The 125,152-nt window shown below is 41.3% G+C and overlaps 1 protein-coding gene across 10 annotated transcripts; it reads right to left on the bottom strand.

The window, feature by feature from the left end:
* Nucleotides 1-10,051: 10,051 nt before the first annotated feature.
* On the bottom strand, nt 10,052-96,155 carry ENAH (ENAH actin regulator). Of its 10 annotated transcripts, XM_040057924.2 has the most exons (16): nt 96,021-96,146; nt 64,832-65,008; nt 52,586-52,751; nt 51,003-51,180; nt 39,904-39,988; nt 25,555-25,874; nt 23,540-24,340; nt 21,485-21,792; nt 21,102-21,241; nt 20,667-20,721; nt 20,322-20,370; nt 18,184-18,250; nt 15,962-16,024; nt 13,040-13,118; nt 11,783-11,840; nt 10,052-10,983 (listed from the first exon to the last, which is right to left on the bottom strand). In XM_040057924.2, exons 3-16 carry the CDS (start codon nt 52,715-52,717, stop codon nt 10,946-10,948), a joined length of 2,373 nt encoding a protein of 790 aa, XP_039913858.1. In that variant the 5' UTR covers nt 52,718-52,751; nt 64,832-65,008; nt 96,021-96,146; the 3' UTR covers nt 10,052-10,945. The 10 variants fall into 10 exon arrangements, with proteins under 10 accessions (XP_039913858.1, XP_039913857.1, XP_039913865.1 ...); XM_040057923.2 differs by lacking the exon at nt 64,832-65,008 and having other exon boundaries at nt 96,021-96,155; XM_040057931.2 differs by lacking the exon at nt 64,832-65,008 and having other exon boundaries at nt 23,540-23,650; nt 96,021-96,155.
* Between the last annotated feature and the right edge of the window lie 28,997 nt (nt 96,156-125,152).

The following is a 125,152-nucleotide window of genomic DNA, read 5'->3' as shown; positions in this document are numbered from 1 at the left end:
GGAAAAGAGGATGTCTCCTTTCTCTCAGCGCCAATCCTGAGTTACTCCTCCATCTCTCCGTGGTCAGAGCAGACTTTTAGGCATCTGTTCTGCAGCAAGGTGTAACCCCACAACACACCCCACTGTGAGCTGCACCAACATTCACCTAACAAATAATATTTCCAGGCTCCTGTCAGCAACAACTCTCACTTCACCAACTCCCCAAAGCCTTTTCTCCCTACCAGCCTCAAACTCCACTGGCTGTGGGATGGTACCACCTGTGCATGGGCAGGGTTGGGAGATCACAAGACAATTTTCTGCTTACTTTGATTAACTGTGTGTTTGTGGCACACAAAGGTGTTGCCTCACGACAGGAAATAAACCACAGAAACATTTCCTTTTTTAAAAATCTTCGTCTGGAAATTTTAGCAGCAGGTTTTGTGGTCAGCCCCTTAGAAATGTAGAAGTGTCACCCTCAGGTTTGTGCTTGAAGGTAAAATGCATGTTTTTTTAACAGGGTGATTATTTGAAAGCTGGGTATTTTTGCCCTTCAGAAAATTCTAACACCAATGGCTGAGGTCAGGAGCCACTCAGTCACCAGCGTAAAACAAAAGAAACAGAAGAATCATTTAATAAAATCCCTTAGAAGAATGAATGTGCTTGAACAAAACCATCACTGGCACGCACCAATTGCACATTTGGCAGAACTGAAGCAGCGGATGAGGATTCTCCCGTTTCCCCCAGAACTCTTGGTGTTTGATGGTGCTCTGCCATCACCACTTTTTGTTTTAACAGCTCTTGCAGAACATGACAGTATCTGTGCACGCTCAATAGAAATTTTGGTCCATGGGCAAAGCACACTAAACACACAGAGTACGTCTGGCTGTCCACAGACACCCAGTTCTGTCCTCTGCATCCTTTTTGCACTTGAAAAAAGTGGAAGTTGTTAATTGTGGGCTTAAGTAAGAGTTCAGATTTATGGATGAAAAGCCTATCAAGAATTTAATTGCTTTGCTAGACTAAGAAAATAACAGATGCATATACAAGGAGTGGAAATACCACAAGTTTCTTGTGATAGTCCCTATGTAGTTTTGTAGGAATATTTAACCTGACTGTGGAAAATTCCTTTTAAATAGGAGTCCTCACACAAGCAAAGCTTTGGTTTTGAATGAGAACAAAAGGATCAGATCCTCTAATCAAAATCTCTCTACTGCCACAATCTACTTTGTGTTCTCACATGGATTTTCTTTGGACAAACGTAACAGAAATGTGGGGATGGATGGATCATGCAGGGAAACTCCACTCATTTCCACTCTTTTCTATGAAAAGCACACCATAACACAGAGAGGCTGGGAAGCCACAGGGATATTAATCATTTCTTGTAAGAAAAAAGAAAAAGGATGACTTATTCTTTATGATCTTCCTTACTCCTGTCGTGGTCCAACACTGTCAGTGATCCTTTTATCTCTGTAGCCAACACAGACTGCCATCTCAACAATGCCATTATATCCTGAGACCCTGGCAAGATCTTTGATCAGTTTTTCATTTTAAACAGAATCTCATGTGTTTGGGAACAGAAGTCAAACACAGGAACATTTTCTCCTGATGGGCCCGTTGTATTTTTCCTGAAGCTGGTAGAGTGTAAACACACACATTACAATTTATACCTTGGTTCCCAAAGACCTTATTTTTCTTCTTCATTGGCTCCAGCTTTTTTACACCTTTCCCATGACACAGCACAATATTGGGCATTGTTAACTGGAGGGGAACCACCCTGCCATTCCCTCCTGCTGCTGCCTTTGCAGGGGGATTTCCCAGCAATAATTTACTTCTTCATACACCATCACCTGAGCAACGCTCCAGACTGAGCATTCCTGAGGGGTATTCCGTAGGATTTTACTTTGAAGTTGTATCCTTGATACTGAAGTACCTGGGTGTTTGTACTGCTGAGGCTTGCCAGGTATTTTTCCGCGTGTCCAATGGCAAAGAGCATTGTGCCAAGCAGCATAGCCCACATGTCCTGCCTCCTCCCCTCCCCCCATAGCCCCAGAAAGACATTTTGCCATTCATTCCAGCATCACTGGACAACAGCTGAAGGAGGTCCCGTGGTGGTGGGGAGAGAATGAACACACCAGGTAATAAAGGCCCAGTAAACTCCCAGGGAGGAACAGGTCTCCTGGAACCTAATGATTGATGGCCAAGAACCCAAATCGCCTTGGCCAAGTGTCATGGTTTAACCTCAGCTGTGAACTAAGTACCACACAGCTGCTTGCTCATTCCTCCTCCAGGGGGATGGGGAGAAGAATCAGGGGAAAAAAAAAAAGTTAAAAACCCCAAACTCATGGGCTGAGGTAAGAACAGTTTAATAATTGATACTACTACTACTACTGGATAAACCCCGAGAGAAACAAGTGATGCACAACACAGCTCAGGCTCTGCCAGGAGCTGAGGAGAACCTTCTCACCAGGCAAGCGAGAGGATGCTGAGGGAGAAGATTTAGGAAGCTGGAGGAAAAACATAAGTCCATATCCATGTGCCTACCTTTAAAGATGAATTTAAGCTTTAAAAGACCACAAAGAGTCTGGACAGTCACCCCTTGCCTCTTCTGAAGCTGTTTTAAGGCTAAAAACAACTTGTTCTCCAGATACAGAAAGAAACACTTCCACTAACAGTTCGGTGATGCTTCAGCTGCTCCGAAGGGTATTTTCAAGAGGAAGAACTGGAATTTACTGGAACATGAAATCTATATGCAGTTCACAAAATACAAAAAGACTGTTCCTAAGTCGCGGTTTGCGATACAGAATCTCAATCTGGCTGTGATGCATTTGTGCAGTGCTTCAGTGAAGTTTTCCTCTGGGAGCATTAGCTTTGGCAATGACATTAAAAATCCCCTCTGAGATAACTTTGTAATGGGAGGATTTTCATTTTCATTCCCTTTAAAGCAGACCTGTAGGCATTTCTGAAATTCTAGTGAGGAACCTCGCCCTAAAAAGGAGTTTTCCTTACCCGTTGCAAATTTAGTGCTACTGAAACTCAGCTCCAGAACTCAAAATTCCCTCAAGGCTTGCAATGGCTGCATCCCCCTGCAATGCCAGCTCCAAACTGCATGCACTAGCTGCAGATTCCATCCAGCTCCTCGCTCAAAAAGGAGCCCTTAGTCAGTAATTGCTGTTTATTTATCCAGTATCTCTACTTCAGCTATTCCAGCTATTCAGCAGATCACCGGGGGGGGGGGGGGGGGGGGGGGGGGGAGGAAAAAAAAAAAAAAAAAAGGGCCATTTCCTGCAATTCACATTATATTTTATTGCTTAAAGTATTTTTTCATAGATGCATAAAAAATGCTGGGCAGTATTTACTAGATTGTAGTGACTATGAGATGATTACATCTGGTGGCTGGGAACATTTCAGACTAGAACAACTCAAACTTGTATTGACTTCAGGGAAGCTGAGAATACTCAGGGCTTGAACACATGCAATGTTTTTCTTCCTGACAGATGTGAGCATACAGGGAACCCTTCTCAATTTGGGTCCAGTAAACAAAGCATAAACACTTTTGCCTTTAGAGTGACGTAGAAGGTAAATTTGGTTTTTTGACCAAATTTGATCTAAATTTGACTTATTTTGCTCTAAAGGTTACAGGCTGACACTGAGGAAGAACAATGACTTCCTGGCAATGAAGCTGTCCTTCAGCAGATACATAAAATGTAATTATTACACAACGAAAAAGCCCAGATTTCCTGGTGGTGCTCAGGGCTTCAGGGCCAGGCTCTGCTGGATCCTGCAGTGCTCAGCCCCCGAGCTATGCCCCTGCCAGGCTCTGCCTCCAGACCTGAGCTCATCTCCCTTTGTGCCAGTCAAATATGTAAAAGGCATGATTACGGTCATGTAGTTCACCTCCAATGAAAAAATAAAGGCACAGAAGTGAAAAGTAATGCAGCAAGAAATTGCAGTAATTTTGAAGTGCTCATTCCCCTTCTCTTATTCTCCTCTGGCTTTCCTCACACACAATGCTTGGGAACACGTGAAACTCCGATGTTCCAATCAACATTAATGGTTTTGACCATGCTAAGTGGGCCACTATCTTTGAAGCCTTTTGCCAGGCTACTCCTTCATTTTCAAGAAAGGAATTTGCATTTTTGGCTGTCAGAATCCCTCTCTTCTGGAGTCCTCTCATTTTCCTACCACTGCTGTGGACTTGTGACTTCCCTATACCTGCTTGCCCTGAAGGTGCAGTACCCCAATTCATTCCTAAATTAACCAATAAATTGCAGAACTGTCACATTTTCAGCTTGCAAGTTATTTGGTAAAAGTCCTCGGAGTGCTTTTATTTTTAATAAAGGTAATTTATTTAAAGAGTACTCGAAAGCTGTCACTGGTACGCAGTGCGTTCCCTTTCCTCATATTTTGAGACCCGTGTGGGCACGTGGCCTTGTGAAGATTTGGTGTAAGTTTGCCACCACAGCTTCACAAAAGCTCTCCTAACTCCAGAGGACCTGAGAAGAGCATGGAAATCTCTGAAGGATTTTGTTTATCCCCATGACACAGAACCACCAAAGCAGATTTTAAGGCCTCACTCAGCAGTGCTGCCTCCAAAAATGTCTCGAGCACACACTGAGCTGCCAGGTTGGGGAGATACCTCAGCTTTGTTGAATATCATTTACTCACTTCTTTAATAACAGGCTTCAGGGTGAAAACAAAAGAAAAAGGGTGACAGTGGATTTCCTTTCAGAGCCTGAACACGTGCATCCATGGCTGACTGCCCTCTCCCTCTGGGGACACAGAGGTTATTAGGCACTGCCCCTCCCCTGTCCCTGAACCTCCAGTGTCCAACAGGACTGAACTCCTCAGCTTCCCGCTGCTCCTGGGCGTGGTGGTCACCTCCTCCTCACTTCAGTGAGTCACAGAACAGCAAAACCCAGTTTTCTGAGTGCCTAACTCCTACTTCAAGTCACTTTTGGGAGGTGGAACACACAATCTGGCTCTGTGACTGAGACATTCACTCCCAAACAGCTAATGAGATGGAAAGTAAGAGCAGGATAGAAAAAGGTTCTCACCTCTCAGAACCCAAACGCTCTGGCTGCATTTCTGTCATCGCTCACTCTGAACATGGACAAGGATTTTTCACTTATCCCGTGAACTCCTTGAGGAACCAACTGCATCAGTGCTGGACTCCTTGGACGCCTCTCTGCTTCCTGCACTGCAGTGTCAATCTGTGGGACTGAGAGCCAAGCTGAGCTTTTCTCAGTGGAGCAAAGATTACTGAGCACTGTTGATGCTCACGTTTGAAGCAGAACTGGCCTGGCACTGGCAGAGAAAGATTTCAGCCTAAACACCGTGGAAAATTCTGTGGCTGTGACAGACACCCCCAGATCCAGTCAGGAGGCATTTATGAGTGTGTCTGCACCCCCTTTTCCTCAGGAGGGCTTTTGGGGCTGGTTCTGCAGCATCACAGGGCTTACTGAGCTGTGCAGGGCCTAATGGGTTTCACAATAACAGGGCTGGGGAAAAATAAAAAAAGTCAAGTAGCAGAAGATTTACCTTCAACACAGAGGTAATTTTTTTTTTTAAACTTCCTAGCCTTACAGTGATGGGCAAGCAGCCTTCAGACTGCCCAGAAAGCCACCCCTCCTGCCTATCTCAATTTGTGGATTCCATCAGCATCCAGAGTAGGTTTAAAAGCTGTTTGTGTTTTCAAGCCTCCTGCAGCCCTGTTCATTCCAGCAGCATCCTTCCCCGCAGGTAGCATGAACACTTCCAGAATCCCTTACACTTCTCTTCCTGTACACACTTCCTCACTACTTTTCTTTTTCCTCTGCCTGTGTCAGCAGGACAATTCCAGACTCTGCAAAGAAAAGCACTTCAGCACACTGACAGCACATTAGCACAGGAAACTATTGCTGAGCTGATGTTGTTCAGGGAATTGCTGGGGACTTAAGTGGCTCCAGCTGGTTGGTGATAAAAAGTTACATTAAAGAAGGTAAACATCAGATGATGATGATGATGGGAGATCCCTTCCAACTCTACTGGGCTTGAGCAGCTGAGGGAGAGACCAGCAGTCACAAAGGGAAGGGAAAACGTCACACAGATGACAGCTCTAAAAGAGGCTGAGAAGGGAGAAGGCGGTGCCCATCCCTGAGTAACAATGATGGCAAAATTATACATCTCAGAGACAATGTCAGCTTGCAGCTGCCACAGCCAGAGCAGCAGCACAGCCCAGCTGCAGCAGCTGCTCCACATCTTCTCCACTGGACTGTTCATCAGCAGGACACGAGAATAACACTCACCAAGATCCAGGACAGCAAGCTCTACAACGTAAATGTTAGAAAACGCAATTATGTAACAGAGTTCCACTGGGATCCAGTTACAACAGGGAGGCAATTTCCGAAGCTCCTTGACTTTCAGCATCACCGCGACAACCAACTACCCGAGGAAGGCCCTGTGCAATGGAGATGCTGATTACCAGGTATCCTGCAGACTGGGGCTGTAAGTTTATGGTTTGCCCAAGCTTTTCCAACATCCAGAACCACCCCTCCTCTGCCATATCTCGGAAAATTACATCAATTCCTATTGCACGTGTTTTTAGTTAAGATTATAAACCTAGACCGATTTGAATGTATCTCCTGATGCATCAATTTCAACAGTTTCAGGTGACCATTTCTGCAGTGTTAAAATGAATATTAACTCCTGGTAGGAGTTAATACAGGCTGACTTAAAAACAAGCTCTTCTGAAAGTGCAAATACATGTTGTGACAGTATTGATTTAACATACTACTTCTCTCCTTTAAGACTCCCAGACAGCGTGTAAAAGCAGCCTCATTTCCCAAAACCATCCCTTAAGACAAACAATTTAAGTGATCTTTAGCCTAATTCTTCAAGAACTTTGAACTGGCCCAGTTCCTCCAAAATCACCTACTTTTATACCCTTTTTACCTTCTCTCCATCACCTCCTGCCCAGCAGCAGCCTTCAGAATAAGGAACATTTACAGCCTCAAAAGGAATTGTTAAGTCTTTGGTAAAAAAAGCCACTTTGAGAAAAATTTTTCCTTGCTTCCCATCTTGTTCATCTACTGAAAACTGAGGGAATCTTCTGGATTTTGCAAGATTTGTATGACTAGATGCAGAAGTCACTGGTAAGTAATATTCAGCACTGGAACTGAGCCCAATTAAACATTTTCAGAAGAGCCCATGACAATCCCCACTTTGATCAACCACAGACCATCTCCCTACCTTTTAATACACACCTCTCGACACCGACGGACTGCGTTGGTAACACCGTTGGGACATTTAAATCAGGAATGTTTTCACTTGGTGCCTAAACACTGCCCCAAGAACAGCAGGCCATTTTAGAATCTAGTGATAGTTTTATTTAAAAAACCCCAAACCTTTATAACTCATTAAGGTTGGTGCCAAACGTGGCACTGGGACCAAGGTTTGCCGAACAACAGCAGCAGCAAAGTACAGCTTCAGGATGTCAAGTCAAAGACATTTGAGCAGCTCTGCTCAGTATTCTGCTGTAAGATAAATTGAGCAAAACTGTCCTTAGTGCACAGAAACCTCTAATGATCTGCCATGGTAGGTTTGCTTTATTACCAGTATTGAAAATGAGTCATGAACAGGAAAGCAGCAAGAGAAGAAGTCAGACTGACTGCAATTGTTTCCCCCTCCAGCCTTTTTCCTTCTCCCTCCCGTGTTCTCCGTGGATACAGAGGCCCAAGTGTGTATAATACCATATGTAAATCACATCATACATTTGAAATGAATTTTAATTTATGTACAGCAGTTACCAGTCATGAATGTACACAGTCCCTGCAGTTACAATCTTTGTAAGGTTAAGTCTTCACTGTTCTCTACTGGATCTTCTGATGGAGAAACAGAAAGGAGAGGTGGAATCAAGGAGTGAGGAATGATCAGAGTCATTAAAAATTTGGGGACTTCGAGTAGTAAATCTCAGAGAGTCTTCTATGAAGTTCCAGAAATAAATGGTGGCAACGTTTATATATTGCAATTTTATTTCATTCGCTCAAACAAAACGTTAGCATGTAAGAAATTTAAAATGACACAATATGATAAAAATAGCAGAGAATGAACTGAGAAACTAAGAAGAAGGTAAACCTAAATGCATGAAAAGTCAACATTCATTAGTGAACAGCTTCAGTCTTTGATTGACACTTGATAACTTCAAAACAACGAACTGGAAATCATTATGACTGTCTGAAGAGATTTCAGCACCAGCACTAGGGGTTTTACATTCAGTTGGTTTGCAGATGACTCGGTAGCCACTTGTCTATAGTGCAGGTTTATCACAGGTCAGATCACAGTGTTGAGGAAAGCAACGCCCTCCTGGCATTAGGAAGGATCCCTTAAACTGCCCTCAGCTTAAGACATCCAATGTACAAAAGCACAGAACCACCACAATATGGTTTTTAAAGGACTTAGTCACCAGTAAGCAAAATAATCGTAGCTTCTGCAGTTCATTTTCAATACTGAAATCTCTGGAAATGGTGCAACTGTCAGTAGGTCAAGAAATGTCTACAGTAATCTTTAATTCAATCCAATTTTCTGGAAAGAACCAGTTCTGCAGGTTGGGATCACAGAAAGTATGTATGTAGAAGCAGCACAAAAAGACAACAACTGTTCCTTTTTCTTTTAAACAGAAATCATGTTAATTGTAGACCAAGGCACAAAACGTTTAGTGCATAAGCCAGTTCCTTGCACAATCTAGAAGTTCAGCCTTTAATTTTGGACCACTTGTAGCCATCCATGCTATTCCGCTATGTAACTCCTGAACCCTCCTAGAAACGAATCAAACGTGATTTCTGACAAGGGTAAACATCCTTACTGTTCAAAAGTCTGTGTAAAACAAAAAGCTACATCAACAAAGATGAAAATGCCTCCTCTTGTTTTGAGAAAAACAGTACTTGACAAGCTTACTATGGATTTTTTCTTTTTAATGCCTTCAACAAATGCATGCAGAAAAGTGATGTTGTTTCTCCTCTTTATTAAAAAAAAAAATAAATGGAGTTAGGCAATTTTTCCACTGTCACCTTCCCTTAGAATCTGAACCTGTAAGATCAGGCAGTGTTTGAATGGGAGGAAAATTTCCTATTGAAGCTTTTCTGAAGCTGTTAAGTGCTGTTTTGCTTTGGTGTTCAGCACTCTAGGCAGTCTGTAATTGAAAGCATCTGTGCTACGAATGGAGCTGCCTGTACTTGTAAGCAAACCTCTCCACAAGTAAACTTTTCATCTGGATCTGAACAGATCCCAAAGCAAACACAGCTTGGAAAAATGGACAGTGCAAAGGAAAAGGGAAGATTTTGATCCATATTCTTTGTCCAAAGCACTACAGAGCCAATTTACGGAATTTCTATTCCACTGAACTTTACCATATCAAAAAACAAAATTAAAAATAAAAATTTACACTCATGAGATCGAAAATCCTGGGAAAGGGAGAGGTTATCACCTCCCCTAAAAACGATTCTCAAACTGTTGAGTAAAACCAATGGCGTATCATTGCTGTTTTTTTCAGGGTTTGTGTCGTGTGGAGGTGTGGGGGTTTTTTGTTGGTTTTGAGGTTTTTTGGAAAGGAGGGTGGCAGATAAATTAGGAGGAGAAGGGGCCATTTACTGTGACCTGAATCGTTCTCAGGTAACTTCTGCTGTTCTGTTTCATTAAACAATCAAAAAAAGGAGTCTCAGAAAAGAGTGAAGCAGAGGGTCATGGTGAAAAGGTGAAGGACAACGCACTTACACAGGGGCATCCTCAGCGACTCAGATGCCTACAACGTTTTTTTCTCTCACCGAGAAACGAGTTCGGTTCACGTGGGAGTTTCAGAACCATTACTGGAAGTTATTACTGAATTTCAAATAGAAAACTGAAAAAAGATACAAAAGGATCAAGTACCTGGTTCCATTAACATGGTTACTGATAAAAGTCATGTTTTCCTCATTATTACACATGCATGTAAGATGAAGAAAAAGGTGTAGAAAGTAATAAAAATGTGTCACCTTCCCCCTCCCTCTTCCCACATCTTTCTGGGCATAAATTAAGCCTTACAAATGAAAAGGCTACTCTGTGACATGCAATTTTTCTTTTAATTAAAAAGCTGGCTGTGTTGTGTTACATTACAAAATGTCCACATGCATAAATCTAAAAAAAGCCCCAAAATCTACTGTAAATCTACAACATACTAATGATTTACATTTGACTGCTGATTCGCTTTATGTCGAAGTCTTAGATTTGGTAAAGCATCGTAACAATGTAGGAAGGCATCTACATCTTTAAACTCTGGACTGTATTTGCTTTTTTTTTTTTTTTTCATTTTCCTAGAAAATTGCATGAAGGCTAACTAGAGAGGCTTCCTATCATAAAATTCCAAAATCTTGATATGTCATCACCGTCTACGTCATCCTTACTTACAAATATTGGCCTTTAAAAGCACACGTGTCTAATTTTTCCTTGTGAACTGAACCTCTACACATCTGATCTCTTAAATTACTCATGGAAATATCAGATATGATAGGAAGACAAACCTGAGATACATTTGAAGTACAACAGTATAACTTGCTAACTCCTTCATTAACAAAGAAAACCTCTCTGAAAAGCCTTCCCAAGCTTTTCCCTGTTTTTTTGTCTTAACAGCAAATTCTGAAACATGTGCAATTTTACCTTGACATGAGTTGACTTCAAAGCACTGTGATCTTGTCTGATAGATGTAGGAATTTCTGCATAATCATTACAGTAACTTTAAGAGTCTTTTCCACCCTGCTGTAAAGGTCAGAAAAAAGCTGCAAACTAGGAGGGGAATAGCATTATCACCAGAGTGATGTGTCTGAAGCTTTTCAGAATAGGTTGTTTCTCCCTCCTTCCAAGTGTCTGTCTGTCTGTCTCCGTTTTCTTCTAACAGCTCACAAAACGTAGTCAGTTTTATATCAAGTTAAAGAGTCACATCGGCTTAGTATGAGTCCTTCTATGCAGTATTGGACTTGCTGAGTTCCTGTCTGATAGCTGCAGAGAGAGAGACAGAGCCAGCAAATCAGAGAAAAGTCAGGGCAGGAAACTGGAACACACAACTGACCCCTCAAAGCAGGCTCACCCTGCTCTCACAACACGAATAACCAACACCTAAGGCAGCCCCACGTGGCTTCCGACAAGTGGCGTTATCAACCAGGCAATACCTTTTTTCTTACTGTAAAATCTACGCTAAAATCTTCATTTTTAGTTGTCACCTCCACCAAGGTAGTAAATCATACAGAGTTTTATTTCATTCCTGACAGGTGGACCTTTGAGATTATGCTTTCTCAAAGATTTCCCTTAAGTACACAAGACTACATAGGAAAATAGCTTCTGTTAAAATAAAAATGAAAACTGTGAGAATTCTTTTCTTTGACTCTTACATTACAGATCAAAGAGGTAACGGTAACTGAAAGCTGGAAGCACATTTCTCCTCTGAATGTTACTGGTTTTCAACTACGTACCTTGGCAGCTCTGGGTTATTTAAAAATAACCCACCTACCACCACATGACACTAAGGATAACTTTAAATCACTCAAATACAACATCACTTCAACCACTCTTGAAAGACACACTGGTGTCAATGTTCCACTAAAACAAAACCCCCAGGAGACAAATCACTGGAGCACATCAACTGGAACAGGTCTGGCACCAGTGGTTTGCCACCAGATGAAGAACAAAGCTACTTTTACCAATAAATCACTCTCAGGCTACCAATACATTTTATTTACATTTTAAAGCACCTGCAGCTACTCTGAAGCTGAGCAGCAGCAGTGAACAGAGCAATACTCACCATCAATGAGTTCTTCCTTTAATTTCGTTAACTCCTTCCTCATTTCATCTAAAATGTCCTGAAATGTGTCAGCACAAATAACAGATCAGCAAACAGATTGGGTTTTTTTTTACAAACCTGTACGTTTCTGTGGAGAGAAATCCAGAATTCTCCCACTACAATGCTTCCCATTAATCCTTCACCCTTCTCAGAAGCATAACCCACCCTTCCAAGTTAATCCTCAAAACCTAAGGCATCCCTACAACATTATTAGTGCAGGTACAAGGCAGGAAAAACAGTCCTTAGAAGTGCCACAAATTGATTCCTGTTGAATTTGTGAGAGGAGAAGGGATAAGAATGAGAAAGCTTTGCTACAGGTGAAATGGGATGTGGAATGCAAAGGAGCTCACTTAACACCACAAGGCAAGGAAGTATTCCAAGTGGGGGGTAAGGAAGTAGTCAAGGTATCAAGGTCTCAGTGCCAGTGGAATGTGCTGGAATGAAGGTAACAGAGTGAAGTGCTGTCCCTGCTTGCTGCTTTTTCCATTCTTTCCTCTCAGCTCCTCCAGAACCACTCACCAGGCCAGAAGCCACGCCAGAGCTACCTGCTGAGCCAGGACCCAATCCAGGGCCGATCCATAACCCAGCCTAAAGCTGCCCACTACATGGAGACATGGTCCAGGAGCAACTAAAAATTGCTACCAAAGTAGAAGTGGCTCTAGAACTACCCACCGAGCTGCAGCCTGCACCAGAATCTGCCTCCCCACTTGGGGATGGACCCATTGATCCAAACACCACTTGGAGATCCTTCACCTCCACAATTCCCACACAATTCCTCTGCTCTTGAACTGGAGAGCTACACAAAAGACAGCATCCCTGGATGCTCTTCCACCACCAAACTTGTGACCACGGGTGCTCACATCTGATATTAAAATATGGTGATACTTGCTCTGCTAGAGCTGCCCCAAGAGCTTGTTGCTTGTTTGGGCACAGAGAAGAGAAGGAAAGGTTCTCCAGGCAAACTGATTTCCCAGTTCCATCTATAATGTCAACAAAGCAGGAATTTTGTGAGAAATTAACGGGGCTGTCTGAGCCACCATCCTCCAGCTCCAGCTCCTAAGAATACTGACACATGCTTGGGCAAAAGCAAATACTAGTAATCAGTGAATAATTAACTTTGGAAATGGCTAACAAAACAGCTAAAAGTAGGTATTGGACAGCTGCAAGTCCTTATAGCCAACTTATCTAGCAGTCTTTTTTAAAGCATTATACACATACCTGCTTCAATCTGTCATAATCTAGACCTTCTGACTGTACTCCATTGGCACTGGGCTGTCCCGTTGGTGTAGATTTTGGTCTGCAGCACAAAAACACATCCAGGAGTTACTGGTTGCTCATCATTACAGGATACATAGGACACCCATATCAAAATTGCTGACATTTGTCCAACAAAGACATAATAAAGAATCGGAATGGGGAAAAAAGAAAAAAAAAGTTGGGAGTGGGAGGCTGGGAAAAATCAAGCAGACTCGAAATACCACACAGAATAGAAAGCAACACCCAACAATATTTTCCACACGCTGGAAATATTAATTCCCATAGGAGTTATTAGTTCAAAACAAGAACTTTCAAAGCAGCAGACAGATTTCACTGTCAGTGGTTTCTGATTTCTTCATAATGGGCATGAAAAGATGAATGCCTTCAAATGTCAAGTACTTTCCTTTTTTAACTGCTTGCTCATTCAAAAGAGGCTCTCCCAAGGAAGCACTCCCACTAACTAATGACTGCATGTTGATGTTGACTGTATGAATGTTGAGCAATCACCCTGGGGGATTTTCAACAGTTGACAGACCCAAGCAATGTTATCCAACTCCTCTGCAACCTTTCTAAAGCTCCTGAAAGCAAATACTGTAACAGCAGCAAGATTTATCAGGTGATACTTGAGAGGAAGTTCTAATGTTTTGAACTATGCCTTGTTTGATGTTTACTTATGAAATACACCCTTTAAGACATCAAAAACTTGCTTACCCAGATCACCTGGCATTTTTAACAGATTCCAAAAGAAGGGAGTTTCCTGCCTTTCCACTTCTCTTTCCTGACGCCCTCTTCATTTCAAGGAGTAATTCAGACTCATGGACTTACTAGAGCTATGAGCAGAAATGAACTTTATTTCTTTTGTTTGTTTTACAAAATCACTACCTTCAGCTTTCATGTATCTTCCCTTACAAGACAGGAGTTTATCCATAAGGAAATTATCCTGTTACACTGGCTTTGTTCAGTAAGAGCTGAATGACTCACACTAGATTGCCTTGTTGACTTCTACAGCCTGACAGGACTATTTTCTGACTTGCTAACTGGAGAAGAACACTGGAAGTGTGACTCCCAACAGAAAACAGTGCACACGTGAAAATGTTGGTTTGATACTTTTTCTTCCCTTGAGATCACAAACCTCAGTTGTCACAGCTGTAAAGTTCTTAAGTCCACACAGTTTAAGTTCCCAGAGAGAAATTTCTAATTACTATTGCTTGAAACACACCAAAATTAAACACACAATCCACCAAGTAAGACAGAAGATGAAATATTGAACAACTTGATAGTGAAAGAAGCTGGAAAATAGAATTCACCTTGCAACCACCATAGCACTAATGCTATGAAGGCAAACCACAGTTCAGGATCTTTTACAAAACTCTTTACATGTTACAGTGCTTAGCTCAGTATGGAAGAATTCCTTGCTCAAAAACATTCATCAGCTGAGATCTTTGGCATTTGCTGCTTCATCAGGCATTTGGTATTTAATGAGTTACTTGCAGGTTACATTTGAAATTGTGAGCCCCGACTTACTCCAGGCAGAACAGCTGAGTTTTTCAGACAATTCATATATATTTTCTGTTCATTTCCACTGACTATAGTTCTGTCACAGGCACCCAGCACCTGCCTTAATGGAAAAATCCAACCAGTAGTATACTTTAGTATTTTTTCAATTATTTATGAGTTTAATGTATTCATAAGATGAGTTCAAAGAAAAGCTCTACACAAACTGGTTTTTTCCTTCATATCTTTAGAACAAAAAGTCAGTTTTACCCACCATAAGTATCTACTGTTGCTATATCTTAAAAAGCTCCACAGGCAAGCTTCCTTACGAACGCTGCCCCTCAATCTTGACAATGTGTGTGTTCCCTTTTTGCTTTCCAAAATGCAAGACTTTCTTAATTCAAATACTGAAGTGCCGTAACTAGCAAAACGGATCATTTCTAATCTCAGAAAAATCTAGTTGTGTTCCTCCCCACATTATGCTATTTCTTTTCCTTTTTCGGCCTGAATGCAGTTGTCATTTAGGCAAACAGTAACTACTGAAATTTAGTGAATAAAACCTTCCCAGCCATTCGATCCCAACGTGGCTGAAGAGCTCTCCCGTGTGGTTTTCCATAGCATTGCCTAACAGGACAGTGAGGCAACCCTGCCAGTCCCTAACACACCTTCGAGCAAGCATGCAAAGGAGAGACTTGATTCATGCCAACATGCAGAATACACCACCCAAGAGAAGTAGCTAAAAGGGGAACTTTTCATACAAAAAGATTAAGTAATCACCACAAGGAGTGCCTTCATGAAAAACAAAGCTGGAATTTGACTCAGTAATTCTGAGGGGCTCGGTACCACATTTACCTCTGGAAAGCTCTCCAGACCTGAAGGGTTTCAGTGTCAGTACTTTGTGACCACTAGAGAGTAAAACTTAGATCTCCAGCAAAAAAATACACATGATGTTAACAAACGTCTGAATATGTTCCAAATAGAAACATTAATTTATGTTTAAAAAGTCTTTAATCAAAAAGCAGATGTGAAAACACACCTAGAAAATTAATTCCTGTTCCTCTGCATCTAAACTTACAGTTTTGAAAACCTGCTTCTTAAAACACTGCAAATGGGCCACTAAATCCTGGCATATTCAACAGGCATTTGTACCTTTGCAGGTGAAGGCTGACAGTATTTTTTGTGAATTCATACCTGGTTCTTAGGCCATCTCAATGTGCCTTTGACACCATCTGCTTTTAACCAGTCCAAAAGTGGGCTCAACTGGACAAACAAGATGTGGAGGAGGAATCTGGTGGTGCATGTGGTGATTACCAACCCATGTAGAAAAAGCCCAGCCCTGAACTGGTCAAAGGGGTTATTAGGAAGTCTCAAATCCCAACAGGATGATACCTGTTTAATGAATCATAGAACCTGTTTTCAGAAGCAAGCAGATTTTTCCACGGAGATTCCCGTCTATTAAGGGGGAGAAACACTACCTTTAAAAGCTATAATAGGTCTTACTTTCGTTCAATTTTAGCACCTTAAACACCATGGGGTTTCAGTTGATTCAAGACTTCTACTTGCATGTTCTGGGAAATATTAAAAGCCCACAGGTCAAGTCTTCTCTGTTTGCTACACAAAGAAAGGCCTGATTTTAGACAGGACACTAACTGCTTCCAAAATACTCAGAACAGTCATTCTGAATAACAACAACTGCACCGTCTCCCTCTGTGGAAGCTCTGGAGAAGAAATTCTGCTGACTTGCCAGCTTCTGAAGTGTGCTTTGCTTAATCCCTGTAAGTGACTCACATGCTCCCTCCCTGCAGAGGCCAGGAGCAGGCTCTCCAGCCCTCCCAGGTGAGAGAAACCCCCTTCTGGCAAACACAGCACTAGCGCTTCTAACAGCAGCTCCCCTTGACTAACTCACTCAAACAAAGCTGCTTTAACAAGCTGCTTGCTGAGAGAGACTTGGCAAATGTGGAGAATTAAGAAAAATACAAGCATATTCAAGAGAGACTTCTTCTAACACCTTCTCTTTTTATGACGTTTTCCTCATCCTGGCAGAGCAAGCCGTCAACACTGACTAGAAAATTGTATCAGCAGGCCTAAAGTATGTGCTATGGCACCTTCCAGCAGGTTATGGCAGCACTGGAAAAGAATACTGATGTTAAATAAACAGAATTCTTCTCTTGGAAGTACTTTTAGGGTATGTACCCAGGGAAGCTCACATCAAGTTAAATTCTATTCACATTTTCCACTGGATGAATGAAGATGAAAGCTTGATGGAGAGAGTGCCCCAATAAATCTAAGAGAAAGCTCAAAAATCCTCTGTATTCCTCTAGGTCAGAAAACATTTTTAAACAGATCTCAGCAACCTCTGAATTTCACCAGCTGGAAAAAGATCAGTGAAACTGGATGCATGATACAGTTTACAAAAGCCTACTGCTGTATGGGCAGGTAGAATCAAGACTTCCGAACATTTCAGACTCCCCAGAAGAGTCTGATATTGAGAGTTGCCCTATTTATTAATCCCTTTACCCCATGGATAAGCAGTTTGAGCAAAGTATCTGCAGCCAAAGGGACGGGTCAGCAACCGTCTTAGAAAATATGACCTCTAAAATGCTCTTTAGGATTCCTTACACCCATTATTTCTGTGACAAGTTCCCCCTCAATGCCACATTTTGAAGCAGATCAAGGTATCAAGCACCAAAGACCTTGGTTAAAGCAGGTCAGGCCTGCTGGGGAGTGAGGGGGAAGAGGGCAGGGGCAGGTCAAGACCAAAGGTGATGCACTATTTTGTTACACTGACAGTGTAGCAGAGGGAACATCACCACCAATGGCACCTGCTTCTTGACAAAAAAACAAAGCAAGCAACCAGAACCAAGGCTGCAGACACATCAGACTCCTGGATTTATTCTAAAAGACAGACAAAGATACTGGGAGTGTTTAGTGTTGCATTTTAGAACTGAAGACCTCGAGGGCAACCTCAGCTACAAGTGAGGCCACTCAGAGAACAATTGTTTTTTATACTCCAATCTTCTATAGCTGATTCCAACAGCCAAATTTTAAGGAGAATTCAAGTAACTTCAAACACAGCATTCCCAAGTTGAACATGTTCTTTTATTTTCTCTCAAGAAATTCTGGTAACTTTCTCAAGATATTGGGGCTCAGGACCCTTTAACCTCTGTGCACACAATACACAGGAATTCTAAATGAGCCACAAGCCTTCTGCTTAAAGTAAACGACAATTAAATACACCTCCAAAAAATTCCTAAAGCAGCCTTCACTCACTGAAAACACCTACCAAAACACTCCCTGCCTACCAAAGTTCCTGGCTGATGCAAAATACTTCTTTAGGATGGACTTTCTTAGTTTGGTATGAAAGCTACTGCAAATTGCCACAGAATCAAATCTTACCACGATGGCTTAAATATCCACACAGGCTTTCTATGAGTAGCAGAGAAATAGACAGATCATCTATTATCTAGATCTACTACAGCAGCAATTTTAAACCCATACATTTTGCTTTTAACAGCAACAAGATGATCTTTGCTGTTTCAGTCCAGTATCTTTAGCAGCATGTGCACCGAGAACAAATGTAAGGAAAAGACAGCTGGTACAAAGGGGAGTACCTGGAAATAACAGGTGACTTGCTTCCATTCACTGTATTTGTCCTTTCCCATGGTTTTCTTGTTAGTTCTGGAAAACAGAGTGAGGAGATTAAAAACTGTCTTTTTCTATTCACTGTGTAATTAATGTGAAGTAACTTCAAGCACCTGGCAACTCAAGTCAGCTGCTTGGTGGTTTTACTATATTGCTTTACTTCTTTCATATTAAGCTACCTCCTGTTGTATTCATCGGTGAATGCATCAAGGGAGAGCATCCAGAAGCCTCACTGGTCTCCCAGACACTGCAAATGCCATCTGATTGTTAATCCAGCTGGCAGAAGGTCTGCCTATACTTTATGCATTGGATTGCTTCAGTTGTGAAACTTGGAATTCTGTAACCAGTCAGCTTCAAGTACTTGAGGAAGAGGTTTTTAACCTAAAGGAGTTTTCCTAAACTGTTAATGATATAAAATTACTTCAGTGCCAGTTTCAGTGACGTGCCAGCAGACACAACCTGACACAACTAGAGTATCTTTCAGCAACAAGGAAGAAGAAGGTTCATTCCTTACAATCTGCACAAGTTAAAACAGCCTTTCTGTAGTGTGGATTGTTATTACTTGTTATCGTTACTTGCTCAGGACTTCAGTGTGCCACTGATCTTATCAAGTCTTCATTTCAGATTTGGAGTTCATTTGGTCTGCTCCCTTTCTTCCATATTGATTAGCTCTGCTAAGCTGGGCAAGCAGAGAGGCAGAAGGGCTCTTTCAGAGTCTCATATTGACCAGAAAATTCCCTGGATGCAGCTGGATACTGAGAATATCTAAATGGCAGAAGTCTGTCAGCATAATCTGTAACTCAGCCAAGTCCAGGCTTATGCCAGTAATAAGCCTTAAATGTAATTTTATGCAGAAGTCTTCAGGACTTGTCCTGCCATAGGAGTTATTTTAGCAGGACTTTGGCTGCAAAAACAAGAAACTTCTGCTATGGCTGCAGTTTGCTCAGCCATAGCAAACTTAAAACACTTTAAAGACCTGTTCCAGTGATGAGGCTCAGCATTACCAGAACATCTCACAGCAAGAAACGAAGAAAATTTCTCAACTGGAAGGGAATGGTCAAATTCTGAACACATATGACATTTTTAACAGGTTTGATGAGGTTTCTTATCATCACCAATTAAAGGAACCACTTCCACTGGTTTTAACTTCCTTCTTTTTGGCCCTCTACTATCAGAAGTGATCCAAAAGCAATGTTCCTAAGGCTAATGTCCTTCCTGTTTAACAGAATCTGTTTAACAGAAAGAAGCAGACTTTCTTAAAAGAAGAGGAAAAAAAGCGGGGTGTGTGTGAAAAACTTGATTTGTGTGATGTCATTTATTTCCTTGCAGTCTGGCTTCTCTTGATGAAAGACTCTATCTCAATACTCAGTTTGCCAGTTACTTCCATCTGGACACAGAACTCCTGGCACTCCCATTTCTTCCCTAGTCAGGTGCCACTGGGGTTTTGTTCACACTAGTTTTCAATATTAAGGCCTGCACATCATCAAGTGGTTGAATTACCTAGAGGAGAAGTGTACACATGGGCAAGCAATCAGCAGAGGAAGCTGGAACACACTGAATGCTGGTATACTCATTATGCAGTTACTTCCCTTCTGCTTCCACTGCTTTTTGGGATGACAAACTGCAGGGTTATACAGCACAGTCCCCCCCTTTTGCAGGTACGTACTGAGAGGTGCCCGGGGAACTGAGGGTACAACAAGGGACTGCTAAAGGACAGGAAGAGAAAGTCTTGAGTGTCTCTTGAGAGACACAAACTCACAATATGAATACATATGCATGCTGACAATACCTCCTGGCTAACTGCAGCATGTGTAAGTTTTCCTTACTGACTGCAGCAGAGGTGTTGGCTACGCAGCTCCAAATACTGCCCCTGCAGCAGAGGGATCATGGGCAAAGAATTTCAACACTCTGCACTTATATTCTTTATTCACTTATGTTCTTTTTATCCATCATCCTCTGAAACAGGACCCATTCTACAGCAAAACCCCAGGCTGCAATCATGGGAGAAGAGGCAGGCTCCAAAATTCAGCAGAGCTGACTGAGATTTGTCACTAGATTTGTCACCAGCATTACAGAGTCCCAGAGTTCACAAACCTGAGCTACTTACCGGGTGTGCTTGTTGAAGAAACCTTAGAAGATGAAGACTCTGATTCTTCCTGATTAAAAGGGAGAAAAGAGGGAATTGGGGAAAAGGAGGGAGGGAAGAAAAAAAAAATCTTTATTAGATTCATAAGAGTCAATCTCAACTGTTTAAATATTTCAGTTTTTATACACATATTTAAAATGGTTCTGCTCAACTATATATAGAAAATGAGCAAGCGCTGCACAACACGGTGGTTTTATGTGTGTATATTTATACAGTAAAGTATAAATAACCTCTTGTACACCACAGGAATCTCTCTGATAATCCTTGTATTGAGTAATGTGAATCAGATAAAACTTCTCAACTCACAGCTTTATCTTCTTTCTGCTCTGGTTCTGTTGATCCCTTTTCAGCAATTCTTCTCCTGTAAGCAGAGACAGAAGTTACCAAGCTCATCATGGCTTTAAGATGGAAGAATGGTGTTTACTGCAATTAAAGACTTACACAGCCTCATGAAAATTAGTGTTTTAAGTACTTCCAAAACACCTTCAAAGGCAAAGCCCTCCTGCCAAAGCAACTGTGCAGTTTAAAAGTCTGTAAGCCGTCCCCTACCGCTGCACAAAGGCTTATACAGAAGTACTGGATTACACTCAAATAAAAATGGCTATTCATGAAACACGATCAGCTTCCCAAAGCAAGCACGAGCTGCTGTCTATCTGATCCTCAGCCAACTGCAAGCAGGCACCCCAAATCCCACCTGTGTGATAACTAAGCAGCTGGAGCAGAGCAGGGACAGCTCCTCACCTCCTGGCCAGCAGGGCGCTCATTTCTTCCATCAACCCGCTGCCTCCCAAGGGAAGAGGTCCATTTCCACGGCCACTGTCTGCTTTGGATGAAGCAGAGCCTCCTCCTCCTCCTCCACTTGAACTGGAGGAGTCTTCGCCCTTCAGAGTGCACAAAAAGACAGCAGATGTGCCAACGGAATGAGAGCCGACTCCATGAAACCAGCAAAGTTGTGCAAGAAAGACACAACCGCAGAAAGAATGGGATGGGCCGGCAGCACATCCTGTAACGCTTTTTTCTTAATGAATTAAGCCTACCCCAAATGTCTTGATACTGCTATTAACCTTGAACAAAGGTTAGAACCAGGGACGGGAATCGGAGAAAGAAGCCAGAGTTATATTTACCCGTGAGACTTTCCTAAGTTTGGCTCCAGCAAGCGCAGCTGCCAGTCCAGTTAAAGGGCGATTATCCTCGGACACGAATCCCGCCGAAAATCCAGAGGCTGGGAGGGGGGGAGCAGGAGGTGGCAGGGGAACGGGAGGAACTTGGCTGGGCAGTGGAGGAGGCGGCGGTGGCGGCGGCGGCGGCCCCGAAGGTGGGAGTGGAGGAGGGGGTGGAGGGCCAGGAGGAGGTGGGGCTGCTACTGAAGACTGAGCTGGGCCAGGGGGCAGGGGAGGTGGAGGAGGAGGTGCAGGCGGTCCTTGGACAGCACCTAGCGTCAGAGAGAAAACAAACAGAAGACGTTAAGGATTTAGAAAACAAAGGTCTTACTTCCATTGCAATGGTGGTTCTCTTGCTCAGTGTATGAGACATTAAAAGTGGTAAGATACCGGGCAAGAAGACACTGAATTTTGGCAGGAGAGAAGCATTCTTATTCAACGTACTAAAAATATTACACAGTATGCTGTGAGATCGGACAGTGCCAGAGACATGCAAACCCTCCAGTCAGGTTCTGTGCTGCAACCAAGAACGACTTTACACCAGGAAACAGGCAGAGAGTCAAGTCAGGCATGAGCCTCGTAGCAGGAGGAACAACAGGGCGTGCTCACGTGGTGCTAAACAGCATCTCATTGTACGAACAAGCACTAACACATCACCCAAACATCTGAACCCTTGAATTGTTCCAGTGCCAATGCTAATTTCTAAGCTGTATGTAAATCTTTCCTTTAAAATAATTTCAGCAACCAACTTTTATAATTTAATACAAACACTAATTAGTGAGTTAGAAGACTGACATTTCAAGCTGATGGGAAGAAGCTCTTCTATTTTTTATTCTTTTACTTCTTTAAATTCACATTGTTAGCCAAATACAAAGTGTACTTTGAAAAATGAATATTCTGATGATCACTGTATTATTATTATTATAGGAACAGTTTAAGAAATTTTGACTTAGACAACAGCTTTACACCTCCACAGATCTGTCTCACCCAAACTGCCATAAGGCAGGAAAAATGCTGCACAACTACCTTAATCTCTGAAGGCAGGAATTTCACATACGAGTCTTCCTGGTTTCCTACTCTGCTAACCACTGCAGAAATTTAAAAGCCTGTTAAACCCTCCTGGCATCACTCACTGTCCAAGTACACACTTTTATTCCATACTAGAAGTGAGGCCATTCACTCTGTTTCCACTCCATCCCAAAGCAGCTCAGACCTCCATCTCGGCCAGGAGGACATAAACAGGCTCCACCCTGCAGGGCGTGTACCTGCTGCTCTTCCCCAGGAGCCCCTCTGCCCACAGCTTCAGAGCTACTGCAGAGTTCTGTACTAAGACCTACCTCGATCAAATCAACCTAAATCTCTATAATCAATATAAAAGCAGAATTCAGGTTAACAAACACATGTACTACCACGTAAAATGCATTTCTGTCGTATTGGTGGAGTCCTCATTAAAGCTGTCACCGGATTAATCAAACTTTTTGTCCAAAGTTGTCTCGGCTACACTAGTAAAATACTGCAGAAAGGCCTGTGCCTCTATATCTAAATACACACACATTTATGTATGTGCACACAGCCATATATCAAAATACAACCACTGTCCAGAAAGAAATGCTGTAGGTGTCACAGGCTACTTCCTAAATCTGAATTTTTTCTCATTGAAGGTCATTTACACGTCCAAAGCCACACATATGCTCCTCTATGTTGGCTGCCACTAGGAAACGAATGATTCTGCCCCGTAACACCACTTTCCAACCAAACCAACGGTGCAGGGTTTACCCAGCAAGAGTCTGACAAACGCTGTTCTTAACAGGTGAAGAAATTAGGATTTTACTCGTGACAGGCCACAGAACATCGGCTCCTGGGCACAGAGCTTTGCCTTTTCCCTTACCCCAGCTTTCCAAAGGGAGTTTGGCTGCGGCGTTAGGACCGCCGCAGCTCTGGAAGCACCGCGTTAATTCCTGGGGCAGTCAGGGGCTCCGCCCTGCTTAGCGCATTAGTAGCAAGAACAGAAAGCCTTACCCTGCTGGCTCGGAGCTTCAACCGGCTGAGAGGCTGCCTGCAAGACTGGCTCAGAAGCAGAGGAGTCTCCCAGCACAGAGTTTAGAGAGTTCTCAACAGAGGCAGGGGTAGCTGCAGAGGGAGAAGGGAGAACACTAGGCTTGGATGAGGGAGTCGAGGCATTCGGGGAGTTGGGAGAAGGAGAAGCTTGAGGTCCAGAGAGCGACAGAGGCGGAAAGGAAGGCAGCGGGGGGGGAGGAGGTGGCGGAGGCGGCGTTGGACCTGAGGTAGAAGGCGAAGGAACCGGATAAGCCAGGTTTTCAGGAAGCCCGTTAGGAGCCGTGGGAGACGTGGACGCCGGGGCCGCCGGATTGGAAGGCGGCACCGGGAGGACGGGTCTCGGGCCGGCAGCTTTGCCCGGTGGGCTGCTTATCATGACCGGAGGAGACGGGGGCAGGGGGCCGAAAGCGGGCGCGGACCAGGCCACGGGCTTTGCGCTGGGAGGCAGAGTCGCCGCCGCGCTGACGGGAGAAGGGGGCCGAGAACTTTTGTTCAGCGGACGAGGAACCGTGGCGTAATGGGGGAGAACGGGGTGGAAAGCTGAGCCTAAGGATGTAGCAAAACGCGATGCAGAGTGCCTTAGAGGCGGTGTGGGGGGAGCGCAAGTCGGCGGCGCAGAAGTCACTACAGCGTACTCCGGCGTGGCCTCTGCCATCGGCGCTGAGACTGCTTTTGCATATGATGGAGGAGGTGCTGAAGGAGGCTGGCAACTGGAGTAGTCGGGAAGTGGAGTGCTATACGGGGAGTTGTCGAAAGATGGAGCTGGACAGAAGATGGAAAGCAGCAGCAAAGGCAGGATAAAAAAAGGAGAAAGAGAAAAAGGGAGCTAATGAAGCAACAAAACCAGCATTCGAACAAAATGTAAATATGTAGACTACAGTTAGTACCAGAGGATTAGGCACAAGTGAAAATACTGTTAGGAAAGTTTTACATATTATCAACAGCTGCTCTTAAATTTTACCAACTCTTTTTGTGCCAACATTTGAATTTACAAGTACGTTCTAGAGAAAGTTTTCTCAAATCCCATCTGTGAGATGGATTAGACACAGGGTTGGGCAATCAGTCTTCTACCAGCTTTTATCTTCTCGTTTGGTTGCAAACTGCAAGCAAATGTAGCGATCCTAACATTTGTTTCAAACTCCACTAATAAAACTCTTACCACAGGCAACAAGTGTCATCTCTCTATTCCCCAGAAAAAGCTCCACAGCAAATACTGAAAGTACCGGGAGTAAAATTACCAATAAAATCCTCTCCTCTAAAATGACTTACACAGTATTCCTTGACTTTCACCATGAGCTGACTTACGTAAATTGAGTTTGAGACTGAAGGACAACCAAGCACTTGACTAATGTTCCATTATATTACCAAAATGAGAAAGCTTTCAGTTATCACTGGATACATTTCCACAGGCAGTGCATTATCTTATCTAGAAATACATACGACACGTTTCACTGAAATGTTACTACAATGATAGATTAAGCAAGACTTCAGACTGAAAAGCATTTCTCACACTATTACTTTGCCTTACACAGGAACATACCTTCTATGTTAGCACACTCAACCTGACACCTTTTAGGGTTTTTTTCCCCAACTTATGTAATGACAATACGTTTGTTGAATAGAGCAAACAACGATAAGGTATTTAGAAAGTTTAACTCATCACACTTTAATCAATGTTGGAGGTGCCCAAAACGATTCGAGTTCTTCCACACAATCAGAGAGTGGGGCAACGGAGTGAGCAAATAGCATTAAAAAAGTTATTTCAGAAGTAATGGAAAATTATGACAGGAAAGTCAAAGCTCTTGGACTTCTTGCCATAAAAAAAGGGAAGGAATTCCAACAAAATGAAGCCTGAAATACTGACTGTTGCTACACAGCTGTACTCACTGCCATTTGTTGGTTCTCACACACTCCATCACCCAAACACATAAAGAGCAGTCCGGTGGTAGAACACGCTTGGGTTTTGAAATTCTTACCAGCATTTGAAATTCTTCTCTCTCTTTCCCATTCCAACTGTTCCCTTTCCAACTGTTCTTGCCGTTCTCTTTCTTGCCTCTCCCGTTCAAGTCGTTCAAGTCTCTCCCGGTCCTGCCTCTCCTTCTCTTGTCTCTCCCTTTCTAGGCGCTCTTGCCGTTCCCTTTCTTGCCGTTCTCTCTCCAGTTGCTCCTGCTCTAGGCGCTCTCTTTCCAGTCTTTCCCTTTCTAGCCTCTCTCTCTCCAGCCTCTCCCGTTCCATTCGTTCACGATCCAGCCTCTCCCGTTCCAGCTCCTTCTGCCTCTGTTGCTCTTGCAACTGTCTACAATCGTGAGAAAAGGAAAGAGACTAAGCTGCAAAGCGAAAACCAAAAACATCAAGCAACTGTTAAAAGGACAAGGAGATAAACTAATCAACAATCTTGGCAGCAGCAAGAACAAAAGCACAGCATTTGTACCTGTGTGCAAGTCTTAATTCTAACATGCCATTTTTCTGAGCTGGATAATAGTTTTATTATGTTTACAGTAAAAAAGAATCACATATCCGATTTCCTCTTCACTAATTGAACATTCTGAGAGACAGCCTTGAACAGGTAAGAATAGAAAGCTGACGCTGCTAATTTACTAACTGATACAATCTTCCCAGTTTGGGATATGGAGTTACATTTGTTCTTTGTATGGTATTTTATACACAAAGTAGTGAATAGAAGTACAGTGAAATAGCAGTAGCACAAATACTCTTTTTAAAAAACCACCCCCAAATAAATGATCGTTTTTGGACTAACTAGTCAGGCAGAATTTATCCAAATTTTACAGAAGCATCAAAATACACGCATGTCCATCCCCACTTGCATAGTAACACACACAGCTGAACTGGCAACAACACAAGAACACCCTGAAGGCACAGGAAAACTGGACATGGTGAAAAAAACCCAGGGTGCAGCAGCCAAGGAAACACTGCAGGGAGCTGGCAGGGTTTCCAGCTCATGGGAGTCGTTGCAAAGCAAAGCAGAGAGGGGGAAGACGTGAAGAGGAGGAAAACAAGTATAAGCCAGGCAGTGGAAATATCCTAATGGTAAGAAGAAACCTTGCAAAATTCTCTGCCAATGCCACTGACTTGGCTGAAAGGACTTCTTGGAAAAAAAAAAAAATACAGTGGGAAAAGCTATACCACCTTTCTGATCCTAGCTTCTCAACTTGCTTTACATTTTCTTTAGGGCTTTTTTAAAGATAGATCTTCCTAGGTGGTTAAAATACAGCACTTTGATTTTCAAAGCTTTTTCATCTCTTAGGGATAACTCACTGCTAAAAAAAAAATTAGGCACACCTTCCTCCCAGCTGTGGCCAGTATGTTGCTGTCAGTACATAACACTGAATATGTTGCTAGTTGTTCTCTATTTGAATTATTTGTTTAAAAAAAAAATCGTAACAGAAAGAAAATCTTGTCTATAAAGTACAGTGCCATTTTTTCTGCCATGTTTCAGACACAAACCGATAACAGCTTCTTAACAAATATAAAGCACAGCCAGCTCTTAACTATAAAGCAGAGAGGAGACCTGAATTTTGACACCTCAAGCTACCAGACGTGTGTTTTCTATACTACGCCACTGGGCAATTTAATTTGGACAGTCATTGGCAATACTGTGCTGTATATGTAGAGTCATATTCTGAAAAGGAAGGGGACTTCAGCTGTTTCACTCCTTTTCATGCCCAGAAAATACCAGCATAACTGCAAACTCCAGCTCATGAACTATTGTTATTCAAGTCCATTTGATTTTCAAACCGATGTTTTTCCTTCACAGACCAAAAAAAAAATTACAAATATTGAAATTTCATAATTCCTATAACCAAATAAGTTCTAGCCATGCACAACAAAAGAACTTTTTTCACTACTTAACTCATTACCCATCAGAAGCAAAGAACCAGTTCTGCTTCTTTACCATTTCTTCCCTCAGCCATAACAAAGCTGTAAGAGCAGTCACCATGAAATCAGAGCTGCAACTCAGCTTGTTACGTGACTGATTTTTAGCCTCTGAAGTCCACTAAAATTCTGGTGATTGACCCATACATATTTGGAACCAGTACAGGATCTCTATAAATGTTAAGAGAATGTAATAGAAACCACATAAATTTAAGCTCCAAGAGGTATTAAAAGTATTATTAGAGGAAAACAGGGTGTTCATCAAGGCTAACTTCAGCTTGGTCATGTTAAAATGCCTTTTTTTTTTTTTTTTTTGTAAAGGAGAGGTGGATGCATGTTGTTTCTAAAAGGCTATTCAGAGCAGAAGACAACACTGACAGACTCCAAAGCAGCTTTGTTTATTTTTGTCATTCTTTTGCATGCATTTGCCAGAAATGAGCATATTCTACCCAGAAATGTACACTCTGTTCATCCTAAACCGAAATGTAGATAAGGCATTTAGGATCATAAACATTTCACATTATATTTAGTTTATAAGACTGGAAGGTAACAATTCCCTGGGTTTAACAACACATCAAGCAACTGCCAGAAAATTTCTTTTGCTTTAGTTCTTCATTTCTTTACAGAAACAGAAGCTCAATATAGGTCACTCCTCACACAAGGGCAGCATTGCCAAGGCTGTTTTGCAATAAGCCATATCAAGAGCTCTGCCATTTCATATTTCCATAAGCAACCTGGAAAAGAAACAGCGAGGTGCTCATCACATTCTGAGCACCTCTTTAGCTTTTTCAAAAGTTGTCATCATAAAGCTCCATAATAATATTTAGTTATTTAGGATAGCAAGGATGATGGCTGATTAATAAGAATTACTGATGGGTCTTCTAATTCCAACTAACCTGGGAATAAAATTGGCAAATAAAACTCAGCTGAAGTGAAGCAGGGCAGAGAGAGGGAAATATCTGCTAAATTAATTTACAAAGTGCTGGACTTCGAGTTGCCTGTAAGCTCAGGAGTGAGACATTAGGGTTACAACAGGCAGTTCTACAACAACATCCATTAATTGATGTGTCCTGTTCAAAAACCTCAACCAGATGCTGTACATCAAGAAAAGATTACAGAGTAGTAAAGAAATAGCACCATCCTGCCTCACAATCCCTGCATCCCTGCTCCCACCTCAAAACAGGGAGAACAGCAGAAATGAAAATACTCCACGAGCAGCAACACTGAGATCAAACATACCCAACACCTTCCATTTACAAATAATTTTAAAAGCTGGAATTCTGCATTCTGGTAGAGACAACTGGAGCTCTAAAAAATCCTGAGTGATGAGGACACCCCTTCGCAACAGCTGGGAGGGAAGATTCCATGCAAATAATGAGAGCAGTGCCCAAAAGAAAAGGGCACCTCTGCACATCAGACGCATGAGCTTTGGAACTCCCTGCCAGGGTGATTCAAAGAAAGAGCAGGAAAAAGCCCACAGGAAAACAAACAAACCAACCACCATGGGGAATCATTTGGAAAACAGAAACTGCATCATGCATGAGAAGCTGCTGAACCAAGGGATACCCAGAAGATGGGAGAGCAGCAGAGGGATGTATTCCAGGTGTTCAGCCTGCCCCAGGAGGATTTGTGTCGAAACAAAATGCATCTAAGTGCTTAAACTTAATCTGAAGCAAAATTATTTCAGTTGGCAATGAACACTATCAAATTATATTGGCTAGGAAAGATCTAGATGAAAGACAGTGAGATAACCACTTTTATCCACACAGGACCTGAATAAAGTATTCATTATTTAGTAAATATTGAGTGCTGCTTTCTTCTTCTTTTGCATGTGTGTGGGGTTTTTTTTTTTTTTGTTTATTTGGTTGTGGGTTTTTTGTTTTGTTTTGTTTCCCTTTCCTTTTCTTTTTTTTTTTTTTTGTAAAAGAATCCCCATTTTCCATTTCTTCAGAAAATAAAAGGAATAAACCCAGGATTTTTTGCCTGGAACAAAGTTAAGCACTTTGCTTACAACACAAATGCTCTACCAAGAGAGGGCAGCAAAATACCTTGCAAGCATATTTAACACATATGAGATTAAATACACCATTGTTGAGAATAATTTCTCATTATATGTCACTGAAGCATCGCTTTGTCAACAAAGAAAGAAAAAAAAGAAGCCGAAACAACAAGCAAAAAAAAAACCCCAAAAAACAAAAAAATCACCACAACTCACTACATCTCTACTGCGATTTTAACAAATTTAATAAATCTTTTGAACAGCAAACCAAAAGGTGCACAGGTCAGATCAGTATGCCAGTAATGCAATCAAGTTGCTTTAACACAACTTAATAAGCAAGGAAGAATTCCTCAAACTACACATTAGATCTTCGCAAGTGTTTGTTAGAGTTGTAGCTAAAAAAGATGAAAACCACATTTGATTATTAAAAAAAAAAAAATCTGCATTAAATCCCTCTGGTTTTGTTTAGCTAGCATTAGATAGCATAATTTTATTTTAAAATTTTGTCAGAGATCAAAATTATATTAGACAAAAGCATTAGTAAATTAAGGAGAGTCATCACACATCAATTAAAGTACAACTGAATGTCAGGACTGGTAGCTCAAGAAAGCTGGGAAAGCAATACCTGAAAATCCTTCAGTCCTAGAAGGCACATCTGGCCACTAGGACAACTTTGGAAAAAGCTGAGGAGCTATTCAACATGCCCCAGAAAGCTGTCTCGCAGTGAAATGCTCATCACGCAAAGGCAACGTGATTATTTTAACTCTTTTAGAGCGTGACTTATTAAATCTAAGAGCTCATTTACACCGGAGAGCTGAGCCTGCTGTAAAACTGCCCGTGTCAGTCACACACAAGCTACTGCTGCTACTCACGCCTAGGTTCAGAGTCAACTTCAGAAGCCCAGAACAGCTGCCAGCTTCACCACAGGGACCAGTCATGACACTTTCTTCGTGGATTTTAATTAGCTTCATGTCAAATGCACTTTGGGGTGTTTAGGGGGAGGCCCTTGGTTTGTTTGTTTTTTGTTTTTTTTTGTTTTTTTAATTAGGTTTATCAAAGCTCACTTTGATACTGCATCAGCTTTTAAAGTGATTTCCCCTCTTGCCCTTGTACTTTTTGTCCAGTTAAGGAGAGACTGGGAGATACTGGCTGAGGATAAAGAAAGAATCATATTTACAATACTAACTTGTGACTTAATATAAGCAATAATCCTGCATTTCTTTGGGCAGCCAAGCAGCAGGGGCATGACTACATTCTTGAAATATCACATGGAGGAAAAAAAAAAATGCAGTGAGCGCAATTAAGCACACATTGCTGCATCCCCGCTTAAAACAACCCCCCCACATTCTGTGACGGTGAAAGCGTTTAGAATTTCTCCTACACAACAACTGCAATACAGAAATGCAGTTAATTTATTTACCCAGGTACACACAAAGCCTTCCTGGCTTGCTCTTGATCCTAAGAAGGAATAACAATTATGAAGTCCTGCTGTCTCAGCTCCTGTTATTATATGAAATGAGCCAACACCACATGCACACTGAGATCACTTTCCATTTAGCAAGTAACAGCACTTCATTCAAAACCCAGTGTGTGTGATGGGTAACTAGGAAGCTATTCCAAATTAATACTATCCATTATTTTTTGATCTGTATTGGGGAGGGGGAAGGGAACAGGTGGGGTTTTTAACTTCTGTTCCTGAAGGTGAATGACTGCGAGATCCTCTGATCCTTTTGCTGGAGACCTCAACATAGTCAATCGTAAGAATGGAGTCCTCAGTTAACTCTCTTAAAATATGGCCATTACCATACAGGTTGAAGAGAAGACAAAGATGTCACCTAGATTAAGAAACTTCAGTGTTTACTTGTAAAACAATATTCTGCTTCAGAGCAGACTTAATAGCCAGGGGGAAACTGTCCTTTTCTGGGACACTTTTCACATCTAAGCCTCCGTCATCTTTGTCACCTGCAGCAGTTACTGTATTTGTGGAAAGACTCCTTCCAGCAGAGCAAGGATGCCTTGAAACATGAAGAAACTCCCATTGTGTCAAAACCCAGAGTTTCTGTCACAAGGGCAGCAAGAGAAAAAAAAAAACCCAAAACCGATGAGTAACGAATCCAGAGCTGAAACAGTCTGCAAAGGCAAAGAGCTGCCTGCTCTGGCAGGTCACCTTGCTTCCTCAAGTGGAAGTTGTGCTGTACATTCACATAAATCTTCAGGATGCTAACACTAGCCTGCTTTGCTCCTGGCTGTGAGATCAAGCCATTACATTTTTTCCTAAAAAGATGATAGGAAACTGCTCTGAGCAGCCCATATATCAACCTGAATAACAGAGTTCAGCCACGAAGCTGGAAGGCTTCTTGTCACAAAGCCAGGTACATTAAAAACAGAGGTATTTCCACGAACAGTACAAAGGCATCTTTGTATCGCATCCAAATTCGGCAGGCACTGAGCTGATAGACATTCCAAGATGAACAGAAACTTGTTTGAAGTATTTAATTTTAAAACTCACTGTAGAAAACAAAGATCCAAGACAAAGCCTGCAGAAAACAAAGCATCGTGAGGAACAGACCTGACTGAAGTAATTGCTGCGTTGAATGAAGAGGTCAGCTGCAGGCAGATAATACATAATATTTGACAGCTGTTAGTTGTCATTTATGAACACACCAATTTCATATTTCATTCTCTACTGGCAGAAAAACTGTGTCAAAGCAGGGCATCAAATCACTCAGAAAGATCAATATGAATACTATTCCTGTTTTGTCTGCTTAAAGGTACAAAAAACAAGGCAAATGGGGAAGGAAAAAAAAATATCACTGATGTGTATTGAAAGAAAACACCAAAACCCATAACTTGAGTCATTAAAAAACAACGTGGACTTAAAAAACATACAATTGAGGGGAGATTTTCTGTTTCCCACATGGCCTTTTTTTGCTATTTTTAAAAAACAATAAGGGCACAAGCGAGAAACTGTTTCTAAAACGACAAAGTGTGGCAGAAAAGAGAGACAAGCATGACACCCAGAAGGCAGCATGAATATTGCCCGACTATTGCTGGCTTCAAATATTGCAGTAATATTCTGCACTTATTGTTCTGAAAGCTACCATTAAGACGTTCAGTATAAGAAACCAAATGTGGTCCTAAGAAAGTACTCAACAGCGTGTGCATCTTTCTGTGCTTCACTAGGGGTTTTTCTAAGGCTTAAAGACGAGAAATCTAGGAATAACTCTGCTATGCTAAAGTTCTCAAAGTAAATGTATCCCACCAGCTACGATTAAAGCCGGGCTCCTCAATCCAAACCGAGTTGTCTGACCCGGAGTCTCAGTGTTGCCCAGGCTCCCGGGGCTGCCCCGAGCTCCTCTCACCCTGCCTGCAACTGCGGAGCAGCAAACAAGAGAGCAATGTTTTGGGTTTTATTCTCAAAGGCTGTTAGCCCCAGCATGTGGGCACAGATAGCGTTATCTAATGCAACAGTCGCTACTAGAATACATCTCACATGATGGCTCTCCTCCTCCTAGCCCTGAGTCACTGCAGCAAACAGAGCAGCTGCTGCAGACAGGCTACACCATGTCTGGCTGAGCCACAGGCACCGCACCAGATGCAGGCTGACCTCAGCTCCATCTGAAGCACGCTGTCCTCTACACAAGGAGCGGTTACCTTGTGATCACCAGGAACTGCACGAGCTCTCTGGACATCAACAGAAGGAGATACGGATGCAGCCAACCTACGTTATCCCTGTTGAAACTATTAACAGGGGAAAAAAGTGCTTTGACGTGTTATTTTGAACATAGCTGCTAGCTCGATTTTTAATAGCTTAATCCTCTGATCATCTTCTGCACAAGTTCAGGAAAGTGTGTCTGTTACGGCCCTTCGAATTTGCAGGAACTTATCTGTGTAATCAAAATGGAGCACCAGCACTAATCTTGCTCTTCCACCTTTAATATTATTAAATATTTATTCACCACTCCAAAATTCAGCATTTACCACAGAGCTCACTATCCTGAATGGTCACGCAAACCTACTGAATACATATCTCAGTGCCTACACGTTACGTACCACGGAATGAACGCACACCACCCCCCAAATTTCACAATTCATGTACAAAGAGAAAATACATCCACGTCTTGGAAATTTGCAACCTGTATTGACATCAAACACAGGCAGCCTCCAGAGACACTGAGAATCTTCATAAATAAAAAGTACAGGGATGCACCAATAACCTAAGCTCAGCAGAAGCGATCGATATTTAACCTCTTTTGCATCTTCCTAAGCCATCTCAGCTGCATCAACTTCACTTCGCATTATCTAAACTAAACTCCTGCTCTAAAACTCTTACCAAGTCAGCTCTATTTTATGTCAAGTGCTTGATAGTCAGGACAGCTTCTACCTGAGCATACTGCACATGGTGTCAGAGAAACCCAGACAAGACTTGGTCAGCTTGGTACAATGAGCAAGCACCAGGGACTCAGAAGATCTGCCAGGTCTGACTGTTGGAGGCTGGAGGTTTGTGAAGTGAGTTTATGCACACGCTCTGGAACTGACAATTCCTGCCACTCCAAACAGTGCTGCAGACCTTTGGTTCTTCAAGCAGCAAGTGAGAGGTGAGACTGTTTCAAATGATGGTTTGGGTGTTTTTTAAATTTGTGTCAAACGCTTTACACAATGCCAAATGATAAAGGCATGTTATTGACTACATCTATCATGACTTTGAAACGCTGCACAAATCTAGGTCCTTACAGCTATTTCCAATGTTCAGGCAGCTTTCTCTTGATCAGTCACCATTGCATGCAACACCTCCAATGTCCATTTGATTTTCCCTGTACACTAATGTGGTCTACAGGTTAGTGGGTTTCCCCTCTAAAAACAGGATGCCAACTATAAACTCTCATTCTATTCTCATCATCAAAATCTGCAGTATCATCCAACTCCTCCTCCTGTTCTCCTTCATTCTCACCTATCTCAACTCACATCAGCAACAAGGACTTGCTTTGTTCAGCAAAAGACCAAAACAAATTTGATTGTTACAGGTCCCACTGGTGCACTGATGTCTGTTCTTGTGCTCCTCACACTTCCACAGCAATCCTCCTCTCTCTTCCACACTAACTAGGAAATTCCCTCTCCGTACCTGTCAAATGCTTCACCAAAGCCCAGGAGCAGCCTTTCTGCTTTTGCAAAGAAAATACTGGGTCCAGTTTAGCCTTCTATGTTTCATCTGTTACCAAAGTCAAATTAACAGGCTTTCGTTTCCTTGATCAAAAGGAATTTAAGGTTTAAGAAGAAGTTTTTATGTTATAAGCTACAAATGCATTAGCTGGAAGTAATAAGAACTAGGTTTTATCAGTCAAGCAAAAATTAGTAGCCAGCCACCATGATAAAGACATGTAGAGACAAATAGAAATCTGAAATGTATTAGATAGAGGAATTCAAATAGACTAAGGGATCTATTAATGCTCTTGCATCAAACCTCATTAAGCCTAATTTTCCTCATCTCCATCTTATCAATATATTATCTCAAACTAACAGAACATGAACTCTCCTGGCAGAAGCTAGATCACAGAAAGACATCTGTACTCACAGAATTTTAGAAAAAAGAAGAATCTCAGCAGCAGAAAAACCTATTTTCATTGGTGACTCCCTATCAGTAGTGTATTCCACTGAGTACAACTGGAACACAATTTCATAAAAGGGAACCACAATAACCAAAAATCTGGAAAAATGTAGAACAGCTTCTAATTCCAATTTCATCTTCTGCATTAAACAGAAAAAATCCCCACAGGATTGAAAGATTTCAAAGCAATTCTACTGATGTCATGAGAATACTGCTTAAGGGAAGAGTGGTCTAGTCAGTCTGCTGAACAGATCAGTGTTACCAGCTTCTACAATCATGCTGTAACCACACAGCACCCATTACACCTATCAATAAAGCCAGCTCAGTCTCTGAAAAACTTTACTACAAATGGAAAGAAAATGAGACAAGCAAAAAAAAAAAAAAAAAAAAAGAAAAAAAGAAAAAAAGAAAAAAGTGCCCCTTTTGATTCCATCTAAACCATATCTACGCACAGTTACAAACAATACAATCCTACGAGTGGATTCTACTGACATCTCAAAAAGCCAACAACTCCGTCACATTCATGTGTATCAGATCAGAGCTGTGTGCTCAGTTACAACCTCATCAATATCCTTTTGCCTTTTAAAGAAATCCTGCTTCCTTGAGAGAAGCTGTTGGATAAACGGCACGATTTCAGAAGCAAAGGAAAACTGGAAGCTGCACATCTGGCCACTAACTAGGGAAAAGTTACAGGCTGTGGGAAATCGGTAGAAACAAGGCTACCAGGGACACATGGCCACGGGCAAACTTTCATTCCTTTAAATGACAATTGCTACATTGATACTGAATTGCAGGATGCGAGTCTTTTTCTCTTAGCATTTCTGCGTATGTTTTCAAACCAACTCAGGAGTATGCAATAATTACTAATTTACAGGGGGAAAAATATTTTACTGTGGTTAAAAAAATAAGATTAGCAAAATTCAGAAAAAAATGGTTTTAATCTGTAAAATAAAAATCTTGCCTTTGAGTCTCTCAGTAAATAAGAAAATGCTACATTGGACAGTCTCTGAACTTGCACTAAAATTAAGAATCCTTCCACAGCCTGTCATGAAAACCATACCACATCAATAACTAAATTCTAGCACAGGCACACCCTGCGCTTTCTTTAACACTACCATCACAAATCAAACTAAACCTAGAAGCAAATAAAGTATTTAATAATTACAATCTCCCCTAACGTTCTGCTGTTGTGTTCTGCAAACTTGCAACGTTTTCAAGTACTTACGAAAGAATTCGGTCAAGTTTTGGTCCCTGGCGTCCCTGAAGGACAGCTGGGGGCTTGTACACCCTCATCATCCCTTACTATCTGTACAGTTCCTCTGCTCCTGGAGCTCCCGGTCTCTTTATTTATGAAGCTGTGGCCATGTTGAAGTTATTTATAAACATTAACTCATGAAATTCCCAAGTGTCATATTAGATACCAACTCAGTGACTCATATTCCTGACAACGTATTTACCAGGGCCGGGAGAGAAGGTAAATTTACATGCACGAGTAGCACACACAGGCACGCCATGAACTAATCTTGTATTTTAAAATGGTCTTCAGCATTAGGTAAGTCTGAAGTTATTAACAAATACGAATGTCAGCTGAAGCTGGCTCATTATCAATCGGTGGAATTTATAAAGGCTGCCTGGCCACCGTTCTGGCGAAACGAAAAACAACCCCCAGAACAAAACATCCCTTCAGTTTGGAGGATCAAAAATGGAAGCTGGAGTGTTTTAAAGCTTGCTATTACTGTACTTGAGTGAGTGCAAATTAAGGAAAATTACAGCCAGCTTCAAGTACTCCCTGAGAGGGAAAGCATCCGCCATGTGTTAAGGTTTCTTAAAAGACAGTAACAAAATTATCAATTCACCAGAAAAAAATTACTTCATTACACCTTACGAGTAATCTCGGCCTCATAAAAACCTCAGTGCTCCAGATGGCACATCTGGTCCTAGCAGCCTTAGAAACTGTCTCACTGCACAGTAAGCAATGCAGATATTCAAGGGAGAAGTTCTGCAGCAAAATAAACAAAGCAGTATTAGTACTGTAGTGCTTTTACCCAAAATGTAAGGGCATCTAAATCCTTTCTAAAATAGAGAAAAATCTCTGAACCAAAATAATGTACTTCTCTGCTGGCAATGAACTAATTTCACTCTTGGCTTCCCAATTTTCCCAAGATTCCTGAACACTGGTTATGAAAGCAAAGGAAAACATCAGATCCGTTGAAGAACTCTCTTTATTACGCCACTCTTCACTGGTCAGTCTTTTGGCAAAATATTTCCCAAGAAATGTTTCTATTTCTGCCTAGGAAAACCCTGAGGCTCCAAGCCACATAATTTAACTTTGAAATTAGTCCTTCTGTGAGCAGAGGGTTGGACTAGACCTCCACAGGGTCCCTTTTTCAACTTTAATTTTCATGCAAGCAGATATTTTCCTTCAGCTTAGAATAATTTAAAAAGCATTTTCCTGCACTTAGCATGGGAGTCAGTTACACACTACTAAATCCAGGTACACCTAAGAGGAGGGATGTGAGAGCAGAACTCAAAGACGACTATTACCAAGCCACATTTAAAAAAAAAAAACCACCCAACAGACACACATTCCAGAAGCCACAGACTTGGCAAAGCCTTTCTCCTGATCCATCACAAAGCCCATGCTCCTTCCCACGCATAACATTTATTCCCATTTCTTGCATTCCCTCTAGCCTTACTGCTCCCCTCAGGATTCATGTCTGCCCACACTGCTTTTACCCTTTACTGAGATTGGAAATGTCACTTGCAGATATGTTAAAAGTAATGTATACTTCAACCTTTTCCTTCCAACTATTTACTACTCTCTACATTATGGTAGTAACTCTTGTTCTCACAGTCTGAAAGCGGCAAGACAGTTACTACAGAAGAGAAGTTCTAGCTTAGAGTTAATTGAACTTTATTATAACCACGGAGTTAGAGGAGTAGTGAGACTGAGGAAGCATTTGTGAAAAGTTTTAACAAAATTACGTGTTCTTCATAAGCTTGATGACGCAACAGCAGTAGTCTTTTCCTGGACAATCTGCCTAGCAGCACAAGGAGACACTCATTCCACTGCTCCATCCTTGTTTCAGGGAAAAACAAATCCAGAACCAGACTTCAAAGAGGACATTGCATTAAATGGAAACAAGTAGAGCATACTGATCAAAAAAGCCAAGCCATAAGAATGCCATCTGATAGGATGTCCTTCACATACCAAAAATTTCAAGAGACTTTCAGAGCTCTTAATATAGGGCAGCACTTTGTTCTGAGGAGATGCCGATCTACAACGCTTCTCTCGAAAGTATTTCAGCATTATACATTTCAGATAATGCAGCCTTCTAAAGGAACAGACAGCAAATAAAAATACTAAAAGCCACTAATGCAGGACAGAAGAAAATATCGAAAGAAAAAAGGCTTTTTAAAAGTCTGTCAAAAGAAGTGACAAAAAAGACTTTTATCATGACAGCAAACTTGCACATAAATACATCAGACAAATTTGTAATGAGCTTCTTGCTATTTGTTTTCAAACAAGGTAACTTTCAGATAAAGTGATTCCTGCTCAGATTTAAGAACACACAGAAGAATAGAGACAGACAAGTATGACCAATTTTGATGTCGACCCTTTGTTCAACATATATAGCTTGTCTATCAAATGAATTATTCCTAAACTGGCAATCTGATTCTGCTCAACTTTTCATAAACAAACTAAATGCTGAATAGCAAAATAGAAAACACTTGAGTGCTAATTAGACCCAACATGTTTAAGCATTCTTCCAGTCACCACAAAAAGCTATTAGGTGGATTTGCACCATCAGTCTGGACCACCTCCCATTTATTCAAGGCTCCTGCTCCTGTATCTGTCCTGCATGTGACCTAAATCGTTCCCAGCATCCCTTCAGGAAGGGAACAGCTAATCTCCCGGGAGTATTTTGATGGTAAAATAATCCAGGATTGCACCACAGGCAGTGTGCTTGGGACAGCCCAAGGTCTTACTGTTTTCACTCAGCCCAGTGTGACAGCACTGTCCTACAAGACGTTGCCCTGTCATACCCAGACACTCACCCTACAGCACCACCCCTTACTGCCGTGCAACAGGAGTGGGAACATGGCAACCACTGAGTTTGTAGAAATTTGGGCACTTCAATCTATCAATACATAATGATTATTAAAAGGAATGGGGAAAAAAAACCCTGTATGTTAGAAATGCTGCAGGTCTGAAAAAAATATCCCACAGGGATGGAAATTGAATGGAACAGCTTGGAGGGCAGCACAGATATAAAACCAGCACTGCTCCAGCTGAAAATGAAACTGCTAAAAGCTCCATCAATTTATACACTAAAAGCAGAAAATTACGTTTTTTTGCTAAAGACTACAGTGTAAAGGCAAACAAGATTTCCAATAGAATGTTCTGATCTAACACATCCATATTCAGGACAAAAACTCTGTCACTGGTGATGACTCAATTCTCTGCTTCTAAAACTTCCTTCCTCGCTTGCTGCCTTTTTCAGCGTCAAAAACCGAACACACAACAGTCACTGGAAAATTAATTCGCCTGGTTGAAAATGACACCAGTGAAATCTCCCAAGGCTTCCCCTCTGATTTTCAACTCTTTCCTGCCATGCCAATTCCAACTGCATTGTTTGAATGGATGGAGAGCACGAACAAGGGATCCAGCACCAAAGTTTTTACAGAGCAGAATGAATGGAAGCTGTGCACGTACAAATGCTGCCCTCATGCAGGAGAGCAATTCAAAGTCTTGACATTAATTTTCTCCTCATTAGCAGTGATCACTTCCTTGAACTGAACAGCTGTTCACTTTAAATACCGTACCTTCTCTGGATTTCCATTTCTTCTTGTGATGGACCATTTTGTACTTGAGAGGGAAGCTGTGAATTCTGTCGAGGCAATGTAGGACCTAAGAGCAAAGACAGATCACAAATTAAAGGTTTGAATCTTTATTGTGCAAAAAAAAAAAAAAGCACAAAATCAAGAAAAAAGGCCAGCCATCACAAAACGTTTTAAAAACTGCCCGCTTCTGCTTTTCAAGCCAAACAAGCTCGACAACATAATGCAGCAAATAAAAACTGCAACCTCACGCATGTACAATGTTACCTCTCGCATCTGCAGAATGAACTTATTTCAGATGGATGGAAAGGTCCCACAGAAATGCAAAACAAATTTTCTATATGATGGAATTTGACAAAAGCTTTGAAAAGCACTCCAAATCTGAATTTTTCTTAAAACAAAGAACAAGTACTCTTGAAGGAGCAGGAAAGGCTCAAAAAATTAAAACACTCACCTAAATAGAACACTGGAAAAGGGGGAGAAATCAGAAAAAAGAAAAAAAAAAACAAAAGAACAGGAGAAAAACCATCAGAACCGTATCAGCACATTGAGAGAAGGAAGATAAAGCATGTTTCTATAGGTCACACCAAAATTTACTCAGATTTCAGGTTATCAGTTTGGATCCAAGGCCTTTTTTGCACAGGTAATTGTGCCCAAAGGAATGGGGGCATATAACAAATATGCAAACTGTGAGTTCTGCTAAGCACAAGAGATGCAAAAGGGAAGGTCATGCAAAACCATCTTCAGCCTTCACTGATGGGAAATTCTGAACCGTAAGACTTTCAAGTAATTGTCTACACAAGATCTGTATTCTAGGAACAAAAAAATCTTTACCATTTTAATCACAAATGCATTTACAGCACAAAACTGTGTAAGAAGAAGTGAAGAACAACGCAGTGTGGGACGGAATACAGGAGACCATGAATGCATTGCTGCTGTCAAGCAGTAATCCAGGAAATTATTTAGACTGTAGCTATGCTCAAGATTATGGAATTTTAAGAAGCAAGAATTAAAATCAATTAAAAGGTCAAGTTTTGACAACATCCAAGAGAAAAGCAGTAATTTCTCACTGATATTCCACCAAACTCATTAGAGTTAAGGAGTTTTAATGAGATATTCCCCGTTTCAAATATCAAAATGAAAATTTTTTTCCTATATGAACTTGTGAAAGTCACCCAAACCCATAAAAAGACCATGTGTGATACACTGACACATCAAGGACAGGCGATTCGCTTGAGGCACAACAAACAAGTGCCTTGTTTAAAAGCCCTACAAAAAGGTTCATTTCCTCAGAATGTCACAGTATTGTGTCCACTGTGATCTTTAATCATGAAAATTATAGAAATGTACACTAACCAAGTACCCTACAATTACAAAAAGCAATGGGACTGAATCGTGGAGGATAAAAGCAGGCAGTGTACTACAGGGCTGGGGTCTTCCTTAGTTATTATTTCTGCAAGCATTAGGCCCTTATTCCTAACGGCTTCATGCTGCTTGGGATGCACTATTTTTGCTTCAAGTATCACCAAGAGACACCCACAGGTATAAAACCTATAGTATTTTAAATGCAAAACATTTAACCGCCATGCTGAATTAATAATTAAATTATCACCAAGTAGAAACATCTGCCATGTGGCACATCTGGAAAACTTCTCTGCTTTAAGACTTCTGTCAGACACACATCCTCCTCTCCTCTCCCCTGTGTGACAGGTGGAAAGCTTCAATGCCCATTAAGCCATGACTGCAGCTCCCAGGCAGCTGGGCTCTTTGCTGCCTGCACCAGGCTGCAGCCTTTCATGGACTTCCACAAGCTGACAGAGTGCAGCAGCAGTTAAAGGTGCTGTGAACACCACCACTGCTGCTTGCCATGGCCAACAGAACACTTGGAGTAAGTCAAGGCTCGTGCCTTGAGCTGCAAACTGCAAGTGGCAATGTAAGAAGCAGATACGTGATGAAATTCCTGTCCTGTTCCTCAGAATGAAACAAAAAATAAAGAACAAAAATAAGAAGAAATGGTCACAATACGTCCATATACCAACCAGAACTGTTTTCTACTGAAAATGCAATAGAAATGAAAAGTTCAAGCTTCCACCAATTTAATCTGTAAGAGTATTTAACAGGCTTTTGGAAGAAAGTGATTTTCTGCTGCAGCAGCTGGATGCAGACCACCGCTCTCCAACCTTTCTACCTTAGTCCTTCTTTAGCTAACACCTCCAGAAAGCAAACACCAAGCTTCACCTGCACTGGCTGTTCCAACATGCCTAGCTATGAGAAAACCTCTTCTTGTAGCCTCAAACTTTCTTCCAGAGCACTGTCCTTCAGAAAGCCACGTTATCCAAACTCTGCTCAAGGCAAACATGAGCAAGCCAAGTCAGCTTTAACTTGGCCATCCCACTCCAGTGATGGGCTTCTTTCACAGCTATGCACACAGGAGACAGAACAAATCACCTGCTGGCAATTAACCTGGTGGTTCCAGTACTTCTTAGACATTTTTGCCACAAGGAAATGCAACCAGAGTATACCAAAGGCTTTCAAGTAAGGAAAGTTCAGGTCCCAAGTCATCCATCCTGTTTTCTCATGAAATTTCCCTCTGCAGCCACCCTGCTAAGGAAGATTAGAAAGTTAAAGATCCATGCCAGGTGGAAAAGTATGTTTTATCCTAGAAGGTTTATAACAGCAAGCCAAGACCATCACTTCATTGCTGAAATACAACTGCCTGGGTAGAAGGACAACAAATAAATAAACAGGAACTAGCTAATAAAAACCTCTCTCAGAGGCTTTTGAACACCTCAAGATACTTCAGAAACGACAACCCCCATGAGAAATACTCAGATACTGCCTGGAAAAGAACTCTGATCCTCCTACAGGATCACTTTATCTTCAGAAGCCAATATAAGCCAAATGAGAGATGGGGCTGAATGGTCTATTCATTCTGAGTTTTAAAGAAAACCTAACATCTCTCTTTTTCTAAAAAAGCACAGATGGTGCACTCTGCAGCACATTCTGACAGACAGAGGATATAATTTCATACTAATTTGTTCAGCAGCCATTCCATTTTCAGTGCTTTTTGTTTTTTTAGCTTATCCTCACCTTTGCATCACCCTTCCTCTACGACAGTTCGGGCAACTGCGTGGTGAGAGATGGACTGGAAATTGAATGCATTAAAAATCCCAGGGAAAAAAGCCTCCATTAAGCATTTCCACCAGCCAGATGACAGCCAGACCTGGTTCTTCATGCAGTCACACACACAATTGTGGTGTCATCAACATCAGACTGCTGGGGACTGCTTGAACCAAATCAAGCATCCCCAACACCACCCTTTTAAACCACAACCAGAGTTATAGTTTATCAAACTCCTAAATTTTTCTTCCCTAATTGACTGGCTACCTTGTATCTCTATTCAAAAGCCCAGCTAATTTCAATTGCACAACCCTCTGAAAGCTTAACCGGCAAGCTGGAGAAGAAAACACATGGTCTGTCCTCCCTCAATGCCTTTTGCTCCCCCCTGCTCCACTCTTTCAGTTACCTCGTCTGTTTTGGTGTGTCACACCACACCCTACCCCACTTCTTTTAATGCCAGCTGCATTGTATGTTATCAGTGTTGACACTGCCTGATATTGAAAATATCCCATTCCTATAGCCCTAAAAACCCCCAAGCATCAGCTGTCCAAGATTGGCAGAACACGTGTCCTGCAAGTTATACCCTGAGCTACAGCGTGTGTTTGGGAGCTGGTAACATAAGGATGGAAGAAATGGGGTTTGCAGGGGACCAGTGGCAGTCAGATCACATGAAACCTTCCTCAGAACCCCACCTGCCCTAATTCAAGAAGGCAAAACCACAGAAAAACCTGCAATTACTGTATTTCAGAGTACAGCAGTAAAAGACAAGCCCTAATTTTTGAATAAATCTAGTAAAGCTGGTCAACTATCACACATTAAGAATTTTAGTTTGAGGTGAAGATCTCCATTTTCTCCCCAGAGAAACAGTTTATATAAACAACTCAGTAACTAAGAATTTCCAGTCTCTCACTTCTCAGTATGTTAATGCCAAAACTAAGCAGTGTTCCAATTATACAGTCTGATACCCAAATCAAAGTATGACTTGTCTTTTAGAAGTCTTTTCAAAGACTGAAAGTGGACAGCAAATTTATTTATACATCTATATGATATAAACATAAGTGAGCTGACTATTTACAATCTTTAGAAAATATTTTCTTAAAGGACAGTTGGAATACTCATACTAAGCAAAGCCCACACCCTGGGCAAGAGTTCAAAGCGACAACCATAAAGATGTATTTTTGTTAGGGTATATAAGAACTTACCCCCAAAAAAAGTGTTTTACTAAATGGTTAAAGGTTTTCTGAATGAATGGAAAGCAGGCTTCCTGTGCAGGAAGCAGTAAGAACAACAACTATGGTGAAGCATCCTTCTTTCATGTGTTTCCAGCTCCTTCTCCCATTCAGAGGCTGTCTTGCTCGAGGCCATGGCAGAACCCAGTCTGGGTTGATTTGCTAACCAGCCTTCAGCAGAACCAAAACCACATCACTCCTCGAGCCCTGGACATGTCTTATGGGTTTATCTGCAGGACTATGATGGCCAAAATTGAGAGCATGAACTGCTACACAACAGTTAATAGTGACAGAATTGTCTCTAGTACTTCTGTTTGGGTGAATCATCTTCCAGCCAAGACTTCCCTTCCCTCCAAACACCTACTTCCCCTCTCACAGCAACCTTCAGCTGAGTTAATTCACTCCTCACTCCAAACCTGAAAGCTCACGCTTTCCACTTCAATCCACAAGCTGTTTTAACTTGATCAAGGTAACAAGAGGCAGCAAGAACAACAGAACTCTTCATTAAAACACAGAGGAATTTAAGCAGAGGTAAGCCTGCTATCAGTGCCAGCAGAAGCCCCTATCAGTGCCGGCAGTGCCCTGGAAAGCAGGCACTGAGAACCTGGCAGCCAGGCTTGGCTCAGCACCAGTGTGCTGGGGGAGCTCAGCAGCTCCCAGGTTCCGCTGCCACCCTTTCATGCTCGGGGACACAGAGCTTCACCAGCAGGCAGCTGCTTCAGGAGACTACAGTATCACAAACTCCAAGTACTGGAGTTAAATACATCAATGCCATCTACTGTGGGATATTTATAGCTCCCCCTCCACCCTCAGCTGTGTCAAAATTTGTTTAAATAGCAATGTTAGAGGTGATGACTGTCACTACTGGCGTATAATACTACAGAAATGAGCCTAACCAAGGTTTATTTCACAACTATCTTCATGACTTTTATGAAAACACCCTGCTCCCAAAAGGCAGATTTAATCTATCTACAGCTTCTACTTATAATATTTTCAAAGACAACACTATAAACCCTCAACAGTAAAATATCCTGACACTCCTCTATGTTTATTAAACAAAACTTTATCCATAAATTAATGTACCTCTCTATTTGCCATGCAGTTTAGACCAGCTATCAGATTTTAATTAAATTCTTTAGGTGGTTCACCTAAAATCTAATGCTTTCACATGATACACCCCTAATTCTGAAGAACCAAAAAAACCCCACTTAGAAACACCATGTGGGCAGCCCTTAAAAGTTTGTATAACTCTGAAAACTTAGCAACCCTCCCTTCACTTCCAAACACTACAACTAACACTGACGATGCTTTCAATAAACTCAGGTGCAGTTACAACAAAGAGCAAGTACTCTGTCCAATAAACAGACAGAACTTCCTGCCAACATTTTGGCACCTGAATCAGGATTACCTTATCGGTATTAACTATTATAAACACCTAGTAACGACCTAAAAAAAAAATTATTTAATCAATATCACATTTAAAAGGAAAGGAAAAATCTTGCTAGCAAAACCAGAGATATTATCCAACTTTTGACAAAACAGGTAATAAAAATACCATCATGTTACTCCTGTTCTGACAGGGAGTGCTGACAGCATGTTCCAAACGCTTGCTAAGAGTACAGGTACAGCATAATTACTTCACTGCTGTAGAATTTTTCTCGTCTCAAAACAAGTTTGAGCATGACATGAACCAAAACAGTACAAAGCAAAGCATTTGAGATCCCCCCACATGCTCCACGTATAATTTTCTCATTTCAGTCTTCCGTAGTCTCTCCATATATTCCAATTAGGCAACTCCAATTTTTGTTCCAGTTTGCATTTCCCAAAGATATTAAATTATTCAATCCATGATTGGAGTGCATTTCCCTATCAGCAAGGATTTAATTACCTATCTCTGCTGGAAAAGAAAGGACTGCACATCAATATACAGCTGTGAATAAAGATTTGTTTATTTAATAACTGGACAACCTAGCTTCAAGTTACTAATTCAAGAGAAATTCAAAAAACTTGAACTACAGGTGCTTCTCCCTGCCTCCTGTGGTCAGATGAACAAAATAATGAGACCTTGGAAACAAAAAAACCCTCCTCTGTTTCGTCTTCCTCCCCATTGTCCTAGGAATTAAACTGTGATCTAAGGAAATACTAGAAGAGATTCACTGAAGCCCCTCCTGACCCTGCCTTTATACCCAGAACTTTCCAAAATCTTTTCAAGAACCAATACATAATTGCTACAGATTAGTACAAGAAGCATCACAAAGTTTACATCTTCGTAATTCCATTAGAAAGAATTAAAATAGACTTATTTACTGTTGTGACATCCTTCCTTCAGCTCTTTCGCCGCTTTCATCTTCCGCAACAAACAGCTCCGAGGACCTCAGACGCAAATTACGCATCTATAAAGCTCACTCTTAGTTTCCTGTTCTCCCAGCAAGGCTTTCCTGAGGCTGAACACAGATGCCACACAAAGCACCACCGATTCCAGCTGAACTAGAAGGTGCTTTTTGCAGCAAAACTGAGTATGATACTCCTTTGTTCCTCCCAACACAAGCTTCCCTTATGTGACCTTCTTCCTTCAAAGAAATAATCCATTGTCTCGCACATCAGGGAATTCTCAGCCGTCTAATTTCCCTTCACTGAAGCTTTTCTCTCATTCCAGTGCCACTTCGATTGCAACGAGTCCTACTTAATGCAGATAGGAAAATTTTCTTTGTAATGCAATGCAAAACCTTTGCAGCGAGCCGTCATCTCCAGACAAGAGCAATTACTGAATATCTGAACACACTGCACACAGCCTTAGAGCCAGAAATCCTCTTCGTTTGACCTCCTAAACTCGATGACACGCACTTGTCATTGGATGAAGGTGTCACTTTTGACCACGTCAAAGTTATTTAATGTAACGAGTAGCGTTTCAAAATTTTCCCAAATGAACGCCAGGAAAAAACCTTGGCTCGCTTTTAATGTATTTCTGAAAGAGTGTGGGGCAGGAGTCTGCAGAATTTAATTCTTTAAAATTCCAGGACAAAAGGCAGTCCTGTATTGTCCTTCTCTTCTGGATTTGCAGGCTGCCTACAATCTGCCCAACTAGCCAGCAGGAAAATAGGGTAATGCAATCATTCAAACCAGAATGAAGCTAAAACACTCTGACATTTATTTAAATGAACAGAGTTGAACCATTTGAGAAGTCAGGGCGTTCATTTGATCAGTCCCATAACTCAGGGGGAGGATAAAATCCTAAATCTGCAGAGCATTTGCAGCAGTTTCATTGATAAGGCAGCCATTGCTCTCAAGTCCTTTGAGACAAACCTGCACTGTTTTGCTAGCAGAAAGCTGCCGCTTGCAGTAAAGCCTTTACTCTCAGCTTCAGAGATTTTCACTCTGCATTCTGAACTCATCAGAAGGACAAAAAGCCAGTCCCTGTGAGCTCAGCGGCGCCTCGACTCCTGCAGATCCACTAGAGGGAGATCCTAAATTAAACAACTTCCAATTTTGCCAGCAGAACAGCTGAGGATGCCAACTAAAAGATCAATGACATTTTTCAAATATATGCAAGAGAAGGAGACCGTGATTTAATTTTATTTTAAAAAGAGCGAGAGAGCCATACCCAACAGCTGGCTTGCAAACCAAAAGGATGGACACAACTTAATCTTTCATATCCCTCAGAAGTCGTTTAGATTTCTGTGAACCCTTGCTTAAAATTTAAAATTCATCTACAGCTTTATGAATTTCTGAATAGTATGCTCAGCTAACATTAGAACTGCTTTCCTTTTATGAATAAAATACAACATAAAATAAGCAAGCTAATAAAAGAAATTGCCAAAATGAGAAAGTGCAGCAGAAAATAAGGCAGGATACTGCAAGAATCTAACTTTAACTGGATGTAACTCTAGAATAAAAGGGAAGCTATCTATGTAGGATTTCTTTATTTGATTTGATTGGAGGTTCTACGTGCCATTTTGGATGCACTAGGAAACACAGCAATTTATTTAAACTAATAGAGACAAGTTACCATCTTCAAGTAGAGATTTTTGATGCAGTATCATCAAAACACCAATAAGGACCACATGTGTTAGAATTTTTTAAAAGCCAAGCAGACACATTGAAAGAAACAAAACTAACCATACATAATGTATTGATCATCACATATCAGTGGAAGTTTATTTGATGACACACACCCTCCCAACACCTTTTCAGAAAGAGTAATTTGTTCATAAAAGGGAGGCAGTTGCAATCCATTTCCTAAAAGAGCTAATATTAGAGCCTCAGAGCCAGTGACCTGTCTAAGTAAATATTCACCTACTTCAGAGATGCTAGGGGGAAAAAACCTAACACCAAGGATTCATTTCTAGCTGCACTTTTAGGAAATTATACCAACTACAGAGAAACAAAATTCAGTGAACTTTGAGCAAGGAGCACAATTAGTTTCTAAACTGCAAGTCACTTATCAATATATTTCCATCATTGAAGCGGCATGTTCAGAAAGATACTTGATCGTTTTTACTTCTTACACTGATACAGGACAGAAAAATCAAGTAATATCTAGGTCATACACTGACAAACTTCCCAGCTGATAAAACTTAGGAACATTTGTTGACAGTGCTCTAACACAGAAACATTATGAACATTTATCTTTAAGCATTGTCTGGAAGTGAGATGAGGCTGAGAGTGCAATTCTGTGTGCCTTATTGGGAATATTTTAAAAGCAGCAGTGCAAAACTGCTCATCTGCTGAAACAATGCTCATAAGGTTAAGGTTTAGCTTTATTTCATCCTGATGTAAGCTAGAGCACCTGTCTGTGACACAGGTGACAGCTGATCTTAAACCACCACAGCCCTTGGCCGACAGGAGCCGGGGAAGAACAATTATCTCCTGTGCTCACCATTAGCTTGTGATGCTCCTAATTAATGCATTTTGACTTGTGCCTGCTGCTACCAAATCGAATTCACAAGAAGGAAAAACAAAGTGACTGTGTAATTCAGAAAAACGTAAAGGTTACACCAAATCACTTTCAAACATAGTTACAAAGCTTAATTCTGGCCATCTCAAAATTGCTGAGAACAAAGCAGAGGACAACAGCACTGTAGTCATCAACCAGGCCGTGATAAGTCATACACAGTTATGAAATTTTACAGCCATAAAATTTTAGTTTTACCCAAGTCTTTGCAAACTTAAGTGGCATTTCTGTTTAATAAAGTTTCTACTACTGAACAATATAATAATGCAGCAGTCCACAAACACATGGCAAAAAGCAGCAAGAGAACAAGCCAGTAGATGAAAATGAAAAAGGACACATTGTCTAACTAAAAATGAGCAATGCCACGCCTGCCTATGTCATTTCAGCCTCTCTAGCAACTCAGGTTTAGTGTTAGGAGGAGTTAAATTGAATTATGAAGAGATGTATATATATGCATATATACACACTGAAACACAAATTCTTCAAGTTCAGGTAATGGGAAAGAACTTAAACCCCTCAAACCCGTGGTAATTACCATCAATCAGGCCTCAAAAGAGTGCAAACCAACAATTCACATGTTCCCAAATGTCGGTTGGGAGACATTGGTGATGAACAGACAGAATGCATGAAAAGTTTACAACTGAGTAACCCTTAGAGAAAAAGGAACTGAGGAATTTAGAAGAGAAAACACCCAGCTGAGAGGTAGGGGACTGGGAATCACAACTGGGCTATTTTCGCAGGCAAAAAGAAACCTCCTAACTCTAGCTACCTTTTCTATTTTGGCCTCCTAAGTTGTTTAATAATGTAAGCACTGCAGAATGTATCATCCACAGGCCAGACAGCTTAGTTTCAAAAGGTAAGTCTTGAAACAACCACCAGAATAAAACCCAACTTGATAAATCCACCTTTTTTGCTGTACTTGAGACAGCCCTAGTATAGTTATCTACAGCTGCTCTTCTACACAAGAGAAAGAAAACTGGCACACAAGCACTATCTCTTGTTACATGGGCAATCTTTAAAGTTTAATGAGGACAAAAGAATTCTATTTGGTTACAAGAACACAAAAGACTCTTAGTCCTTTAAAAGAAACTCCCTCTGTGTGTCACAGTGTTATGCTGATCAATTTGCTGTAGAGCCTACCTAGAATATGTTCCAGACATCAGCAGAAGACTGAAAGCCAGGAATTTTTTCCACCACTGTTTTAAAGCCTAAGTCACCCTGGTCTTCAAACAAATGAAATTATAGACCTGGTGTCTAAATCCTATGTGCTCATCTGGATGTTAACCCTGGATTCAAGGTCTCTGAGCTAGAAAACTCTGTATGGTAAGAGCTGCCAGAAAAGATTACCTGAATTCCCAAGGCTGAAGGAAAAAAACCTTCACATTTTTACAATAAACCAGTAATCAGCGAGAAGCAAAAATACCAACACACAGTAGGAACCTGGATGTCTCTAGAAATCCTGAAAGTATCCTCGTTACAAGGTACATGCTCCTTGGGCAGCTCTTTTTGTTTTGCTTCCTTAAAAAAAAGCAAAGCTAGCAGTCTCTAATAGAGAAACATGAAAATTGATTTACTTGCTAGGAATTGCAATTACAGGGATGTCAGTCGAGTTGAGAAGCGCTGTTAAGAAGCAGTAATTAGTCAGACGAAACACTCTAATAATCAAAATACCTAGAGGCTTTATCATGATTAGAAACAAGATGTATAGACTTTTACGCATAAACATTTGAATTTTTCTGTGTTTGAGCAATCTTAGGGGGAAGAAATAGCGAAGAGACTCTTACCAGCTTCCTGGGAATTTAATACTTCTAAGGCATGCATCATGGCACTTGCGAAGACATTGGCATCTTCTTTGCTGCCAAAATTCAGACCATAAACCTGCCTAGCGTCACGCCACTGGTGGAAGGTCTGTGTAGCCTGATTGTACTTCAGCCCTTTTGGAATGGCACAATTTATTACCACCTATAATCATTAAAAAGAAAAAAAAAAAAAATTACTTATGTTTAAAACTGCTGTTCCATCAGAAGCTTCAGCTTTGTGTAGATTTTATTCCTCCACCACATGGTTTAATTCATGACCCATAATCTGCGAAACACAAAGCTGAAAGCACAAAACCATTTTGATTTTAATTCCAACGATGTCTGTAATCAGTGATGAGAACAGATAAGGGGACTAATGAGATATTTTCTATCAACTTTCGTAGCTTAACTGTTCTCACTTCAGAAGATGCAGCGATGTTTCCTAACAGCAATGTAGTAACATCAACAGCTCGGACTTCCAGCAGCAGAAACACCCGTCTGAAATTCCGAAACTCATTTTCCCATGAATTTCACTGGGTATTTGTTAGGTTTCTTTTTTAACCAAGTTATCACCTTCTCCCTGTGGCTGCTGCACCCCTTGCCTTGCAGGGCTTTCAGCAGCAGTTCACTGGATTTGCACCATGGATCACAGGATATCATTTTACAAGATTGTTATGGCTCACACAAAAGATGATAAATTCGAGCTATTAGGGCAACCATTTACTACAAGCCATCCACCAAGAGGATCTCATTGCACTTGGATAACTATATCCTCTCACCTTTTCTGCTGAATAATGGGAGAAAAAAATACCCTCTCAGAGGGGGGTTTGCTCTCAGGTGAATGCACAGAGACCGTTTATTACTTGGAGTAAGTGTTTAACGACAAATCACACAGGAGATTACCAGTCTAGGCTTCAGGTGTGTGGTAAATGACCAAAAACAGACCAAAAGAATTCTATGAAATGCTGGGAGGGAGGGAAACAAATATAAGAAGCTTTCCTCAAATAAAAGATTAGTTTTTTAACCCCATCCCAAGTATCATATGGCGGAGCACACTTACAGACAGAGTGCTAATTTGCCATTTAATCATGATCCAGTAACTTCATCAAGGAAATTAAAATGTAATCCCCGTTACTCCCTTCTCACAGTCTCTTAAAGTGGCAGATAATCAGCATTACCAAATATCAGAAGGTTTTCTGAACAAAATGATCTGGGGAAATGAGACATCATGCATCCAAGTTTTCATGAGATAGGAAGAGCTAAAAGAAGCGCCAGTGTCTACACAGGCTGCAGCTCACAACGCCGAGGGGGGAGAAAAGCTTTCAGGTTGCCACTTTGCCTTAAAAAGAACCAGATGACTTCCGTGTACACAACTAGCCTTTATAAACAGATATCTGTAGGAAGGAATGGCAAAAGGACTATTGCCTTGGGGGTATGCAAAGTGCTTAGTTCATAGGGAAAAAGCAATAAAAGTTCTGCTACTTCAGTGAAAAAATGTGATTTATTTTTCATTGGTCCCGTAAGTTTGCTGAAGACTTAATAGTGTAAATTTTCAGAGGTTTCCTCACCTGATGATCCTGAATCTTCCTGCCCACTACTCTGAATGTGTTGTTGCCTGTGTGATGATATATGTGAACTCTGCTGAATCCGGTTGATCCACCAGCTGGTACCCATTTCTTGTTGGCATCATCGTAGACCATTACAGCAGCTCGTGCTTGGCAGATGCTCTGTTCACTGTTAATATACAAAGTGGAGGAGAAAATAAAATTACTTGTGGCAAAGCATCATCTTTCTGGTTAACTTCTTTTTTTTTTTTAAACTCAAAATGTTAAAGCAATACTCCTTGCAACTTGCTGAAACCTCCACCTTTCTGAATACAAAACCACCAGGACTCTGACGTTTTGCTGACGTGTGTTCATTCTGAAAACCTGTGGTCCAGACAGACAGGCCTAACAACTAATAAAAGAGATCAAGAAGGTATTCACTTCTTCTTTTTGCACTTTTTCCCCTAAACAGGTTTTTTTCGCCTCCTTTTTCCTCACCACCAGCCATGAACTTTAATTAAATGCCATAATCATGTACAAAGCCTTCTGCAAAGACCAAAGAGCAAAGAATCTGGAGTTGCACTAGCTTCATACAATCTACACTTCTCAGTGGAAATGACTTCTAGAAGAGATGAGAACTGGAAGGCCCTTGCACCTTTTAACATGTAGAGAAGAAAACAAACACACAGAATAAAGACCAGCACAAAAATTTCACCAGCTCATAGATGAAACATTTTGGTTTTGACACATTTTACAGCAGTTGACACCCAGATGTAGCATTTTCTCCCTTCGAAAAGGTTCTACTAATCACCCAAAGTGCAAATTCATCAGAAGATTGCTATCAGTAGCTAATCCTGATTATGCCAGTCATCTGGAAGCTGAGCTACAGCCTGAAGTTAAAAAGGAGAATAACATGAATGTCATTATAAGAAACACATGAAATCAGACCATACCAGAAAGAGACCAACTATTAGGAGAGGAAAGGGTGATACCATGCAGGTTGTCTTTGCGGGAAAGATGCAGACAGGAAATAAAAATAGAAAGGAATGATTTCTTATCAGTAAGTCAGATTCTCTGAACATACCACTCCAGCACATGCAACATTATAGAAAGCACATGATGCCTGGCTTGCAAGGAATGTGCCTGCCATTTGGAAAACTGAGAAGGCTGAAGAGACATGCATCCTTCATATGAAAGTAAAGGTATTTTTTCATATTTTATGAACAGGGGAAAGCATGCCTCCTCCATCCATCTGTCTTGGGGGTTTTTGTGGTTTTTTATTGGTTGGTTGGTTTGGGAAGGGGTGTGCGCGTTTGTTGGGGTTTTTTCCCAAAGACCATGCCAAATTTCCCAGTATCTTATTCACATCTCCCAATACAAGAAAATTCTGAAGTGCATCCAGCTGTTTTGTTAACTTTCAATACCGACATTTTTGAGAAAACAGAATCAATTTCTATCACACTTTCCATGGCATTCTAACAATTAGAAAAGTGCTCAACACTGGGATGCTTTTCAAGGCTCATGGAGAAGACAGAATACTGAGATCATGTCTCATGCACGTGGGAGATTCATGATCAAATGAGAAAATACGTTCCCAGTTTAAAAAATGCACATGTTCTAATTACATCACCTATTCAACAACTAGATCAGAATGGTATTACAACCTCTAATTAGACCACCCTTTTTCTAGTTCAATTTAGGAATATCAAAGTCATAATATACATAACTAAAGTGCTTTTTTTCTACGCATAATTTATAGTTTAGACTGGAAGGACCACATCTGAACCGGAAAGAAAGATTAAATGGAAAGAAAATAAGTTTTGGTACAACTTTTAGGCATTTCACAGTCCCATTAAATATATGCCACAGTGAAATAAAGTTCCCTTACTTGAGAAGAGGACAGTGCAAGAACCTACTGGATTTCTTTATTTTTAGATATTTTGGCACACATCCTAAAGTTCAAACCTAGAAACATTCTGTACTGTTCACAAAGTACATGACAAACACTAGTGGTTTCTCTAAAATGCCTGACAGTAAACTTGGAAAACTTCTGAACCCATAATAAATTTTTGCTACATTTCAATTGGATCAATCAGAAGCATGATAAACCATAGGTGACAGGACCTAGATACTGATTTGGAAGCAGAGCCATGTGATTCACAGAGTTCTTGCCAAAAAGTAACTTCTACTCAGTCATGTGCCAGACAGATTAAAGAAAAAAAAAAAAAAAAATTCTATTAAAAATTGAGACTATGATTCTAAGCTAATATGTTCCAATTACAACAAAGGTAAAACCAGAGTGACTGAGTAATGGTACAGTGAGCAGGAGACTTAATAGGACAGACCATCAAATTTCAGGTGCTCTTATTCAGCCTAAGTTTATGAAACTTTTTAAATGTTTTTATTTGACATACCAAAACCATAAAGAAATAAAGACAAAGAAAAACCTATTCATTTTAGAACTGTTTGGTATTCAAGTGGTAGCCTTCACAAGTGCAAATAAGATGACCTTGAATTGAATTTCTAGCTTTTCTTTAACAATTGCTAAACTATTTTTAGTTCCACTTCTCAGGCCGTGTCTTATAACTGGAAGTATTAACCAAGTCTAGATCTCAAATACTTCATGCTCCATTTAAAATAAAACCATTTTCATAACAGGGAATTATTCATATAAAAAGATGAGATGATTCACAAACTTTTAAAAATGACAAATACAAACAATTTCCAGCTGACCTTTTCAATGACTGCACAATAAACCTTCTGCCTTCATTTCATATAAAAGCTCTAACTAAAATTTCAGTGTTCCAGGTGTGTAATTTTCACATCCAGGTATCAATTCGAAGGCGCCATACTCCCCTCTGGCCAACAGCTCCCAACACACAGCACTTTGTTTATCAGACTGCAAGAGTAAGATGGAAAAATGAAAGAAAGAAAAGATCCCTATGAGAAAGAAATTAAACCATCACAGGATGCTAGCCTGGGTTCAATAATGATACATTAGTAGGTGAAGGAGAGATTTATTCAATTACTCTCTTAGTAACAAGTTCTCTAAAGTGATTACACTTCCTTTTGAAGAAAAGCATGGAGGCACAAGCTTTAGTGAAAAGAATCTTTAGTCCTGCTCTCCAATGGCCATTTGACAGTTTAGCATCTGAAAGTAATATATTGTATATTATAATTAGACACCATAAAGTATTTAAATACCAACCCCCTCTCCCTAAAAATAAAACGCATACTAGAAATCCATCAACTTCAAAGGGTCACACCAAATCAAAAATCCACACTGTTAGCTCATGACTATCCTCGACAGGGCTAAAGAAAAATAAAGTTTAGGGCTTTTTTCTGAAGATGCACCTTTTTCTAGGAAAATTCTGACTTTAGTATACACACTGTGACTAGAACCTGAAGCAGTCTCTTTCATTCTACAAATATATATGAACTTAAACTTCAGTGCAAAAGAACAAGAGCCGAGTGAGTCAGAAGGGTAACATTTATTTTATTTCTTGCTTTTCACGCTTATGACACTTCCCTGCTGTACTTTTATTAGGAAACAGGTTTTCACCCATCTCAGTATTTATACATGAGCTCTTCACAGTCCCCAGGGTTTGTTGTAACACGTGTGTCCCTTACATGACCTGTGCTAGGATGGCTTCCTTCATTCACTACACCAGAATCACTTAGGTCTGATCACAAATGCAGATTTTTTACATATTACCCTACACTGGTGGCAAATAAACAAATTGTCTCCAGTCCTGTTACAAGAGAAAAGAAAAAGGGTCTTCATCTCTTTGCCATGCCATTAGGCCTTCAAAAGCATCCTACTGGGTTTACTTGCCTATCTACAAATTATCCTCTTCCTCGTGGGGTATAATGGTTCCAGAAACCATTAGACTTGGATCAGCCTGCACCTTTTCAATATGTGGGCTGATTAGGGGATGTGAGAGATTGAGCATCTCCAGCTTCACATGCTACTGCCAAAATGCACAGCTGCTCCAAGAACTGACTGCTAAATTATCAGGGCAGCAAGTTGGGGAACTACAGTGAAATATTAACAAAGAAAAACTGAGAAATCCTGTGTTCCCCAGTAAACTTACTGAACTTAGTATGTGAAATTAGTTGCAGAAAACAGAAAAGTCATACGAGGGAACATTCACGCAAAAAAGTGCTTAGCAAACCTTAGGAGACAAAGTGTACAAAGCTCTCTTCCCAAAATATAAATCTTGACAAATAGCTGGATAAATATATGTTAGGAGGAGTTATTCTCCAGACAAAGATGTAAGGCTCTGATTGTTAAAGCCCGCCATTTTTCTGGTGGAGTCCACCTACAGCAATACCATATAAAGCCAATGACAGGGTGGCTGGTTTTTATTTGGGGTGGAAGAGTGGGGGGGAGGTCTGGCACTCAAAAGGCTCACACAAAAAACCACAGTAGTAATGAATCATAAGTATAAGATTATTCTTATGGGAGAATATACTTTCCTCCTCCAGTGATGAGATCATACAAAAAGCTCAAAATCCACAGCAAACTGAACCCTAGCAGACATCATTCTTTCGCCCAGATGGAATGTGTTCATTCTTTCACATCCCAAGTTCTTAAGCTCAATGCACAGTGACACCAATCCAGTCTGCTGACCTAAGCCTTCTTTTTTTTCTTTTCCCCTCTCCACAAGAAGTGGATGCTTGGTTTTCCTCTCTCAAGAACTAGAAAGGATAAACATACTTCAAGGATCAAACTCATATGAAACACAGCACAACTGCAGCCACAGAAAAGATCATTTAAATATACTAACAAAAGCAAGGAAAAGCTGTGATTGCTCTGATGCTCTACCTTTGGTATTTTTGTCAGTAATGTAACAATGAGGGTTTTTTGAAAAATTATAACCCATTACCACTGCTTCTGGTGATTCAGGCTTTTTTTTTCTTCCTGCTATGTTCTCAATTTACAGAGACATAACAACGTGTTCTTAAAATGTGCAGTCTTTGCGGGGCAGAAGGAATGGAAAGAGACACTGATTCATCAAACGCCTGTTTAGGATTTTCAAACCATGTGGCACAAAGCTAGAAAGAAACTCTAAACACTTCCAATTCTAACAACTTAAAAATACACATTTTTGAAAAGCAACTAAATGCTGGTCCAGATATAAAGTTCTGTATTTTAGTGGTGGAGTTTTGCAAGGTAATTTTTCCTGCCTGTTCCTGAACCCCAGCTGGTACCTCACAGTGAAAATGTGTGTTCTCTGTTTTGCTCTTAAAAAGTTAAAACCAGTCAAAACCAGACCAAAATCCCAGATATATTGTTCCACTAATTTCTATTAACTAAAAAAGACACTGTAGACAAAGTTGCTGTGTATGCTAAGTTGCTCATCTGGCTTAACAGTTAAGCTCCTTTTTAGCATCTTGAAGCTAACAAAGGAATGTTTCCTATGCCCTCAAATATGCTCCAGATTGAACTAAATTACATAGCTTAATATTTATTTTTGGGAGTCGGGGAAGGAGCTTGGATTTTGTTGACAGGGGCAATGCGATTGAGGCGATGGGAAAAACTTTGGGTTGCTTTAGGTTTTAACTCATAATCAGCTGCTTTAATTTTATTAATTTCTTGAAATTTAGCACTTCAGCCAGAAGGACATCTCAGAAGAGGTTGAGTGTAACAATTACCACCTCCTCCTGCCAGCAAGACACCCACACCATCAACAGGACATCGTGGAAAGATATAATCCATGAGGATTCTGCAGAGGTTAACACAGCAGTTCAATAAGTTACGTTTCTCCAACACATCCTCAGCTGAAAAGTAAGAATCTCAACTTTCCCTGCGTTACTAAAAGCCAGTAAAACGCTGCTGGCAAGGGAACGTCACGTGTTCGGTACAGCAGAAGGAACTAAGCTGTGCTGTGCCACTTGTACCCAACTTCAAATGATGCAGCTTGCCCACTCCAACACTTCAGAAGCCAGTGCAGAATTTACTTGCTATTTAGGTTTTTAAATAAGATTCAGTTAGGAGCAGCTGATTAATCTGACCTGTTTCCATGTGGATTCTTTTTCAGACACTACAACCCCCCCACAGGACAAAAGTTCTCATTGATTCCTTCCAGCAGATGCAACTCAAACAAGAGTGGCTGTTAATACAGGTGAATGCAGAGGGAGAGATCCCAGACTGCTTCACTAACAGCTCTCCTGTACTTGCCTAGAAAACTTTTGATTGATAACTGAGACATTCATTCATCTCTCCCACTTTTCCGTCTCTGATAACCGAGAGATTCATTCATCTCTCCCACTTTTTCTTCTCATGAATTACTCAGAATACAGATGAGCTGCAATATCAGAAACCAGCAGAAAATCCTGCAGGGGAAAGTCCCAACTAGAAATAAAACTAGTACTGCTGAGAACCAGGGGAAATGGAATCACTGGGATTAATAGCTGGCAAAGGAAAGGTGCTTTGCTTTTGGCACAGGATTCTGCAACACTCCAGCGTTTTAGCTGGTACAGAGTTTGCTGGGGACAAACCTTCTTTGCTCAGCGAGCACCTTCTACCAAAAGAAAATTGGTTTTCATCTTGTGTATAAAAGCATTTAACATTAATTTAGGAGAAGTCTGCTCTTGGAGCCAGAAAATTCTCATAAATTTCTCATGTTGCTATAAAGCTGTTCCTTGATGATTTTGCATTTGTAGCTTGTTCCACAGCAGCAGGCGAATATCAAACAGCTGAAAGAAATCATGGCAGGACATTCAGGCAGAAAGAGAAATATTATTTAGAACAGCAGATTGATGTTAAGTGAGAGCCTACTTTTCACACAGAATTCCCAATTTGAAACCCGAAGGAATTTTCTTTACCCAAACATTTCACATGCCACATTTCATATTTCATGCAATGGACAAAGCAATTTTGTATTGGTAATTCAGTATTGTCTTTAGGTTTGTCATATGCTGGTTCACCTAAAAATTCACCTATTCTGTCAAAGGACATCAGGAACATCTAGGGGAGAATACAAGTCAAATCAATACACACTGGCACTATAGAGGCAAACCTTAAAAAACCCTGAAGTATTAATAGGAATTAAGAACAGCAGACTGAAAAACTTGGATATTGAATAGCGTGAAACTAGTTGTATTAACAATGGCTAACTATATATATGCAATAACCTAATGTAGTATTAATAAAATACACATATGTGACTAATTTTATCTACCCTTAAACTCATAAATACTCTCTGAAGTAGAACCAAAGATGATATTAAGATACTTTACTTCTCAACTGTTTGAACAGACTGTGTAATCACCCAAAATCAGATACCAGTTTTTTAAGAGAAACGGACACTAAAATACTTTCATACATAAAGGTAGGGGTGTTTTTTAAGGAATTCCTTCAGCAGACAGAAGGAACAACCATTTGCTGTCTTGCTCCTTTAAGAAGTACTATATCTGAACTTTCATCATCCATCATTCCAGCTTGAGACAAAGAAGAACATGGATATGCTAGAATTTTATACACAGATTTGGTCTTTGCCTTGTATGCAAACTTAGTGATAACTTCATGGGAATAACTTTATTAGAAGCCGTAATTATTCTATCTTGGAGGTAAGACTCTCAATGAAACAGCCTGCAAGTGACAAAAGCAACATTTTCCCACTTTCTTCCACTATTTTCTTGATCTTTCCATCCCATAGAGAATCATGAAGATTTTTTTTTTCCAATAAATGTTTCCAACAGATGTTTTGAAAAAAAAATCAGGACTATACAGAGGCCAACAATTTCATTACAACACATTTACATTGACAGGGGAAATCTTTCCAGCCATTATTTTTATACTGGTAGAATGAAGTCCTGCATTTAGACTCCACAGAACCATGAAATAAGATAATTCAGTTTATGCTTGCTCCATGTGCTCATCCATATTCTTGTTTTCTTTTATCCTCTTATACAGGGGTGTTCCCTTAGACATGGCATCTTCGGTAATTTATCCTGAATTTTTCCTGAAAATATTACATTGTTATAATCAAATCCATTTTTCCACTGATTCTTCAAACATATTTCTTCAGGGCATTTACTGCTTTGCTTACACTAAAAGGTTGTGCCGAATCCATGCAGTAATTGAAGCAGATTCAATACAGTAGCATCACAAGCCAAAGGTTTGGCCGGAGTAAAGACTAATTCTGCCTGGGTACTGATTTTACTCAACAGTAAAAGAGGAGCAGAAGATTCCTACCATGATCTTTCACCTATCTCAAGACAGATTTTTATCAAAAATCAATTTCTTGGTTTGTCTCTGTTGTCAAAGCTAATGGAAAAAAATCTCTACAGCAAAATCTGGGAATGAACCAATCTGGAAGCACCAGGTTACCCTGTAATTGAACAAAGCTATCAACCACAAAATCAGTATCTTTACCGAACAGGAACAATGATCACAGATAGAAAAGTTCAAAGCTTTTAACCTGAAGGTCTTAAAAGGCCAGGACCAAAGCCAGCCTTTCCTGGCTTTTTAGTTCTTTCCTACAAATAGTCTATTTTTTGAGGGCTTGCTGCTTTCTTTGCTGCGATTCCATGAATCCGAGCCCAACATACAGTGGAAAGCCTTTTTAAGCAGGCATGGAAAAACAACATCTCCAAGACTGACAGCTGACAACTTCCTGTGAAAAAAAGACTTCACATACATGTATTTCCTATGTTCTATATATATTTTAACAAAAAGTGACCTTCTTCTGTTATTTCCTAAGCTTTTGACACATGGTACAAATCACAGCTTTCAGAGCCCAGACTCCCCAGGCAATCCGAGTTCCCGAACGTGCTGCAACAGGATCCATCATTACATTACCAGCACCACAGATCATGTAACTCATTTTACTTTCTGATAACCACTGCCCAGCTCCTCTTGGAAGAGCAGGAGAGCAGTGTTTTTACATTACCTATTTAATACAAGGGCAGCCTCTGATGTAGAGAGCTGTGTAAAGGGAAGGTGGCTAATCTCTGAGTGACACATTCTAGCCCCAGTGTTAACATATGAATATGCAATTCATGGTTCATTACAAGAAAGATTCATTACAAGAAGGAATTGTCTTTCTAAAACTTAAATTTCATCCAGAAAAAAACCCAAAAACACACAAAAAAACCCCAAAACCAAAACCAAACCAACAAACAATAAAACCACCGCCATATTTTGTTAGTTTAACACTTGTTTTTAAACACCAGGTTGACATTGACATGAATGAAAAGGAGGCCAGGTTGAATGGGTGATCTTTAAGGTCCCTCCTAACCCAAGCCTTCTATGGTTTTATGGATTAATCATGAAAACATGAGCAGCAAACTACAAGAAAAGGCTACATATGATTGCCTTGGTTTCAAACCCAAGTTTTGTTCCCAGAGTTTCCAGGTCGGCATGAGTATTGCATTAGGGGGAAATAAAGTTAGGGGCTCTCATTGTCTCATGAACTGGACACAGAGAGTCCATCAAAGTGAACAGCATGCACCCAACACAGGTGAAGGGACCGTGTGGCTAGGCTAGGGCAAAAACTCGCACCTGGGACAAAAATAACCTCAATGATTTAGAAAGTGATTATTCCCCTCTATTCAGACCGCATCTGGCACATTGTGCCCAGTTTTGGGCTCCTCAGTGGAAAGAAAGACTTTGACAAATTGGAGCAAATCAAAGAGAAAACCGTTAATGGGGTTAGAGGAAAAGATGCATCAGGAGTGGCTTCACAGCTGTGCTTGTTCAGTCTCCAGCTAAGACAGGAACATAATGGCCACTCTCAACTACTCAACAGGGAATTACAGGGAACAAGAGTCACAATCTTCTCAGAAGTGCACTACAGAAAGGTAAGAGATAATCAAAAAGTACAGAAAAGGAGCTTTTAACCAGGCAAGGAAGAGTTGCACCAAGAAATCAGTGAAATACTGGGAGAGGCTGCCAGGAGGAGCCCTGTAATCTCCATCCTTTGAGACTTCAAAATTCAACCCAGGCAAGGTGATGGGAGCAGATGAATCCCAAGAACTCCCACCCTGACTAAGACAGTGTGTGGCTCTAGAAGAACTAAATTTTTTTGAGAACACCCCACTGAATTGCATATATAAGTACCTTATTTATGACAATTTCTGCCTTAGCACCTCATTTTATTGGAATGCTCTTCCCAAAAATAACAATACGTATTTCACACTTGAAGTGTCAAGCAGCCTCTCCTTCTGCAGCCTTTAAATGAAGATTTTAAAGACTGCTGGTAGTCCTAATATTCAAAGTCTAAAAGTATGAGGTTTAAATAAACAACATAGTATTTGTATCACTGATGTGCACTACCAAATAAATGTCTGAATGTTTAATAATAAGGCTTACTGCTTATTTCTTTCACACTCTCCTCCCAACAAAACACAAGACTGATTCATGAATTTCTGACATCTCTTAACAAGTCTGTACTACAAAATACTTCAGATACAAACAGAGCTCTTGACAATCCTGTCCTCCTTTCCGAGGGCACCAGGATAAGGCAAAGTTCTGGGCCCTATTCAAGCAGCTCGAAACGAATGAATTCTTAAGCAACACAAGACCTGTCACGGTATAGTAAGCAAACACTGATGTGTAAAAATTACCCCAGTTACAACTGCTTCCTTGTACAGGAAAATCTAATGAGCATTCTTATGCTGTGCATTCAGTAGAGACATTTATGATAATGCATAAAACAAAGGAATACTAAATTTCCACTTAAACGCCTCTCTACAGTAGAGCTGTGCTCTCTTCTTTGAGCACAGGTTTCCACATACAGATTTCACAAATCGAGGAGAGGTTACCAACATCAAGTTGACACAAACTGGAAAACATTCTGCTTTCACTTCAGTTATGGGTTGTTTACATTTGCCATTGAATGCAGTCGAAGTTATCACCTATATTGAAATATGAATTCAATTTTCATGCCAAACTACGGCATTTACCCAGCATTTTTTTTTTGCACTCTCCTCTTCCTTGATCCAAATTACTTTTTGGCAAGACTCAGTCAGTCTTATTATGAATAACTCTGATTTCTTTCCCACATCAAAATCCTTTTTTAAACTACTATTTTTTCACTCCTCCTTTATAGTAGTAATATCCTCCCTGAAGTGGCTACTCACACAGCTACTTCAGCAGCTCTTCTTCCAAGTCTGACTGCAAGTCCGTTAAGACTTTAACCTCTAACTTGAAGAAATTCCTGATCCCAACTCATATTCCATCCCACAAATTCCTCCCTTCTTCTAGCAATGCTTACTAGTACACTTCCCTCAAGGTACTAAGGCTTGTTATTAAAATCTAGTTCCTTAGGTATAATCCCAATTGCATACACTCTTCTATTAAATGCAGCTTAAATTAACCTATAATCATTCAAATTTGTGATCAGTTTTTCTTCTGCATATCCTTCATACAGTGCTATTTCACAACTAACAGTAAAAAATTCTTCATTTCCCAAAGTCTGAATCTTGTTTTCATCAGTTAATGACTTTGATAATAACAGGGTGGTAACGGTAATATAATTTAAAAATTCTACCACTATTTATACATGTATTTATAAATGAAATCCTTTATGTGGAGCTGGCAGAGGGATTCAGAGGAATCTGTCCTGTCATGTATATGCTACTGTAATTCTAAAAGAAGGGAAAGGTTACTTGTACAAGCAAAAGGCTTGAAGTGCTCTACTCTTCCTCTCCAGACTGGCAGGCAAAGAACAGCACAAGAAGAAATAGGAAAATCAATGCTAGAATTCATTGCAAAAGTATTTTGAGACTCAGTGACCCACTTTTCACTTTGAACACCAACAGAAGACTGCAGTAACTAATTCAATCTAGTTAATAATTAACATTAACATTTGTGCATTCATTACATCTAACATTCTGTCCTAGAAAATTGGATGATCTAGAGGCACCATGAAACACTGAGTAGAAGCTGTTTGATTTTCCCACAATGTCAGCTATTTCAAGCATCTCTTGCAATAAAAATTAAGCAGCTAGAGTGCAGTGGCAGTAAGCACACAGCCCTTGAACAGAAGTGTATGAACACAGATGTGTGCTTGAAACGCTTGTTTGGAGGGGTTTTACCCACACCGAGCAGCCAGCACAAATGGGCATTTGCACCGTCACCTCAATGAGCAAAACCAAAAACTATTTCTCAACATATCTTGCCTCTCTGAAACAGGTCTGTAGCAAAATTCTACCAAAATTGTTACACAGTCAAAAAAAGAAATAGCATTCTCACCCTAGAGCAGCCAACACCCACAAGGAAGAAAGGAATAAATTGCTATGCAAGGTCATAAAAGTTACCATGCTGATCGATGTCTTCATCATGAATTACACACTGGTTTTTCTTCTCGAGAGCAGCTCTTCTAGCATTTCAAACCTCTTGGCAGAGTAATTATTGCTTCAGAGTGCAATACTTTGTTTCCCCCATTTTAGGATGCTTTGCTTGTTAGCTTCTTAAATGTTGTCACTGAGATCTGCCTTCACACCAGAAAAACAGTTAGCAAGTTAAACAGTGAGAAACTGTGTTTGCCTTGCTTTCCTGCTCCTGATTCCTAAGCAGTTCAGCTGTCTCTCCAGTTCTCTTTGCTTTGCAAATGCTCGTGTTTAGAGACAAAACCTCAAATTTAAGACTCAAATCGCAACTCCCTTTCACGTTTACTTTAATCTTAAATGTGTCTCCAAGCTGGAAACAGGACAATATGCTGATCTGTAAAAGAGTAGGATCAACAGTAACAGGGACATACCCATGTTCTGTTCCATTAAAATACCACCTACCTCTACCCCCAAGTTTTAGAACAAATTGCATCATATCTACCGGGGATAGCAAAAGGAGATCGTGTTTCCCAAGAGTCCTTTCACTTTAAATTTTCCCAGACATGACAAATCACGCTTTCAAGTATATCTGCATGAACAAACACAAATAATTATTCAACAAATCCAAAAACCTCTGCATGTGAATGTCTATCTGTACTTGGGCACAAGACTTGACTCCCAAATAGCCGAAATTTGACTAAAACATCACTCAGAAGAAAAAACTATACAGATTTTTATATTTTCATATATGATGTTGTACGTGTAATGCATTATTTTACAAAAACTTCCACTGTGCAAGTCCTTTATACCCAATGGTATCACCAAGTTGGGAAGTCCCTTCACCTTCTGATAAAAATATTTTTTTAGGGCAAGGACAAAAGTAGTTACCGGCTTCCTTTACCAGAAAAACAGGAAAATAAAGTTTTCAAAATAGCAATTAGATCCAAAAAACCCCTCATCTAGCAAGAGTACATTTATTACATTACTATCAAAACTGGAAGATATGTTTAGACACTTTCTTCTAATATTAGTTAGACTTGGATGTCAGCTATTCTATTTCCTCCTTTTCAAGGAGCATAACTGACTACACCTTACCTCACCCTGAGAGCCCAGTATTTAAAATGAAAATACTATTACTTTGTACTTAATTTTACTGCTTATCTTTTCTTACCCAAGTTTATTCAGTGAATCATTACAGATAAGGAAGTAATTCTTACTAAACCGAAATTTGAATTTCAATCTAGAAAGTAGGAATTCAAACAACCCAAACACAACAGCAGCTTTAGCCAGTTAAGGCTTTTATTCTGCGGTTTTAAGTATTAAAAATATATCAGAGGAATAAAAAGGTAGAGGCCTATAAAAAGGTAGACCACTACACATTCCAAATGAAAAAAAGACTCGCAAACCCCAACCGGGAAAAGAGTACTTAAAATCAAAGTTACATATTCATTGATTATTTGCACTAATAAATTATTTAGAGGAGAAACTACAACGCAAAGGTGAGCTGAAGAACAATTCTGCTCACACTAGAAAATTAAGACTCCTTATCAGCATATCCATTGTTTAGGTTTGTGCTATGCAAGTGCCAGAAAGCTTTATCTGAACAGGGATTTTCAGCGGTTCAGCTAATCCAGCAGCAATTATGGGAAAACGCCGTTTTAACGCATAAAGGCAGCACAATCCAGCCGCCATCCCAGGGGCCTCTCGCATTGTCCAAGATGGCTGTTGCCGGGCTCCAAATGGAACGTGCCTTTCAATGCTCCAGATCAACACTCCAACCATTGTGTTCTCTTCCCTCTCCATCCAGCTACAGCTTCATTTTAGAAAGCACCTTTTCCAGGCCACCTTGCCTCGTTTTAACCAGCATCTCACAGTGTTGCTGTCTCTCGTACTCACTTCAGGGCTAAGGTAACTGGAGCTTCATGTCAGAGAACATTTGACAGCTATTTCCAGCCCTTACTACCAGGCTGGGATTTTCCAGTGTCACGACGCTCTTTTAACAGCTACGCTTGGAGGTTTAATCCTTAAAGGGAGTGTTCTGCATCTTCCCTCTTCACAGAAGCTTTGGGATCCCTACTCTCTACCCAGGGCTTTCAGGTCTGCTTGCAAACAAGGACTTTTGAGGCAGTTTGGGTGGGTTTTTCTGGTTTGGTTTTGTTTGTTTTGGGGTTTTCTGGTGTGTTGATGGACCTTTTTTTGGTTTTTAACTCAAGAATGCTTCCGTGCTGTAGCACACACATCAGTTTGATAACATCGGCTACACACTTAACAAGATTTAGTTCTCTTCAGCTGTTACCTGCCTCACAAAAGCCCTCTTTTAGGGAAATGATACACAACACAAGGGTATTAATACCAAACAGCATTTTCAGACTAGCTACGGATTCATATTCCAGAATACATTGTGATCAGATGCTAACCTGAGGTAAGCAAACAGGCTGCACTACCAACCCTAAATAGGTATTTTGCAGGGAGGATGAAGGAAAAGAGAAGTTTTATTACCAGCTTTATGCCATATGTGGTCATATGTTAAAACCACAGTTCAATTAGCTGCTCCCTGATACAGTCTAATCCAGTTTCCACTTCTGCATATCCAACTGTCCAAATTCATTTCTTAAAAAAGCAGGTGACGAAATGTAACGATAAAATTTGGTTAATGTAATGTGACACAAAGTCAACAGAACTTAGTTTACACATCTCTGTGCACAAAACGAACAGGTGATGTTCCAGAAAACACTAAACCCTTAAATAGGCTGCAAAAAATTACATACTTTCAACTTTTTTTCCATTGTGACCTTTTTCCTCCCCTACATCAGCATTATTAGTTGTAGGGGTTGTTTTGTTTATAGAGTTTATCTTTAAAAGCAAAAAGGTAAACTGCTTGTTCTCCCTCCTCCCATGTACAAAGAACCGCATTCACTGCCTCTGTGAGGGACCTAAGGGCTGTGAGTCATTTGTTTTGGAAAAAGGCTCCCAAAGGCTATCAAGCAAGACTGTTGAGATAAAGCCTTTCAAGACTTACATCAGGGTTTCCCAGACACTACGTGTACCAGTAAGTGCAGACTAATCATATTTTGTCAGACTGCACACTACTTCTGAATCCATCTACCAGCATGCCAGCCAGGATAATGTAACCATGAGCTATTAGAAGCACATGCTACTCCATGTAAGAGCTCTGCTTCTGCATCCTCATGCAAGCTGCTTCACAAGCGCTTCGGGGCTTTTTACAAAACTGAGACAAATAGGAAGCAAAAGCAAGCAGGGGGGACTCGAGGTTCCCATTGCCAGCAATGAGTGAACAAAGCAGAAAGCTGCAGAAAGGCTGCTCCAGGCCGAAGGAGAAAAGGAGCTCCAGCAAACTGGTTAGCTACCCCACCAGCACAATGCTCTGAATTAGCCAAAGTTCTGGTTTGGTTTAGAAACTTTTATTCCAGGCATCTAAGGCTGCCAGCAACCTAGGCAGCCTAATCAAATCCAGGCCTTGTCAGAAGCAGTAGTTTGGATGTCAGTAGCTGCTTCCCATACGGTTCTGTGTCAGACCTACAGCAGCACTTGCACTCAAAGCAGGACAGAGGTTATTTAAATCCAGCTAGGGCAACACATCTCCCTCCACCAGCTGGGATGTCAGGCGGTGTTTTCAACAGCTAATATCTGCTAAATTAAGTGGACGCACATAGATGTCCACAGGAGCGAGACTTCTCAAAAAAATAACCCAAAACCAACACAAAAGCACAGGCATTTTGAAGAAAATATTCCAATGAAAAAATACATTAACAAGCACCAGCATGCAGTCTTACCTCTTCCTGCCTAACAATGGTCAGAAAAGTAGCCAACACATTATAAGGGAGCATTCAAAGCAAATTGGAAAGTCTGGGAACGGACCAAATACTATTCACATTTCCTCACAAAACACAGCATACACTGGGACCCACCATGAGCACCTGTATTTCCTTCACCTCAACAGCTAAAGAAACAATTAGAAAATTTTACCCCTCAAAGGGGTAAAGCAGCACCCTGAAACACCTAAAAACATTGCTGCACCATGTAAAGACATTCAGTTTATGGAACAGCCTCATGAAAAACATGCATGTCTTTTATAGAGCAGTGTAAGCCTGTAGGGAATACCTTTATACTATTTTTTTTTAAAGATAAAGAACTGTACAAAGTACAGATGTATAAAAGAGTTTCTTCACCTCCATTAAGTAACCAGCACTGACACTGCAAGATCTAGTGATATTAACAATGGCTTGGCCAAAGCAATCCAAATAGGATTGTTACTGCCAAGAGCAGGGACTTCCTGTTGAGAGGCAAATCCACCGCCAAGTATGAAAACCATGCTCATAAAAACTAAGATCCCCAGTTACCTGTGGAACGTAAGATTTACCACTTTATAACCTTTTCTGTGACAAATCCACTGACGAGTAGCTTGTCATGCAATAGTGTATGTGTGGGGGGAGGAAGCTGTAACTACTAGTGGTCATTTGGGAATTGTTGGTAATAATCTGGCTCAGGTAATGTGGGCACATACAAGGCTACAGGCAAAGTACTACCTTCCTACCAGGAAGGACGAAAGATCACACAGAAGTGATAGGCACTGCCTTTCATCACTAGCCAACTTATTTAGGGCAGGGGGCATTTAGGGCATTGCTGTTAAGTATACGGTATCGACATCTATCCATATAATGTAAATCTAAAGCATAAGGAAAAAACAACTTCAATTTGCTTTCTAAAAACACAAGCACAAAGCACACTTTGAACTACAGCAAACATACAAAGTGGGAAAACACCTGGCAAGGCAGAAGTGCATCGCAGAAGTGCATCAAAAAAAGACACAGGAGTTAGAAGGTTACAAAATAAAAGAGCAAACCATTCCACACCGGGGAAAAAAAAAACCTGAGGATGTACTAACAACATCCTCCATAAACAAGAATAACAGGAAAATTCCTCTAACAGCAACAGCAGCGAAATGCTAGAACAGACTATGTGGAAATATTGTGAAATCTCACAGAAAAGTCTGAAAAAAGTGATACATGTCAAGATAAGTTTATTGGATTCTTTATTCTCAAGCTGCTATTTTTGGAGCATCCCTGAGCACAGGCAGCCCTTGAGCTGACAGCCAGCAGAGCACACTTGTGGCAGAAGATGCCAGCAGCCCTTTGTGACAGATCCCCATCCCGTGAAACCCCGCAGGCAGTGATGCAATCCCACAGGTATCCATCACGGGTGAACCCTGTCACAGGAGAGAACAGCACGGGCTCCGTGCAGAACAAGGTCAAGAGCCAGCAGCAGAGTTACAAAACGTATTGCAGCACTTAGGTGCCGGTTTTATGGCTTCCAGAGCAGCAGGAGGCTGTCTCAGAAGGTACAGAATAAGAATCAATCAGCCAAATCAATCTGGCTCAGATGTTCCCAGGCCATGGCTCCACTCCCGTGTCTGAGAAACACCCAAGGAGCACGCGTAACTTTATTAGGATCTGAAGCTACAGCTCAACTAATTTGCAATTACAGCACCAGCTGGTGGCCCAAAGCACCGTGCTGTGTCATTTGAGCCTCTCAATGCCTGTGGCAGTAAAAAACCCCCGATGCCTACAGTATCCTAACCTCCTTTTACATTCCAGAGGCAAAGTTACATGTAGGAAATCAACTGAGCAAGGATCTAAATACTCACGAGAGTTTAGGAAATGAGAAATCTTCCCTGAATTCAGAATAGCTCGTCAACTTAAGTGAGACACAGCTCAGCAGTGTTCTGGTTTTTTCTCTCATTTCTCCAAGTGATTTGTATTTTGACTTTTCTGCCCAGGATAAACAGTCCCTCAGCTGTCTAGAAGTGATCCTGGTAAATGATGAGCGGGCATCCCAGGATAACAGATTACAGAACAAGCTCTTCATGGTTAGAGCAGAATGTTCTGCCTCCTTACACATGCAACTTCCACAAGATACACCAAAAACTTTCTGGCTGCTGACAAAGGAACAACCAATCCCTTCCTACCAAAGAAAAGAGGGCAGTATTTGAATAATAATGATTCTAGCTCAGTGTTTCCCATACACTGGCAGAGACACTAAATTGTCTGTTTTCAAGCTCAAAAAATCGGCATTTGCCCTAAATATTTCAGAGAAGGTATAAGAGACAAATATTCCAAGTTTCAAATATTACACATGGCAGCACATGCAGAGAGAACTTTTTGGGCAGGAAGGAAGAAACAAAACAGCTGTTCTTCCTTTACCATCAATGCCTACCAATAGGAGGCATTGACTATTCCGAGAACCAGAAACCTGGTCCTCATAAACGATGAGGGACTGTGAAAAGGCTGAATAATCAACATCAAGTGTTATCTGTTTTTATCATTTCTGGAACCCATTGGCCTTTAGCAATAACTTTCCTTAAAATGAAATACAATTAAACCAATGAATCCCTAAATGAAACCAAATTAATCCCTAAACAGTCTAGAAACAGACTCCTAGTTGCAGTTCCCAATCATTTTTAATATAGTAAAATCATAATTTTGTTTTTAGTATTCTACGTAAGTTTCAGTGGTTTCAATTATTAAGGTGCCTGGTGAAACTCGTTTCACTGTGGTTACTCAAATGGTATTTGTTCCAGCTGATAAGAATATGCAAAAATTTTGGTCAAACAGTCTGGATCTTTATCGGATTCTTTTAAAAATTCTGGATTACAGATGGTTTTAAGAAAGTCCTGAGCATGTACAGCTTCTCTTCACGTACTGTGCCCTGTGAGTTTTGCTGCCTGCAGCATCTCCCGTCTGAGGAAAGGCTGAGCGAGCTGCGCCTGCTCAGCCTCGACACGTTCTCCAGAGAGGTTGTGAAGTCCCCCTCACTGGGGACGTACAAGAACCTGGACACTGTCCTGTGCCGTGTGTGCCCTGGGATGACCCAGGGAAGTTGGACCAGATGACCCAGTTTGGTCCCCTCTGATCTATCCCACGCTGTGAAAACATTCTGCGGCATCAAAGTTGTTCTAGAAACCCGAGGATGTCAGGCACCACAAACATCTGCAAGTGCCTGGTAATTCCAACGATGGCAGTTTGTTTGTGTCTGTTCACCACCTCCAGACACGCATTAGCTTCTCAGATGCTGCAGTCCACATTTAAGCCTAACTTAACTTCAGTTATCAACCACTTCAGAGGTTTATCCTCCAGCTGCTACTACTTCTGCCAGAGCATTAAGTGACAGCAAATGCCCGAGCCGTCAATCTTACCAATGTCCCTGAGAAACCTGGTGTCAGTTGTCCTCTGTAATTCTAGTGTCTGGATAAATTCTAATACCTTGGGACAACTCTAATAATTAGATTCAAACAACTGACCACTGAGGGCTGAACAACTATTAAATCACTCTTCCTAAAAAAAGAGCTTGAGAATTTTTGGCTTGTGTTATTTGATGACGCTTCTTAAATCAGCTTTTGCTCTCCAAAGGTCCAGCCTCTGTGAGTGGTTTTTCATGCCAGGTGCATAAATACGTATAAAGGGTGAAGAGGAGATATTGAACCTTCTCTTCTGCTTTTTGTAACCGATTGGCCTCATCTGTCTGCAAAAAACCAGAGAAAATTGTGTAGGAAAGTTTGCACGGATGTCCTCTGTGCTAATTAGGTCGGTGCTACCCATGCTCCCCTTTTGTATATGAAGTGACATTTTTAGAAATACTGGCTAATGGAAACTTAGAGCTAAAACTTGCCCATATCAGCAAATCTGTGGTTTTTAAAGTTTTGACTTCAGCATATATGGAGAGGTTATATTTTTAACAAACCGAATTTAAAAAAACCCTGTCAGACGGTACACAAGGTCTGTTTGCAGAATGACTGCACAAATTCCTGCTCTGTGCATGCCATTTGACTCAAAGTGCAATCCCAAAGACAACAGGTCACTGTTTTTCACATACCAATTGTTGGCTTGAATCAGTGAATTCATTGTCTGAGTCTGCATGACCATAGCTGTAATGTAATTTCAATAAAGTTCTCATTCCCCAAACTTTTAGAAGCATTTCAAATACCTTCTGGTATCATAATATCACTTATTATTCTAAAGCAGCCTCCAGACTTGAAAACCATATAACTTTGTGAAGAAACAAAAACCACCCAACAAAGCCCCACACGCTAATTCTGAGGCTGTTTAAAAAAAAAAAGCTTTCCATCAAGTCCTACACCTGAAGATTCTTGCACTTGGCTGCTGAAGATTCTTTAGGACCAGAAGGCAAAGCACTGACTTCTCCCACTGCCCCACACTTGGGGTGGTGCCTGCTGAGACAGTGGCTTATTGCAGAACCTGCTGGGGCCTCTCCTGGCAGCCAGGTAAGCACCAGGGTGTGGCACAGCAGCCGGGACAAAAACCTCCCTCCAGCCCCTTCTCCAGCTGCTAACAAGCCTGCTGCACGCTTACAAAGGAGAGCGGCAACACACCAGCCCTTCCTCTGAAGAGAAAGCCATAGCATTGAATTAATACATCCCACAGTATTAAGTATTGTAGTCTAAGTTTCATTTACTTGATGCAGCCTAGATTTAACTCACCCAAATGCGTACGTTTCAACTAACAGTCCCATGCCATCGTTTTGATTCTCGTGGGAAAAATCTTTCTTCTTGCTTAACACTTTTCGGTTCCTCTGCTGTACACGGTGTAGAATCCCAACAGGCAAAAATGCTGTTCTTTGCAAAATCTGTGCTGCAGCGACAGCCAGAATCGTGTCTACCCTTCATCAATATTCAGTTCTGGGTACTCCAGTGATAAAACTTAAACCAAGTGATTCAGTTATAATAGCAAGTGCCTCTAGACAGCATTTCATTATCAATTTGCTCTCACTACAATTTGAGTAGGAATCCAAATTTATTGCAGTATTTTTGGATTTTAATCTAGGTTATGGTATTATCCACCTATAAAAGCAATTAGCAGAAAAAATATTCATTTATTGAAGGGCCCCGAACAAACAGTGAACATCTTCTTAGTCAGAGTTCCATTTCCTGGGACCAAAAACACCCCCCAAAACCCCAAAAACCAAAACAAAGGGAAAAACCAAACTGCATGTGGAAATAAGTTATGTTTAAAACACCTAAGTACACTCTGATTTTTTGCAGCTAGCCATCAGCAATAGTACTGCTGAGAAACAAAACAGCTAAATACAAAGTTGGGCCTCAACTGGATCAGAAAAGTAATGAATTAAGCTCACAACTGCTTTTAAAGGAAACACAAGGCAGAGGTTTTCTGTAGAGTTACCCACCTTAAAATGGGAGCTCAGTGTAAGTTACTTGTAAAGGCATCTCACTGTGGTCAGAAAATATCCTCACTAGGTGTTGCCCCTCTGTAATTCTAAGAGACAAGACCTTTTCTGCATCATTCACTGTTCCATTTTACAATCCAAAAGAACGTAATTTGCCCTAAATTTAAATTACATAACCTCCACTCCTTTCAATGGGAGCTTTAAACTGTAAATAAAGACAGCTTTTGGTCCTGACATGGAAACATAATTGAATTTTGAATTAACTAGAACACAACTACATTTTCTTACACACAGCTACATTCTCTCTCTACGGCCAGCACCTAACAGGCAAAAGAATTAAGAACTCTGCTGTAACTAACTGTACCTTCTGAGTGTACTTGTGAAGGTTTTAAACAGCATTTCAGGTTCCCCAGAACAAATCAGGAATCAGTTTCTTGCCTGTACTTCAACATTAGATTGTTAACCTCTTCAATATCCAAAGCTCACAAAATTTCCACCTTTCATCACTGAAGAATTACTTCCATTCCTGCTTATGACAACTGAGGATATAAGAGAAATCAAGCCCAAAACCTTCATTAGTGTCAGATTAAGACTTAAAACATCCAGAAATGCTATGAGAAAATTCCTGAAGTAATCCTAGCATTCGATACACTAATGCCACACAGCCTATGCCAAACCACAAACATAAGTATTAAGAATGCAATGGCCAGCATACAGCTTAAAAGAGGAGTAAATTCAAGCATTTCACTGGACTTTACCATATCATAGATGCTGGGGGTCTTTTCAGTCAATATTTTCTCTTACACTGAAAAACTCAAGTGTCAAGGAAAACACTTCAATCAAAGTCACAGTATATGGCGTGCTGCCACCATAACTATCCTCTGAGGTCACCATGCTTCAGTTTTACAACCCTCATATCAAGGAGATAAAGGGAAGGCAGGTTAAAGAGCCAACCGGTACTACTGCACCAGAAAAATCTACTGACTTTCCCTGACATACAAGGGTCCTGCCAATTTAAAGTTTAAGGACTTAGTACTCACATTCCTGCATTACAGGTTCTAGGCTTGCAGATTTAATATTCCTCTATGTCACAGAATTTCTATTCAGTTTTCTGTGCTTTGCTCTAAACACAGCTACCCAGAGATAGCTAAAAAAAAAAAAAAAAAAAAATAGGGGGGGAGGGGGAGGAGGGAAAAAGAAGCCAAGCAAAACTGACCTGTAATCTGAGTAATGAACCAGGTACAGCAGCAGGACAATGACCTGCCGCAAGAGCTGCAAGGAATAGCTGCAGGAGAGCCCTGTTCTTGCACAGTGCAAATCGTACACAGGAGCTGTGCAAGTTTCAGTCTCTTCCCTCCAGCCGTAAAAATTACGCAACACGCGCTGCCTCTGTGCTAGACACACAAAGAACACTTTTATAGAAACGGTGCCATAAAAACATTACAGACTGCTAGAGCAATCACCAAAGTAACCTGTCAAAAAATTGTCAAAATGTTTAGAAAGATCTTCCCTTACTAGTGCAGACCTTTATTTGCTAAAAAGGAATAAACTGGAAGGTGCTGTTTGGATACTCTAAACTCCTTCCTTTGCATATCCACTTAATCCACACTGAGGAAAACTAACAGTGCCCTTTTGGTCTTAGGGCAGCACAAGCAACGTGACAACGTGACTGCTCCTCCTTTTCATTTTACTCGCAAAGACATTTATTCACTGTACTGCGCTGCGTACCATAAACCAGGCTGCGGAACCGCAGCAGAACTCACAGTGACAGGGCAAAGGGAAGCACTCGCAAATCTGAACTTCTGATTCGACTTCAAGAAATAAATCCCCACCACCCTAAAGGTTAAAAAGTTACATATAAAGGTAGTGAATTTCTGGACTTTGTTGCTACAGGAAGTTGTGGAGAGAGATAAGATCAGCAAGATACAAAGGAATTAGAGGAATTCATGGGTAACAGGTTCTAAAAAAAATAATAATAATAAAAGGAATCTATAGACATGTTCCAAAACACCTCAAAACAGACAATGGATCCTAGGGCTCTGGCAGAGGGAGAGGAAAAGAGATCCCTAAGGGGCTGCTGGCAATTTCTTTCAAGCAGCCTCTCCTCTATTGGTACTCTCCAGGATGGTGTATGGGACTACACTGATCAGTGATCAGCCCCAGCAGGGCACTTCTCCAATTTTCATGCTACTCTAATATTAAAATCTCTGTAGCTCACACAAAACCTAACTCCTTCCACAGCCAGGGAATCACAGAACCCTGGTATCTGTCTTGTTTAAATTACACATCCTGTTTTCTTTGTTTTGTTATCAAGGCAGTTAAATCTAAGATAGGAAGCAAAGTCTTTTATCTAAAAAGTCATTTTCTATTGTTTTAAGTAGTCAGAAGGAAGTCCCAGTTTAAATAAACAGCAACTCTGCCCAGGGATCACCACTGGGGAAACACTGGCAAGCTTTCTTTTTTAATCTGATATTAATTTTAGATGTAACAACTTTCAAACCTATTTGCATTATTTCATAAGTAATCTACTGCTATGCTACTTTTGGTATATTTTTATCTAATATTTCATAACAAACCAGTCAACCTAAATCCAGTCCCTCCAAGTCCTGTTCTCTGGTTCTCAGGTAACACCAGAAAGGCATTGCTCCATGCCCCTCTGAGAGAGAGCAGGCTATCAGATGCAAGGAATGCAGAAAGCACAATGCAGAATAAGACTCAGTTTGAGACAACTAACGGACCTGTGAGCTCCGTAAAGAAAACTGTGAAGAGGTCAATATCCAAATTTTATGCTGAAGAGAAAATAAAAGAAAGAGATGATGATCTCAGCAGCAAAGGAGCACCTGTACGTGTGCTAGAGAGGCTGGTGTGTTTACAGATGTGACAATGTTGCCGTCATTATTATCACACACACAGTGTTTAATCTCTGGGGTAAGGAATTAGCCAGGAAAAGCGCTTAGACTTCCAAGAGACACTAAACCCAACAGGAAAGCTGAACACAGTGAACTTCACAGGCTTGCAGAGAGACACTGCCTGCAGTCCTCTGAAGAATTTTAAAGCAATCCCAGCTACATAAATTATGATCTCCCACATCTCAGCTTCCCCATGGCTACTAAAAGGATGGGATGTTTGCCAGTCCTATCACCTTTAACTACTCCGGACTGATACAGCAGTGCCTGGCCAGACCTGCTGCAATGTCAAAAGAGAAAAACAACTCCAGCTCTTGCTTCAGCTGGAGAGCTAACAATAGATGCAGTGCATTCCACAGATCAAATAGAGCTGCAAATAATCCCAGCATTTTTTGTCACGGTCACACGGAGTACGCAGGCTGTCACTGAAGTTCTCCCCAAACTGGGGGGATACTGGGGGAAGTCTTGGGGCTTCTGCAGCCTGCAGCCAATTTTTTAAATGGCTTTTTATACTATTATCTCTGGAGATAAGCAAATAGATTCTAAAGTGGTTTGAGATGATCGAGCCTTGCCTAAACCATAGAGCAAGATACTCTCAAGCTAGGAAACAAAAAAATCCATTTTTAGACGGTAACCTGTTTTGCAAACAAGGCATATAAAAGATTTTTTAAACGTGAACTAAATCTAGGACTGATATTTCAGTTGCAGTTTGTCTAATTAGTCCCAATCACAGAGAAAAAAACCAAAAACACCAAAAAACCCAAACCAAACCAAACCAAACAACAACAACAAAACCCCAGAGGAATAAAATGCTTTTTAAATTGTTTTAATTAACATTAGAAAAATCATTCCGTTAACTTCAAAATTTTTAGGAAAAGAATGGCAAAAAAGCAGGTAACAGTTTCAGACAAAAATTCTGCTTCTAATTTTGACAAAGCTTGCAATGAAATACAATTTTAGCAAGTGCTAGACATCACTCATCAGCACTTAGTGAAGCTTAGACAAAGCACTGATCAGGTAAAAGCCTTCACAACAACATTTATTTTGACCAAGCATAATTAAATTCCAAAACCTTGAGCTAAGGCATAGGTAAAGCACAGAGAACAAGGAGGATGGCTATATGCACTACACAAGCTTATAAAAAACCACTACCAATCAACTCCTCTCTTCACCCTGTTACATTTTTTCGCTGGGCTATAAAGATGGTCTCGTGGATGTTCTCCTGATCATCACATCAATAGGTGATGATCAATCATCAATCTGTAATCCTACAGCGATCACCTGGAAAGCATCCTTGGCAGAAAGCTGACAGACACTCACTGCTAAATAAACATCTGTTTCGTTAAGAATACCCTGAGAGAGGTTTAAAAATGCAAGTATCTATTTCAGGTTTTCACTTGTGCCTTTGCTGGCCCCATTGGTAAAGATGTGTGGCTGGGAGCAAAAGGTAGCACTCATTTTTGAAAGGCACGTGATGCTCCCGATAGGAGAAATGACCACTTACCTCACACCTCTGGATTTGACTTAGAACAGTAAGTTAAGCTCTTTGTACATGGAATTTGCTGGATAAAAGCTTGGGCACTCTCCCCACTCCTGTTCCTCTTTTGATCTGTATTTATGTACTGTTTATGAAGTGTTTTAAGCCTAACATCCAATAGGGAGACAATCAGCATGAAGTTACTCACTTAAGCCTAAAGATACTCAGCAGTGTACAGGAGATGAAAGGAATTCCATGAGAAGACCCTAACTACACGTGGTAGCTTGTTGCAACACAAAAAGGAAAGCAAAATGCAAAGGTTTTTCACATTTTCAAGCTGTTTTGCAGACACAAGTGGTCATACTGTCACTCTTCAATAAAAATTCAAAGAGTTTCAAATAGAAGTAAATAATCCATGATTACCAGTTTAAAAGCTTATCCCCTAAGTGTACCAAGTAGCTACACAGAAAATTAGTATTTGATAACACAGTCTAGCAGTATTTCCAACACTTTCAGACAACCACAAAACACAAATAAGCCATGTACAAAGGAGACAAACCACCTGTCTCTTCAGGTAATATTTCTGCTAGGGGCAGAAGCCAGTACTGCTAATTACATCTCAGCAAAACTATCTGTCATGGTACAAAGCAGAGATTTCTTTTCAAGTAAAACATTTTGGTTTTAAAAAAAGATTATACTTATAAATTTTATACTGTAGAAGAATGTACTGTAGAATCACAAAATGTTCTCTAACGCATCAGACTTCCTTAAAGGTTTCTAAACTATACAGATTCCTATTACGACAATATACCTCATTCTGATGAAAACATGGAATTCCTGCTGAAAGTCAGAGCAAATTTAAGATTCAGTACAGAACTCTGCTACAATCCACTGCAGCAAACAACAGCTTGGGCCAAACTGAAAGGATTTTAATCAGGTGCCTGCAACACACTGGTACCATGGTAAGGGAATGGAATCTGAAGCACAGTGCTGTTGTCCAAGTACAGCCAGAAGAGTTTATGGTAAAATGAGGGTTATTCCTGCAAAAACAACCTCCTCCCCTCTTTCAGGCTATCATCAGTAGGTTGCAGCCCAACATCTTACCCCATAAGTGGTCCACCCTGCTTGGATCCCGAGAGAGTAATCCTTCGCAAAGCGATCCCTGAGCATCACCAGGGGAGCTCACACCATTCTCATTCTTTACACTTCAGTCTCTTCTCTGCAGTACTATCAGTGATACCAGCAACAGATTGCTCCACACTGCTTTTTACAAAGCTCATTTTCTCAGCTGTGCAAAAATTTGCAAGCTTCAACCGTGACTGTTGAGTCTTTTTGTACATTTTGTGTCTGCATTTACTATGCACCTTCTCCCCATGAGAAAACCCTGAATGTCAGAGCTACAAGCCTCAGCTTTCAGGAGACTGCAGTTGCTTGGCTTACACTGAAATACAATTGGCTTACAACAAATGCAATTCCAAGCTGAGAAACTCAGGAACATTTTCCACAAAACTACTATATTTCAGCTGGTGTTCAGCTCAGGCCATGGAGGGATGTCAAACAGGTTTGCAGAAGCCCATGGCCTAGTGCTACACCCAGAGCAGAGGTGAGGTTTTGAATGGGAAAGAAAGCAGGCTGTCAAGTCTATAAAGAACCTATGTTCAACTTCAATCACAAGAAAAACACCAGCATAAACTATTAGTAAAAACCCTGCTAAAAAATAACAAATGCATCTTCATTGCCACTTATGAACTAATGATGCCAAATAAGTGTAATTTCCTCCAGTTCTTCTGGAGTCCTGCATTAATTACCACAGAGGGCAGATGCTGCCAAATGACTTTGTTCTTGACAGCATTTACATGGCCTTTCTGTAAGAGATGTATACACAAAATTACTGTAAGGAGAGCAGAAAGGAGATTTGAAAACCTCATTCAGACACCAGATGATACACTCAGAGAAAATATATTAATTGCAGCTTTGCAATGCCTGTGCTGCAGTAGAACCATAAAGAGATAGAAGAGTATTCTTGCTATCAGAGAGGACAGGAGCCCAGAAGATGATGCAAGCAAGGTAAGAATTCCGACTATTACTGGCAAACTGGAAAAATGACAGAAAAAACAAGTTCAGGTCTACATTTAGATACATTCTACTGAACAGGTGCAAATCAGTACATAACAAACTGGACAAGAATCAGCCTTAGCTTCCAAATGATGAGGGCCAATTGGAGAGAAACAACTGGCAGGAGGTCTCAAAAACAGACCACAGTGAGAGATTAATGAAATTGGTGGGCTAAATCTTGAAAAGACTCAGGAGAAACACAAAGCCTCCCACACATTAGAGGTAGCTTCAGAGAGAATAAGCTGGTCTGTATTGTCCAATGGTTAGTGAGTATGGAAGCCTTAATATACAGAAGGAAGATTTAAATAACATAGTGAGACAAAACCTCCAAGGATAACTGAGAATGGGAAAAAGTTTCCCAGTAGTGATATCATCAATACCAATAGATAGATACCATCAATATCAATAGATACCATCTCAGGTTAAAGATACATTTAAATGAGGTGTCCAAACTGCAGCGTACAGACCGGAGCCTGCAGGAAAAATCTGTCTGCCTGGATGGTCTCTGGCATCATTTTTCTCTGGAGCCTCCTGAGATTTAGGCAGAGAACGTGTACAGTTATTTTCAAAAGCTGTTCCTTGCTGCTCAGTGGGTACCACAACACCTCCTTCCTTAATAACCAGGCCTATATCTGTCAAAACTCACAAAACTGAACCATCATTCACTGCAGACCAGGTGCACTTTCAGTTATGTAAAAGGAGTCACTGAAGTGGACTGTCCCAGTCAGGCAAGCATTATCCATCTTTTATTTATATGGTAAAGGAGTGATCAACTTAGTCCAACCCAAAGCACCTTCAGAGAAAGCCACCAGGTCCAACCCACACAAAACATCAGGAGAACGAACAAAGTGTTCCAGTCCTGTCTTAAAAGCTGATGGGTAACTATTGATGGATGCTAGCTTGGCTGAAGTTAGCAATTCTGATTAAGCACAGTCCAAGGAGAGCACAGATCCCTGGAGTTCGGGCTCCTCCTGGCAAGCACACCTTGTTATAATCACAGCTTCAGCCTCCTTCATGCGCACGCTCTACTAACAGGACAAGGGCGACCAAGAGTTACAGCGATTTTAGGGAGCACACGCAGCTGACAATCTAGCTGCTCCAAATTTATGCGTCTTTCAAGTGTCATGGCACGTTATGTTTGGCCTATTCTTTTAATTTTTGAAGAACATTAAAAATCACACTGCATTCTGGTTAAAAAAAAATAAACTTCCGAGTTAAAAACAAGTACGTGAGTTAAGAACACCTCAAAGTTCTGGTTGCTTATATATGAAGGAAGGAGCGACTTGCAGTTGTAAAACCATTAAAAAGTCTTAGTTACATACTTACTCCTCTCACCCCTCCCACCTTTTTTCTCAGACTGCCTCTGACTTTGGATAGATGAACCGAGGAGTAAACGAAGAGCTAGTAGGTTTCTTCATTATTCAATGTGTAGTGACGTTTTTTGCACATTAATCAAAACTTGTTCTGAATACCAAATTCAGAAGTTATTCACAGTTTAAGCACAGTGTCATAAAATATAGCATTTGAGAGCTTCAAACTTGAGCACAGCTTCTTTTTAAGAAATTAGCAAAAGTTGGAAAGTAAAGGAGAAACAGACGGGAAGTTGTCTCCTCCATGGGAGAGCTGAAGCACGACTGGTGCACCCAATCTTCTGATGTTGCTCAATTTAATCCAAGATGATCTAGAAGCCTTTGTCTTCAGTGGCCATCTAAGATTCTCTCTGCTTTGAAGGACTAAGGTAGATGCTGAATAATTTAATGTTGACAGATCAGGCCCACAGTCTTAAGCTAGGCAGGAAAGAAAACAAGCCAGGATACAGCTAATGAACAGCCCTGACAACTCTCAACCAGCACCAAAGGACTGAAATTCTTTGGAAAACAAGAAGCAGTCAGTGCTTGCAGAAAACACTGAGCTGACTCCATGAAATCATCTTATCTCCAAGCAATTCCCTACCACATTCATTACAGACTTTCCAACCTCTGCGAGAGAGAAGGAAATTAAACATGAAAACAAAAAAGCAGGCCTCAAACCACCATCTATTTCTATCTGCAAACCAGAAACAGGTCTCTATTGTAGGGGAGGAAAAAATAGCATTAAAATTATTCAAATGCTCCGACATCATATTTGAGATAATTCTGCACCTGCTGTATGCATACAGGTATTAATTAATGACCAAGAACTAGCAGGGTAGTTTCACTGCTCACATACACACAAAGATTGCATTGCTTTCTTTTCAAGAGCCAAACAGAACTTTGGACCACTGGTATCAAATCTACAAGATTTGCCCCAACTTAATTTCATATGAAAACCTGAGTGTTTTGTCATAGCCCTATTTATAGCAGCATAGCACCTGAACTTAACTTTTAAATGCTCTTTGCGCTACAACCAGAGTGTTTCCAGAACATCCACTTTCTACTCTGAGTTCCTTTAAGATTTACCTAAGCAGCCTACCAGCACACTACTTAAAACTTACAGCTCAAATTTCCCCATTTCCTGAGTATATTTTAGAACTTCTCCATCTACACACTAAAATAAGTTCATTTCATTAAAGATGAAGATGTTATCTTCACAATTAAATTACATTCTGCCTCCCTTCTCAAGAAGCAGGGACATTTTTACAAATGCCGACTGTTTTGTGTGCCAAAAGATAGAACTGAACCAAGCCATCATAGCACTGAAAGTCACAAGCAGTTTTCTCATTCTCACCAAACAGTTGTGCAACAGAAGCAGAGATCCCCTTTCCCAAAACAGAAAGCAAAAAGCCCCCAAGCATCCCTGTCCATGGATTTAAATCACTGCTGTGACAGAGCTCAGGCTTGATCTCACCAAATGCCGTAGGAATTTTTTAAGTTGCATCAAGTTCTCTTTGTGTGCACAAACCTTTTCCATTGGGCCTGCCTGAGAACAGGCACACAGCTCTCTGGCATTGAGGTCTGAGCTAAGCACTTGTGCTGCTAAAGGCTGCTCGCTCAATGATGCTTTATAGATTAGAGACACCCCCTTGGCAAAACAAGCAAGAGAATAGTACTGAGAGGTGTTTTGAATCTTTTCCTAGCTCTACTTCAACTCTTTCATTTGGTTTCTGCTTTACTGAGAAGCCACACATAAGTACATTTACTATAGTATTTTTTTAAAGCTACTTTCAAATCTGCTTCAGTTAAAGAGATGCTAGACAGTTCTAAGAGCAAGAAAGTGACGGTATTTGATCTGCTAATTTAAGTCTCTACCTTAATTTCAGCTTAGATTTGTGAATTGTCTTTCAAAACCCACACGAAAATTCGGAAAACTGACTAAGACAAAATGGATTATTACATAGTATAAACATCATGCCACCTGAGACACAATGCATACGTTACAAAACCAGAGTATCACAAATCCTCAGCTTTCCAGTTTCTGCATTTCAGACATCTATATTGCTTGACAGACTTTGAAGCAAAGATCAAATTAACATCCTCCTAGATTTTAAATATTACTTTCGCCTTGTTTTCCACTACGTTAGAAGACTAACTAGATTATAAAATAATGCCTTACCAGATGTTGTCATTTGTCCATTACTTAATTACTGGTTCCAGAGCCACAGAGGGTAATTTTCCCAAACACGCTCTAAACATTTATTCCAGAATCCACTGAGAGCAAATGTACAGAATTTAGATGCTGAGACTGGTTGGGTTTAGCACTGGAGGGAATGGGGAGATAGGCAGAGGAGGCACGAACATAATCAAATATTAAAGTTACATATAATAATTAAAAATTAACCAGATATTTTGGTTTAAAGATTCCGACGGTGCCATCCGCATTAACTTTCTCTGCATCACGTACACGGGTTTTCACAATTCACAGCCGAATATTTTTCCCATGTAACAAATTTCTCCCTTCTGAAGCGTTAGCATGTTGCCTGGCAATGCCATCCCACCTCGGGGAAGATCACCACCACCCCTTTTTGTCTGCTTGGAAGCCTGACTGTGTCGCACAGGTGTCCCATCCACGCGAAAACAAAGAGAGGCTCTGCAAGCGCACTGACGTCAGGGCAGCTCCAGCGAGCCCCAGAATAGCAGCTCAGATCCGTACTTCAGACTCCAGTGCTACAGGAAGCCAGCAGCATACCCCCCTGCTAAAGCAGAAAATGAACGGGCAGAGATATGTGCCGGGAATACCAAGTTAATATATCCTGTACTAAGTGACATTCTGCTTGTTGCATAGCAACAGGAATCTACTGCAGAAAAACAATATGGAACTTCTTTTTTTTTCTTTTTTTTTTCTTTTTTTTTTAACTTGCCAAGCTACAATTAACCCCAGTCTTCCTGAGAAACAGAACATCCACACACAAACATTACCTCCGTCACCAGTCCACCAAAGATGCTATCTCCAGCATTTACTCTGTTCTGCACTAAAATGGTTCTGAGCATTTAAGTGGCTGGAGGGTATAGTGCTGCCAAGAGAAAATTCCCTGCTGCAGTGCACAATGGCCAGCAAGATCTTAATTCTATAGCAATGACCAAGAAAAAGTTCTTAGATGCACAAAACTTCCATTGTTAAGCATGAAATGCTTTAGTTGTTTGACAATATTTCTGTCGTACTATGTATAAACAATTAAGGCACTCAAATTCTGAAAGAAAAGCCTATGGCTTTATTTCTAAATGGTTTTGCTTTGTTTGGGGGATGGGTTTTGTCTTACAAAATATTAAAAATGAGCACCTACCCAAACTACTTTGAATTTAAAAATCAATTTATCTTCAGATTTCATAACAATGTATATACATCTAAACTCTGTGCCTCTTAATGGGAAAGTTTTTTGTAAGACAGTATGAATTGCATAAGACTCCTCTATGTTCCCAAAAGAACAAGAAAATTACAATCACTCAGGTGGTTGGGAAATTGAGACATTATATATTGATACAGCAAATTGGAGAGAATCTTCTCTCAGGAGTTTGTTTCTTTCCTAGCTCTCTCTTAAACACCCTCCCCATTTCCAGACAAGACCAGGGTAATCTCACTGAGAGTTACAACCAAAATACCTGATGAGTGGGCTTTGGGGTGAGCCTACTCCCTATACCCACCCCAAGCACAGACATACTCAAGAACCAGGAGGTTAGTTCAACTCAGGAGGAAAAAATGGGAGATTTCAAGTATATGGACTCAAAATCTGTTGAATGCTGAGACTGGTACTACACAAATCACCAAACCAGCAAGCATTCCTCACTGTTACATCAACAGTCTTCATATCAAGGTTTTCTTTTTATTGTTTGGGCAGGGAGCACTGCAAGAGGAGAGCTTGCTTGCTCTGCATCTTCCCTAAGAAAAGGAGGCATGGAAATTCGAGGCAAGATATGCAGGGTACTCAGAATTGGCTTAACAGTACACTCCTCTATCCTGTGGTAACTGGGGATTTCAACATGGAAAACAAAATCCTGCTATTAAGTATTATTAAGCATTAGTCATGTCTAAAGATGCAACTCTGGCAGTGCAATCAATCCACTTCCATCTGCATCTTACAGATTTACTACAGAAAATTCACACTAGTGACCAAGACCATGTCTTCACAAAAATAACAGAGATGGGCTCTTTAAAAAAGTCATTCCAACCATCCTTTTCCCCCCGACATTTCCAGTAGTCAGATGCCTCAAAGGAAAATATATCTTCATGTTTTACATGGAAACAGTAACATTTGAAAAGTATTTTCACGTGTTTACTACCTGACATTGCTCTCTGCAATGCAATCTCCACTTCCTTTATACAGACATTATCTTTGTAGAGTAATACAAAACCAAATAGCAATTTAAATATGTCCTACAGCTGCCAACCTGTTCTCAAGCACCCAATGCTTTAATCTCTGAAATAAGAATTACACCAAATATTGCTACGAGGTCAGACATCAAAACTATGAGCTTCCTATTAAAAAAATAAACCACACAGCAACATTTACCTGTATCTGCAACGCGCCTGCAACAATCCACACAGTACAAAATCCCCACATGGTGTCTCCAAAGAATTGAGCAGCTTTCTGAGCAGGAACTCGGCCCTTGGATGTGTGAAATTGCCCGTGTCCTGTTCCCCAGCACTGCAGCAGGTGATCGAATAGAAGGTATTGCCTCTCCTTATAAAACCTCTGTCATGTTTATAAGCTTAGAGCAACACAGCTACAGCAACACTATTCATAACCTGCACGGCAACCATTGTGTTTGTCTCATTGCCATCCATTTGTGGATTTAGCTATTGTTGGAAATAGCAACAATTACAGGAACACAGACCTGCTCTTTCAGTGACAAAGAAAGGTACACAAAACAGAAAGGAATCCCCTTTGGTTTCAAAGTCACCCTTATAGTGTGCCAAAAAAGAAGCCTGACGCCACCCTATTCCTCCAAACTTTGTGAACAGACTCCTCGAAGATACCATCAGAACACAAAATCGAGTCCCTGAGCACAGCAGTCCAGATTTCTTCACCTCACAACTGGGATGCAAGGTCAGATGTAAAGTGCAGCAGGAATCATTCTGAGGATAATTCACTTATGATGCAGCTAACACAGCTGATCACCAAACTAAAGGCTACTGCACTCATCACACCATACTATGGAAACTAGAACAATGGCACCACCACAGTCCTTCGGATTGCAACACGAGATCTCTCAGATGCAAAATCTATTTGACTGACTTTTTTTATTTGTTTACTGCTTTGGTCTTCTTCCCCCATCTCAAAGTAAAATTTTTCATCCAAAAGCCACTACTGTATTTCCACTCAGTAGCTAAAAACCCAAGGAAACCACTGAAATGGTACAAAACTTCATTCTCAATTACTCTCTAAAATACGTAACACTAAAAAAGCAGCTGAACTACTGGGTTCAGCTTGTGCTTAAGTTCAAACACTTACTGTTCAAGTGCTCTAATAATTCATCTCCTCCTTCTACTCATGATTAGACACAGGTTGCCTGCGAGTTTTCCAAAATGGACCTCTCTCCTCAGCCTTCTCTTGGTCAGAACAACACTGAACTGGAAAGGTCTTTCGTGTCTTCCCTCAGCCCGCAAAGAGCAGGCTCTAACCAAGGGAAAAAAAAGCTCTGACTACCAGAGACTATTCACCTTCAAACCAGATGGTTCATATCTGACTAGGAAAGCAGACCTGTGTCTCAAATATGTTTATTTCATATACATACATCTTCCTGCACCGCACTCCTGTTCTACTCACACTGATGTGATTCAACCAAGTAGATCAATGTATAACAATGAATTAAAATATAATATAATCTCTGACCATATTCAGAGATTTCTATCAAAGCAGAAGTATTCTGAAGTACAAAGTACCTCTAAACATAATTTAAAAATAATAAATCGGTATTTCTTCTAGAGTAGTACATAAACAAAACCAAACCATACCCTTCTTAAGTAGCATGTTCATATACAAATGCGTAACTTCAGTACTGATAATTTTCTTAGTGCTGTCATTCACTATTTTGATTCATTATCTCTGCCAAAATTAGGCTTCACTGTTTCGTCAGTCTGGCCACACCATCTATTTCAGACAATAGGTAACTATGTTTATTCTGAAGTTGCAAAGTCCATTTACCATCATCCACAGTAGCCAATTGCAGATTTCTAAAAATGGGCTTTGCAAATGCATCCCACAACACAGTACAATTTTTCTAAGAAAGCTTTACTGTGTACAGTTTTAAATACAAATCCAACAAGTATTTTTTAAAACAAATCTGTTTTATTAAACTTAGGCTGGGTACTCTTAAAGAGGAGTCAGCATTGTTTAACGGTCTAAGGCTTGCCAAAAGGATCACACACTTTCCTCAAATATCAACAGGAGTTCAACACAGGAGTTATAATAAAAGGTGTACACATCACTATGCACTACTTATAGAAGACTCCAAGCTTTTAAAAGAAAGCAAAGGACAATGAGGTTTTTATAGAACAGGAAGATACAGAGAGAAAACTAGTTTTCAAAATGAGTAGCAATATATAGTGTTCATTGTAATGCATTACTGACATGAACAACATACACTAGCTAGAAAAGGAAAATTCTTGCTCGCCTGGAGCTGGAAGCTTGGAATCTGAAAAGAAAGCCACATATTCAACATTAGTTATTTGAAGAACTAGTGATTTTAGGCAGCAGTACTACCAGGTTCAATGCCCAGATTTACTCAGAGCACATGTTTAAGTCACATTTGCAAAGCCAACCAGAAAGCTGACTGGAACCTAAAATTACCAACCTCCTCTTTCCACCAATGCCAGTAAAAATACCACTAATGCAGCAGCACTGAAAGTTTTGTTGGAAATACATGAACTACAACAGAATCTTAAATCATCTTTCCATTTAGTACTTCCATTTTCAATCCCATATGATAGGAAAAAAAAAATATGCAACTTCAGTGGAAATCTCCACAAAATATAAACTTCTAGGAGACATGAGCACATATGAAAATGTACCACAATAAAACACTATCTTAACTACATGCCCCTCAAAGCATTTCAGTTTAAAAGCTGCGTTCACTGTATTTCACCTGCAACAAACTGACAGCAGTCACTGGCCTAAAAAAAAAAAATTTAGGCACTAAACTACGTTTTAGGAAAATTCTTTAAGAACATACATAGAAATCGATTTCCTCTAAAAAGAAAGTTTAAATATTTCTTTACTTGCTATAAAACTGCAAATAATACAGGTTTTAGCTATAGCTATGATTACTCTTACTCTTTTACCATTCTGCTTAATTCCTGGTTTTAAAAATTCTTCTGTTTGGAAGTAGGTGGCACGTATACTAGAGCAAACAACCTTGCCTCACCCTCTGTATGGAATTTGCAGTAAATATAGATTACTTTGTAATCCAGTTCAGGAAACAGGAATTTCAAATTTGTGAAGAAAGGACAAAGAAAGAACAATTTCAAACAAAACCCTTCCAATTGCGTTTGTGCTGCAAATTAGAAGTTTAGAGTTATTTCTGGCAGGACACCAGTCCAGTAAAGCAGCATTTTTGTATCATCCTCTGGAGTGCAATCACTTTCCACTTCTTTCTCCCATACCTCACCTGGTGTCAGCACCTTTCTTTACCATAACTTAAAAAAAAAAAACCATAAAAAACAAAACAGAAAAAGAAAAAACCCACAACACCAACCCACACACTTTGCAAAGAAGCAAATTCTGGACTAAACTGAGAGCATTTTTACTATTCTTCTTTTACATAAACCAGCTTTGCCTGGAGAATTTTCAATATATGAAACTAAGAACAGATTTTTTTTTTTTTTTTTGCCTGAATACTGAGGGTGTTTTCTTTTAATGAGCCTTGCCTAAAGATTACCCACAGAGACAAGAGTTGCACTTCAATTCCTCACGTTAACTTGTGCATTGATTCCCAAACCATGCGCTTATTACAAGTGGTTCAACAGGAAAGACTAATCCGAAGTGGATTGACACATCATCTCACATCCCACTGCACAGTCCCGTTTCCTCCACCAGGCTGTCACCAGCACTTGGACAGGAGACCCAGAAAGATGTCACATCACCTCCCCAGCAGCAGTTCCATCAGCCTCCCAAAAGTGCCTACAGAACCACAACATTAGGAGCAGCACACACCACCACATAACACCACCAGAGGCTGGTAAGCACAACATTCACATTCTCTTCTGGAACATTTTTAACGTTACTCATGAAATAGCTACAGTGAAGGAGACTTGTAATACATGAGAGCAGGGGAGAGGTTTAGCAATTAGGAGAACAATTTATTAGGATTATTTGAAGCAAAATTCAACATCTTCCTCCACAACCAGTATTGGTACGGCGCATTTTCAAATCAGACTCAGTTACTGAGATATATGTTTTTATTTCTCATGCTAGAAAATTTGAAAGTTAAAATAAGGTGGTACAGCTATCTCTAAAAGGGGAAAAAGTTTCTGTATATTATTCAACCAAAAAAGCTGCACACAAACCAAGTTCTTTTCCAGGTCTGTGAGAAGCCATGGGAAGTTAGGGCAGGAGAGGCACAGCAGGGACACACAGCGGCTCCTCACCTGGCAGGTTTAAATACAGGCAGATACAAAAGCAGCTTCCCTCCCACAGTAATCCCAAGGGAAATTCGAACAGCCCAAGAACACGAAGTAGTTGTATTGAATTCCCAAGGACTGGCAGGGCAAGGTGGGGTGGGAGAGTGAGGTAGGCACCAACAAATATCACAGCTGATGGTTCAGCAAGGCTGGTGTGACTTCAGCCTCTGCTACACTTAATTTGAGCTACTACTAGAAGTAATTTTTTTTTTTTAATTGAACACAAAAAGCACGTATCTTCTGCCCTCTCTCACCACTACAGCACTCTTAAAACCTAAACATGCCTGGATGTTTAAAGAGCTGGCACATGCATTTCTCCACTGCTGAGTGGAAGCAGGCATGAACTGTCAAAAGCAATTCTAGATGAAAGGTCAAAGCAAAGAAGGGAATAATATCTGTTTCACAAAATACATTTGCTCTCTCTAGTAATGAAAGCAAATGACTTTATCCAGTGGTTCAATAACCTATTTCTATAATAGTTCCACATGAGCTGCCCTGGCATGGCAAGAAGCAGCCCTCATTACGAAGTATTTCCAATCACATGCCTAAGGCAGCGCCGAGAGACGTCACTGAGGGCAAAGCATCCACTGAAACAGGTGCTGGGAGAAAAATGTTTCTGCTTTTTATGGAAGTGGAGAAAAAAGGCTTTTAGGCTATAGTGGCCTGAAGCAGGATGCCAACTAACTCGCTCTTGTTTTCTGACCTCCAACAGCAAACATGAAACCCTGAATCAGAGTCAAGAAAAAACTTGTACATGCCCTTCCAGAGAGCATTCCTGAATTATACACACTCCGAGACTGTTTCTAATTTTTAAAGGCTGACAACATAATTGCTAAGAGGGTCATAAATAGCTTTGTCTAAAAAAACCTATTCTCATTCCTGCACTCTCCATTCACATGGTAATTCCTTAAAGATTTTAACTTTTACTACCAAAATAATTCGCTGAACTATCCAGAGGCCTTGCGGACAAAACAGCTGTCAGATCCCATATCAGGTGGGCAGAAACAGCCTGTCCAAAAATTACTTGCAACTGTCACAAATAAAGTGCAAGCTAAAGACCACACTTCTATCAGACAGATGACTCAGTCCATCTGTTAGTTTACTTAAGAACAAGGAAAGTAACCTGAATTCTTGGATCCACCTGAAAAAAAAAACCTGCCCACACCACCAATTTTTCTCATGAGATACAAGCAATTTTAGGAACTGTATTGCTTGCAGTTATGCATATCCAGTCTAATTTAACCGCCTGCTTGCACTTCCAACATTTTGTCAAATATTTTTCAACTAAATTAAGCCTCCTATTTCAAACACACCATTCAGGCAAGGTTCAAAACTAAAGGCACAATTCCAAAGAGTTACCTTACATATCCAACAATAACTTAATGTCACCATCAAATTGATGGCCTTGCTGCTGGGCTATTTCACCACCCTAAATAACTGCAGTCATTGCAGCAGACTGAACTGTACTATTGTCACTAATAATGCTCTTGTATAACCACTTTCCTGGAAACCCCAGGAAATGCGTGTGGGTTCCTCCAAGAATTCCTAGTCCTAATGAAGGTTCATGCTTTGTTACTTCTGCTGTGGGCTTTCACTCAGTAAACAGTGAGTTTGTATGGTATTCGTCTTCTCAGCACAACACTTAAAATATAATGAAGGCTTACCAACCCAGGCATAAAATATGCTGACTTTTAAATAATAACGTGAAGTGCATTCTGTAGCAACATATTTGAGCAGAAAAGCTGCTGATTTTAAGCAAATAGAAATTTCAGTGTGGCTTAGTGACCACAAATTTAGCTACCTTTTTAGCTTGAAAATACAAGCAAGAATATGACATGACTTTTCAGAAAAGGCAAAATCTATAATAATTTAGCTGTTTGCCTTATCTAAACATGGAATTAAATTCATATATATATATATATGATCTGCCTAGTAGCCCATCATAAATACAAATTATTATACCGGGCTCTGGAAGTATCAATTTTGAAACTTCTTAAAAAATACTGTTTCCTTGCCAGTTCTTGGGAACTTGGTTAATGAAACCCAACTCTGGGTTGCACTCTGCTTTCTGACCAGCACACTAATGAAAAACAATTCTTTCCCACACAAAGAAATGGATGTAGTAATCCCAAGAGAAGGCTGTACAGCTTGATTTTTAAAAAGTCGGTATCTTGCAAAGCTCATTTATTTTTATTGGAGTTAACACTCAAAATGAGCCTGATACACATGGAGAGAAAAAAAAAAAAAAGTAATTCAGTTAACCTTCACTGTAGAATCCCAGCTCTAGCAGCAGAGTTGTGCTTACCAGCTCCTGTAATACAGACTTCAACATATGCTACAATAAAAGTCTGTTCACACACATTCTTCTTGTACAAATATGACGGGAAGTCATGCTACTACTAGAACAGGGGCACCAAACTCGGCTGTTACCTACATCTTCAGCACCTCTTCCCCCCACCATGTTCCAGGCAGCTGGTGAATGGAAACCTCACTGAATATGCCCATTCCTGGATACCTATTATAACATAAGTGCTTTCAGGGAACTGTATTAGGGGCAGCACTTTTGTCAGCTAACCAGAGTACAAAGAGAGCAACAGGTGTTCATGGGAATCAGCTGTTTACCTAGGGCAGGAGACACAGATACACACAGCCCTATTCAAGCTGGCTCCTGAACCAAGTAACTTCATACTTAGGCTAGACCATTTAAGTGAGATATTTAATATTCAGAGTTTCTCCGCAACCTAAAACCCCTAACAGATGTTATTCAAATAGCATATCATTTCAATTTGAATACAAAGCAGACTTCTGCAAGAATTAATTCTTGGGCAGTGTCGGCGTTTGTGTCTTACAGAATTGCTGATCATTTTAACATTCAAAGATGCTCTTCACAACGATGTTTAGTATTTTCTGACAGAAGGAAAACCAGTTTGCTTTTTGGAAACCGACCAGCTAATCAGCCAGACAGGATGCAAGATCTTAACACGAAATCATCAGAATGAGTTCAGGTTCATGATGGCCGAAGAACAGCCAAAGCACAGGAAAGAAAGTGAAGCTGTTTTCCCCTTCCTCGTCCCAGTTCACCTATTTATTTTTTATTCTTTGGAGCACCAGCTGCATACTTACCTGCCCAACGGCAATGCAGTTTACTCATTCCGCGAGACCATCAATATTGTGCCAAAAGTACATTTTTAGTAAAAACTGCTAACAGCACCTGCAAACAGAGGAGCTATATATGAAATGCTGGCTGCTTGTCCCATCTACCCTGCCACTCCTCCCCCGTCAGACCTTGCCTTGACCAGCAAAAGCACATTAAAAGTCATTGCCTGAACAAAATACAGCATGAAGATATTGTTTAAACATGTTTCAGAAATATACCATCAACCATAGTCTAAACAAGTCCAAAGAGAGAGCGTGCAGTGAAAGCTTGCCGTTGTACTGGAGTCGGACCAATTAAACAAAACTGAGTGAATTTAATAGTGCCTCTATAGAGAGAAAATACTTCTTTAACCACATCATTTTTTTAGCCTGTGTAGTTTAATTGGTACAGCTTGTTTCTTTTTTTCCAGAGGGCTGGAACCAAGCGTTCTGGAAGTCAGTTTCCTTCGAAACACCCCATGACCACTCATCAGAGCAACCCTCAGAATCACAACTGCATCTCCCCCTTACCAGCTTGATGCTCTGCAGACACGAGCGGGGAGAAAGCTTCAGGGCCAATAATATACTCATTTACCTACATTTACTCACTGCTGCAAGTCAACTAATCAAACATCTAAATAAGCAACCTAAGGGTAGGTTCAACCTAGACACTTTCCTGTTGTGCTGGTTAAGAGAAATACTTGTGCTCCCTCCAAGCTGGCACAAGTCCTAGCACACATACAGTTACATCAGTGAACAGTGAGCACTCTTGCTGCTATAGCTCACTTCACCCAGCATCACCGCGCCTTTCTCCAGCAGGAAACCCAAACTTACACGGGGCTTCCCAAGGTATTTATGCCAAGTCCTCCTCGATTAGCAGCATTCATTGTGCTAAAGGCTGTCAAGATAATTAAAAAGAACACCTCTGCTTAAAGGATCTGGATACAAACCCGTAGGTTTTCCAAGCTGTAACTTTTTATTTGCAGGGTATCTGACTTCTACATGAGCAACATGAATAACTGAAAATAAATTATCACAAGATAAAACAAAGCTTAAAATAACGTAGGACATAATTACCTACAGTTAACAAAGAAAACTAGAGGGAAACACAGGAACACAATTCTAAACAAAACAACAGGGAGATTGTTCCCATGCTTCCCGCTGCAACGCTACCTTTTCCATTGAAGGTGCACTGAAAGAGGGAACCCTCATAGTACAAAAAATTTTTTTAGGATTTTCCTGTAATTTACAGGGAATTCTAATGGCTCATCAGTTTTATGCAGCAGACGAATTTGCCGACTTTGATCACGCAAATCTTGCCGGACCTCTACTCCAAAGGACCTCACGACTTACAGTCGCGTCTTTAAGACAAAGAAGGTTCATATCCAACTGTAAGGCAGACAATAACTTCCAGGCGAAAAAAAAAAAAAAAGGGAAGGCATGAGTAACTCGTTTCCCCAGCTGTCTGAGTGAGGGGCAGGCCTCCAGGGAGCACGGCGTCCCCGAGCAGCCGGACCAGCGCTCGGCCACCGAGCCGCATTTCTCACCGGGTCCTGCACCAATCCAGAAAGGAGATTACGGAAACAGAACAGGCGCTAAAAGCGAGCTGGGGGGAGGATGGCGGGGGAAAGGGGGGGACGGGCCGGGGAGGCAGAAAATCGCCTTCAAATGAATGAGCCGGCGGGGAGCGGGAGTTCCCGGCGGGAAGGCGGCAGGCACCCACCTCCCTCCCTGCCGCCCCCAGCCGCGGCCACCTCTGTGTTTACATCCCAAACCTCCAAACGCGACACTTTCCCGGCTGCCGAGAGGGGGATCCCCCCCCTCCCTCCTTCCCCCCCGGCGCCTCTTTATTGATTACCGAGGGAAAAGCCCAGCTGCTGCTGCAATGCAACACGCGCCGGGTAAGGCGGAGGGGAAGAGGGAGGAAAAAAATCACCGCCGGCAGAGAAAGAAAGGAGACGGGCGCTCGGGGCTCACGCCGTGCCCGGCCCGGGGGGGAGGCGCCGGAGCGGGGCCGTCCCCCGCCCCGGCCCGGGCCCCGCCGCCGCCCCCCGACCGCAACTTCGCCGCCGCCGCGGGGGGACGGGGACGGCGGGCCGCCCTTCCCCCGCCGCCACTAACAATGGGCCCTTCCCCCACCGCGGGGCTCCCCTCGGCCCGGCCCCCTCCCCCGCCGCCGGCCGATCCCCCCGTCTCCCACTCCCGTTCCCGGCTGTGCGCCGTCCGAGCCGGGGGGCGCGGAGCGTCGCCCCCCACCCCGCGCCCGCCGCCCGCTCCGGAGCCGGCCGCTCACCTCATGGTGCTGCCCGCGGTCGGGGAGCCGCTCCCGCTGCCTCGCTCGCTGCGCTGTCTCCCCCGCCCCGCTCCGCTCCGCTGCTCGCCGCGTCCCCGCAGAGAGAGGTCCCCGCAGAGAGAGGTCCCCGGAGAGCGAGACCCCCGCCCGGCAGCGCCGCCCGCCCGCCCGCTCCGCCGCTCCCTCCGCCGCCGGGCCGGGCCAGACCACCGCGGGGAGCCGGGGGTGGGAGGGGACGGGAGAGGTGGGGGAAAGGGGCGGGGAGGAGCGAACCACCGCGCGGGAAGGGCGGGGGGAAAGGAGGAGGAGAACGAGGAGAACGAGAGCGGGCGGGGGCAGCGCGGGGGCGGCCGGAGACACCGGCGGGGCCGGGGAGCGGCGGCGGGCGGGGGGCGCGGGAGCGGCGGGCGGGGGGAGGAGGAAGGAGGGAGAGAGAGGGAGAGAGGGAGGAAGGGGCGGGCGGCGGAGGCCGCGCCCACCGCCGCGCTGTGCCCGAGCGGCTCGCTGGGGCTCGGCGGCTCCGGTGCAGGGTGGCGGGGGCGGAGGGACGGGGCGGCCGCAGGTGAGGCGGCGGCTGTTCCTCGGGAGAGGCGCCCGCCCGCGGCAGCTTCTTCCCCGGCGGCCTCGGGAGTGGCCCCGGAGCGGAGGGGCCGGACGGCTTCCCGGAGAGCCGCGTCCCGGCCGGCGGAGCCCGGCGCCTCCCGGCGTGTGAACACCTCCGCCCATCCGCGGACCCTTCCCCGCTGGGCCCCACGCTGCCCGCGCCGGGCTCCGGCCGGCCGGGAATCCCGGCCCGGTGCGGCGGCGCCGGTGCGGGAGGGAACGCGCTGCCCCCGAGCCCCGCTGCCCGAGCCCGGCAGGTACCCTCAGGCGACAGCACTGCGGGCGGCGGCCCCTCCGTGCCCCCGGAAGCCAGTGGCCTGAGCCTTTTTCAGGAATACGGGATGTTATTTCTGCACCTTTCGGTAGCCCCGCGCCTGTCTTAAGTGCAGATTTGCCTTGTGCTTTCGGTACCCGCAGCGGACCCAGCACACCGTACAAGTAACTTTAACCCAGCTCGTGCTCGGCTTTCTGTCAACTAGCGAGTGAATGAATACACGTTCTCTTTCGTCTCGGTTAAAGGAAGTGATGAGCAAGTGTCTTTGCAATTCCCAATGCCGTTTAGCCATCTTGGTGCTTTTGTACCTCCAAATTAATTTTCCCCTAATGATTACTAGTGTTTTCTAGTGTCTAGTAGTAAAAATATACACGAGAAACAAATGTGTAAGCATCTTCTTTATAACTGTCTAGACTTTTAGAGATAAAAAGTGAAGAATTAAATATATATATATATATATTTCTGATGTAGGTTCCACACATTTAAGGGGATTTTACCACGAACTTCAGCTATTTGACACCACCTCTTCCTTGAACAGTGAGGCAGAGTCACTCACTGTCAATTAATGGTGTCAGTAGCACAGTAAGAGATGAACTAATCAATGAAAAAAAATGGCCAGTTGTTGGAAAACACTAACTCAGGAACAAGGACAAGCTCTGAAACTGAAGCTAATGAAGAATAGTTTAGTAAGAAAACATGTTTTTACTGGCATAGGGATGATGTCAATGAAAATGTTGCAGTGAGGTGAATCACAAAATGCAGATGAGTAATCAGAAGAAAAGCCACATCGTGATCTTAAAAATTTTGCACCTTTGTCAACAATGTAAAGACAATCTGAAAAAGGGACACAATTGAATCTGGTAAATAAAATTACCTTAATTGCTTTCAGCAAATGCTGACGACTCTAATGACTGGCAGTGGACCTCAGTTCTTAAAGCATAATGAATTTTCTAAGATCTGGGCTTCCTATCACCAGAACATCCTCCAAATAAAAGGTTTGGAAAGAAAGCCATTCTGGCAGTGAAAAGTCTCTTGAAGGCAGCCAAGCAGAAATGTTAAAATCTGTATCTAATATATTTCTGTATCTATAGAGATACATCTAAGATGTATGTCTAATGGGCTTCAGCAGGTACATCAGTAGAAGGAATGGCAGAGACAGCCAGAACAAGGAGGATTTTGTTCAAAGATACCACTTGTTCTATAACAGAAAAAATCAGGTTCATAATGTGATTGTCCTGATGCAACTGTCTGGTCTTATTAGTTGAACCTAAGAGAATTTTGACTGTGACAGGTATATAAAAAACACTTGACAGTATGCCTGGGCTCCAGGTCTGCCTGAGAGGGAATGAAAATAGCCAGAAGCTGTTACTCCTGCAAAATAACTATTATCGCTATTTGTGTTATATTACTTGGTGTTCTTAGCCAAATCAGATATGGTCATAGCTGGATTTCTCAAGACCTACTCAGTGGCACAATAGAACTTGTAAAAATGCCAGAAGAATCATTTTGCATGCTGGCATCGCAGATGTCACCAAGTGCAAAGTCATTTTGGATGCTAGCTTAGTCAAAAATCCCATTGAATTAATCTGTAACAAAACACTAAATCTGCAGTAATTCATATTAGCAGCTACATGAGAAGGAGGAGAGCCAAAATTATATAGGGCAGAAATCAAATTATAAACTTTGAATGCCTCTTTCTTTCCAGGTCAATTTAGTGAGGTTATTGTCAAGAAATTAAAGTAGTCTAGCAGAAGAATGAGTTAGTGTGATGTATATGTTTATTGTACTGAATTATGCATTGAGAAATCTGGCTACTCTCATAGAGACCGCACGCTCCCGAGCTGTAGTAGCTCAGTGTGTCCTGTGTCCAAGTCACTTGGTGTGACTCTGCTGTCACCTTTCTCACTGACAGGATCCTCCAGCAGCACAGCATGGGTGTCAAAGCCCTCTGCATCCTCTCCCACTGCTCTCCCTTCTTCTGGCAATGACAAAACCAATGTGGCAGAAAGCCTTTGAGACCAATAACCCAAGGCCCGTGACGACCTATGAGGCAGAGCCACATCATGGTTCTTCTAATTGGTGTCCAAGGATTGTGTTCATGCCCCTCTTCCTCCAGACCCAAGCAGCTCAGAATACCCCAAAACCACCTTGCATTCTTCCCTCTTGCACTTCTGCTGCTCGGCTGCAACTGAGGACTGGAATTCAGATGCTTCCAAAGCTAAGCCAGCCCAGGTTGAGCAGTGGTGTTCCTCCTCTCCAAACAACCTGACTAATGAAGGCTTTCTGAATGCTACAGAAATGGTTCACCCAGGCATAAACCAGAAGAGAATGTGTTCCTGTTTTGTATCAGCCAAATGCAAGAGGCTTGGCAGGCTACTCCAAAATAAACCCAGAGGATCCCATCGCATCTCATCAGAATGGATCACCTTTGATACAGGGTCATGAGGAGGATGCATGATGTTCTAATGTTATGGAGACATTCAAAGAATCCAAAAGCTTCAAAAAGCAGAGTAATCCTTTATCTCACAGTGAGATCTCCCCCGTCTTCTCTGAAAAAATCTCCCTCTTTCCAGTCTTTGTTTCTTTAGGAAGGAAAAAGTAGCTGAGATCTTCAGCTGTCTTACAAAAGTCAGTGTCCTAGGACAGCAGCTCATATTGCAAGATTACTTTAGCCTTCTTCAATGACTGTAAATAACATAATGCAGGATACAGTCAAAGAAGTTTCTGGAGCAGGGGAAAGTGGTTTTGTTGTTTTTATGGGTTTTTTTTTCTGGTGGTTTTGGCTTTTTGAGGGTTATTGTTCCTTTCACTTAATACATCCAGAGTTTGGTTTTTGAGTACATAAGTAAAGATATTTTATTTCACTTGTTTGGATTATTTTCTATAGAACTAGTATAGAAAGAAAACAGTTTGCTACATAATAGCAAATTATAATTATATTTGCTATATAATAGCTAGTGAGAGAGTTGCAACAACAAAGCATGAGCTTTCTCTCCAGAGAAATTGTGAAGAGCTTTCCAAAAATGGTGGACTAAAAGAAAATAGCTCTGACAGTGTGCTTCTGGTAGCATTGAAGATTGTCAAAACAGAAGTGAATTAAGTAATTGAACATATTATTCTCATCAGTGATTATGTTAATCTAATTTATAAATACATCTTTTACTCTGGTCCAGACACAGAGCTGACGCCTGAACCAGTTCTGTGAGGTCATGGTTAGTTGAACAAAATGAAGATTCAAGTATTATATAGATAGTTAAAGAACACTGGCTAGTATAATTCTTCCTGTCTTCTTCTTGCTTTCCCTCAACCCCAAGTCATTTTCAATTTCAGGTTGCCATAAGTCACCTGACTGCTGATGTGTTGCACAGCAGACCTTTAAAGGAAATGCTTTCAACTAAAAACCCCTTAGTTTTATTTTATTTATGAAATTACACAGTTCTTCCTAATTGCCTTCTGGGGAAGGGGGAGTAAACTATCTCTAAAATTCTCTAGGAATGCTAAAATAAACAATTATTGGCATGACTCAGCAGATAATGACAGCAATAGCCAAGAAGGTCTTTTCTTAAAGGAATAATATTTTTATTCTGTTGTAAAAAAGGCAAAACAACATCACCAGCAACGGCAGCAAATTTTTTGCTATCAAACACAGTCCTTTGACTCCTAAAGGTGAAACTTGGTCTTCCTACCAGCATACCCTGTTCCTTGTTATACAAGTAAACAACTCCTAGATGTTCCATCAGGCACCTCCAAAGAGGAATGAAAACAGCTTTCCGCTGTGCTTCTTTCCACCAAGGTTCCTAAAAGTGCCCCCACGCTGGCAAGTAGCACCAGCACATCAAACCACAGTTCTCTGTAGATGTGAGTCGGGAGTACGGTATGTGTCTTTCAGGCTGTTCCCAGTAGACTCAAATATTTAAATGAAAATTCCTTGTATGAAAAGGGATTGTTTTCCCCCCTCTAGGTTTACCATGAAAAGAATTTGTATTGTGCTGCAGGCTATTCAATGAGGGTTGAAGTCTCTTTTTGTGTAAGTACTGTCTATCAAGTGTAAATCGATGTGTTGTGTATTTAGTGTAAAAATGCTTTTCCTACGCTCAGATAAACAAACGATGATTGCTGTTTTGACCCTTGTCTTTCATTCACCTCTACTCAGCTGCTGACTTCTGTGGTTTCTGAGATGAAATGTTGATTTAGGACCAGTGCAATTGACCAATCTCATCTCTTCTTTTCATCTAATTTTATACTCTTATCCCCTAATAGTCTTATTTGCCACCACTCTGCATTCTTCATACGCATTACCAGTAAAATGTTTTCATTATGTCCTTCTCTCTCCCTTGCTAATGTCTTAGAACAAATTGTACTCTGCTGCTTTATCTTTTGCTGGAGCAAAGTCCAGGCACAAGCTGGCCGAGGATTTGGTTAAGATTGTTTTGAGCCATCTTTTCTTACACAGCTCTAGATGAGTTGTTCTCTGAGGTCCTCAATCACAGCCAAGGATTTGGGCCATTATTAATTAGTTATTATTAATAATTGTTAAGTGCCTACAGTGCTCTTGTAGCATAAAAAAGGGCAGGCTTCTTGCCCAGAAGAACTATGTATGGGATGTCTACACTGCAGTCTCCCATGTCTAAGCCAGCTGTAAAATACTCAGGCATTACTTATCTGGTGCTCAGTGCACTTTTAGGTAGAGTGCACTGAGCTCTGCAAGCAGCTTCTGCAACCCCAGCAGAGGTTTGACTTCACCAGAGCATGTTCGCTGCACTGTACTCCTCCATCCTGTCTGAGATTAGGCAGACAGATGCCAAAGGAAATGGTGTAGCCTTTCAGTTGGAAGCCTGTACTGAATTTCACCAACTAAATGTTACCTTGCATTACCCTGGGGTTGTTTTACTCAGACTCCATTGCCAATATGTTCTGTATTTTGTCCATCTTTCTCCTTTCTCCTCCCTTCTATTTTAGATGAATGACAACACACTTACTATTGCTGGTGAGTTTTCATTCACTACAAAGTTGGAATAACTTAGGATGGAAGTACTGTCCCAGTTATAGATGAATGACAACACTTTTACTATAGCTGGTTACTTTCCATTGACTGCAAAGTCAGAATAACTTGCAGTAAAAATAATGTCCCGATTATAGATGAATTACAACACTATTGTGAGTGAGCACCTGTGGATTGCAAAGCTGTTAGTAACCTACAATACAAATATTGTTCCAAGAAAGGTTGCAGCTTAGTCAGATGATAACCTTTTTAGTCCTTTTCCAGCACTGCAGATTCTGCTTTCTGGCAATAGCTGTAGCCAGTTCCATAATTTGGATTTCAAATTTAGTAAGTGATAAATCATGCATGAGACCCAAAATATACAAAGCAGCAGTTGCAAAAATATTCTTCCTCAGTATTTTAGAAAGAACATCACAATTTTTTTTTTGCCAAAAGAATTAATGTTTCTATAAAAAGACAAGTGAAGATACGAGCTCTTAAGAGATTACAACACTAACACATGCCATTATTATTACTATAACTAGTTAGAAACTATTTCAGAATGTAGATATACTCCATAAAATCAAGGAGAAGGAATTCCTTGCAACTGGCCCTAAGTCACGCTTCCAGAACTAGGGATCTGTATCTTTACCATAATCACTCTCCCTGCTGAGTATTTATTTATTCTCCACTTCCTCTGTTAGCTCAGCTCCCATGTGTCACAAAAACAACCACATAAACAGTGATGGATTTTCTGCATCTCCTTCCACCCTCAGACAGCACAGAACCACCTCGTACCCTATTTCCTGTGTCACAGGTTTATTTCTAAACAACTCATCCTGAGTGTTTGCCACTGACTGGTGTGCTGCAGTCAGGAATTCAGCTACTACGGTCAACTGACTGCTTTCCAAGAATACCACTCATTAAAAAGTACTGCTGGAGACTCTACATTCAAATCCTTGCTGAATGCTGGCTTTCTTACTGGTTAATAAGAAAGGATTCATCTTCTGGAGAGTGTAAATAAATAGAGGTAGGAAAAGACCAATAAAAATTCCCCATCAGGTTTTGCCAGTTTTCAAAAAACAGCCTTCTTCTATCTGGAATATATTTTACTGTCAGAAGTGCTTCTTTGTAAAACTTCCCTTGTTTCCTCTTAGGCTTACAGTGTCTAGATAAATTCTGTCTTCCCTGTTTATCTTCTAAATAGCTGTAAATTTTATCACAGGCTTTTTCAGACATCAACTGTCCCAAAAATATCAACTGCTCTCTGTCAATTTTTCATTGTTCCCATAGCTCAGTTTTTCAAAAGCTCCCACTAACATTTTGTGGTTTTGTTCTAAGCTCCCTCCCATGTCTCTAGTCCTGGGCACAAAACTAATAATATCTTTATTCAAGGTACAAACAACTGCTCTTAACTTCTGAACATGGAAAAAGAAATCATATTTCATGAGACTGTTTCCACTAGAGTTGTTAGTCAAAAGATTCTGTGGATTTATAATAAAGGACAGGTAGCACCAGCTGGAGACACAATGATTTGTAACCCTAAGAGATGCTCAAATAATAATTTTATTTAATTGTCATCACTGGCTGAACATTTCTAACCTTCCAGTTGTGAACAGAGGTTGCTTTGTGCGTAGAAATTACTCTTCTAACAATGGTCCATTCATTCTGCTGTGACTACGCCAGTGGGTGAAGGGGAAATGCCAGCTTTGCAATGTTTTAAATTATTATTATTATTATTAAAACAACTGTACTAGGGTATTGGCACATCTGCAAAGAAATGAAACCCTTCCATTGCTTATCTGCTCATGGTTTAGAATCATCCTAAACTGGTAGCAGCCATAACCATTAGCATCTGATAGGGCTGGCCATCAGTAAAACCCTCCAGGAGCTCCTTAAAAAACTCAAACAGAAAAAGGAAGCCTACAGAGGGTGGAAGCAGGAACAGGTGGCCTGGGAGGGATATAGAAAAAATTGTAGCCTGGGATCAGATTATGGAAGCCAAAACCCTGATGGAATTAAACCTGGCCAGAGACATCAAGGAGAACAAAGAAACTTCTATAGGTACATTGATGATAAAAGAAAAACCAAGGAAAATTTGAGCCATCTCCAGAAGGAAATGGAAGACCTGGTTACCCAGGTGGGACATGGAGAAGGGTGAGGTCTCAATGATGTTTTTGCCTCCATTTTCTCCAGCAGGGGCTCCAGCCACACCAAGCAAGTCACAGAAAGCAAAGGCAGTGACTGGGGGAATGAAGAACCACACAGTGTAAGGGAAGAACAGGTAACAGAGCGTCTAAGGAATGTGAAGGTGTACAAATCCATGGAAGCTGATGAGATGCATCCGTGGGTCCTGAGGGCACCAGTGGATGAAGCTAAGCCACTATCCATCGTATTTGGGAAATAGTGGCAGTCTGGTGAAGTTTGCTGTTGGTGGATAAGGAATTGGCTGGATGGTCACTCTCCAAGAACTGCGGTCAGCAGCTCAGTGTCCAAGAGGAAACCAGTGATGAGTGGTGCTCCTCAGGGGTCACTGTGGGGACTGATGCTGTCGGACACCTCCATCAGTGACAGGGACCATGGATGGAGTGCACCCTCAGCACGTTTGCTGGGGACACGAGCTGAGTGGTGCTGTCAGCCTCCTGGAGGGAAGGGACACCACAGGGACCTTGACAGGCTTGGGGACACGTGCACCTTATGAAGCTCAACAAGGCCAAGTGAAAGTTCTTCACCTGGATCTTGGCATCCACCCCTGGAAGTGTTCAAGGCCAGTTTAGGTGGGCCTTTGAGCAACCTGGTGTAGTGGAAGGTGTCCCTGCCTAAGGCAGGGGCTTGGAATTAGATGGTCTTTCAGGTCCCTTCCAACCCAAAACATCCTAGGATTCTGTGATTCTACAAATATGAGCTGATGTGCTGGTAAAAACAGGTTCAGATAAAAAATGCTAGGACGATAAGAAGCCCATCTCTTTCCACAAGAGGTGACAGATAAGGTGAAAAATGCACAACTGAATGAGTCTATGCAAGGTTGTTCCTAAAACGCAGCAGCAAGGGCAATCCTTGTGTCGTCCTTTGGAGGAATGGCTGAGAACAAGAGCAAGAAAAGAAACGGAGCTTTAGCAAAAAGGTGGTGAGGTTATAATGCTAAAAAATTGATAAAACCCTGTATGAATTCATCAGCATTTGTCCTGAGAAAAGAACAAGTCATTGATCTACAAAGGCAAGGAATTAATTTTTTTAAAAGGAATTACCATATAATCATGTTTCACAGACCATTATTCTAAACCAAATCCGGAGAAAATATAATACCAAAGCCAGTCTGCCATTTTAGAGGTGGGCTTTGTATTATCAGTTTAATTTTGGCTTTAAAACCAAAGGAAGCCAGTTACTTATTCTGATAATGCTGCTGTGCATTGCCCTTCCATCTCTTAACTTCATCATGAAAACTCAAAAGGGGTTTTAAAACAGGCACATTACGAGATTCATTTGACAAAAACCGTCACTAACTTCACATTCTTCTCCATAATTTGGAACAGATGGAGTGTCCGGATGACAGCTGAAAGCAGGTATGTGCCTCCTGTCCCACCAAAGCACAGGGGTTCCTGCCTCATAATGGTCCTTTTGGGTTGAGTGGTAACTCAGAGCAGGCTGGAAGCTGCTGCAGGCTTTGCTTGGGAAGGGGGAGGAGTTTGGTAAAGCTCAGAAGATGAACTAGCCCAGGGAATTACAGGGAGATTTCATGCATGAATCAGATCATGTTAGATCAAAGCATGCCACAAGGAGTGATGCCTTCAAGCCTGAACAAAATGGGACTAAAAGCACTGCTTTGGAATCCTGCTCTGTGACTCGTACAGAGATGTAGGAAATTTCACCCTAGTAAACAAATTCTGGTTGTATTCATATGTTAACTAAGAAAGAGGTGCTCCTGCCTCCACTTACATTCAGATCACTGAGGAAAGCCCAAAGCTGTTGATTTTTTGGGGAAGGTCAGCCTGGTATAGGCTGCAGAAAGGTCTTCTGCTGCAGCACAGCTAAATCCATGACCTTTACCTACAAAGCTCTTCATTTGTAGCATTTTCAGGCAATTTTTGCAATGAATCTTTTAAGTCACAAAAATAAGCAAGTGACCCTCATTATCACTGCATTACAGCCTCACTCAGGGCAGCAATGCTGGCTCATGTGCTACACAAGTACCTGAGCATGTTCGCTCTGTGTGGGTTAACCTTTAACACAAATCAGCTGAGACTCTGACCCACATAAACTGTGACCTTACAACAGGGCATTTCTTCTTCCCTTCAGTTTCAAACACAGCAGCTCATCTTTTCATTTACATGAAGATCTTTTACATCAATTACATCTGAATTTTATGCTATAATTAAGATCCCTTTGCACCAAAAGAAAAGTGGTTCAAAATGCATTAATTAATTACATTAAATAAGCACACAAGAGACTGCCTTGCATTTTTTGTTCCTCATCTAAGAATTCTGTGAAGCCAGCTGCAATTCACAAAATTGCTCAGCTTCACAAGCATTTCTTCCTCAAATTCTTAGACATTTTGGACATCTTACTGATTTCTGTCAGTTCTCTCAAGAAGCCAAACATGTGTTTCTCTTCCTATATCCTGCTGTGTGTACCTTTGCTAAATCCTTCACAACAGGTTTTCCTCAAAAGCTGAGAATTTTCCATAGCTGAGGTTTTACCTACAAAGTTCTGCAGACAGACTCTCCTGAGATGCTGACCTCACTTGTTTAATGATTCCTCTCCAGCTACTGCATTCTTACAGCAACTGCACAAAGGAGTGGGACCAGGGAAAGGCTTGTCCTAGCGTATTCAGGGGACTTCATTGTAACAGCAGAGGCAATCCTGTTTATCCACGAGGCAATGAAAAAAATTCATCTTAAGCATCCAGGATTTTATCTTCATTGTCTCTTTTCCTGTTATTATGTAAAGAAAATTTTTGTTTAATATTAAATTCATTATTATGGCTGTGACAGAAGGGTATAGAAACTCTGCAGTAATTGCAGAAGTGTGGTCATTTGTAGGGAAAGACAGAAAGGAATGCTTAGTTGGAAACAGTGATCTTCCATAATCCATCAAAATGCCAAGATTGCTGAATATTCACTTCAAAAGACAGATTCTTTGCTGCTATTTCACTTTACAATGGGTTTGTCCAAATGGGAGTATTGTGCAGAATTCTGTTTTATTGGTTTCTGGTGTCTGTAGCACAGTGGAAATAAATGATGATGAACCCCCATACTCATCAAAAATAGACCATTTGCAAAGTTTACTGGGAATCTTTGTGCAAGAAAAGGGAGGGGCTGGAAGCCCTGACCACATGAAACACATAGTCCATGTTCAGAATACCTGACTGGCAGCACCAAAAGGCTGGAGGGATGGATCTGCTAATTCTCTATAGAGTGTTCTCCCTCTGCACTGCCTGTTTAGCTCCTCTGGGATGGAAGGAAAGATAATGGCAGCCTTTGGCTCCATGCCTGTCATTGCCATGACACCACCATACGTTCCCTTCAGCATTGTGTATGTCTCCCTTTACCTCTCAGCAGCAGCAGCAGCAGCAGCAGTTACTCAACGGGAAACGTCCCGAAATAAGCCTTTCATTTGAGGAGTCTGCCAAAATGAAAACACTTTTAGAAAGAGAAAACTGATCTCATAAACAGAAATAAATCTGAAATTAACTGAAACCAAAATCACATGTTTCCCCCCCACGCCCCCACCCAGGTCTCTGGATGTTGGGAACCTTAAGCTGAAACTAAATTAGACTCGCAGTCGGAAAACTGACCTCAGACTCAAACTTTGGTGGAGAGGCTAGAGATGATATGTTCTCTACTCAGATATAAATGCACACCTTTAGATCCCCTGTACTCACAAGTTGTTTCCTAGAAACAAAATCTTATGATTTTCCGTTCAATTAGATTGTGTATTCTAATTAATTCTCTAGTCTTTCCCTGGAAGCAAATCATCAAATGGAAGAGACATCTGCACTATTCTAATTGACTTAAACAGAATGAATGCACAACCTTTGGATTGATTGGACACCTGGATTATTTCTCACTGAGAAAAATAATACATCTATCCACAAGCAAATTTTGGGAAGAAAGAGTGTGATAATTTCATCCAAAAAGCATTAGAAAAAACAGAGGGCTAGAATTACACACATTTTCTGAGTAGAGCTTCTACTCCATCCACTGTTAGGGCTTCACTTTGAAGACTGGAGTGAAACAGCAACAGTTTATTTCTGTCTGAGACTTCCATAATAAAGGAGAAGGAAGGATCTAGTCCATGTATTTAGCTATAGACTATCAAGGAATGCTTCTGAGTAAAATACACCAGGATTTGCAGTTGCCACCTTTATTCCTTCTGACAGAAATAATTCCACTGATCTTTTTTATCTTTTTTTTTTTTCCAGAGACATTGGGTTTACATTTTAGTAAAAGTATAAAACTGTTGTTATACCTAGAAAGCAAGAAGCCTTTCCAAAAAAGAGTACCTTGAACTAATTTTTACAGAATATAGACCATTTACTTCACAAAATTAAACTCTTGTACTTGGAATTTCATGTACAAGATACAAACCTTGGGAACAATTCCCATAAGGTTTCATTTAACAGGTTTCATTATGTGGAAAGGGTATAAAGCAACCAAAACCCTAAAATGGCTGCTCGGCATTATATTGTTCTGTGGCTGCAAGCGTGATTTACAACTATGCATTTTCTGCTCTTGTTTCTTTAGCTTAGTGCTGAATTATAAATGAACAACTGGATCCTGGCTTTCTTCTCCCAGTTCAAAAATAAAATTAACCTGTTTGAGGGACACTTTTTAAACACATTCGGCCAATGAATTCTTAATAAGGAAATGCTTTATTTGAAGAAAAGAGACCCCGACCCATCACTGGCCTTTCTGTTTTGCTCTTAAACAAAGAGTAAAGATATCTGGATGTAAAACCAGGCCAAACAGTTCCATGTCAGCTTGTTTGATGCAGTTCAAGTAACTGTGGATAGCTAATTCACAATGCTTTGTGCGAACAAATATTTACGCAACGAAAAGGCAACTGGTTTGTTTTGGCTTGATTTGAATTTAGATGTGCAGTAAATTTGTCCACTGATGTAGGTATCGGACAACACATGAAGTCTGAAAAATCACTTTCAGTCTGCCTGACAACATGACTCTTTTTGTCTGCTCAACACTTGCGGTCCATATCTGTTATTAAATAATGTACACAAATGCTGCAACAAACGAATCATAAATAATTACCGAGCATTTTTTTAAAATAGATGACGCAAGTCCCTGCCTCAGGTGCTTGCTGTCTGCCTCAAAAATGGGTTAAAAAGATGGAAAATTATACACAACACCAGGAATTAGCAGGGGTCTGGCACTCAGTACTAAAGGCTTGAGAGAAGACGTTGGTACGAACGAAAAGGAGACAAAACTGTGAGGTTCAAAGCCAAGAGAACACTAACACCAAAAAGCCTTCTAAGTTATACTTTCATACCGGGTGTGAGCTCAAGACCTGTTGGAGGGAGAATCACCAGGTAGCCAGTCCTTGCTGTATTTAGAGCTCTGTCACAGCTAGACCTGAATGTTTAGCATCATTAAACAGACTCATAGCTCGGAAGGTGTGACCCGTCTGAGAGGTGCTGTTGTGCTTCGTGTCTGCAGGCCTCCAGCTGGGCATGGAGCTTGTCCTTGTGCCTTTCCAAAGCCCCAGCATGTGGCCATTTGCGGCTCCATGGGGCATTGCCAGGGGTTAAGGCAGGCTGGTGGAGACGACTGTCCAGGCACTTTGCATCTTCTGACCACAGCCACCAAAATAGCTCTCGAGCTGTCAACCAGAGCCCTGTGGAACAGGAAAGGTTCTTCAGCTCTCTTGAGCTCTCTTGTATTACAGGCTTTGATTAGGCTGATTTAGCCCTTTTTTTCTTTCTTTCTTTCCTTTTTTTTTTTTTTTTTTTTTTTTTTTGTAAATAAGGCATCAGGATCTGCCAACAACATTCCTCTCATTTTATCTGATCTCATAAGAATTATTTTTAGTAAGAACTGGTTTGCCCTGAAAGAAGCTATTCTCTAAAAAAAGCTTTGTACACTTAAGACATATGGGACAGAAGGAAGCCTGCATCTAGCATTACTTTCTTCTTTCAGTCACCAGAAAAACCCTGAAATTGCCCTTTTCAGCCAAGAGAAAAGATAAATGGGTTCGTTCTGAGTCAAAAATAATAGATATGTCTTGTGCCATTCTTAACAACCTTTTCTGAAGTCTCATTAGCTCACAGAACATGTGCACAACTCCTTCCTCCAAGAAATTTACACAGGTGTAATTCCACCGAAATAACAGTTGAATAGCTGTAGTAGAACGAGAGCTATTTTTGTCACTTCCCTCACAAAAATTAATTGAAATAGATACTTCACAGAGGTAGCAGCAGCCAGTCCCCCTTTCTCACAAGCTTACAAGTACTGGAGACATTGCTTGGGGTCATCATACTCTGTATTTTGGTGCACAGACTTAGTGAATGGCATGCATGTTATGCTTACTAAGCTACTTTGGATAAACATGGAAAAAATCTAGCGGTGTAGTTGTCACGGACCAAAATGGTTTCATGTGCTATGTGATTTGAAGGGAGATTCCTTTGCTGTGCGTCATTTACCTTTTATACATTGCTGCTGTGCAGTATTTCATAACCATTCATTCTTTGGATGCCCACGCTGACATTGTTATATACATACAGGCATTAAAAAACGGGATCTGTGCATTCTTACTTGACGTCACATTACAGTCCACAAACAGCTTTATTGCTCTTTACCATGTTTGGGAACAAAGGCAAAGGGATGACGTATGTCTCACAGTAGAAAGATTTCCTCCTCACACTTGGAAAACAGAGCTCCTCTCTTTTACATGTGGTTTATGTACACATGCATAGCCTTGGGACATCAGGATCTGAGGAGAAAAACCTCTCATGTTTCATATGTAAATCAGCGACAGCCCTGGTCATGTGCTAAATGATAAATAAGCTGGCATGGTGAAGCCGGCAAAGAACTTCCACGCTTTAATTTTTAACGTCATTTCTCAAGCCGTGATCCTGCAAGTCATAAGGCTTTTTGAGTAGGTTGGGCCCTGCCGTGAATGAACTGTTGGCATAACTGATACAACAGCAAACAGCTTCCTAGATAATGAACTTCTTTGGGAAAGGAACTGCTCGTGTCTCTCTGGCATACAGCACAAGGCCATCTCGCTGATTCCTGCCTTTCCTGGCACACCCAGAGTGCATTCATTATGCCTCAGTCACTGCGAATTCCTTGCATCCATTGACACCATGGGGAGAGAATTATGATATTTAGGATACAAGAGGAATTGAGGATAATGTGGGATCTGTTTTGCCCTCCTGTCCCTTGTGGCTCTCTGAAACCACCCTGTGATGCCTCTGTGTCTCCATTTCTGCCTTCATGGTGATAATTTCCCCATCCTAGGAAGTCTGAAAGCCTGTAAATGTGTTTAATGTGAACTGAGGTCTTCGGCTGCAATTTTCAAAGCAGATGTAGCTATTTTGTAAAGAAGATTGTGACATTATGGATAATAAAGATAAGGTTTCCTGTAGCTGAGGTTTTTACACTGTCCATTTAATTCACTGTTTTCTCACTGAATTACAGTATTCTAACATTAGCAAGTACTAACAATGACAGCTGAAAGTTACACAGTTGGGCATTGACCTCATTTCAATACTTTGGGATAATTCTAGCCCATGTAACCCCAACAAAAATGAAGGATACTGTATTGCCTTAAAAACATTCACATCCTTTCCTGTAGTAATCCTAGCCCATCCTTACCCTGAAGGAGGGACAGATCACAAATGCTGATATCCAGGAGGCAACTTTTGCTGCTCCTTTCACAAGCCTCTCAGTTTGACCAAACCTCTGACAATTGCTTTTCTGTCATTCAGTAAAGAATGGGCAGGCCTGGACTAAGCTTGTGTGCTGTGCTAGAGAGCAGAGGGGAAATACACAGAGAGCAGCACCGTGACAGGACATTTGGGCTACCTGGAGTACCATAGAGCTTGGAAGCAAGGGAGCTTAGGATGAGGACTAGAAGAAGGAGCTCCTGGGAGCTGGAATATGGCAATGGTGGGGACTAAAACCTGAAGCTGAAAGGAGACTGAGAAACAGCGATGGAGACAAAGAGATGTAAAGCTAAAAGGGCTAAATTGGGAGTGTAAGAAGGAAAAGCTAGTTGAACACTTCAGACACTGTGCCTAGATGGGTTCCTCCCAGAACCCAGAACAGAACCCAAAATTTCTGACTTGCATTTTTTTTTTTTTTTTCCTACTGAGATCTATTTTTAAAAATGGACGCCTTTTCTCCTTGCAGCCTGCACAGGGATGATACACTACAGCACGGTGAGAGCTGTCTGTGAATCTCTGCTTCAATCTCTGGATCTGGAATTCCTTCCAATAAAACAAATTGAACTGAATGTAGTAACATGTGAAAGGGAATCAACTTTCCTTCCTTAAAAAGCTAAGAAATTCTTCCATATGCATGTGTTTGTGTATATATATACACACACACACGTAAAGTAGTGTGATGGGAATTTGTAATGTCACTGCCTGCAGAAAGCAGGAAGTACAGGAATACAACAATTGGGGCTCAACCACTGCTCATCTGCTCTGAGCATTTCCATTTTTATCCAGTCTATTTCTTACACCTCGAGAAGAGATTCCTCCAAGTCCTCTGGTGCTCCACAGTTACTTCAGCCTTTTATTCTTGGGAAGTGTTTGGGTAGTGGTAGTCCCTAAGTCAAAGATCCAGTCTCTTCATGGACAACTTCACAATCTAAGAACCTGGACTGTAATTCCATAGCTGGAACTTTTCACTGCAGTGCTCAAATAGAATTCAACCAACCCCCAGCTTATCTCACTGTTCTTCCTACTCTTCCTCCTTTTATTTTTTCTTTGCTTCTTGGGCTTTTATTATTTTTTTCACACTTTTTCAACAAAAAATGAAAGCATTCTATATTTCTTCGTTGCTTTTTCCTTTCCACCTCTTCTGTTTCAGCGCTTCTTTTTCACAATTAGCTCTTTTATTTATTTTTTTTTTCTTCTTCATTTTTATTTACCTCTCCTGTCACAAAGAACGAAGCTTGAGCCTGGATCTTGCATTATCTTAATAATTATTTGAACCTGTATTACATCTTCAGACCACCACTATAGTCACAAGAGTTAAAATAATTTTTTTTAAAAAAAATCTGATCCTAGGCAGCCTTCCAATTATGATATCAGTCTTGTAACGTTTGCCTGAATTTGCTGACATCCTGAAAGAATGATCTCAAGAGGTGTATTCTCCTGGCTGAAAGGGCCAGCAATGACACATCACAGTCAGTCGTTAGCCTACCCACAGCTGATTATTTTGGGGATTGGGATGGTGCAGGTGGAGAGAATGGAGCCCCCCAAGAGGCAAGATCTGGAAACAGCTGGAATAAAGATGTGCAAGAAGGATGAGGGGTTAGGAAAAGAAAATCCAAGGAGAAAAAGGAGGAGCTTAAGAGCCCAGAGGTAAAAGCAGCAGTAGCCTAAAGCAGAGATTTTCTGAGTGTGATGGAGAACAGGAAAATAAGAACTTATTAACTTTTAGCTATAATGTAATTTTAATTTATGAAAAAGCCTCCTGGTGGTATCAGTATGAGAGCCAGTGATAACTGGGGAGATTATCATGAAACACCATAGCCTGCTTTCTTTTCTCCTCAGCTCTGCTCTATCATCTTCGTTATCCATCCCTGTTTTCCCGGCCTAGACCTGTCCAGCTCCTACAGGAGTTAACAAGAGCTTTGCCATCAACTCCAGGAGGAGCACAGTTGTGAATTATTGTAAATTGGGGCCAGCCTTGGCGACAGGCTCACAGAAGGGCCAGTTCCACATCAGGAAGCAGAGGATGTTTCACTGACAGTGTTAATGCACTGTCAAGCAATAAAACTATTGGTTTCTGGCATATTCCTGAGCAACATGACAAAAAATTGCAGAATCCACAATATTATCCTACCCACAGTTTTCTACTGACCCTAATTACAGTTCTGTTGCGCAAGCTATATAATTTGATTTTCAACAGCACACCAAAAAGGCAGGAGCTCAGCAGTTCCCAGAGCGATTGCACAGTTTGCTGGACAATTGTGTTTTGCTTTTGGTCAGGACTTACGTGAACAATTAATTAGGAAATTAGATGTACACACATGTCTCCAGTAAGTCTACAGAGCAAGAACAGTTAGTTAGGACTGGCATGCCTGGATGCCACTCTAAATGCTGGAAGCTGCTGGTAGCTCTCTTCTCTAATGGCAGGTGGTAGATCCAGGAGGCCACAGTGTTCTCACACTTTCATTCCAAGTGTCATTTTCTTATCTTCAGAGATAACCAAAGGCCTAAGCACCTCTGGTGTGGTGGCACTTGGCCCTCGTGCATGACAACAAAAATATCTGCTGGAAAATGAAGATGTCATTTTACTCACCACGTGTATCTTGTTTGGACCTTAAAGCATTTTGCCTTTCTCTTATTTCCACACAGGTATATTTTTGTTTATTTTGCCATTGAAGTCCCTATTTTTTTTTTTTTTCTTTTTCTCTAATGGCTGTTGATACACAGTTGTACACCATGAGCTGACTGCCAGATGAGCATTGCTGTGGCACAATCAAGAGCCGCCACCCTCAGCTAACCTGTCCTTCTGAAGGAGGTTTCCACCTGATGCAGCAGGAAGACTTCGCTTCCACCCCTGCAGAGACATCAGGGAAAACCCAGTCAAAAATCCAGTCTAAGGTGGACTTAGCTAAGGTGAATGTAAGTATACAATCAGGCTTTCCATGAGGAAACCGAGGTGTGGCACGGTCTTTACACCCAGGGTTGCCTGGGTGGCAATAACCTCCAGCAAAGCGGCAGGTGCGAAGCCAAGGCAGCCACTTCTGTAACTGCCGCAGCAAAATTCACCATAGCTCCTCTATCAACATGGAGTAATGTTCTTGGCATTAGTGGGAATCAGGCTTCCTCTGACTGAAGTGAAAAGTAGCAAGGGACATGATTTTAGATTGTTACTGATTTTGTTTCGCTTTCAAAGACAGAAAGATTAAAATTTGAATTCTAATTATGTGCCTTTTTTTAAAGTCACAGCAGCTAACTAATTCCCATCAGTGCTTTCCCTAAGATCAGAAGCAAAGTTGACACTAAAATATATTTTTTCAATTCCAAGCCAGTGATATAAGTACAGTGACTGAGATGAATCAGTTCCATTGTGCTCTCGTTCCATGTTTAATAATAAAATAAAACCAAAAATTACTAATGAAATCCCAAATCCTGCAGGATATTGAAAACTGTAGACTGTTGCCTGAGCTTGCACTCTGACCCCAGCTTATGTTTGTCTGCTGAAGCACAGTAAGCACACATGATATTATAGAGCAAATAAAACACACAATTAAGCCAATACATTCAGGCAGCTAAAACTAATGAAAGGTTTAGCTCTTCTCAAAAATAATGTGCTTAGTAGAAGACAAACTCTTGAAGCATGTGGAATGTCTTAACATAATACATTTCCATGCTTAGATTTTCAAAACTGCAAAATACTGACATTTATAGGTACGTGTCTCAAATGTAAAATAATCTTTTTGGAAGGAGCAGACAGTATCTTTTTCTGACGCACTGAAAGGGAATAATGTTCGTTGTTTATGCATTTGCTCAAACAGTGGAATTTTACATGGCTAAACTTCACATCATCAGATGCATATAAGTTTAAATTAGCTCAAAATCCAACTCAACATTCATTTTTAGATCACAGTCTTCCGAGGAACTGATTTATCAGGGTGCCTAAATCCAGATGCACTACCAATAAGCCAGGAAAGACAAATAAGCCTCCTGGCATAAAACAAATGAGCCAGGGGGAAAAAGAAATGTGAAAAAAGGAACAGCTTAGGTAAAGTAAGAAAAAAAACCTGCCAGCGGGAAGAACGCACAGTTTCAGATTCCAGACAACATCCCACTTGGATTTCCTCGTGTTCCACCTTCCCTCCAGCCCTTCCTTTTTTATTTTTATTCTTTTTCCTTTTTTTACCATTGCCTTCTGGACCACCTTCCCTGCTAGCATCCATCAGCTCTCCAGTTTTGCATTTGCATTCCTTTTTTAAACCACATCTCTTTAACAAACTTTATAAACCATTTGGAGAGCCCGAATGAGAACAGTTTGGAAGGACCAAAAAGCTTTGGGCATGGTCTGAGCAATGGGAGCTGCCTGGATATGCTTCAAGCTCCCAACAAATACCATCACCCCAAGAATAGGATCTTAAAATGAAAGGCAGTTCATTGCAGACCCTTATCTTCCTTCTTTCAGGTATATTGGTATGCTGATTGTGGAGCTGTGAAAACTTTGTAGAAGAGGAAAGTTTATAAAAGAGGAAAAAGTGAAGGAAAATTGAAATGTTTGTATGATAACAATCCTGCCAAGAAACAGTGGCCAAGTGTTAGAATAACTACCTTTTAAGAAATTGGGGATTAAAGGTAAAACACTTCTGGCCAGAGACCAGGTCTCCTTAGCCGGGGAGCAGCCCAACAGAGAGAAATCCTTCCTCCTGCACAAACTTTCCGTTAATGGTTGCTAATTAACCTGGTACTTGGTTAAAAATGTAACATATTTGTCAGGTCTGACTCAGTTCTTATTCATTACTATTTAAGAACAAAACAGTGTCTCATTTCCATCCATGTTCATGTAGTCTGGCTTGTATAGAGAGGTAAATGAACACAGAGAAGTTAGATCTCTTAGATCATGCAAAAGAAAGAGTTTTATCAGGTAGCCCTGACTGTAAGACACTGCCACATATATTACCATTATACACCGTATTTCATTTTGCTCCTTTTGTTTCCTATCAGACTCCCTAGAGGCCTTAGTTTGTATTCATTCACTCTCTCAAACGTCTTCCCAGATGCTCAAATCCCACTTCTGTTATTGCAGTTTCTTTTAAATTTGTCTGGATCCCTTGTGCAGAGTCAGGACTTTACTGTTCCTTAGCTCAGCATTCTCCTGGCTGGACTCCAGCTCAGGTAATTATATCCAGGGCTCTCTCAGACTTCACTCTCTAGCTGCCTTTGGAGAAGTTATTCTCCCTTTTCTTTTCCAAGTTGCTTTATAACATTGCAGATCCTGGGAACTGATGGGATGTGTATTTTGGAGAGGCTGTGCATTATGCATTAGGGGTGAACCAACACCTTCCGCAGCGGGACTGAAAGTACTGACACAGCTTCCTTTCTTTTTCATTTCAGTGCTATTTTAAGTGGGCAGTTGTCACACCAAGCAGAAGCTGAAGGACAAAAATTTGGTCCAGATGAATCTGTTGTTGCTATTTGGATGTGAAGACTTCACTCTCTAATTTCCTATTCTGAATCTAGCCTGAATTTGTTCAATAGCTGCTCAGTGCCTTATGTCACTTGAGCCGGTCGTCACAAGATGCTCACAAAAATAGATTCCTCACTTATTGAGAGTAATATCAATACAGAGGCTAAAGAGAGAACAAGTTCTGCTAGAGGTAGTTCTGCTGTATCAACCAGGAGACAAATTACAAAGCAAAAACACTAGAAAACTTAGTTTTGCAATGCCTCTGTTTAATCCAGCAGGTCTCTTTCTTATATTTATCCAGTGCTAGGCCAAAGACAGTTCAGGGTATCCTTTCCAATGAAAAGGAGTCATATGTAGAATCACCAGGAGTCTAAAACACGTAAGAGAGAAAAATATTTTCCTTCTTAAGTAAGAAGTGTGAACCATAAAGTCAGGCAAATTTTAGAAAGGAAAAGAGATACATAGTGAAAAACAAGATAAAGAATCCTAATTGATTTACTTACTAGACACGGCTCATTTCTTGCAGGATATGGGCATGAGAACTGGCTGCAAGTACTTATGCAAGCTCATGTAACTGCTCACTGCAGTGCAATTCTTCCAAGGCAAAGAAAAGGATCTTCACACATCAAACAAGTAAACTCTGGTCAATTCTCACTCCCTCACCTTGGAGGAATTTGAGTTGTTCCTATCAGCAGAATTTTAAGCTGTTCCCTAGTCTGGGCAGAACTGCTGCACTCGGAAGAATTTTGGGAAGACAAATGATTCAGGAGAGGTCAATCTGTGCTCACAAGAAGCTTAAGAAATGCTTTCCTAATCTAAACATGAAGGTTTTACTTTCACCATGGGCCATCTCTCAGGGAAGGATCATCAGAGAACAGCTTCATCTACGTGGCCTCACTAGGAATGGAGATTGGACCTAATTACCTCCAGAGGACCTTCATGCCCACTCTGCACCCACAGGGAAATCCTTCACACCACAGAAATTCCTACCAAGGAAACACAATAAAAGAAACATCCACCAGATGCAAAAGTAATATAGACTACATTCAATATATTTTTGCTTTATTTCCCCCCCCAAATCTACAGGTTTTAAAAGCTGCCAGGTCCAGCTCAGCTTTCATGTTAAAAAATACCATTTATATCCAGAGAGGCCATGACTGAACTTGGATCACTTGCTGAATTAGGTCTCCAGAGTAGTCACAACCATCACAGCCTCCACGTGACGATGTCCGGCCAGCTGAGATGGTTTCTGCACTTGTCCCAGAAGTGAATGGAGGGGAAGGGAAGGAGCAGGGATTTGTAGAAGTGCACATCTGGAAGTTCAGCTTGACGCTGCTGCAGAGTTAGCACAGCCCCTGTGCAGTTTTGATGGCAGGACTTGGCCAGTGCAAAAATAGCTGGCACCAGGTTCACCTTCCTCCCCCTCTGCTAAACAGCCCTTTCATGCAAGAAGAAATTGACTCCAGTGTAGTCAGTAACATTTTGATCCTCCCTCCCCTGCAGTTCAGGGGTACGTGAGCAGTCATAAATCCATATTTAAAGTGCTGTTGACTGCTTTAGAACTTGGGCAGTAAAGGAAATAAAGTAAGCACATAAGCATTTAGCCCTTGCACTGTTAAACATGGCATCTAGTGCTGGGGATAACTAAAAGCATGGTTGACTAAGAAACTAAATAAAACTGTAAGGCACTACTTTATGATTTATATCACATGGGTTTTTCTGTAATTTTTGTAAGTGGAAACCAGGATTGGGTCCCACACATGTTTGCACAAGACAACAGGAACAAACATATTTTAGGACTGCAACCAAAGCACTGGGGACAAGGAAAGAGTGAAAGTATACAAACATGGGCACTGGAATTTTTATGAAGGAGAAATATTCACCTGTACTAGTATCCATGTAGAATGGATGCTCTTGGCTTATATTATACCAGATGATTGATGATGGTGCAACATGAATAGCAAATGAGCAATGTAATCTGTATTATTTCATGCTTGTTTATGTTCAAGAGGCAATACAAGAATAAAGCAAATTCTACAGCTTCATAAACTTCAGCATCTGTTTCTTTTCTTCTGCTTGAAAACTTTAAACATCAAGCGGGTTTTGGGACCTGCAAGCAGACAAGTAAAAATTGCTTCCTCATGTCCAACTCAGGATTTTCTTATTAGTCATTATGAGTAAAGATGCCTAATGTAAGCATAGCAACAGTTTAATCTTCCACAGAACCCAAATATTTCAAGTACATTGTTAATATTACCAGGTGAATTTGCATTGATCAGTGGTATGGATTTTATCAAAGAGAACCAAAGGCACTGCTTCTCTTGATGGAAGCTAGGGATGAAATTTTCAAGAGCTCTGCCCATCTTATTCGCTGCAGGGTTTTTACATGCAGGGCAAACTCACCATGGTATAATCATCACCTTATTTTAGTCCTTTAGTAAAAGAGCCTCAGACTGCTCCTGTACATTTCTGCAAATGCAGTGCCAATCTCCTGTTCCAAAAATCCATTAGGATAGTTCTGTATTTTCCTAAAGAAAATGTTGTCAGAGAAACAAAACGAACTACTGCTTTACCAGAAAGTCCTTTTTGGCTGCATGATTGCAAACGTTTGTAGATGAGTGAAATGTTTTGAGTCAAACTTTAAAAAGAATGTGGAAATAACCATTAGCAAGCCAGAGGTGTCTGATGGAGATCATAGAGGATATATTGAGGGATATTAAGAGAGTGCTGCGATTCAGCTGGGAAAGATCAAAGAGAGCCAGATAACAGCCAGGGGACATCAGAATACCATGAAAGTTGCTGAGGATGTAGGAAAAGCCTGTGTAGTGCTGTGGGACATAAGGGAAGCTGAATAAGATATGCACGTCAAGAAACATCCCAGGGTGATACAGGAAACCAGAGGACACATCATCATGGCAGAGCTGTCTGAGAAGGCCTCACAGTGGTGTGAGTTGCAAGCCTCAGGATGATGAGGAAAAACAGAGAAGGTAGAGAATTGCTGAGGACACAAAAAACAATCGGCTAGCACGAGGGAATGTTATTGAATGCAATCACATCTAGAATAGCTACAACTGCTGGGTAGAACTACAAGGATGTCTGAAATAACAGTGTCCCCATTTTATGGTGAATAACACATGATGCTGGACATCAGGGACCAAATAAAGGTAAATAAAGAAGCAATCAGAAATGTGACAAGGAAAAACACATCGTATCACAAAATAGGGGGGGAAAAAAATCATTGCTAGAGAGCATAAGGGAGAATCTGGAAAATGCTTTCAGAAAAAAGTTCCCCAGGCTTAAGAACCTTCTTGGAGCAGCTGCTGAGCCTGAAGAAGGCTATAGCACGTTAGGGAATGAGAGAGCAACTGTAAGGTGCCAGAAACAGTGAAGCAGATTGTGAGCAGAATGACAAATGTGTAAGCTGCTGGGTGCTATAAGGGGCCACGGCCTCAGGAAATGTTGGAGCCTGCTGTAGTGCTTCTGGAGACATCCAGGAAGAATGCAAGTTGAAAGAACACTGTGCAGGTTGAATAGCATCAAGAAACATCAGAGAAGAATAAGAATACCTTTAAGCCTGTTCAGCAGAGGGATCCAGACTAAGGCAGTGAATTACTGGAGTGGTCACATAGAAACCAAGGCAAGGCTGTGATCTCCCAAGGGCCCAAGATACCAGGAAAAAGCTCGAGAAGGAATGCATATTGCTAGGGGGACTGAAGAATCCTGCATATAAACTAGCGACAACTGAAAGCTGTGAGATCAGTCAGGAAGCACAGGGTAAGGTCACAGACTGAAACAACTCAGATGTCTGGTTCACCATTTGACAAATAGAAGAAAGATGTTACCCAAGATAATCCTGCTTGCTTCTCTTTTGAAGAGCAGAAGAGAACCCCTTTCAGTACTGTCTTAAAGCAATGAATGCTTCCTGCTGAACAACCATACAAGGCCATGTCTGGAAAATAGTTATCTATCCTATGTCATTGTATGTGTTTAAACACTGTATGGGCCTTGGAAACCACACGAGACAGGGAGAGGAAAATAATCTCTCTGGGACAAGGGAAAATCTTAAAGGACTAAGTTGTGCTTAGATCGGTGCGCTGGTGCAGGGAGCCCTTCTGCCCTCCTCAGCATAGTTACAATATCCCCAGTCTTTATCATGAGTTTATAAAATACTGAGAGAGAAAAAAACAGCGCAGAAAATATGTTTTATTCATGCATTCATCTAACTCCAGAGCACCACCGATCCTAAACAGAGCAACGTGGCCAATGTATTTGTAATTCACGGTGCCAACTGGCTCTGGAGCAATGCCTTGCTGGAGCCTGGGCAGAGCGAGGCCCTCAGCCCCCATCTGGCAACACAGTTTTACAGAGGAGACACTGTTTGAAACCTGCCCCTTGCTGCACATCTTCCCTAGGGAATGCCAGTCGGCACCAGGACTTGAGCAGCACAGCTCCTCCCTCCCTCCAGCACAGCTCAGCCCCAGGAGAGCCATTCTGCAGCCTGAGTTTGGATGGGGAGGTGCAAGGGGGAAGAAGACAATGAGTTATTTTTCATCAGATCTGCTGTGGAAGGCCAAAAAAAATCCAGGTTTCCAACCTCTTTCCTTTGTTTGCCTTAGGTCTCTCAGTTTCTATATCAGGCTCTGGTTCAGCTTCCATTAGCGCTTCCTCATCAACATCGCTAACAATGGTTTCCTCACTGAGGGTATCACTCGGATTATACTTACTGCCAGAATCCTCTGGCACAAAATCACTGTCTGAGTCAGAGCAGAGAAATAATTAACCCTCATGATACTTCTCTGAAGAATGAACAGAATACCTAATAAGATTTATGGGACATCAAACTGATCCTGCTCCTAAGGAGAAAAGCATCTGCTTGCTGAAGTTGTCACTGCCACCAAGGTGTGAGGAGATTCCTGAGTGGACACAGGAGACATCCTCACCTCACTTTAAGGCAACCTGCATTCCCTTAATTGAGTTAGTTACCTTACATGTCCAAACAGCAAAGCACTTGTTTACCGCTCTGGCCCTGGATTAGATCATGGTTTCATTGCCTAAAAAAACTATCAGAGTCAACAGATTCTCAGCTCCTGTGAAACTGGCCAGGCTGGAGGCAAGTAGGGTAAGACTATCTTACTTGAAATTACCTGCATTTGATTTGCAAATGGCCTTCAAATACTCCTGATCATATTCTTGTCATGTAAGATTAGATTTATCATTCAACCTACCATTCCAGAACTGAAATAGAACGGTTGAAAAATTTTCCCCACATATGGAGAAGAGTGTTGCCCCACAGAAGAGAAATAAGCACCAAAATATAAACAAATTTACAAGCTTTTGCTGTTTTCAACTCTAGAGACAAGAGTTTTTCTTCCCTCCAAAAAGTAATCAGTCACTTCAGTGGCAGACATTTGCAAGCAAAGCTAATTAACTTTCTAGGTCCAGAAGGATCTCCTCCCAAAAGCTGGTAATATGTCTCAGTGGGGTAGGAGAAGGATAGTACAGTCCTAGCTGACTGGGAGGGAACTCTACAGAAGTACATATGATACAGATTTCTGTCTGCAAAAAAAACCCAGTAGTCTGCTAAGATCTGGAAGCCTCAAAATCCTTTCACTTCTGCTGGGAATTTAGTTCAAAGCAGCTGCATGTAAATGTTGCGTAGCAAATGCTACACTGGAAAATGTTTCTCATGATTCTTGTTTTTAAATCAACAAGAATAAACTATATAGAAGAGGAGCTAGCTTTAGGGCAGCCAGTTTTATCCTGTTTTAAACTAAAAGTGAAAACAACGCTAAGGAAAAAAAAAAAAAAGAAAATATTTGAAATATGTATGAGCAACAGCACGTCTCTGCCTCATCTCTTTGTGCTGCATAAAGGGGACACAAATTGGCTGAATCTTTTATACAGAGAGATCCGGCCAGAGATTCATCAGAAAGCATGCAGCTACCATTCCCAGTTCCTGTCCCTCCCAGCCAGGAGTGGGTAAGAGGCAGAGAGACAAAGCAGGAAGATCAGTAGCAGGCTGGGAATTGCCTGAAGGCTCGTCATCTTTCTCCAAGCCCTAAAACAGTGAGAGCAGTGAGTATTTCCTCCTCATTCACATCCCTTGCATAAGTGTTTCTGGTATCTATTCGACCTCTAAACTTCTGCCTCATCTAAAAGAAAGGGGAACTTTGTCAGTAATTCCTGAAGAAGGAGGATCACTTCAACCTTTGACTTACTTACTACTCATTAAAAAAAATGAGATCACTAAAAGTTGCTAATGGAGAGAGAAAAACACCTCAGCACGAATGCAATGGTTAGGGCACACTGTTGTTAGGAGCCATCCCTTCAACATAAAGTTACAGCCATGGTGTGGAATTTATGCAGATACTCTCCCTGCCCCCACTCCTAAGCACCACCTAGATCTCCTTTCATATTTTTAACCTAATCCAAATCTTATGAAAACACTAACCTTAGAGATTTGAGATTCAAATTCCTCTGCAGACCCAAGCCAACTAAAGGGCCAGGTAAATCCTTGCAACCTCCATGACAAGGGTCTTAACAGCAGCACTATGTTAGAAGTAAGGAAGCCCTTCCCAGCACTGATCCCAGTTCTTGTGTATCCTTTACGTGGGTCTGTGAGCCCAGTACTAACAAGCTCTGGATCAGACAACTCTTAGAGGAAGCTGCCATACTGCAGACATCCAAGGAATGTGTGTGCTTGCAGTTGTTCCGGGAATTGCCAACACAAATGTCAAGCAACCATTTTGATGCTAATTTGACCATAATTTGGAACCTCTACCCTCACCAGCACTTGACCAAGGACAAAGACTTGAACAGGGGAGCTCGAGGAGCTTGCAGGGTCTTTATTCTGCTGTGCATTCTTGCATAAAGTTCTTCTCCTGCTGTAACTCTGAGAAGGGGCATATGGGGAAAGAGCTGCTCCATGGCTGCTTCCCAAGCTGTGCCAGACAGGCTGCCCAGCGGGCCCATGTGCTGGAGCCCTCCTCTGCCTGCAGCCCAGGGGATGGGAGAAGCTGCTGATTCAGATCCACTTCCCTGCTCAGCCCGTCCTACTTCTTGTGGAAATTACCACCTCTTGAGATCTGCCTGCAGAGTAGGCTCGTGTGGACACCCCCTCAGCTACTTCGGTCAACCTGGGCCAGACTTAAATGGATCAAGTAGGAGGTTTTTGCTAGCCCAGTTTGATTGAAGTGGGTTGAGGGTTACTTACACATGCATTTCTGCAAACACATCCTGAGAGGGTATTAATTCCTGGGAAAAGGCAATGACAAGTAGCTGTGACTACCAGTTCTTGCGCTGCCACAGCTAAATCAAGAGTCCACTCAAATGAGGCTGTGTGGGTTCGGGGACAGGCATGAATTTTCTTTGCAAACAGTGAAAGCTACTATTTCCCACCAGCTGCAGGTTGCTGCTCTCACAACAGCACAGGGGGAAGGGGAAGCCTGTTACTCTCACTTGAGCAAGAAGTCAGTAGGTTTCACCTGCCAGGAAAGTTCAGACCTTAGCATTACAGCTGCTCTGTCTCCCTTTCTGTAGGCTGAACGGAGGAGGAGGCAATTTCCATCTGGTCCAGGCTCAGACATGTAGCTCAGAATAAGAAGTCAACTTGAGCTAAAAACTAGGAAAGCCCTTCCAGCCCAGCTGCAGTTACACAGCTCCAAAGGACTTGGGAAGGTATCACTATAAGCATCTAATCTCTCTTGCCTCTCCTGGTGCTTTGTACTCCTCAGTGATGTCAGCCACAGCAGCATGAACAGCACAGGTAAAACCAGCCTCAAGTCACGCCGATCAAATAAAGAGCTTTGCTGCTTAAAGATTAATGTAAGAAATCAATGTGCTTGCAGCATGTGCCAGCAGATGATCTAAGCCCATCTTAAGCAGGCTCAGAAACTTCACGTAATGGTGATACAAAATCTAT

Source organism: Hirundo rustica, chromosome 3 (genome assembly GCF_015227805.2).
Source record: "Hirundo rustica isolate bHirRus1 chromosome 3, bHirRus1.pri.v3, whole genome shotgun sequence".
NCBI lineage: Eukaryota > Metazoa > Chordata > Aves > Passeriformes > Hirundinidae > Hirundo > Hirundo rustica.
The sequence above is the reverse complement of the archived record's forward strand: the minus strand, read 5'-3'. Positions and strand labels throughout refer to the sequence as shown.

What these genes read in the sequence shown, in the direction of transcription:
- ENAH (XM_040057923.2), bottom strand. An exon ending in AACTTAGGAAAGTCTCACGG is followed by an intron (nt 21,242 to 21,484) that starts GTAAATATAACT and finishes TGCACTCTGAAG; the next exon opens with GGCGAAGACTCCTCCAGTTC. An exon ending in AAAGGAAGAACTCATTGATG is followed by an intron (nt 10,984 to 11,782) that starts GTGAGTATTGCT and finishes CTCTCTCTGCAG; the next exon opens with CTATCAGACAGGAACTCAGC.